The sequence below is a fragment of the Leiobunum rupestre genome, chromosome 4 (assembly GCF_980474605.1).
Source record: "Leiobunum rupestre chromosome 4, qqLeiRupe1.1.hap1, whole genome shotgun sequence".
Lineage (NCBI taxonomy): Eukaryota > Metazoa > Arthropoda > Arachnida > Opiliones > Sclerosomatidae > Leiobunum > Leiobunum rupestre.
In genome coordinates, this window is record NC_143387.1 from 28,565,533 (window position 1) to 28,687,428 (window position 121,896).

The window sequence follows — 121,896 nt, forward strand, 5'->3', positions numbered from 1 at the left end:
CACTCGCCTTGGTCACAAGTTGGTCTCCTTAGAAATCATACCAAGGGAGATCAATTTTTATTTAAATCTTCAACTTTCATTAAAATTGTACAACAATGTATTACCCTTGAAAATTTTTGCATGAATCACCTTATTGTGCTAGCTTTATAAAATTGAAATGAGGCCATCCAGTGTTTCAATGACGAAGGGTTAATCACTGCCTAAAATTCTGTACACCAATTACAGGAATATGAAACTGATTACAGCCTTTGGTAATTCTAAATCTGTATTCAATGATGTAATCACTTTAATACAGTCAAAACAACAGGCTCGTACACTGATTACGGGGAGTGATCAGCCCCTCGTTCCATGATCCCAAGAAATGAAAATAGTAGCCCGCTTACTTTGCCTATACCTGGCCCGAAAACGCTGACACCGCCAATGCTAAGTAATGACTTTTATAGGGTTTCCTTAAGGAGCTTAGTGTTTACCACAAATTCCCAGTGGTGTAGTCAGGATTTTGGATCTAGGGAGGCACACAATTGACTAGAAATATTTGGTACACAAAACTGTACATTTTTTGGGGATCATTAATCTGTTACATTCTCGGCAGATGTCGCTTTTAGATTTAGGTTCGGAAGGTGAATAAATGCTTTCAAGGACCAAGAATCTAAGGGGACTCACTGTTCAGGCTTTAAAAAGCACTGGAAATACTAAAATCACGGTTATTTTAGTTAAATGTGGACAAACTTGACGTTGTTTCGTAGAGAAGCTGGAGCGTTCACGTTTAATTTTTACAAAATGGCGCCGTTGATGTCGGTTAAATGATGAGGCTTAGTAAGTTTTAGACCTTTTATTTTGAAAATTGGTTCTTTAAAAGTTTAAGAAATGGTAATTAACAATTGTGTTATGTAAAAATAACCAGTAAGCCACGTATGGCTGAGGTTTTTTAATTGAATTCACTGGAATCCATTTGATTTCTAAACTTAAAAGAATTAATTAACTAATCCTAACCGAGCTTTCACGGAAGGATGCTCGCCTAAGCCTCTCGTAGTGATAGTTGAACAGAATTCTTGAGGCGCTTCGAAGCGGCTGGCGTACCTCAGTAAGCCTTCCCATTTAGGCCACGCCTACCGTGTCAAAATATCGGGTACAGTGAGTCCCCTTAGATTCTGGATCCATGATGTTTTTTAAGGTTGAAAACACGTTATCCGCTTGATAAAGAATTTATCCGTCTTCCGAAATTTGTTTCATCACCTGCCCATATTTATTAAGCTGTTTTACAAAATTTTTATTATTTTTTAAATATAATGTGGTCAGTTCCTTAATATTATATTTTTGTCATTTGATTGCGGTTTCCAATGTATATAATTTTAGTAAAAAAATTGACCACGTGGTCGCTGTTTTTGAACATTTCATTGTCTGGCGCCACTGTACAAGGTAATTTAAAAAATTGAAGGGGTCTTCCATAAAGGTTCCTTGCAGGTTATATTCCCTTTAATACGTAGTGCACCTGCGCGTTTTTCTCCAAACAATATGATTAAGTTTTGGTTTTGGATTGGAGTGTCACTTTGATGTCTCTTCACGAGTTCCTAACCAATATACGGACAGACGGTACATTCATTATTTTAAATGTATATTTTATTGTTATTTTACTATTAATTACTATAGTTAGGCTAGTAGCCTAGTATACTAGTCTTTTATATCCCACTAGTCACGATAAGGTTACTAAAGTTGTGGGAAATGTGGTTCATTTAAATTAAAGGAATATTTTTCAGCATTGAAATTTAGTCTCTACTAATTTTAAATTTAATCTCCTAATTTCTTGAATAAAACCAGCTCCTAATTAAGTTCTCGATAACACGACTCGTTAAAAATAATACTCCAGGTTTTTTTCTGAATTACTTGACTCGACTTCAATATTACTCGACTCGAATACTCAATGAAAAACAATTCGTATTGAATTGAACGTTCAAATCTTTTACGTGATTCAAGTTGTAGAATTCATAGTACATTTTTCAGTTTTAGCATTAATTTCGATTAATTATTATCATTATCATTATTACATAGTTCACATCGACAATGGCATTGTAACCCGGCCACCTGTTTAAAGGCATTATAAGTCGCTAGATGACTTGAGCCTAAGGTGGTGCCTTGGGTATTAGCCTAGCTGATTATAATTTATTATTTATAGAAGGATATTGTAGTTTATACAAAAATTCTGCTTGGTTTTAATCTCCGCTAAATAAACATTCAAGTTCAAATATTTTCGATTTTGTTGATCACGTGATAGAGTAAGTTTTAAATTTATAAGTACCGGGTTAAACGTAAAAACAACTAAATTGAACTTGTTATGGGGGGTAGAGGCCGTAACCGATCGAGGGTCCTCTCTTTTTTCCTCACTCGAAAAAGGGTTAATCTGTCAAGAGGTTTTTCCCTAAATAAATTTATCCGCTTTTTAAGCGCCAATTTAAATCTACGTTTTAGTTAACTTGACGAACTTGGTATTGCCATGAACGAGATATTAAGGTACGTATTGGCTGACTAAGGTGGAAATTTTGTTGCGAAGCGTGAAAACGTCATGTTAGGCCTATAAAGATAAATTTGGGAAACCACTTATTTTTAATCTCTGGAAAGGAATTTCGGGAATTTGGGGTAAGTTCCAGTGATAATATTGAAGATTTCATTCAATTCCTGAGTACAGAATTTAATTAAATTATAATATGAATTCCACAAGGTGTAAGAGTTACGCAACGAACAAAGTCATATTAACACGTGGAAATATAGTTGATATTTCTTAAATTCTTGGTTCAATGAGTAGTATTTCAAATGGTAAAAGCAAGGTTTCTAGGTCAAAAGGAAACGGCTAGCCTTGGTCAAATGAGTTTAATATTGTCAATATTTAAAAACAATTTCATATGGTTACTAGGAAAAAAGGCTTAAATGGGTGCAGCCGACTCTGTTTATGAATTAGCATTTTACTAACTATAGTCAAGGGGGGCGGAGCGAGCAATAAACAGGGCTAGGCCGCTGCCTACTTGAGCTACGGACGGGGCCCCAAAAATTCTAATAAGGGGCCTCCAAATTGAAAATTAAGGGCCCGTGATCTAAACAAACTTCGAAAATATCAGGTTTCAAACCACCTGTTTAGATAAAAGTGTATTCTGCAAAGGTCTCGGCATCACTTTAGATTACTTGATTAATTTTATAACTATAGATTCCGATTTATGCTAAAAATTTGTCTTTGTAATTGCAACGATAAAACTATAACACAGACGAACTATTGTGCACGAAGGCACGATTGCGTTTCACTGTCTTGTAAACAGGCGCCTACCTGAAAAAATGTCGCTACTACACCTACGATTTTTGAAATTGACGATGTTTAGCTTGTTGAATTATTAAGAAACCATTCCTTTATTTAAATACCACAATGAAGGAAAAGTGTAATCAGAAGTATTTGAATATATCACTCACGATTGAAGTATCCATCTAAGCAACAAAAGAGAAACCCACGCATTTTTGAAGCAGGCTCAAACATACACCCAAACTACATAATTTCCCGATGTAAAAGATGAAGTATCTATTCCGAAACGTACATTATTTTGAAAAAATTGTTTTGACAACTTGAAAATTGCGAATTTACAAGTTTCAAAAGATTTGGGTACATTTGTTCGAATTTCATTCGTCCGAACGGTGGTACAAATGTCTGAATGATCATTTGTCCTAATGCCGGAAGACAGGATCGTATGTCCGAAAACGTATTTCATTTGCCCGAAAAATTTATCACAACTTTTGTTGGTGATTTATTCGTTCAATTTATGTTAACTTTACTGGTGAATTTCATTTGTTCGAATAATCGTTTGTCCGTTTTTTCGAACATTAGGAATTGTTTTTTTTTTAAATATTGTTAATATAAGAAAATAGTAACATTAACGTGAAGCGAACCTAACCTAACCTTACCTAAAATATCCACAACATTCAACGCAATTCCCACAAAAAACCGCAATAAGAAATACTAATTTAGCGACAGAATTCGGACAAGTGATGCTACCGATTCGAACGAATGAAACAAACAAGATGTCCAATTCGAACAATTGAAACAAACAAGATGTCCAATTCGAACAATTGAATTGTTATTTTGGCGGTTCGGACGAATGAACTTCGAACATTTGTTCCACCGTTCGGACGATTGAAATTCGAACAAATGTACCTACCCCTTTCAAATACAGTTGAAGAACATTAATACCTTTCTCTAATATATACTCAAACACTACAAAGGTTGAACCTCAAAATGACGTTCCTATCGCGTTCGATGGCCGATAAGAATATCGCTTAATAGAGTACTCCAGCGCCATTTCTTTATTATTCCGAAATCTTTAAAATATCAACCTTTATCAAATTTGACCTCATTTCAAATTATTTGGAAAATTTCCAAGTATTTATTCCATATTTAACTTGAAAGTGGGTAGCGAAATTTAAAAAAAAAAAGTGATGTGAGTGCTTTGCTTACAACTGCTGGCATAGACTACAAACATCAGAGCCGATGAAACCGAAGTAGGCACCCACTTCAATCTTATTTCCCCCCCCCCGCCTCATTTGGCCTCACCGGCGATTGAAATTGACAAATCCAAGGACTAAATAAATATAAAGTTCAATTTGTTAAAATAATTTGTTTAGATCGTAATATTTATTGTGTATTTACCGTTTGAAAGAACAAGCAATATTCTTTAATTGCGTTACATAAATTCATGATGTAACTTGAAAGCCTCCGCTCAGGGTCCGCTGTAGCCCCTTGGCCGTGTTCCCGCTGACACAACTGCTTTTACCAGAAATGTTACATTGTTCGCCGAGTGATTTATAGATGGCGCCAAGAATGCTATTTTGCTATTTTTCTTCTACGTTTCGAGCTCATTGGAAAGAGCTAACTGTTCTAGTATCTGTGTGACATCGACCATTATCTGCCTTAAATTTACACGGTTATATTTTGTTGCCAATTTACATTTTTCTCATAAAGACGGTAGTAAAGGCGGTAAAGAAATATTTTTTAAATAAATTTCAAATTCAACATTAAAAGATATGGTTCTTAAAAACGTTATCTTCGAGTTAATATTTTTATATTTTCCGTTTGGCAAATTCGCGTTCAACCTGGAGCCTGCATTTCTACGGGGTATATTTAAACGTATCTGATAAAAAAAAAATTAGTTCTTACTTTGAATTATAACGTAATTTTTATGAAAATATTTGCGTTAGTGTTTCTTAGATGGCAGCAGCGCATGGCGAGTTGACAGATTAACCCGGGAAAATTCAAAAAACTATAATGGTTGTGCAGCTTTGAGTTATTTAAAAAGCTACGTGATAACATATTGTGGCGTGACAGTTTACGTATCAGCTTCTTTTAATTTTCCAGGTTATAGCCCTTACGAAAATGGAGGATCAGAATTTGATCCAAATTTGATTTAATTTAGTGGATCCAAATGTGATCAAAAATTGGACAGATCAAACGGGGATCCAATTACAGTTGGATCCAATTTTGTTTTTACTTTAAGACCTCTCGATAAAATTTAGGATCCAATTCATATCAAATTGGGATCCAAATTGGATCAAGTAAGGATAGATTTTATGAAATTTGAATGCCAATTGGATTGAATTTCGTAAATTGGGATCCAATATATATCACAATTTGATCCAATTTCCTAAGTTGGGATCCAATATATTTTACAATTTGATCCAATTTCCTAAGTTGGGATCCAATATATATCAAAATTTTATACATATTGGGATCCAATGAGATTGGATCAAATTGGGATCCCATGAGATTGGATCAAATTGGGATCCCATGAGATTGGATCAAATTGGGATCCCATGAGATTGGATCAAATTGGGATCCCATGAGATTGGATCAAATTGGGATCCCATGAGATTGGATCAAATTGGGATCCCATGAGATTGGATCAAATTGGGATCCCATGAGATTGGATCAAATTGGGATCCCATGAGATTGGATCAAATTGGGATCCCATGAGATTGGATCAAATTGGGATCCCATGAGATTGGATCAAATTGGGATCCCATGAGATTGGATCAAATTGGGATCCCATGAGATTGGATCAAATTGGGATCCCATGAGATTGGATCAAATTGGGATCCCATGAGATTGGATCAAATTGGGATCCCATGAGATTGGATCAAATTGGGATCCCATGAGATTGGATCAAATTGGGATCCCATGAGATTGGATCAAATTGGGATCCCATGAGATTGGATCAAATTGGGATCCAATAAGATTTTTAACCCGACTGGATCTAATGATATTTGGATCCGGTCTTGATCCAATTAGATTTGGATCAGCTCTTAATTCAATGAGAATTGGATCCAGTTGGGATCCAATGAGATTTGGGTCCAGTTAGCATTCAAAGAGATTTGGATCCAGGGCCGTAGCTAGAGAAAATGGCGCCAGGGGCGAGCTGCAATTTTGGCGCCCCCTAATATAATAATATGGACCAATTTTTGCGCCCCTATACCCTATCACGCGCACGGTGCCTGTTTGAATCCGGTTGGGATCCGAAGAGATTACAAGTACGGAATCTGGGCGGTAAGCAATACTTTGAAGAAGAGGTAATTTTGGTGGTATGGATGATATTTAAATAACCTTGACAGCAGATACTACACTTTTCACTTAGCCGTGAGAGTAAGTCACAGTGAAACAGATTTGACAATTAGCCATAGCCAAATGAATGAGAACAAAGTCAAATTTGACGGATAAATTCTTTACATACATAACAAATCATGCCAAGAAACGATAAGGTACTATAACGAAAAGCTAATTTTTAGACCAAAAACCTAGGAAACCTACAATATCTGCCGAAAGTCGTCTACTTTGGCCTAATATAAAGAAACTAATCAAAAAACGGCCATTGCATCACGTGCTCCAAGTGCTCAAAACGCGGTAAACGAAAATAATTGAGGTAAATATAACATAAAAATTAAGAACTTTAAACAACGAGTTATATCCCCACCCAAATCCCTTGTTTTTACTCCTGGTTCCGCTTAGATGGTAGATTAAATAAAACAAAGAAATGTAATTGGCCAGAACCGAGTGACGTCACTGCAACTTTGAAAGGCAAACTATTAGAGAATCGACTAGAGTGTAGAAGGCAGGGAACAGACTTAAAATAAGACGACGCGTAAGCCAAAACCACCCAAACGAGGCTAACTTTTATAGCAATTTGTACTAACCTTGGGTGTTACTGACTAATCCGCCAGTTTCAAATCGGCGCGTGGTCCATTGCAAAAATCGTTCTAGTTAAATTCTAATTTCTATGCTGTAGAGTTTTATCAAAATGTTGCCAGTTGTTCGATAAATTTAGCCATTGAAATAAAAATATATTTATTGAGATCGATATTGTTCTGGCGGTCTCGCCAGACATAAAAAGTAGTCATCTAATCTCCTATCACCTTCTATAATTATGTTTATACCATTGAGTTAGCAATATATACTCTAGATTCTTGAACACTCAATTGATATCCGCTATGGTGTCTCGCTTGGGACCACTTTCTAGAAACACTTACGGCGGCTGTCATTTATCATTATACGGTGCCGTCATCTATTTTAGAAATAATATATTTTAGCCACCGTCTTAAGTTATTCTCAGTGTTTCTAACCGCTGGCGGTAGATGACGACACCGTACGATTCCAAGAAAGTATCCCGGCGAAATATCAATTGGATCCAAATATGATACAATTTCATTTGATCAAATTAATTTGGATGAAACTTGGATCCAATTCTTAGTTAAAAAAAATTTTCGATCCAAATTTGATACAATTTTATTTGATCAAATTAATTTGGATCCAAATTTTGATTCAATGCTATTGGATCCAACCAATTTGATCAAACTTGGATCCAGTTCTTAGTTAAAAGATTTTTTTCGATCCAAATTTGAAAAAGATTATTTGATCAAGAAATAGTAAAAGAAAGGTAGCGAGATGTAGGATTCCCAGGTCTTTTCAAGGAATAAATTCTCCGAGTGACCCAGTTCGGAATTGTAAGCACTATTGAGGATTCGGTTAATTTTTTTCAACTGCAAGAACCTCATTTATTTTTCTAATGCCTTTAACCTTCTAAACATCTTGATTTAGGATCGAATCTGATGCGGAAAAAATAGAAATTTAAATATATAAATTGAAAAGTATATATAAGACCTGTGGTTTCTTTCCGCTTACTCCGGTAAGCGGGATTTCGGAGTAGGGTAAGAAGAGTAAAGCTATGACGTAATTGTACTTTGATTCTGTGATGGCGAATAGTTTGAGTCGGAGTAAAATCGTTTTTCCAAATGGCTGCCTGTGGCCTTTTTAGCAGATAAATTCTGGCTAGCAGACGACAAAATCCGATATACTCTCTTTACACCTCCTTTTCAGAAGGAGTAAAAAGAGTAGCCCTAATACTCCGGAACAAGCGAAAATAGTATGGGATAGAGTAATTATCATCCCCGGAACAGGCGAATAAATCGATTTAGGGTAAAAAGAGTACACTTTTAGTCCGAGAACAGGCGAAAAGAAACCACCTATTGTAGTAGAACCGGGGTGCCCAAGTTACCAATTTTAAAGATCGCTAATTTGAAGGTCGTTTCACCATTGTAGTTACTTTTTATTATAAGATTTTAGTAAATTTTCGAAATAAAGGTTTTGAAAGTCGAGATTAACATTTCCAAGGTCGTGATGGATATTTTCTAAAGATCGCCCCATTTGAGCTGTTAGAGTCTTTAAACGACCTCCCCCCCTTTTATTACCTAACATCAAGGGTAAACATTTTCGGCCTCACGAATCCAAATTAATCGATTTGGGTTCGATTGCGGGTTTGATATTCGCTTATTGCCCCTAAAATCAATGGTTAAAATAATTGCCTAAAAGAAAATTAATCGGAGGGCAAGGCAGACGTATCAAATGAGCATCACCAATAATTTGGTTGAATTGTCCTCCCGTTGGGTTTAGAGACATGGTCGCTAAGCGGCGTTAGTTAATGGGCGCGACCGCGATGAATCCCGGGCTGCGCGTAACGAAGAACCTTTTCGCGGCTCTAATATCGCGGAAGACGCGCCACGTGCTCCAGTACGCATGCTTGGAGCTATAAATACCAACGTCACGTCGTCAAGGCAACCGGGGCAACGCCGCGAAGCCTTTCGGCCGAGGTTGGCGCGATATTCCCTCTCCGCTATCCTCGCCTCCGCCCGCCGAGCGTCACGAGCCAGAGAAGCCTGCCTTTCGTGATCCATGCCAGACCAGTCGGCGACGCGATCCGATCAGACTGTACCTGGGAAAATTCGTTATAGTCGCCTTCGCAACGTGCTTTCACTGGCTTCATTCAATTCGTCTACATTCTAACCATGAAACAACAGTTGAGCGCGGGACCTACACTTCGAGCGCCTCATGTCCAAGACGTTCGTCCAAAGGCTCACCTTCCTTTGCGGAAATCTATGGAAGGGGTCGGACAGTTCTGAGGTAACGCATCTTTTAAATATACCGCTTCATTTATATTTATATAATATTTGAAATTAATTTCCGTTGATTGAGATCGGAACCTGTTGATTTAATTAAGAGCTGATTTTAAGTGACTCGCGGAGTTACGCGCGCGCGACTGAAAGCGTGGTGTTTTAAAGAGTCAATTGGGGTGGGGTTTCAGTTGTTACAATTTTGGGGAGGACGAGTCCACATATTATTTTTTTGCGATTCATTTCCCAGTTCTGTAAACCGTTATTGCATGTTCAGAAATATTATAATAAATAATTATTATTAATTCTTCTTATAAGATAGCGTAATATACAAATTTAATAAAATGAAATGAAGTAACATGTTGAGACCTTCCAGGATATACACAGCAAATGTGCAATATTTAGAAATTCGTATACGCTACAAACGTGCAATATGCTACAAACTGCCAATATTTAAACATATCATAATATACAAATGTCATATAATATAACATAACATAACATAGTTACATATCATAATATCGTAATATTAATAAATAATAATAATCAACTAGGCTAATACCCAAGGCACCACCTTAGGCCTAAGTCATCAAACGACTTTTGAAAGCCTTTAATTCAGGTGGCCGGGTTACAATGCGTAGGAGGGTGGTGACAAGCCCCGCGAGCCAACAGCTCCCTACACTAACTATCGTAATATAATATAATATAATATAATATAATATAGAGTAGTAATATCGGCTACGGTATTATGCCGTAGACCCTAATACAGTCGAAGGCGGGGAGCCGATATTACTCTATTATATAACATAGCAAAATAATATATTAATATAATATAACATAGTAACATAATAAAGTAATATCATATAATATAACATAACATAGGAACATAATAACGTAATATAATATAATATAACATAACATAACATAACATAACATAACATATAATAAATATATAGGATTACATAATATATAATAAATATATAGGATTACATAATATATAATATAATATGTATTAAATAATATTTATTACGGGTTTTATCGCCATTTGAAAATACTAGAAAATGAAACAGGAGTCTATAGTCTCTTAAAACTTCCACGCAGCAGTTTGTGAAGTTTGACCGCTGGCCATCCGTAATTCACTAGCCCCGAGAAGAATTTAAACAATACAATGGTAGCCACTGTAAACAGAACCGCTCTATATTGGTACACAACGTGTAGACGTATAGCGTGCAGAGTGCAACACTTACATTCGAAATTGGAAAGTTTATTTTGTTTGGCAAGCTGTTTTACGAGTACTCGATTCGATCGAAAATATATCCCAGCGTATAAAACTTGGGATGAGAGATTCGCTTAGCAAAATTTCGATATCGACTAGATTAGTGATATATTTTTGCGTCAAGGTGTGTAAATTAGACTGGCGATATTGGTGGGAATATTACGTAAAAGAGTTCAAAGCAGATACGACAAATGAGCGGTGTTTATCTCGGGCATCGACACTTGTTCATAGTTATCTCATTTCCTTTGAGACATCTCAATTAGATAATATTTCGTAGTATCAGTGTTACGGTTTAAGCGATATTCGCCTACCGAGGGTATTTAAATATATTGAAAGGCACTTTTACTTTTAGGATTTCAGTCTGATCGTTGGACTCATTCTACCGTTGCAAACTTTGCAGATTTAAATAAGATTAATAACATGTCGTATTTTTTAAATTGAAAAATAATGAATTCGTGCTAAACTACTACATTAATTAATTTTATTTAAAATCTTAAAAAAAGTAATAAAATCGTTTAAACTACGTTTTTTTATTGTAAATTTATGGCAAAACTTTACGGACAAAGGCCCAAAAGATCCCCATTTTAAGATTTTACTTAAACAATTATCCATGTGGCTAGTTCGATATTTTTAAATACATCGTTTTAAACCATGGACTGATGTAATAAATCATTTAGATTTAGATATTGAAACAGTGTATACAGTGATTTATGATTTTATGATGTAATTTATATGGGCTTGCAAGCTTTAATAAATTAATGTGGTAAAACTGGTGTCAACATAACGGTAAAGACCTTTTCACACGAGCCAACTTTTCAAATCAAAATGCTGAGTCAGCAAAAATGGATCACTGATCCATTTTTTTCTCGTGTTCTTTTTTGGTGGATCAACTCATCGAACTTTTATTCACACGAACCAACTAGTTGACTCAACTCAAGTTGGCACAAAAAGTTGGCTCGTGTGAAAAGGTCTTAAGTTAAATGATTACTTCTGTTAGAAATTTAGAAAATTCATAATTTTACATTTGTTTATATTATAATGTAGGAAATTTGTATTACTTTATATGAATTAATTATTAAATTGATTGCTTGATTATTAAATAACGTCCTCAACTAATCAAGAAAGTGATTTCTCTCTCGAGAAATAAAAGCAATTTATATCATAAATTTAATCCGGCACCAAAAAAGTTTTTTTTTAAATTGAAAGCACTTAAAATGTCATCATTTTTAAAGGAATGAAAGCGCTTGGCAAATTAAAACATCACTCACGCATTGTAAAAGTCTTCTCGAGGAATCAGATATTTGGGGGAAATGTTTTGACAAGTTGACACACTGTTTCTTCTATGCTCTAATTGGGTAATTACTCGAGGGGCTGATCACTCCCCGTAATCAGTGTACAAGCCTGTAGCTTTGACTGCACTAAAATGATTACGTAAGTGAGTACAGATTTATCACTACCAAAGGTTGTACTCATTTTTGTACTCCCGTAATCGGTGTACAGATTTTCAGAGAGTGGTTAGCCCCTCGTAATTACTAGTCTAGAGGGGATCTTTCTTGAAGACTTTCCACACGTTTTAATTCCGTCAAATTATTTTTGAACGGGTCGTGATTTAATAAGGATCGCTTTTGAAAGGACTAATTCAAGCGTGAGCTCTGGACGCATGGACAGTTTTTGAAAAAGGTTTTTATTCTAATCTTTACGATGTTTGACCGTAACCTTAAAAAGAGAATCTTTTTCATCATAAAACGAATGTTATAAATATTTTTTGAGGTAAATATGTCGTTATTATTTCTTTCTGTCAAAGAACGCGAATATTTTACTCTCGGAAAATGGGCTCGTAGCTTCTACCCTTTCAAGCTTCAATGATCAAATTTAAGCGCGTAGGTAGAGAGGTTTTCACGGTGAATTTCTCGCGGTTCACTTAAAAGTAAAATTTGTTGAAATATTTTATCATTAGGTAATATTTTCGGACCAAACTTTTACATTTGACATACTTACGGGGAGTTTCAGTTCGGTAAACGAACAAACCTTTACGTAACTACGATAACTGGGATAATCACGTATTTTAAAGATGGATACGTTTCAAAGGTGTTTATAATTTAACCAGAAATATTAATAATTTTTTTATAGCGGTATTTATCTGACCTTGATCTTATAATGCCTGCTAAATTAATGTAAAATATACATTAATTTTAATAAATGTAGATAATTAATGAACGCTTTATAAAATATCCGCATCGTCCAAAATTGAGTAGATAAATTTAAATTTATAATAAAGATTTGACCTACTAAAACGAAATACCCGGCAATTTAAATGTACATTTCGTTCCGTTCTAATTTAATTTATCTATTAAATTAATAATTTTATCTATTGTAAACTCGAAGTAACACGTTGGTTTTCCCCTAAATTCTTAATAATACCCTTAGAAATAACTTTAACTATTAAATATTCAAGAGGAAAAAGATAGAAAAAAAGAATGTAAAAGTCAGCCTAAACGAATTGCTTCATTCCGAACTAGATGAGGTAGGAGTTGTTTGTCCTCTTTGACCTTCCATAAGTACCATCGCTACTCGACGAGGGCCCAAAATAACCCCCCGGCGAAGCCCCAAGACGGCTCGAGCTTCTTCGCGGGGGTAATAACGGCGAATTGACCCCTGCATTTTTTATGAGTTCCCGGCAATAACTCGATTGCGGAAGCGATGCCTCTTCGTTCGAGTATCAGCCTCTCCAACCCTATACACGCTTGGCTTGTTATAATAGATTTCGTAGCTACCCATAGGGTCGCTGACCCGAAACTAAATATGGCCAACTTGGGTTACTGCCTCGAACCGCCAATTTTGGGTGATTAAGGTTCTTTTCCGTGGTTTTGCAATGTTAATTGCCATTGACGTGTTCCATCGGGTATTTAAGGAACTACAGTTCGAAGTTATGTAGGGTTGCGAGAGGAGTCGTTCCCAGCTTGTAGCGCAGGGCGAAAAATATGAAAAACTCCATCCATAGAGTTTGCAAGTTCTCTCCCCACTGGTATTTTTCCCCGAGTTCTTGGTTCCCCTTCTCCTAAAAACTTTTAGAGGTTATCGGTAATAGAAAAAGTAGCATAAGACCCAAAAGTGTGTCAGCTGTACCTTCGCGCCTATTAAAATTTCTAGTGAGACCTAGTCAGACTATAGACTACATAACCTACTAGTTGGAAAAATACTAGCAACATTATAGTCTGGCGTGATTTTCTCTCTTCGACTTACTCGCCCGTAGACATACGTTCTAAAACGCCTCACTCGGCGGCGCTGGAGTACCTCGATTTTGATGACGTATTTTCCGACCCCCCTTCGTTTCCCTTTTTTACTTTGCGACAAACTCTCATTAACTACTATACCGTTCTGACACACTTTTGGGTCTTATGCTACTTTTGGTAATAGGGAGCTGTGAACTCACGTGGCACGAAGGGCTTGTCACCACCCTCCTTCGCAATTTAATCCGCTACTTGAACTAAATATGCATTAAAAAGATTACTCGGGTCTAAGATGGTGCCTAAGGATATTAGCCTAGCTGATTATTTTTATGATTATTATTATTTAATAATAAAAATGTACGTCAAATGTAGTTTATACATTTAGTTTATAAACCACGTTTTTGCTCTCAAAATATTAAACTTAGCCATAAAAATCCATCAACTCCAGAGGTGAAGCAAAACCTTTTGTAATAATTTGATTCCATTTTAAATTACCTCTATACAGAATGCCTGTAAAACTCGGAGAAGCTATTCCCGTAAACAATATAGCCGTTGAAAATGTTACGCTTTCAAATATTTACGAGCCATTATGCATATTTTAGTACCCAATTTTGATTACAGAGGTTAAGCCAGCGACCGTAAACGTGTAGGGGAAACTGGTAGCTGAGTGTAGGAGTGACTTTTTGTGTACAGCCTGCGACTTTTACAAGTTCCCGCTACTCGTTTTCTGTCGCTGTCTTAACCCGTCTAATGCTTTTATACGAATGTAGGAATTACGCGTCTAAATAATTTGAGGTTTTCCTTCGTAAAGGTATATTTCCATAAAAGATGATTGGGAATTCAAAATATTCAATGGCGTTTGACGTAGTTAGAAATATTTCTCTGGATAAGTGGAATCAGAAGAAAATAGGGGAAGTACGTATCTGTAGCTTTGAGCCATAGAAGTCGTCGTGTGACCCACGAAAATGCCTTTTTACGCATAATAAACCAAACTGAAAAAGTAGTTCCACTTTTGTTTTGATTCAACTCGGCTATAAACGACGAAAGCAAATACGCCTTAGCTCAATTAGCAGAGAATGAGAAGGACATTATGTTACAATTGTTCTATTTAAGAAAAATTGATTTTTTAAACGATGTATTCATCCGCGATTTCCCGCCAAACCGTTTTGGCGCAAAAATTCGTGAAAAGTGACGCCTTTCCAAAGCTGACTAGAAGCGTACTTCCCCCTATTTTCTTCTGGTGGAATTTCGCTTGGTTAAGAAAGCGTTGCGCCGTTGCTTTGACTAGAACGTTTACGTAAGTAGCTCCCAAGTGGCGGCGGGAGGGCTCGTGTTTACTCAATCCCCCCAATGTTCATTTACACCCCCCACCCTTCATCAACGGCACTATACACTCTTTTTAGAAACGTTACTGGTCGCCGCCATTATCGTACAGACAACCAACGAGCAAGCCCTCTACCGCAGAAATTTCATCCCCCCAAAACCGGTTTTTTCATCACCCCCCCCCCTAGACTGTAAGGTAATGGCGGTCGATTGGGAAGGCGCGTTTTAGAGTTTATTGTTTACTATCTATCTAGCGCAGATGGATGGTAAAAATAGACATTTGCAGCGCCAATACGGTTTCTCTCGTGTTCCATACAGTATCCTTATTGTAAATTACTAAATCGTACGGTTTCGAAAAGTCTTACATCTCAATATAATGGATTTTTTCCTTCAAATTAATCCTTAATGCATTTTTGATCGACCTGTTGCTGCTGACACTTTGTTATAATTTCGAAACAAGTGCTGCTTTGGTTTGAATAAGGCGTAATTTTAAAGCCGTTTCAGAGCGTGAAAATTGGTTATTAATAGCTTAATATTATTGTTATTATTTATTGCGAAATAATTTAAAAATATTATATCAAGTAATTCATCACGGCCTTATAACAGTCGCGGATTTTTGGTGTTATTCAGAAACCAGCCCTGAATTTAAAGTTAAATAGTTTTCTAACTGAAATTTCTGGGTAATAATAATAATAATATAGCCGTATTTCTGATGGCTACCTATTTGATGAGAAGCAAAATGTATTCATATTTTTAAAGTGTTGTTAATTTTCCGGAAAAATAAAATGCGGAAAATTTTCCAGTAAAGTTTCCGGAAAATTTTCCGCAAATCGGAAAAATAAAAATTTGAAACATAAATTACCTTTTAAGGGTAGAGGTCGGGGATGGTTAACTTTTATTCAATAGATAAAGCTCTCAAAATTATTCGTAAAACGTTTTGATCAAGTAATTTATATTTCTGAATTATCCGATTAATTTTTTTATAAATTTGTAAAATTAAACGGAAAAACGAGGTTTTTTTCGATAAAAAGCTAAAATTTTCCGAATAAGACATGTTTTTTTAATTATTTTCCGAAATATTAACCGGAAAATTTCTTTGTTTAAATTTTTTTCCCGAAAAAAATCAATTTAATCATGGATAATGATTAACCGTCCCCGACCTCTATTTAAGGGTTTTTAATGTTTTTAACTTTTTATCGATATAAAATGTCTAATATCAGTAAACATACTACAAAACATTAATAGCGTTACATTGTTAATCAGTTTAAACTAGTCTAGAGGTTTAGATTTACTTTCAGATTCGAAAAAATGAGGCGAAAATACCGCTTTATTTCAATTTGCAAGCAATTTATTAGACTAATCATGGAATGAAAACGTTTTTTTATTTTTTTCGGAAAAATACGGAAAATTTTCCGGAAAAAAGAACTCGGTCATTTTCCGGAAAATTTTCCGACTTACAACACTATATTTTTATTTTAAATACTTATCTTACACAATTTTAAAATTTATACAGATGTTAAGTTTGTTATATTATTTTTGTAACAATATAAAAAAATAATATAACAAACTTAACCTCTGTATAAATTTTAAAAGTGTCACCAACATGTTTTTATACAGAATAAACAAAGTTTGAATTGAATTGAATCTTATGACACAAATATTAAAATTTTATTTTAAATGTAGGTAAACGTTTTTAAGTCTTTTTCATTTTTTCTAATTTAATGTCCCTTTAATTTCGTGTGCCCTTAGAGTGCTTTAGATTCTAAAACTATTTGCCCAAACATGATCTAATCTAAAACACCTTTGTTTCAGTTTTACTAACACAACCTTATTACCGTAAACTAATATAAATAATAAACGGGTGAAGCCCACGTTTAGGAAACGTATAGGAGCGTAGTCGTAGCTTTTTGTGTACAGACTGTTTATCCTAGAAGTTTCCCGTTATTGCAAACTTAACCTGTCTATCGAGATCGACGCGGGAAGCCATCTTTAACAAGCGATTGAGTCACGTCGAATAGAAATATATCACCTGCTCGATACAAGCTCTACATCGCTTAAATCTTCATATATACAGATACCAGCTGATATAGCTACTAGCTAGTCATCCACGGACAATTAATCCTGCATCCAGGTACGGCTTTTACTCTGCGAAAGCCAGCCTAAGCATGCGCCAGGGCCAACTAGCCCACCGGTAATACCCAGGTACCCTAATGGACCATTTTCAGCAGATAGCGCCCACAGGGAACACGTCACTCTGTATACGACTATAATTCGTAGACCGGCTGACAGTCGCGACGCCGCGTTCCAAATAAACGCTATACACTTTTTTATTTATAAGCTTTCTACAAGTATCATCTGACGCAGCACCTATACCCGACTCAATTTCACGTGACATCTGTTTGCCACGCGATTTCAATTATGCTAATGTCCACACGCTGATACGTACAATTTATGCTATTGTAATCTATTGATAAGTGTCTGCGCGTAGGTGTAACTCTGAGAAAACGTCGGCTTCTTTTTTCTTGAAGGAAAAAGGATCTTTGTTTTTGCCTTTAGTTAAAAGTCGCGTATTTTTCCGTTTGAACGCGTGACCTCAAGTCGTTGCCTCTTTCTGTCTTTCCATCAACAAATATTGAATTATTTTCGTAGTGTAGAAAAGGTGGAATTCTTAGGTTTTATTACGATGACGGATCGCGTGTTAGCTATACGAGGGCGCAGGATTTAGAGGTCAAGGTCAAGGTCTTAATCGAACCCGCTCGTGAGATCTCTCTCACTTTTAATGTCATTTGATATCCTCTCCTATTTATCTCCCTTTGTACCTTTTCTGCAGCGAAATAGAATTCCTAATAGGCTTTAAGTTTCGTCATACGGGGAATATCATATGTCATCGACTAATTTAATCTACGTTTTTATCCGTAAAACGAAATTTCGAGATCTTTTATATTTCAACTATCTTTGTAGAGGTCGGGGATGGTTAACTTTTATTCAATTGATAAAGCTCTCAAAATTATTCGTAAAACGTTTTGATCAAGTAATTTATATTTCTGTATTATCCGATTAATTTTTTGATAAATTTGTAAAATTAATCGGAAAAAACGACGTTTTTTTCGATATTAAGCTCAAATTTTACGAATAATACATGTTCTTTAATCATTTTCCGAAATATTAACCGGTAAATTTCTTTGTTTACATTTTTTTCCCGAAAAAAAATCAATTTAAACATGGATAATGATTAACCGTCCCCGACCTCGATATCTTTGTCATCCGTTTATATTTTGAATCTTTCAATACATAAATAATTCCTATTTTTAAGTTTCATTTAAACTATAGTTGGTCGCCGACCTCAGGAATACATTCTTTGAATATTTAATTTGCGGTGATTTCATTTTGGGGTGTTCGCAATATAGTTTATAACACACCTTCGTATAGGAGATAGTTAATATTGTGTATTTCCAATTCTGGGCAAAGACATGTGCACTCAAGCCTTGGGGTTCGGGGTTTAAAGCCCCTAAATTTTAAGAGAAAGTCAAATACATCCAAGCGGTTTTTTTTGTACATTTTTATCTGCAGTTTGGTGATAATTTATATTAAATTACGATAGATTTTGGTAAATACAAAGTGTAATTTGACGCAAAAGCCATATTTATTTCAAATCGAAGACGTCACGTGTAGAAGATGATCAAATGACTGGACATTTTCAAGTGTGGGGTGCTTTACTTTAAGCCATTTTTACCTCTCTGAGGGTACTTTGTACCCTGGAGGGGTTATACAATCACCGTGTCTGTGGGTGGGTGTGTGTGTCCTGCGAACGCGTACGCATTTTCGGGGCAAAGTGTAATCACTGCGTACGCTTTGTGTTGAAATCACCGCGTTCACAGTTGCTAGGGCTCTTTGCGTTCGCAGTTGCTAGGAATTAGGGAGCGAAGTCTAACGGATGGCAAAACCACCGTTTGACGGTGAGCGTTAACGGATATAATGCGGTTGGGTTTGGTTTTGATGGTTTTACGCTCACCGTCGCGACAGTGTGGATGCAGTTTGCTTGGATATTACGTTATTTTAATGTTTATGTGTAGGGTGTGAATGTTTAGTTTGTGTTATGACGGTTGTGGGTGTTGAGTGTGTTATGTTAGTATTGGTTATGTTAGTGTTGGTTGTGTTAGTGTTGGTTGTGTTAGTGTTGGTTGTGTTAGTGTTGGTTGTGTTAGTGTTGGTTGTGTTAGTGTTGGTTGTGTTAGTGTTGGTTGTGTTAGTGTTGGTTGTGTTATGTTTGTGTTGGTTGTGTTGGTTGTGTGTACGTGCATTTTCTCTCCAACTTTTTCTTGTTGACTTTTGGGACGGACCGAATGCTGAGTGTTTAACAACCTCTCAACTTCCAATGGCAGGGTTTCCACCAATTGTTCACGGTATTCGTCTTAGTGTCTATTAGGGTCTGCTGGAAAGATTTACTCTAACACCTCAGCCACCGACGCTTGTTAAGCTTCGGTGTTTTTCAAAAACAGCTAAGCGATAGTCCTTTACGCTGTTATAAAGTTATTGACGTCAATTTTACCTCTCGAGATATATCTTTAAGGATCATCTCGAGAAATTAATCCCACTAGGGACAATTCTTCCGAGGAGAGGTATATTTTGGCAAGCTTGCCAACTTGTTATATTTAACTCTTCAATTTGAAGAACGTTTTGCGATGGGAAATCCGCACCTACGAGTTACCACGCCACTGTTCCATTTTCCATAGAGTTGTATTAATAATCAGCGCAATATCAACTTATATTTCAAAGGCCGCTGTGCAATAACACATAACGTGCGGAATACTTGAAAGGCCATCATCGCTGTCATATTACGAACCAGTTGCTTATCCCAAAACCAAACCAATACACTCTTTTGGATGGAATTTTGCTGGGCACGTTCTTGGTTAGTTTTTCCCCTTTAACCCCCGCGTCTAGACTCCCCGGGGGCAAATAAGAGGGCTAGTAACGAACGGCGTGAAAAAGAGTCTATAACCCCTTTAATGCAAACATTCCGCCCACTTTTTGTCGCGTACGATCGTCATTGTTTATTAATAGCGCACTCGTAAAATGATTACAAGACGTTTCGAAAGACAACCGTTATTGCGCCTTCGAAATTTACATAAAACGAATACAAATTTCGTCATGTATATTGTATAAGGGTGATAAAAGCCACGAGCCCGTGAGTCGCCTTTCTCGGAAATTACGAAGTAAACAAAGTTTATTTTTCTAGACAAGAGCGAAATAATAATTCCCTCCAACCGCACTCTCTTATAAATAGAGAGATTCAGCTAAACCTCGTAAACGTTTTAACAGGAACGTTGGGAATGAACTGCGTTGTATTTTTCCAGACAACTACAGAATAATGTCGTTATAAGCCGTAAATAGAGTAGTTCAGTAAAACCTCGTAAATTGTCTAACGGGAACTTCAAGAACGCACTGGCAAAGCGTGGCTCATAACGTAAGCCGCTAAATGGGCCGATACTAATTTTGGCATGCAAACTCTTTTTGCAAACTTTACGCAAGTTTTGATATTTTCAGAAATAGCCAATAGTTTACAAATCAAATACTAATTTGCGCAAGATTTTTGATAATTTCAATTCTATTTACCTCAGATATCATAGTTTGCAAAAATATACTATTTTGCGCAAGGTTTTTGCCAATAATAGGGAAAAGTTTGCAAAAACTTGCGCAAAATAATATATTTTAACAAACTATGATATCTGAGGTATATTGAAAATACAAATAATAGGGAAAAGTTTGCAAAAACCTTGCGCAAAATTAGTATTTGATTTGCAAACTATTGGCTAGTTCTGAAAATCTTGCGCAAATTAGTATTTGATTTGCAAACTATTGGCTATTTCTGAAAATTTTGCGCAAATTAGTATTTGATTTGCAAAATATTGGCTATTTCTGAAAATCTTGCGCAAATTAGTATTTGATTTGCAAACTATTGGCTATTTCTGAAAATCTTGCGCAAATTAGTATTTGATTTGAAAACTATGGGCTATTTCTGAAAATCTTGCGCAAATTAGTATTTGATTTGCAAACTATGGGCAATTTCTCAAAATATCAAAACTTGCATTATATTTTGTTAGACATGTACGGAATAATAGCGTTTTTAGCCTTAAATACAGAGGTTAAGCGAAGCACGTGTACGGAAGCTTCGTAATGGTTGGCACCATAACGGGCCGGTGGACGTAACAGTTCGTAACGTCGGGCACTTTCTAGTGTCGATCAAGCCACTTCGAGAAGTCCTATAAACTACGCGGAGCTCAAAATGGATGGAAAATGGGCAACCGCGTTCAACTCGTTAAACTTCGCTCAAGCTGAAAGCGCGGATTGGCGCGGGGGAACTGTTACCAAGGGCCATTCCCAAATACTAAGAAGAAAGAGAGGAGAATGCTTCACCTAATGGGAAGCGGAAACATTCTCCGGATCGATGCTTTCGCCCAGAAACAGACTCGCCCGCAACATCTTCTCGACGGCTCCCAAATGATCCCGCGCACTACGTATCCCGCCGACGCCACACCAAGATCAGACGTCCCTTTGCCGTCTACCAAAAGCGGAACAAGCTCATTTGGCCCCTTTTAAAACTAGACCATCCCCCCCCCCACTCGCTTCAACCCCCTCTTTAATACGGGTTGTCCGAATGAAAGGACCAACTCCCGCGTTTCGCTAAAAGTCTCTTTTATTGCCATATATCTACGTCTTGGCTATTATCAAATTCGCATTGCGCGTTATGAGACTCTACAGCCTTTCAAAAGAGAGGTTAAGCACTCGAGAAGTATAGGAATACAGTCACACGACCGACTAAATTGGTTCAATACTCAGTTTGAAACTAACTATGGAAAAACGGTTTCGATGCTAGTTTATTCGAAGAAGTTCACACTGGCTCGAGGGGCAGGTCACTTCCTTGATTAACGACGCACCCCTCGAAAGCTTAAATCCGATTTAATCGTGATTATTTGGATTAAATTCAATTTAATCACGATTATGTTGATTAAATCATGATTAGAATGTTTAAATCTCATTTAATCACGATTAAATGATTAAAATGATAAAATCCTGATTGAAAGGATTAAATCGTGATTAAAATGATTAAATCGTGATTAGAAATTAGAACGAGAATCAAACACAATTGCGATAGAACCATCAATATTAATAATTAATATTAAATGATCGTACTTTAGTTTTGATTTTAATTTTAAAATCTTGATTCGACCGATTATATTGATTAAATCGTGATTAAAATGATTAAATCGTGATTAAAATGATTAAATCATGATTATAATGTTTAAATCTCATTTAATCACGATTAAATGATTAAAATGATAAAATCCTGATTGAAAGGATTAAATCGTGATTAGTATGATTAAATCGCGATTAGAAATTAGAACGAGAATCAAACACAATTGCGATAGAACCATCAATATTAATAATTAATATTAAATGATCGTACTTTAGTTTTGATTTTAATTTTAAAATCTTGATTCGACCGATTATATTGATTAAATCGTGATTAAAATGATTAAATCGTGATTAAAATGATTAAATCGTGATTAAAATGATTAAATCGTGATTAAAATGATTAAATCGTGATTAAAATGATTAAATCGTGATTAAAATGATTAAATCGTGATTAAAATGATTAAATCGTGATTAAAATGATTAAATCGTGATTAAAATGATTAAATCGTGATTAAAATGATTAAATCGTGATTAAAATGATTAAATCGTGATTAAAATGATTAAATCGTGATTAAATCGTGATTAAAATGATTAAATCGTGATTAAAATGATTAAATCGTGATTAAAATGATTAAATCGTGATTAAAATGATTAAATCGTGATTAAAATGATTAAATCGTGATTAAAATGATTAAATCGTGATTAAAATGATTAAATCGTGATTAAAATGATTAAATCGTGATTAAAATGATTAAATCGTGATTAAAATGATTAAATCGTGATTAAAATGATTAAATCGTGATTAAAATGATTAAATCGTGATTAAAATGATTAAATCGTGATTAAAATGATTAAATCGTGATTAAAATGATTAAATCGTGATTAAAAAGATTAAATCTTATTAAAATGTGTGAATCTGATTAAATCCTGATTTTAAAAGATTAGATTATGATTATTATGATTAAATCTCGTTTAAATCGTGATTAAATTGATTAAATCATGATTAGATTTTTTAATCTTGATTACCCTGATTTAATCACGATTACCCTGATTTAATCATTTTACTATTATTAAGACTCACCCAAAATGGGAGTGACCTGTTCTCCCACTGGCTTTACGTAGCAGCTATAAAATCTTTATTGCGTGCTTTTACTTTATAATAACGCAGGATACATGACGACGAAGTATTTAAGTATAGACTGCAGTTCAATGGGCTTTTACCATGGTTGTAGCAGCGTCTAATTACTTCATCGCAAAAATATAACCACAAAATGCTTTATTAAGTGTTTAACTAGTTAGTTAGTGGGTTTTAGTGGTTGTGTGACCGTGGCTTAGGAGTGCGCGACGTTTTCCAGACGTTTTGTCGCGACGCTGTCGAAAGGTTACAAAGGCGGACGAGACTTTGCTAAAGCTCTTTGTCTCCGGTGGACGGAAACGAGAAATTAATAGCGCTATTCGACCGTTCGTCTTGGTTACAAAGCGAGCGGCATTTTGGAATCGCGCGTCAAACTGTCACCGTAATTAGTTGTATACAGAGTGCTTTCGTCTGATACGATTTTGAAAACTTGTCACGTCACAGCCATAGTGTTAATAGTGGCCGCCATGACAGTTACCCTTTTTGATCAATAGGCAAATTACATTGATGACGTCTTGAGTTTCGAATTGAAAGCACTCTAAATTGGGAATCAGGGCGGCTTTACATGATTTTGGGACAGGTTTCGGGAAGATTCTTATTTTCACGATCCGTCCGCTTGTCGTTTTTGTTTTGCTCTTGCTCGATTCTTTCTGTTATCGCTTTGCGTTAAGTTATTCGTCTCCGGATCGAGCGATTGAGTCAGTATAAGTTCCAGATTCTTTAGCAAAGTTCCGCATTTTTTGGCACAACGCTTACGTCTTTTTCGTTGAGGGGCCTTGGGATTTTAGTGATGCATTATTCAGCTTACGCGCGATCCTTTCCGTAATGGACGATGACGGAAATCATATACATCTCATTTCGAATTCTGATGGTTTTATGGAAGAATCCCTACAAAATACAAAAGCGAAGAGACACCGCTCGAAAACAAAAGACATTTTTGTTTTTGCAAGCGTCTCTCCTCGTAGACAAACGAAACTATGACTAAACCAACCAGCCTTTTCCTTGTATACGCGTGTTCAATTTTTTTGGTGTTTAGTGAATTGTTATGTTACATTTATTTTTTTGAGATTTCGGTTAATCTTAATTTTATTTTTTCGCAATATTTCCAACGTTTTAATATATTTTATAAAAGGCATCTAAAAGTCTTTTGACAATTTAGAAGATACCGGAAGTCAGACCACCTTAATTATTGCGACACTGCCTAAATATTAAGAGTTTAATAATTATCATTTTCCGATTAAAAAACGATTATTGATCCCCTTTTTGATATGAAACGTGAATAGAAATATTAAACTATTTTTAAATGATTCTGGAGTTTTTGATTTTGATAATGTTATATCTGAGTGTTTTTAATTTAAAAATGTTTTGCGCGTAACTTCCATTGGCGTTTCCAGGAGGGGGGCATGTGCCCCTTGTGAAACGTATGGCTGTATGTTCAATTTTAATTTAAAATATGGATATTACACCCATAATGTCCATTTTATAGTTCATGTTTCATTGTTCAAATTATAGTGACCGTTGAAACAGTAGTGGTCTAGGTTATCCCAAGCCGTTCACATTTCAGCAATATTTTCGTGGAAAAAAATAAAAAAAACCGCAAAATATGTAGCAATTGGGGGTTATTTCTATTTCAGGAACACGTTTTTCGAATGAAGCCGTGAACTTGGGAAAAATATTTAAAATACGAACGGGGCATTGTCCCGACTACCATCATAAATTCGAAATACGTAAAATAAAATTCGCGAATCTGGCGAGTTTTGTCACGAGATAGATTACAGCCAACGGGCTTCGGGACCCCGTTTGCTCTTGGATTTCCCCCTCGTGATAAATGCCCGCGAGGAATAGGGGACAAGCGCCGAAGTCGGGTCGCCTTTTTAAATAAATCGCCTTTTCGTGTCTGTCTTTCTGGAAACGAGAATGTACGCTAAGTCCGAATGGCGTTGGACTGACAGCCGACTGTCCTTTTCTTTATTTTCGAGTCCATTACGCGTCGTTGTGGCGCGTATTTAGAGCGTGATCTATCGCCGCCATTGTCGTCACTGCACCAAGAGCGAAAGGATCGGGTGAGTGAGGGGCGTGCCGAATCCCTTTCATTATCACGCGAAGGGCAGGGGGATCGGATCTTGTCAGATCGCCATCTATCGTCTACTTTGGGGACGTCAAACGCGGCCTAAAACGAGACGGGCAAAACACGCGACGAAATTGTAATAATCCCAACCGAAATTCCGTCTTCATCCATCTTGGGGGGAAACGATCATTAATCTCGGGAATACGCGTAGTAGCAAATAATAATTATGTAATCAGTGAAAGTGACGTAATACTCAGACAACAATGTTCATCGTATGTTCGGAATTTTGGCATTTGTGGCTTCGGAACAGATTTGATGATGTGGTGAATTCCAATTACAGTTTTCCTAAAATCTTACTGAAATTTTATTTGCATCCAATGTTTCACTTATCTTAAAAAAATTAGAATTCCAATTACAGTTTTCCTAAAATCTTACTGAAATTTTATTTGCATCCAATGTTTCACTTATCTTAAAAAAATTAGAATTCCAAATACGGTTTTCCTAAAATCTTACTGAAATTTTATTTGCATCCAATGTTTCACTTATCTTAAAAAAATTTGAATTCCAAATACGGTTTTCCTAAAATCTTACTGAAATTTTATTTGCATCCAATGTTTCACTTATCTTAAAAAATTAGAATTCCAAATACGGTTTTCCTAAAATCTCACTGAAATTTTATTTGCATCCAATGTTTCACTTATCTTAAAAAAATTAGAATTCCAAATACGGTTTTCCTAAAATCTCACTGAAATTTTATTTGCATCCAATGTTTCACTTATCTTAAAAAAATTAGAATTCCAAATACGGTTTTCCTAAAATCTCACTGAAATTTTATTTGCATCCAATGTTTCACTTATCTTAAAAAAATTAGAATTCCAAATACGGTTTTCCTAAAATTTCACTGAAATTTTATTTGCATCCAATGTTTCACTTGTCTTAAAAAAATTAGAATTCCAAATACGGTTTTCCTAAAATCTCACTGAAATTTTATTTGCATCCAATGTTTCACTTATCTTAAAAAAATTAGAATTCCAAATACGGTTTTCCTAAAATCTCACTGAAATTTTATTTGCATCCAATGTTTCACTTATCTTAAAAAAAATAGAATTCCAAATACGGTTTTCCTAAAATCTCACTGAAATTTTATTTGCATCCAATGTTTCACTTGTCTTAAAAAAATTAGAATTCCAAATACGGTTTTCGTAAAATCTTACTGAAATTTTATTTGCATCCAGCGTTTCACTTATCTTAAAAAAATTAGAATTCCAAATACGGTTTTCCTAAAATCTCACTGAAATTTTATTTGCATCCAATGTTTCACTTGTCTTAAAAAAATTAGAATTCCAAATACGGTTTTCCTAAAATCTCACTGAAATTTTATTTGCATCCAATGTTTCACTTATCTTAAAAAAAATTAGAATTCCAAATACGGTTTTCCTAAAATCTCACTGAAATTTTATTTGCATCCAATGTTTCACTTATCTTAAAAAAATTAGAATTCCAAATACGGTTTTCCTAAAATCTCACTGAAATTTTATTTGCATCCAATGTTTCACTTATCTTAAAAAAATTAGAATTCCAAATACGGTTTTCCTAAAATCTCACTGAAATTTTATTTGCATCCAATGTTTCACTTGTCTTAAAAAAATTAGAATTCCAAATACGGTTTTCGTAAAATCTTACTGAAATTTTATTTGCATCCAATGTTTCACTTATCTTAAAAAAATTAGAATTCCAAATACGGTTTTCCTAAAATCTCACTGAAATTTTATTTGCATCCAATGTTTCACTTGTCTTAAAAAAATTAGAATTCTAAATACGGTTTTCCTAAAATCTCACTGAAATTTTATTTGCATCCAATGTTTCACTTATCTTAAAAAAATTAGAATTCCAAATACGGTTTTCCTAAAATCTCACTGAAATTTTATTTGCATCCAATGTTTCACTTATCTTAAAAAAATTAGAATTCCAAATACGGTTTTCCTAAAATCTCACTGAAATTTTATTTGCATCCAATGTTTCACTTATCTTAAAAAAATTAGAATTTAAAATACGGTTTTCCTAAAATCTCACTGAAATTTTATTTGCATCCAATGTTTCACTTATCTTAAAAAAATTAGAATTCCAAATACGGTTTTCCTAAAATCTCACTGAAATTTTATTTGCATCCAATGTTTCACTTATCTTAAAAAAATTAGAATTCCAAATACGGTTTTCCTAAAATCTCACTGAAATTTTATTTGCATCCAATGTTTCACTTATCTAAAAAAAAATAGAATTCCAAATACGGTTTTCCTAAAATCTCACTGAAATTTTATTTGCATCCAATGTTTCACTTGTCTTAAAAAAATTAGAATTCCAAATACGGTTTTCGTAAAATCTTACTGAAATTTTATTTGCATCCAGCGTTTCACTTATCTTAAAAAAATTAGAATTCCAAATACGGTTTTCCTAAAATCTCACTGAAATTTTATTTGCATCCAATGTTTCACTTATCTTAAAAAAATTAGAATTCCAAATACGGTTTTCCTAAAATCTCACTGAAATTTTATTTGCATCCAATGTTTCACTTGTCTTAAAAAAATTAGAATTCTAAATACGGTTTTCCTAAAATCTCACTGAAATTTTATTTGCATCCAATGTTTCACTTATCTTAAAAAAATTAGAATTCCAAATACGGTTTTCCTAAAATCTCACTGAAATTTTATTTGCATCCAATGTTTCACTTATCTAAAAAAAAATAGAATTCCAAATACGGTTTTCCTAAAATCTCACTGAAATTTTATTTGCATCCAATGTTTCACTTGTCTTAAAAAAATTAGAATTCCAAATACGGTTTTCGTAAAATCTTACTGAAATTTTATTTGCATCCAGCGTTTCACTTATCTTAAAAAAATTAGAATTCCAAATACGGTTTTCCTAAAATCTCACTGAAATTTTATTTGCATCCAATGTTTCACTTGTCTTAAAAAAATTAGAATTCCAAATACGGTTTTCCTAAAATCTCACTGAAATTTTATTTGCATCCAATGTTTCACTTATCTTAAAAAAATTAGAATTCCAAATACGGTTTTCCTAAAATCTCACTGAAATTTTATTTGCATCCAATGTTTCACTTGTCTTAAAAAAATTAGAATTCCAAATACGGTTTTCGTAAAATCTTACTGAAATTTTATTTGCATCCAGCGTTTCACTTATCTTAAAAAAATTAGAATTCCAAATACGGTTTTCCTAAAATCTTACTGAAATTTTATTTGCATCCAATGTTTCACTTATCTTAAAAAAATTAGAATTCCAAATACGGTTTTCCTAAAATCTCACTGAAATTTTATTTGCATCCAATGTTTCACTTGTCTTAAAAAAATTAGAATTCTAAATACGGTTTTCCTAAAATCTCACTGAAATTTTATTTGCATCCAATGTTTCACTTATCTTAAAAAAATTAGAATTCCAAATACGGTTTTCCTAAAATCTCACTGAAATTTTATTTGCATCCAATGTTTCACTTATCTTAAAAAAATTAGAATTCCAAATACGGTTTTCCTAAAATCTCACTGAAATTTTATTTGCATCCAATGTTTCACTTATCTTAAAAAAATTAGAATTTAAAATACGGTTTTCCTAAAATCTCACTGAAATTTTATTTGCATCCAATGTTTCACTTATCTTAAAAAAATTAGAATTCCAAATACGGTTTTCCTAAAATCTCACTGAAATTTTATTTGCATCCAATGTTTCACTTATCTTAAAAAAATTAGAATTCCAAATACGGTTTTCCTAAAATCTCACTGAAATTTTATTTGCATCCAATGTTTCACTTATCTAAAAAAAAATAGAATTCCAAATACGGTTTTCCTAAAATCTCACTGAAATTTTATTTGCATCCAATGTTTCACTTGTCTTAAAAAAATTAGAATTCCAAATACGGTTTTCGTAAAATCTTACTGAAATTTTATTTGCATCCAGCGTTTCACTTATCTTAAAAAAATTAGAATTCCAAATACGGTTTTCCTAAAATCTCACTGAAATTTTATTTGCATCCAATGTTTCACTTATCTTAAAAAAATTAGAATTCCAAATACGGTTTTCCTAAAATCTCACTGAAATTTTATTTGCATCCAATGTTTCACTTATCTAAAAAAAAATAGAATTCCAAATACGGTTTTCCTAAAATCTCACTGAAATTTTATTTGCATCCAATGTTTCACTTGTCTTAAAAAAATTAGAATTCCAAATACGGTTTTCGTAAAATCTTACTGAAATTTTATTTGCATCCAGCGTTTCACTTATCTTAAAAAAATTAGAATTCCAAATACGGTTTTCCTAAAATCTCACTGAAATTTTATTTGCATCCAATGTTTCACTTGTCTTAAAAAAATTAGAATTCCAAATACGGTTTTCCTAAAATCTCACTGAAATTTTATTTGCATCCAATGTTTCACTTATCTTAAAAAAATTAGAATTCCAAATACGGTTTTCCTAAAATCTCACTGAAATTTTATTTGCATCCAATGTTTCACTTGTCTTAAAAAAATTAGAATTCCAAATACGGTTTTCGTAAAATCTTACTGAAATTTTATTTGCATCCAGCGTTTCACTTATCTTAAAAAAATTAGAATTCCAAATACGGTTTTCCTAAAATCTTACTGAAATTTTACTTACATCCAACGTTTCACTTATCTTAACATGGCACTCTTCTTAAGTTTTACAACAATGACTAAGAATTAGCTGACCAAGAAATGCTGACCTTGAAAAAGGAGATCTTCCACGTGGTCTGCTAACAATATTTTCAGTAGTTAGTTTATAGCTATTCACTTCCGGTTTTTCGCGCACTCACAGACATAACAGGTAATGATCAACGAACCCATTTTTGGTCGCATTTTGAACTATTCAATTAGTTAGTAGTTAGAAACTTATAATAATAGTTATTATAAGCTTTTTCTTGTACTGAGATAAATGAATAGAACGTTGTGGTATCCCCTCAGGTGATCTGATGATGGATAACCCATTTCGTGAATATCTGCTTGCCAGTTATACAAATTATAAATAAAGTGGGTATTTGAATAAACTTCGTATCTTCATTTTCCTCAAAATGTCTTCCGTGTTAAAGTCTATAGCCGAAAATAGCTGACGAGATACTTTTATTTCGATCGAAACACGCGATGCAAATGGGCCATTATTATTATTTTATATCAAAGTATTAATCTGATAGTATTGGGCTGGCGGTTTGGATTGTGTTTTTCGCATTCACCCTTTTTTTAGCGTTTGTAATTACAGTGTAAGGCGACATCACTGCTATAGCCAATAAAAAATTATGAAAGTTGAAGCTCACCTTTCATTATGAGCATCTTTGCTCTTATTTCATAAATTTGGATTTGTTGAACTACTTTACTTATTCGCCTTGTTAAATGTTTGTATTCCTTAAAGTATAGGAATACTATACATAAGATAAATATTACAGCTTTTGCCATTCTTAATTTATTTTTGTTTATGCTTACGGAGAATTACTACGTCACGATAATTTTAGGTGGCGCGTTTTAGGGAACCAATGAAATACCGGGTCGATTTGATTGACATTTAAAGGAGGGGTTTACTGGGAGAAACACTAAAATTTACATTAAGTATAAGTATTCTCCGAGTTATTCTCTTTAATACATAGTATTTAACATTTTAAAATTGAACTCTTGAACTTGATATTCCCTATTATATATAAAAAATGGTTTTTTGACCAGGTATTTGGGTTTTCAAAGTATAACGTGGCTTGCCCAACTTATTTAAGAAGAGTTTCAATCCAATTTCCATTCTTCTATCCCATTCCCAGCGATGAAAACGCTCTGATATTCTCATATACGAATTATACCTTCGTATAACGTAAAAAAAAAAGAGTTCAATTCTAAAACCCTCTTTGGAAAACTGGAAATAAGTGTTCCTGACTCCAGCCCGATTCCACTTATTTCGCTTTTCTTTTGAGAGCCAGAATTAAGTGACGGATCAAAATGCTTTCCCAGAATGAACCTTCTATTTCTATTTTTATCTAGTTGGGCCAACAAAACCAATAACTAGCCAGACTGGTCATAGACTTTAGACGGCGAGGTTGTAGACCTCTTCGGGTTTAGTACGGCGCCGTAATCTAGATCATTGACCAATGGCCATTACGTGAGGCTACTAACAAAGGACACTAGCCGACCGAGCTTCGGAACACCTCCGACCCAAAATAATTTTTAATTTTTGTAAGAGAATCGGTGTTATATGTCAATGGATCTAGACACTTCCAACACATACTCCTTTAATTATCAGAGAGCTCACGAACAAATTAAGTCACGTAATGGAGGTTTGGTTTACCCTAATGGTAAGTAATGATAGTTTGCGGGGATTATTTTCTTTCCGTGTTTAGAATGTATAGTACGAAGGTTCTAAATGACCTCGCGCTGACCCCTCGAAGACGCGGGTACAAAGGATTTGAGAAAGTTGTGTATTAGCATCAATTTAGTCAGCTTTCCTGGAACCGTACCGAAATAAAAGCCTACATCTTCTAGTGAGATGTCATTAGGAGCTTGAAGAAAGGATTTCAGTGGTTGGGCTTACCTATATAGGGCGTATTGGCAAGAAAAAATATTACAACCGAAAAGGTTTAGTTAGTACTAATTTAATAAATCGGTACATAATCTTACGTTGTATTTCCTGGCTTATAAAGGAAGTTCGCCTCCGAAAACTCGGGCAGTTTTCGAATAAATCTCTTTTCGGTTCAAGAGTTTTTATTCTCGTTTTATTTACTTAAAAAGTTGAACCAAATGATACATTTACCCATCGTCGTTTGAAACTCAAAATAAAGCAGAGTGACCTATATTTCCACTTTCTGCTTATATTTTTACTTTTCCTAAAATTCATAATATTTCCATTTTGATCTATATATTATACAAAAAGTACCAAATTTTGGTTGAGGATTACGAAAACCAATTCAAAACCTGGCACTGATTTATGGAAATAGTCCAACATCTCGGAGATACGTATGGAATTAGGCCAGTATCTTAAGGTCATGCGCAAAAATAGTTTAAAATCTCAGAGTAATGTATGGAAATAAATCCAAATCTATACGAGATAATTATACAGAGAGTAAATATACAAATATTTCGAGTCGAAGGAAACTCACCCTCTACTTTTACAAGCATCATACTCGCGCTTTGCTCTGCTGCGGCTGAATGTTTTTTTCGCCAAAGTAACAACTGAGCGCTAGAAACAGAGAAAACGAAAAATACGCTCCAAGAAAGCGTAGACGTGGATAAGTTATCATTATTCGCCTTTAAGCGTTCTTTTTTTATGGCACCGCTAGATGGCGATCGTGACTCTTAAGTCACGAACCTTATTTTGGCAACTTATCTAGGAAGCTGAAACGTAAGATAGTGAGGTTTTCTTAGACATTTTGTTTGGCTTCCACGTTATTTTGGTGGTTATAAACAAAACGTTTCGCCAGGAAGGTCTGCCTCAAACTTTGAAATAAAAGAACTTTCGTAATTGACTTTCGATCGGATTTTTAAGGTAACAAAGAATTCCAAGTGTAGGATTATAATTTTATCTACTACAGCGAAATGAATGCCCAAACTAATAATATACGAGTAAACTTGGTAACCCTACATCTATAAAAATTCATTTGAACTTTCTACAAATGTAGTAGTCTCATTACAATAAAATAAAGTACTTTTACGAACTACGTATGATGTAGAGTGCCTTATAATAATTCTTACAAAAAACCACTGCCTCGTGACGTTGAGAAAAATATTTTATATTTATTGATTTTTTTAATTTAATTTTTAAAGTAACACCTAGAGCATAGCGCCGATTTGATTTGGGTCGGCGGCGGCATTTCACGAAAATCACCCGGCGGCGTTAGTTATTTTCAGCAACGGTGGCGTGAAGGCGTAAAAGTTTCTTCCCCCTTTTGAAAATTTGAGAAAAAAAAATCATGTTACGTAGAAAATTTCAAAAACCATTCGGTGGGATGAAAATTTAAGTAAATGTCTCGGCCGCGGCGGGTCGGCACCATAGAAAATATCGGCGGCGCTAGGCTCTAGCAACGCGTACCTCTATTGGTACTACTAGCTTTGGACTTAACGTTATCAAAGAAATCTACAGGCTAAGTGGTCTAACTTGTAAGTGAACCAATAACATATCTACAGGCTAAGTGGTCTAACTTGTAAGTGAACCAATAACATATCTACAGGCTAAGTGGTCTAAGTGAACCAATAACATATCTACAGGCTAGGTGCTCTAAGTGAACCAATAACATATCTACAGGCTAGGTGCTCTAAGTGAACCAATAACGTATCTACAGGCTAGGTGCTCTAAGTGAACCAATAACGTAACTACAGGCTAGGTGCTCTAAGTAAACCAATAACATAACTACAGGCTAGGTGCTCTAAGTGAACCAATAACGTAACTACAGGCTAGGTGCTCTAAGTGAACCAATAACGTAACTACAGGCTAGGTGCTCTAAGTGAACCAATAACGTAACTACAGGCTAGGTGCTCTAAGTAAACCAATAACGTAACTACAGGCTAGGTGCTCTAAGTGAACCAATAACGTAACTACAGGCTAGGTGCTCTAAGTGAACCAATAACGTAACTACAGGCTAGGTGCTCTAAGTAAACCAATAACATAACTACAGGCTAGGTGCTCTAAGTAAACCAATAACGTAACTACAGGCTAGGTGCTCTAAGTGAACCAATAACGTAACTACAGGCTAGGTGCTCTAAGTAAACCAATAACGTAACTACAGGCTAGGTGCTCTAAGTGAACCAATAACGTAACTACAGGCTAGGTGCTCTAAGTGAACCAATAACGTAACTACAGGCTAGGTGCTCTAAGTAAACCAATAACATAACTACAGGCTAGGTGCTCTAAGTAAACCAATAACATAACTACAGGCTAGGTGCTCTAAGTGACCAATAACGTAACTACAGGCTAGGTGCTCTAAGTGAACCAATAACGTAACTACAGGCTAGGTGCTCTAAGTAAACCAATAACATAACTACAGGCTAGGTGCTCTAAGTGAACCAATAACGTAACTACAGGCTAGGTGCTCTAAGTGAACCAATAACGTAACTACAGGCTAGGTGCTCTAAGTGAACCAATAACGTAACTACAGGCTAGGTGCTCTAAGTGAACCAATAACGTATCTACAGGCTAGGTGCTCTAAGTGAACCAATAACATAACTACAGGCTAGGTGCTCTAAGTGAACTTTTTTGTAACTCGTTTAGACTAAAGTATATAAAAACTTCGCTTTGAGACGCGCCGTGCTTAGGCAACAAAATAAACTTGTAATTTTCTAAAAACGCATCCACTTCGCTGATCAAACTACGTAATAGTAGGGAAATTAAATTATCCTCGTATATACAGCGGAGGGGTAGGAACTGCATTGGTGTACCCTCTCGAAAGAAATCCGTCTTATCTTATAGGCAACGTGTAATGGCGTACAGTCCGCCGCGACTGACGCCGAAAATCAATACGGGACTAAAACTTTTGACAGAAGTTAAGCTATCCGCCGCCCCGAGGCGCCACTTTCGCGAGTTCCCCCGTATTGACAGAATACTTCCTGGCCAAGCGGAGGAGGGCAATTTCTTAAACGAAGCCGCCACTCCTATCCGACCCCCTCGAACTTTTCCCCCAACCCTTAAAGACGCCTTTGAATATACGTTGATCGAAATAAAAACGGCACGGTTCGGTGAACACGAGATTGGCCAAAGTCAATTCCGCTAAAAATTTTCCCATAGTTTACGCGTCTGCCAATATTTTCCCGCCAATTGTTGATAAGAAGTTAATATTTTTTATGAGACTATTTATTGGTAATCAATACTCTTGTACTGGTTTTAGGAATTAGATATTGAACGCGTACGAGTCAATGTTCGATTTAGCGAAGCTGTAGACTAAAATATTTGTTTTGGGGAGAGCTTGAATTTGAGGGAATTCCACTTTCAGAGGCGTGATTATTTTCTCACACTGAAGGGAGTATTCTCGTAACGTCATCATCACTATAGTGGAAGGCTAGTGTCATCCCCTTTTTCCCCTATCACGTTCCAACTTTGAACCGTGGTCAACATTTTGTCTACATTTCTGGTGAAAACCACCTATGGCTTAGCGTGTTAGACATTTATATTACGGGTGGAATATTTTCATTCGTATTTATCACGCGAAGAAATTATTTCAGCCCTTGGCTTTCCCTCAATTTGTTTTCTATCCTGAACAATCCATTTTGCGTGAGGATTTTAAACTTGAACTCGCGGCGGCTGGCGGTAAAAGTATTTTAATTATTTTACGCTAACACCCGCAGATGATTGAAGGTTATTAAAAATGGCAAATATACCGCCCTGAATTGCGCGCCTTTATTTTGAAAAGATTCTTTGTGTACGCTACATATTTAAAACCCTAAATTACTATAAATTTTTAACGTAAAAATTTAGAAAGTTTTTGCGAAATCATCAACCTCAATAATTTAAACATTTTTGGTGGAAGTTAATTATTAACAAAACCATTTCTTACGCTATTTTAAGCTATGTTTTATGTACATTCAGTATTTTTTTTAAAAAAACAATATTTTTTGCAATTTTTAGATAAATTAATTGGTCTTTACTGGTGTTACCATAGTTCTTCTCCCATAACAATTGCGTATCAATTTATAAGTACATAACCTCATCATCAGCCATTAGGTTAAGTAAACACTTCCCTAAACTGTTGGCTCGCGTGGCATGCAGGGCTTGCCACCACCCTACTACGCATTGTAACTCGGCCACCTGAATTAAAGGCTTCAAAAGTCGCTTGATCCCTTAGGCCTAAGGTTGTGCCTTGGGTATTGGCCTAGCTGATTTATACGGAAAATAGCTCCTAATATTGCCCAGCTACATGTATACGCAACCTATTTCAAATAGGTGTTTCCATTAAAAAAAAACAATAAAAAGTATAAATGTTTTTATCGGCGTCACGATGTTATTTTTTTTAGCATTTTATTGGCAAGCGCACTTCAAATTCCTAAATCTTTATCGACTGCAGCGTGTGCTCTCTATCTTAAATAACTATAGCTAGTAATACACTGTAATAGAGGAAATTTACTCGCGTCACAATGAACGCAATTTCAATTTTACGGCAATTAACATATTCATTTAAGAGGTGATTTTGTAATTTTATTTGGAGATGATTAATTGATTTCCCGGCTGTTGTTAGAATCGTGATTGTCGTGTTTCGAAATGCTCGTTGAGTAGTTCACGGCGCTCCATTCGAAAGTCTTTTAAATAATAAAATAACGCTGACTTTAGTTTGCAAACATTTTAATTTAATAGTGGCACGAAAATTCGTGCTACTTTCGGAACGTGATGGGCTAGAAACGCATTTGCAGATTTCGCGCCATAAATAAATAGTTAATTCAACGGCCAGCCAGAGAGCGATAGCCAATATTTCACAAACGTTTAAAATTAAGACAAACCACTACAATAACTTGATGAGAGTGTTGTTCAAGTATATTTAATTTCTTGTTCATACCTAAAAATGGCTTATCTTAATTATAAAAAATATCCAACCGCCAGATTATTGCTGAAGGTAGTATACTCGGCAGCTCCGAACATATTTTACAAATCCTTGAATAATGGAAGTTACTTATAAGACTTTAGAAAAATAAGAGGGTGACACGAGGGGCAGATTAACGACGTACCCCTCGAAAGATTAAATCCGATTTAATCGTGATTATTTTGATTAAATTCAATTTAATCATGGTTATGTTGATTGAATCACGTTTAATCATGATTACAATGTTTAAATCACAAAGCTGTGATGTTTTCGGATGTTTTAAATAAAATGTGATAAGTTATTTTTCCAATCATTTCAATCAAATACAATTGCAATAGAACTATCAATATTAATAATTAATATTAAATTACCATACTTTAATTTTTGTTTTACTCGATTCTACGGATCCTATTGATTAAATCGTTATTAAAATGATTAAATCGCGATTAAAATGATTAAATCGTGATTAAATCTGATGAATATGATTAAATCTGATTAAAATGATAACATCCTGATTAGAATGATTATATCTCGATTAGATTTTTAAATCTTGATTACCCTGATTTAAACATTTTACTTTGATTAAGACGCACCCAAAATGGAAGTGACCTGCCCCTCGGGGTGATATCAAGAAGACTTCTAAAGATGCATTATCCTAACGTTTCTTCTTTATAAGTCTATTAAATTTCGTCAAAAGCGATGTTACACTCGTAACTCCGAAACCCCCATCTCCAACTACGAACTCCGCCGGGTAACCCCAAACGGATAAGAAAGAGTATGCCACTCAAATGTTAGTTGGGGTCTAAAGCCCCATTTTCATGCTCGCTGGTAGCGGATAAAAATCGTCAAAATTCGCTTCCGCCACACGCAAGCGTGAAAATAAAGCTAAAATATCTGTTTGAAACAGATCGACGCGGAAAGTGAAAAAGTGTATAGCTGAAGCGGGTTTTGACGATTTTACCCGCTACCAGCGAGCATGAAAATGAGTCTTTAAGCTATTTAATTTTTCAGATTATATTCCACAACTTTGTGATATTAATTTCTAAATTCTTCGATATCTAAGCTATCAAATGAAGTCTTTCTTCATGAATTTGATTAACCAAATAATAAAAAATGATTTTTTAAAAACGAAGTGTGTATATTTGTTTTATTATACGTTGGTTGGAAATCTCTTTTTCAAAATTAAACCTAATCTATCCTAATTGTCAGTAATATTCACGATTTTTCTAAAACGAAATTTATCTATATGTATAACCAAACTGCAAATTCTTGCCAAGGATACCGAGAATTTATTTCATCTCATAAAGGGCTTTCAGTTTAATATTTTCATTTTCACTTAAATGAAAATTTGTCACGAATGTTCCATTAGTTTTTTTTTTCTTATTTTTTTTACATCTTGGTACGAAATTCTTTGAAAATATCTGTGTCTGGCGTTGAGTGAACGCAACCCACGCCCACACGAAATGGTGTTCGCGACCTCCAAATAGTGTGAAAATTTTGCTTTTTATAACACTTATGTTTATCGAAAGCGCTTGTTAAATATACACTATTTATTAAGTTGGTTCTGGGTTTTTTCCTTCAAGGACTCGAAATCGTTACCTCTCTCATGATAAGTGAAATGTAATGTGGATTCAAATTATGATCAGAGACTAGACCAGACCCTAATTCTTCCGTTATATTACGCTTATCGACGGTTTTACTTGGTCATTTAATGTCCTATTTCTTAAAAATATTTGAAGAACAAATGGGGTTCTTTATAACCGTGATTTACCAAAGCATTACGCAGCTACGCGAGTTTTTATTTATCAGAGCGCTTCTAATATTAATAGGCTCTATCTCTTCTTTAGTCCCATTCAACCGAAATCCCATTCGACCGAAGGCGGTTTTTGAGGTGTCCCATTCGACCGAATTCCGCCGAAACGTGCGGTTTTTATGTGTCCCATTCGACCGAACGCTGCTATATAAATTGGCTTTTGCTATGTTTTCAATTTAGTTACTGAAGTTGTTTGCAATGGAGCGGATAGCTAATAAAGGAGGGTATTTATACATCAATAATAATTATTTATTCCGTCTTAATAAAAAGAAAGATACAAATTGCTATTTTTCTTGCCGAAACGCGATGTGTAAAGTAAAAATAGTAACCAACTCTAACCTAACCTAACCTAACCTAACCTAACCTAACCTAACTTAAACATGGATCTTCGATAGTACATACCTTATAAATAAAATACCAAATCACCCCGCCAATTGGGTTACATTTTAAAATTCTTTCGGTCGAATGGGATTCGGTCGAATGGGATTTCGGTCGAATGGGAATAGGCTCTATCTCGAGCTATAACAACAATAACCGTAAAGATGAAGGTCATTTGGCAAAGATCCACTTCAAACTCAGGTATCCTTCGAGCGAGCGCGAGAACTTGCCACTTACGCAAATGACCCCGCACCAATATGACAGACAGCAGCGAAATTAATCCAAGGCATCTACCGAGTTAAGGGGGAAGTCAGCAATAACTCTAGAAATAAGACGTTCTTACGACTCTCGTTAATTCTACAATAATTAAGATATTAAACCTCAGTTTTTGAATAATTTTGTTAGAAACCTTAATTAGTCAATGATTGAAGATTTATATTCGAATTTCTCTTCACTATTTAATTTTTAAATATTTGAAAACTATTGGACTGATTTTAAAAATTAAAACCGCTCTCCATAAGTTTGACATAAATCTAGTTTACGATTGAAAATGGCACCGTTAGCCCAAGGAATTAATTTTATATTCAAATAAACCGTATTTTTGAGTAGTTACCGTAACTAACGCGCGAAGTCGCTTGGGTCTTGGTGAGCAACTTTCTTCAAAAATAGCAAAATTCAAATGTAACGCTAAAGAATCGTTTTATTCGGCGAGCTAATATTTCAGCGCGAGTACGTTTTTTAAGTGCGCGCGCTCTGCTCTCAACTTTAGCAGTACTATGAGTTTAAAAGCCTAGGTTTTCTTCTGCCTGTCCCCCTTTAAATTAGGCCAACATGTTCAGCGGTTGGCCTACCACCAGGGTATTTGTGCTCCACTAAGAAAAAAAACCTAGGCCTTTAACTACATCACGTAAAATTGAAATAAAAATATTTTTCTGACAACCCGTGTTATTTGGTTTCCCTCTCCGTAAAAAATTGCTGAGGTTAACGTTAATAGTAAGTGTAGAGAACTGTTGGTTCGCGTGGCATGAAGGGCTTTACAACCCTCCTACGCGTTGTAACCTGGCCACCTCAATTACAGGCAATAAACGTCGCTAGCTGATTATTATTTTTCAGTTGACAAATTATTTATAAAATAAATATTTCGCCACTTGCCGACATAAACTTAATTAACAAATTTAACTCGGATATAGATTGTCTATTTTAGTATTTACAGGTTAAAATAAATATCTTAATATACAGTGTTGTTTAAAATACTTTATTCTTGGTATTCAAAGAAAAATGTTAAATACAGTTATAATTTTAGGAGTCTAACCCGAAGTGGAATAAAGAAACTGATATTTACTGGAAACACCATTTTAATACATCATATAGATATCTAAAAAATTTTACCTGCGCTCAACCGATACTCACAATTGTCAGTGAGATCGTACTCATAAACTTACTTTTTTAAAACAAAAAATCATAAAACCTTAAATTTAAGCATCATAAATAGCCTTTGAATAATTTAAATAATAATTATATATTATGTATTATATATTATATATTAATAATAATAATAATAATATTTATTCGCCCTAAAATCCCTTTTACAACAGGGAGGAACCATAATTGATTCGCGAATACAATTCACACAATGTATAAATACAATTTACATTAAGCATTCAAAAATATGATTTTATTTTATATTCTATATATTATGTTACAAAATAATGGATTTTCCCAAGTATCAGTTGAATTTGTAGCCAATATCTTTAGCGTTAATGTATTTTTAATTAAGGAAATACTTAAACAGTATAAAAATAACTTTTTAAAATATTTCAAAAAAACTCTCAAGAAAAAGTATTTAAAGTACAATGAAAAGTGTCATAAAATATTTAAAATATTACCCAAAACTGTAATTTTTTTGCCTTATTGGCAAGCACAGCTTGGCCAAATATCTAAGACGTTCGCCGTTGGTCGCTAAACAAGGTAGTACGATAGCTAAAACAACGCAAACGCCGCCTAAAGCGGAAATGAACGAAACAGCTGTTTTCTCGATACAGTACTGAAACACGAAGGCCCAGATGATCTCCGACGTCAACGCGATCGAGGCCTTATTCGCCTCAACCCGAGACAAAGCGAAGGTCATGCACAGCTCGGAAAGAGTGCCGAGAAGAGATACCGACACGACCATGACGCCATCTACCCCGCACGACGCGGAGCGGAAAGTCCTCGTCGCGGCTACGATGACCGCTGACAGAAGGGTCCCGATAGCTGACCAATAAAAGGTGACGATAGTCGTCGGAACGGCCTCCAGCTTCCTGAGTAACACAAAAGCCCCGGCTTGGGCAATGGCCCCGACGAATGATCCCGCCAATCCCAGAATAGTGTTTTGGTCCATCAGCTCAGATCCAAATGTCCACGGCTGGCTTACCAGGATCAGTCCCAACAATGACATAATCACGGCCATGCATTCCGACATCCCAAACGCCTCGTTTAGAAATATCTTCCCGAAGACAGCAGTGTAGAGAGGGCAGCTATTCCAAAATAAGATCTAGAGATTCTTAAGAAATTTATATAGGGTAGTACCATAATCCACTGTAAGTGTCACATTTGTACTGGGTGTAATATTTTTAAATACAACCTATTTTTAATAGTAAGTAAATGCATTTGCAAATACGATATCCGTTTTGGCTCAACCACGTTCAAATTCACTTGATAAACAAATTTCAATCATCTATTCTCAGTTGCGGGTTAAGAAAGGCAAAATATCTCGAACAATTTGGCGGAAAGATACTAGCACGAATTTCTGGTAAATCGGCGGCGGGAATTTCAAATTTGGCCCGTTTGTGGCGAGCGTTATAAATATTTCGAAAATACCGTCTATTGCGTTATATTTCCAAATGATAATTAATTAATTAACATAGCTAAGATTTAAAAAACAGTTGTTATAATTTATTTTTAGTACTACAAGTGAGGCATACGTAAAAAAATTTCGTTTGGCGAGTCCAGGGTAAGTAACGAACAGGTATTGCCGAGATTACAACTTTGACGTACGTAATCGTGTGATTTGAAGCATAACACTAAAAATACGCTATAATGGAGCTTACAATTAACAATCAACAATAAATATTTATTGTTCTCTGATATCTAGGAGCAACAACCACAATTAAGGAGAACGCAGCTAGCCTTTAAACACGCTAACGCAGTGTTGTGTACAAATTTCATTGGACGAACCATTGAGTTTAGGAATAAATAGAGTTACAACTAAATCTGGCTGGCGCGGGACCAATTTCTTTCAATAAGGAAATTTTATCAACTTTATCGTTCTACCGTGGCGGCATCTGTCTCTGGCGGTGGCCACTATATGGCAATTGAATTTTTGAGCGAATATGACGCGAAATTGAAATGTATGATTTCTCGTAACAAACAAACCTTTGAAAATGTTTAAAAATAATATAATTCTGTCAACACGATCCTTTTTAACACAAGTTACGGTGAGTTAGCTAATAATTATTTATTTTTAGCCATATAACTTTACAAAATATAGATGGCGCTACCGCCTCATTATAAAGATGAATTTCGTACAGTCTTCTCAGAATAGGTCCCGCGTAACCATGTCAACCGAAATCGTAATTGTAATTCTAGCAGTATTATTCCCAATTCAATGAGACGAACCATTACGGTGAACGTTTTACGGGAGGGGGGGGGAGACAATTTCGGAATTTTCCCCTTCCGACGGCAGAAAGGGTCTAACCAATGTGGGTCTCCTTGTGTGGGGTGCTGTGTTTGTTGCTCCTAGCTGATATTAACGCAATAAACATTTCTAAAATGGATAATATAACACGCGCAGGAACCTTTTAAATTTTCAACAAAAAATAGACGAAATTCGAAATTCCCGCCGACGATTTACCGGAAATTCGTTCTAGTATCTTCCCGCCAAATGTATTAGATATATTGCCTTTCTTAACCTGCAACTGAGTATAGTTTTATTCAGATTCGTAAAATATAACCTCTTTGATCTAATAATTTACTGCTTTATTTTTCATTGATATTTATCTAAGCGTTAACATTTTAGATAAACCTTTGTAAACAAACTAGAGGAGGAGATTCCCCTAAAAACAGAGTGGCGCTATTTCTATATTTTTGTCGGTACTGTTAAAATCTATGGTAATCAGTAATGTTCCGTGATGTCATACTTATGGTTGATTATGTTGCGTATTGCAAAATGCACATACCTGTAGTATATCGCTGAAGCAATTCCCATTGGCAAATACACGAAACCGAAATAGTAGCCAGTCACGGCGATGTTTCCAGCAATGGCTCTTAAAACCAGCCATTTAATAGTATTCCGATCCGGGAATATTTTATGCATGGACAATATAACGCTGGGAAGAACTACGATTGTTGTGCCCAAACTTCGAGCGCAGAAAATTTCGATAGGCCCCATGGCTGCTAATTTATTCACCTAGAAATATTTAATATGAAAAAAATATCGCTTTTAAAAAACGCGGGCACAATCCGGTTCCCGTAGCGCCATCTAACTCAATTAATTTTAAACTTTTATAACAAATACGAAAACGCGAGGTTTTTAATTTGAATAATTATTTTTCCCGTTAAATAAGGTAATAATTTTAAATTTATTTACTAAAAAAATTTTGAAATTATTTTAAAATACAATATGTATTACTATGATGAACTCTAGATGACGCTGTTGATTCGTATTTTACGAGCTCTAAATATGTGCAATTACAGCGCGGGAATTTTCAAACAAATGTTTGACTGATGAAAGGCTCATATATGGTAACCGAAAAACTGTCCGACTGCCGCTTCCAAGCGGCAGCCTTAACAGGTAGTGGCCATCTTAATAAGGTAAAAATTGGCCATTTTCCGTCTTTCTCGAACTAGTATGCAAAATTTATTTAATAATAGCTTCTGACTTGTACATTTCGAATATATTTTTCTATTGGTTAAAAGTATAGCGATTTCAAAGTTATATTAAGCAGTAAAGGTTAATATAGCGTATTTTAATTACAGTTCTTCTTAAGTTATTAAATATAATTGATGTGTATGTTGGAATTAAATGGTATGGTTAATATTCCCATTCTGGGTATTGGTATGTCTTGTTGATGCTGAAGTAAACGCATAATTCCAATTGGGGATTTGTGTGAAAAATAAACTAACAAAGGAAGGTCTTGGACTGTAAGTCGGGAATCCGAGGAAACGTTATGGCAACCTCTAGACCATGCCCCAGGAAGGTATCAGCCGGGCGGATTTTTTAGCAGAGTCAAAAGGTCAAGTTGTATGATCTTTCGAAATTTTTACCTTGGTCGAGCCGGAAATACAGTCCAAGACCTTCCCTTGTAAGTCTTATTAATGATTCATCAATCGATTGCAAATTACATGGCCTCAATACCCTGCCTCCAATACCCATTAATTTAATAATTATTATAATTTATTAAGTATTAGCACAGATAGCGGCATGATTAAATAACTCACTGTGTTAAATCAGCTAATTTCAAGAGTTCTAATAACCTCAGTTAAAAACTTAGAATGTCTAAAGTCTCGCATAGCAAGCGAGCGCAGTAATATTATAAGTGTATGATACCTCTAACGTCGTAAGTAGTAAAATGACTATGCTGCCTATTGCAGATATGTTTGTCCAAATACACTTATACTCTCTCCGCATCGTGTGTTAACGTAGCCTTCACACAACCTACCAACTAAATTTACCCCCTCACCCAATTTATTTAAATCTCGACTGCAACAGCGCTGGGTACGATTCTTTTTTCAAATCTTTCATTTTCCCGGGAATCGGAGTTACAAGTTTTCACATCGCATTTTCTAGACATGCTGTCAGACATTTATATAACGGTGCTCCAAGCGAATCAAATAGCCTAATACACGGGTGGTCTCATCAGAATGCCCTACGCCAGCGTCCGCAAGCGTATGCTCTAGCAACAGCCAGCCGACACCCTACCTACGTCAGAAAAGGCTCCAAAAGAGCAACGACGGGCACACTGCCACCCAGTGTAACCCGGCACAGCTGGCACCGGAGATCCCGGTAGGACCGAGAAGGCTGGGAAACAGGGTCACAGCGCGTCATACGGAGACCCACCACCCTACAGCTGGCTACCAGACCCTCCGAGGAGCCTGGACCTTCTCCGTTAGCCTGAGTCGAAACCCAGTTTCCAGCCCCTACGTGAGATAGGACCATTTGAAAACGACTTACATCTCCGAGTGCACCACCGCCCGTATGGGTTACAAGAGCCGAACCCCGACTACGCGGTAAAGCCACCAGTTATTGCACACCGTGAGCCGTTAAGGGCCACATTTTCTAGACACGCACTAAAGATTTATATACCGCCGTACCGTAAATAAATACTAGGGATGCACCGATATGGGTACAGCCAATATATCGTGGTCGATAATATCGGCCGATATTAACATCATAACAGTATAGTGTATATTATAAAATCACTGTAAAAGACGGTTCAGTACACTGTCATACCATTTTATTCTAATTTTTCAATAAAAAAAGTTTGCAAGGGCATATCCGAATATGATACTTTTCATTTTACATGATACATATTTTCTATCCCAAATCGAATATCGTTGTTTTTTAGTTTTACACGAGCCGTATAAGCTCTTAGTAAGACTCCTGGTCTCGCTCCGTTGTCCGGCGTCCGCCGCCGCCGCCGCCGCCGCCGCCGCCGTAGGCATGACACGGCACGGTAGAGAGAAAGAGAGGACGCGGGAATCGTCACTACGTCTAGACTGGCGCTGGGGTAGAGCTGTACCGCGAAATGGCTGGGGAGAGGACGCGGGGCTCGTGTAAGACTATTATTTGGGTCACGTGACCCACTTGTTATTTGTTTACACTCGTAACCCCCTGTCTTAAAAAAGGTACGATTTAGCTTCTGAAGTCTGGCGTCCATGGCGCGGCCAATCAAATAGAATATTATCATTAGTTAGATAATCGAGAATTTTCCTATTATTAAAAGCCGATAATGGTCGATACCCCCGTACCGTAGTTTAATACATACCGGCAGAGATTCTACCTTAAAAGGGCTTATTTGACTACTTAGAGTCATTATTAACTTATGGTAATATCAAAAGTAAATATGGGGTGAAAGACCACCCTTGAATTGGAGAAGGAGATCAATGTAAAGGCGGTATTTGGACTATAATGGGCTATCGCGTTATTTCCTAATAATAATAATAATCAGCTAAGTTAATACCCAAGGAACCATCTAAATACAGATATTCGTCTGAACAACAGTTGCTTGTACTGCCAACGCAGCTGGTACTGCCGACAATGTAGTGCTTTAGACACGCTGTTCCAACCATGCGAGGAAGCGCGTGGAAATATTTTCTTTATTATATCTAATCAACCACCAAATAATGGCACATTCTTTATTTCACGGAAATTAAATATAAATTATTTTAATCCAAATAAATTTTAGTATTTTTATCTAATATATTTTTTAAATTTCGAAAAATATATTTGGCTTATCCAAATATACCAGTAACTAGTTAATTATTATAAATTAAGATTATTTATAAAGAAACTTTTGTCATAAAAAATTTAGATTATTTAAAAGAAACGTTTGTCATAATAAATTAAGATTATTTAAAATAAACTTTTGTCATAACAAATTAAGATTATTTAAAAGAAACTTTGGTCATAATAAATTAAGATTATTTAAAATACTTTTGTCATAATAAATTAAGATTATTTAAAATACTTTTGTCATAATAAATTAAGATTATTTAAAATACTTTGGTCATAATAAATTAAGATTATTATAAAAAAATCTCAGATGACTAGAACAACGCAATTAGATTAAAAAATGAATAGCAGCGTCCACTTGAGGAACTCTTTTGTCAGTGTGCGACGGGCTTTAGGCTGAAGTCAGCTAGCGACTTTTAGCGACTTTAATAAGGGTGGCCGGGCTACAACGCGTAGGAGGGTGGTGGAAAGACATTCATGCCACGCGTAAAAAAACTTTAAAACTACGCGCACGAGCCAATAATTTTGTTCAAACTTGTTGCTGAAAAAATATTTCAACCAAAGAAATGTTCCGTTTTCGTTCAAAAGCTATTTTCTATTACAAAATGTATCAATTTACACTTATAAAGATATTTAATACTTATGTTTTCATTTTATTTTGCATAATCAAAAGAATGTGTCGAACGTGTTTATTCATTCCCTCGAAGAAGTTCTGTTTGCAACTCGTGTTGGCCTACAATGTTTTACCAAAAATGTTGGTTCTATTAAATAGGCTTTTCGTTCAATCCAAATGCTTGTTTTTTACTTCGTCGCGTTTAAATTGATATAATAATTACAAAATTTGGCGACTTTTTATGATTTATTTGGGTTTCCGAGCTCATTTAAAAACATGTCAACCACATTGAAAGCTAGCATATATCACCCTCAAAACCACTTGGAAAAGTCTGTCTGGGAAGTTATTAATAATTAGCCAGTTGCGTAACCATATGCCTAAGTTATCTAACGATTTGTAAAGTCATTGCTACCGGTGAACGCGTTATAACACGTAGAAGGCTGCCACGTGAACCAACTGTATTCTACATTTATTACTACGAAGAATGTATTTATTTCAACTTAGTGAGAATGACTATTGCTCACAATTTCACGTTGCTCGTACTCCGCCTCGTGCTCCTTCCCCGCTTAAATAATCAAATCGACCGGCCATCTCATTGGTTCCCTAAATCTGATGTCTTCCGACGAAAAGCACGTGGGTGACTAGTGCACGAGGAAAATTCAACCCTGATGGCCGCTAATCGTCAAGAACCATTCTTCCTATTTATAAATAAATATATTCTTGATTTTCGAGTTCTTACCAAAAAGGAAAACACATTTAAAAGGTGTTTTCTTCTCGCTTGTTCCTCGATTTCGGAGTAGGGTAAGAAGAGTAACGCTATGACGTCATTTTACTCCGATTATGCGGTGGCGAATAGTTTGAGTCGGAGTAAAAACGTTTTTCCAAATGGCTGCCTGTGGCCTTTTTAGCAGATAAATACTGGCTAGCAGACGACAAAATTCGTTTTACTCCTTTACACCTCCTTTTCAGAAGGAGTAAAAAGAGTAGCCCTAATACTCCGGAACATGTGAATAGTTTATGGGGCAGAGTAATTCTCATCCCCGGAACAGGCAAATAAAACGTTTTAGGGTAAAAAGAGTAGCCCTAATACTCCGGAGCATGTGAATAGTTTATGGGGCAGACTAATTCTCATCCCCGGAACAGGCAAATAAAACGTTTTAGGGTAAAAAGAGTAGCCCTAATACTCCGGAACATGTGAATAGTTTATGGGGCAGAGTAATTCTCATCCCCGGAACAGGCAAATAAAACGTTTTAGGGTAAAAAGAGTAGCCCTAATACTCCGGAGCATGTGAATAGTTTATGGGGCAGACTAATTCTCATCCCCGGAACAGGCAAATAAAACGTTTTAGGGTAAAAAGAGTTAGCCCTAATACTCCGGAACATGTGAATAGTTTATGGGGCAGAGTAATTATCATCCCCGGAACAGGCGAATAAAACGTTTTAGGGTAAAAAGAGTACACTTTTAGTTCGAGAACAGGCGAAAGGAAACCCCCTAAAGAGAGAATGAGCTTCCATATTTATGGTGGATCAACGAATTTCGCGTTCTTGCCACTAGGTCTAAGAGAAGCTAAGGATATTGGCGCTAGTTTATATTAACAAGTCTGCCCAGCCGGAATATTAGTTTCACATCGACCCAAAGTATCAAAGGTTAAATAGTTAAGCAACCTTCGATGTCTTACGACGTGCAAAAATAATCCAATATAATTAATTTACAACGTCGAAAAATAATCCTATTCTAGCATATCGAAAGAAATTGTCTAATTCAAACTTCCCGCCACCCGAAAATTATAATCCTATTCTAGCATATCGAAAGAAATTGTCTAATTTAAACTTCCCGCCACCCGCCAATTATAATCCTATTCTAGCATATCGAAAGAAATTGTCTAATTTAAACTTCCCGCCACCCGCCAATTATAATCCTATTCTAGCATATCGAAAGAAATTGTCTAATTCAAACTTCCCGCCAAACTAATCCTATTACATTTTTAATTCTTTTTTTTTATTATTTTTATTAATTTCAAACTTCCCACCAAAGCTCGGCGGTAGCTCCATCTACCATGTCGTCGCTTTCCACGACGCCGACGCCGACACCAAACAAACAAACAACACTTAACGACATTCCGTCCATAGCAATAGTGTCACTTCGATGTGAAACTAAAAACGCGTATGATCAGACGACTATTCGATTTAGTTTCGTTGTTTAGATTATAACAGGCAATGTCTTGAAATATCCCGATGGAAAATTTGTACAGGTGAGTTAGCCTTAACAGGCACCGTAAGGTATGGTAACTTAACCGAGATATTAATGCGAGGGTCAAGGGGTATCCAAAAGCAACATAAAAAATATCACGCAAAATTCAATCTTTCTAGGGGGGAGGGGTGTAGCAAATTATAAAAAAAAAACAAACCTAACAATTTTTCGACTAAATCAATACTTCTACTCGAAATATTATTTGATGTGAAACTAAAAATGCCTGTTTAGGCAATTGCGAGGGGCTGATCACTACGCGGAATCGGTGTACAGACTTCCCGAAAAGAGTACGTAATCTCGGCGTACTCTGCGTAGTCCGCGTAATCCTGGCGTCATTTTGTCGTAATCCGCATAATCTCAGCGTTATCTTTGCGTTATCCGCGTAGAATTAGCGTACACTTCGACTTATCTTTGCATAATCCGAGTAAACTTCGAGTAATATTTGCACAATCCGCGTAATCCTCGTAATCTTCGCGTACTCCGCGTAGTCTTAGCGTACCCCACGTAATCGTTGCATAATCCGCGTAAGCCTCGTAATATTCGCGTACTCTGCGTAATGTTCGCTTACCCTGCGTAATATCCGCGTAGTCTTAGTGATCTCCACGTAATCTTTGCGTAATCCACGTAATCTTTGCGTAATCCGCGTAATCTTTGCGTAATCCGCGTAATCTTTGCGTACTCCACGTAATCCGCGTAATCTTTGCATAATCCGCGTAATCTTTGCATAATCCGCGTAATCTTTGCATAATCCGCGTAATCTTTGCATAATCCGCGTAAGCCGCGTAATATTCGCGTACTCCGCGTAATATTCGCGTACTCCGCGTAATATTCGCGTACTCCGCGTAATATTCGCGTACTCCGCGTAATATTCGCGTACTCCGCGTAATATTCGCGTACTCCGCGTAATATTCGCGTACTCCGCGTAATATTCGCGTACTCCGCGTAATATTCGCGTACTCCGCGTAATATTCGCGTACTCCGCGTAATATTCGCGTACTCCGCGTAATATTCGCGTACTCCGCGTAATATTCGCGTACTCCGCGTAATATTCGCGTACTCCGCGTAATATTCGCGTACTCCGCGTAATATTCGCGTACTCCGCGTAATATTCGCGTACTCCGCGTAATATTCGCGTACTCCGCGTAATATTCGCGTACTCCGCGTAATATTCGCGTACTCCGCGTAATATTCGCGTACTCCGCGTAATATTCGCGTACTCCGCGTAATATTCGCGTACTCCGCGTAATATTCGCGTACTCCGCGTAATATTCGCGTACTCCGCGTAATATTCGCGTACTCCGCGTAATATTCGCGTACTCCGCGTAATATTCGCGTACTCCGCGTAATATTCGCGTACTCCGCGTAATATTCGCGTACTCCGCGTAATATTCGCGTACTCCGCGTAATATTCGCGTACTCCGCGTAATATTCGCGTACTCCGCGTAATATTCGCGTACTCCGCGTAATATTCGCGTACTCCGCGTAATATTCGCGTACTCCGCGTAATATTCGCGTACTCCGCGTAATATTCGCGTACTCCGCGTAATATTCGCGTACTCCGCGTAATATTCGCGTACTCCGCGTAATATTTGCGTACTCCGCGTAATATTTGCGTACTCCGCGTAATATTTGCGTACTCCGCGTAATATTTGCGTACTCCGCGTAATATTTGCGTACTCCGCTTAATCTTTGGGAAATTGTTCTTTTCAGTGTAAGTTCAAAGTTTCCATTTTTTCATAAGCTAGTTAACTCAAATATTTCTAGCATTTAATTATAAAAACGTTCTACGTATGAATATAAGATTGTTTTTAAAAATTACCAAAATAAATTTAGTTCTAACTTTTTGCATCAACAAAATATACCATTTTTGAGAATAATTTTCACCACCATTTCCCGCTGAATTCGAAATGTAAAACATTAAATGACAACGGTCAACGAATAAGATGTAAGTCGCTTACCAATAACCCTTTAAAGCTCCCGATTAAAGCTGACAGTAACGCCATTGATAGTCCAGCTGCCTTCGAGGAAAACCACTTTCGGCGACAATCAGTTCCGGGATCGTTCGTACTTCCGTACCATTTGAAAGAAGCTCCCTTTACCATTTCGACTTTGAATCTGTTCTCAAAAAGTAATCATTTGATTGTAGTACCACGCGCTTTCATATTTCAAATTACACGCGTTTAAATGAGTCTAAATATAACATGATTTTTAACACGTTTTAAGCCCCATTTTCATGCTCACTGGTAGCGGGTAAAAATCGACAAAATCCGCTTCAGCTATACACTTTTTCACTTTCAGCGTCGATCTGTTTCAAACAGATATTTTAGCTTTATTTTCACGCTTGCGAGTGGCGCAAGCGAATTTTGACGATTTTTATCCGCTACCAGCGAGCATGAAAATGGGGCTTAACAAAGAGGTTTTAATTTTGAAATGTTACCTAAAAGAGATGCTCAACAAGTTGATCGGAAACTATGGGCTGTAGAAAAAAAGGCACACGTTCGGGCAATCGCGCCTCGCTATATGTTTAGTTTAAAATAAACAAAAGCAAACGCGTTAACGAACCACATGAAAACGTCATAGCAGCGTAAAAATAATTAATTACAATACCATAAATAAATGTATATCTGACAAAACCGAAGGTTTCCAGCTGAATCTAGTGAATTGCCAAGTTTCAATTTATCCAAAACGCGTAAAGAGAATGTCGTAACCGACCAAAGTTTTCGAGATTTCGTTTTTACACTATGAAATTAGTTTGGTCGGATAAATGTGGTTAGCCAATTTGAGCGACAAACGTTTAATTTTGGGTACGTACTACGTAGCTGCCTTAAAAATAACTTAACAATAACCAAAGAAATAATCAATTAGTGTACACTATATCGTGACCCGCGCGGTTCTTACATTAACTTACCAGTAATCGTAGAAAATTAATACACCCGATCTTGTTAACAGCAGCGACACCTATGCCAACTTCTTCGAAACACGTGTCAAAACTGGAACGGTGCTAGCTTCGTAACTGAAAGCAAGCCTTGTCACTAATTAAATTACGTCATCAGGTTTTGCAATATTTTAAATGATTTAGCATCCAAACTCCCGGAACGTCATTAATATTGTGTAGCGACAATTTTTAGCAATTCATAACTCCAATTTAGTACGGAAATTTCGTGATATTTACTGTTAAAGCTCGCGTTTAAGGAGATTTTGCAGAACGTAATTCTGAACTTAAACACACGTACGCACGCGTTCATAATGTAAATTAAATATACCAGAGATACAAAGAATTGAAGTTGAAAATCGCTTTTAATCGGTAAGCTTTAATTTTACAGTAGATGTTTTTGGAGTTCATTGAGTTAAGGCTAGTTCCCACTTGGCGAATTTTCGAGACGAATAAAATTTTCGCGCAATTAAAAAAGACGCGTTTTTTTCGGTCGCTGGGGAAGCGGTTCTCACTTTAGCGCGAAATTTTAAAAACGCTGAAAACAACTCGTGCGGGTATTTAGTAGTGTTTTAGGCCTAACATAAAACATCAGTTCAAAATGAACTAAATGGATGTTCCTGTTGATAATTTCAATAAATAAACGATTCTATTCGTGAGATAATTACCTTTACTTCAGTATCTTGGTCAAGTTGGCTGAGCCGCTTTTCTAAAGACCTAGGCTTAATAAGTGACGGACGGGAGCGGAATAGATCGAGGGAACGCGTTTTCTGATTGGCTGAAGCTTTTTATTGAACATTCGCTAGATACCGCGGAGACGCGACTTTAGCGGCGAATTTGAAAAAAATCGCGAATTTTATTCGCGAGCGTCAATTTTCAGCGCGAAAATTGGTTTTTTCGCTAAGTGGGAACTAGGCTTAATTTTACGAACAACCAAATCAGATTTGGTTTTTTCACTTGGTTAGAGAAACATGACGCCCTAGCCTTTGTTGAGGTGCTGGTAATTTAACGCACATTGACCTCACACTTTTCTTAGGGTAAAGGTAACGTGAACATTACGAAAACGTTTCTGTTCAGATACTTTGAACAAGTTACCTTTTCACTCGCTCACGGTAGTGTTACTCGTTACACGTGAGCTACGAAAACGTTTCTGCGATAATTTCGAAATACTTTCCAGCTCTTATTTTAAATGAAATATTTTGAGAATTAGTACTGATTTTCGGCACTCCCTATTTCGGTTTACAAGTTACGTAACTTAATTGCGTAACTTAAAATCTTCACTAGATTACGTAAAAAAACTTAAGTACTAGTTACTTTCACGTATTTTCAAGTATTTTAATTAGTTAAAAAAATTCACCTTTAAGATTTTTATGGGAAGGCTTAAAGATAAATTTCATAAAGATGGTGTGACGGTGGAATGGATGACTGTTGCGACGACTGCATTACGTGATTTCCCCTATGGCGCTCTACCCGATAAACATAAGCAACGATATGAACTAAAGACTTCATTGTTGTTACGCATATTGAGCAAGAAATCAGACCAGGTGCTGAAATCTCTGTAAAAATAAAGAAAACACAGTTTAGGAAATTATTCCTTCTTTATTGCTAACTAGTAACTAGTTAAATCGTAGCTGACATCCCGCGAAAAGTGTCACTACGGAGTTCTGGGTAAAGTTGCCGTAAGATGGCGATTGGCAAGATGTTTCTTCGGCTGTCTCGAATTGTTCTTTTTATCAAGTAACGTGGCTGTATTGTTTAAATGGAGCTTTTACGTCACAGTCCCTTACTTTTGCAAGTCTACGAGCGCGCGCTTCTATGGTTTTTCTAGCGCGCGTGCAAATCACTCGTGCGAACAATACACTAATAAAGCTGAGTCTTGTGACCTAAGAGCAACATTTTAACAAGTTGGGCAAGATCACTTTTTAATTTATAAAATCAACTCGAAATTTTGAAAACAGGAATTATAGATAATTGCGATTTAAGGAATTATGTGAAATATCAACAGAATTGGCTGTTTGAAAAATATGGGTGAAAATAAAGTAGCTCTTCTTTGTTCTTTGTTCAAGTGTTTGCTTGATTTTGGATTGAAGTGGTTTAAAGGTTTCTTTTTTAGACATCGGGGATTTAAAACATGTCGGCGTGATCTACTAAAAAGGCGTGTGAACTCACGCCATCACAAAAACCCTATTTCATAGCTGGGTTTTCTAAAGGGCATTAGATGGGCACCATGAAGCTTGCGCGGGAATCGCATGTGTGGCCTCTTTCCTTTTCAACTAACTGCCTAACGCGAGATCGAATATTTCAGCCGCAACGTAAGTTTGTTAACTTCGTTTTGTGTTTAGTTGGTGCCGAAAAAAAGTTGAGTATTGATTTACCGATGTAAATAATCAATGTTCAAATTATCAAGACAATTCATATTATTAATTATTGTTAGCGGTACAGTTCTTAAGTAAACTCACCAAATATGATTGTAACACTTGAATTAGTAGTGGTTTGGGGACATTAGAAAAAATGCAAAGTTTAATTATACTACTTATTATTATTATTTTTGAGTTGTGAATGAAACCTTCAATTATTTCTAAATAAAGCTTTAAATTATATCGCGAGCGTTGGGATGATATAATCAGCGAAAAAAAGCAAAGCAGCATCTGGTTTGGTATTCCAGTAGATTTAACGGATTGGGAGACAAATACGTGTAGCACGTGAGTCTCAATCGTTTCAGTTAGGAAAGTTTCGTTTTATTTAAAAAAAAAAAATTTTTGTGCAAGCTCAAATGGAAAAACAAATCTCGGTATTAATGTAGTATACAGAATACACGTTTTAAAAGATTTAAATCACCGAAAGTCCATAATATTTAATTTTATATATTTTTGCAAATACCATACAATATCAGGATTAAGAGTTCTCATAAAAATTTAATACATTTTCGACATCATTTGTTTTAATTTAACTCGGTCACGGTGATTGGCTTCACAAGTCACTAGTTGACTTAGGTCGGTGTGGTTCCTTGGGTGTTAGCTTAGAAGAAAGTAATAATCGCTTTTCGATAATTTAAACGAAATTTTAATTGATTTTTTAGTGCGTACAGACGTAAAATAAAGCATTCAGATCGTAACGTAATGCATATAGATCGTAATGTAATGAATATAGATCGATACATAATATTTATAGATTGTTTAATTATGCATATAGATCGTTAAATTATGCATATAGATCGTTAAATAATGCATAAAGATGGTTAAAAATAGCATCTAGATCGTAACGTAATGCTTATAGATCCTAACGTAATGTATATAGATCGATACATAATGCACAACGATCGTTAAATAAAGCATAAAGATCGTTAAAAAACAAAGATCTTTAAATAAAGCATAAAGATCTTTAAATAAAGCATAAAGATCTTTAAATAAAGCATAAAGATCTTTAAATAATGCATAAAGATCTTTACATAATGCATAAAGATCTTTAAATAATGCATAAAGATCTTTAAATAATGCATAAAGATCTTTAAATAATGCATAAAGATCTTTAAATAATGCATAAAGATATTTAAATAATGCATAAGGATCTTTAAATAATGCATAAGGATCTTTAAATAATGCATAAGGATCTTTAAATAATGCATAAGGATCTTTAAATAATGCATAAAGATCTTTAAATAAAGCATAAAGATCTTTAAATAAAGCATAAAGATCTTTAAATAATGCATAAAGATCTTTAAATAATGCATAAAGATCTTTAAATAATGCATAAAGATATTTAAATAATGCATAAAGATATTTAAATAATGCATAAAAATCTTTAAATAATGCATAAGGATCTTTAAATAATGCATAAGGATCTTTAAATAATGCATAAGGATCTTTAAATAATGCATAAGGATCTTTAAATAATGCATAAGGATCTTTAAATAATGCATAAGGATCTTTAAATAATGCATAAGGATCTTTAAATAATGCATAAGGATCTTTAAATAATGCATAAGGATCTTTAAATAATGCATAAGGATCTTTAAATAATGCATAAACATCGTAACGTAATGCTTAAAGATCGTAACGTAATGCATATGGATCGTAACGTAAAGAATATAGAGCGTAACGTAATGTATATAGATCGATACATAATGTATATAGATCGATACATAATGTATATAGATCGATACATAAAGATTGTAACGTTATATATATAGATCGATACATAAAGATTGTAACGTTATATATATAGATCGATACATAATGCATACAGATCGTTAACTAATGCATAAAGTGTGTTAAATTATGCATATAGATCTTAAATAATGCATATAGATCTTAAACAGTGCATATAGATCGTTAAATAATGCATCTAGATCGTTCAATAATGCGTATAGATCGTTCAATAATGCATATAGATCGTAACGTAATGCATATAGATAATAAAGTAATTTATATATATAGTGGGGTATAGCAGAGTGGTTCGCCTCGCAGCAAGAGGAGCCGGGTTCGATCCCAGCTTGTGGCACTGGGTGAAAACTCGGAACAACTCCTTCCGCGTTGAGTTTGCAAGTTCTCTCCCCACTGGTTTAAGGGGTTTTCCCTCGAGTTCTTCGGTTCCCCCTTTCCTTAAAAACTTGTTGGGGTTAACGGTAATAGTTAGTGTAGGGAGCTGTTGGCTCGATCGCGTGGCATGCACCACCCTCCTACGCATTGTAACCCGGCCACCTGAATTAAAGGTTTCAAAAGTCGCTTGACGACTTAGCCCTAAGGTGGTGCCTAGCTGATTATTATATATATAGATCGTAATGTAATGCATATAGATCGTAATGTAATGCATATAGATAATAAAGTAATGTATATAGATCGTAAAATAATTCAATGATATTTATTACATAGCGGTGTTTAATATTTAACTTCACAACTTAAATGAAGGGACGCATGTTCAGCAAACGCGTCAAAATGATAAATTTCGAAATTATTAATATTCTGACGACTAACGCTAATTAAAGCTTACCAAATCAGTCTCCAAATAGAACTATATATGACATTTGAGGCTTTGTGAATTCATCAGTTGTTAAAGCACGTTCAAGATATCCTAAAAGACGTGGTTCTCCGGAATGAGACCCGAGAGGGGAAGTGTCCACCGATGGCGGCTCGTAAATAAATTGTTTCGAAGTTACCTAATTTGCCATATTACCCAACTTGCCAATTAGTAAAGAAAACCCACGTAAAGTTCATATTCTGCCGTTATTTACTCGTATAAAGATGTCATTAACAGCTTCTAAACAGGTGGTTCACAATATGAACATGTTTTTTCCATTAGATTGACGAGCGAAAAATACCATTTTTAAAACAACTCTCCTTTGGGGATAGCGTAGAGAGGAGTAATTTTTTTTATAAATATAATATTTCTCGTGATTTTTTTTAATGTATAATACTACACGTATGTTAAAAAAATATAACGAGTATTTTATTTTAATTTTAAAGATAGATAAATATAAATATGATTTTTATTAGTCTAATTCAGGAATTCATACCTCTACTTGGAATGCTTATCGCGGGAGATTTTCGTTTCGATGTGGCTGACGGTTTTTTTGACGTCCACTATGTTAACTTAAAAAAAACAACAACGTGAGAGGGGAGAGCGCCAGAGGGGATTTTTTCTCTCGTAGGTGGGGCCAAAGCCATCCGAGTGATCTTACCATACGCGATACAGCAGGATTAGCATTCCAAGTAGAGGTATGGATTCCTGTCTAATTATATATAAATGCAATAACTCACTGAACTTTGATTAATATAATAAAATACAAACATTTCAAATATTAGTATGAAATCGTTAAAGTACGAAAAGACGAATGTTGTTGACCTTTTGCGTTACTAAATTGATGATTAGTTAGAATATACATCGAGCGAAAAACTTAAATTTAGGGTACAATTTTCTTTGTCTGCTCAGTTTCCAGACGTCCTCGCTCTTCAGTTTCCGGACGAAGACTTCGATCCGGCCTGTTCCGTGTCCCCAGCGTCACCGAATCCAAAAACGTCAGCTGACTCGCCTACGTTTACTTCAGGTACTTGTCGTTTTAATTCACGTTGAATGATGAAGCGAAAAACCCTATCTTCCCCATTCAAACCCCTTTATCACCCCCCTTCCCACGTCGAGCTGATATATTGATTGCTATGTGTCGTCTTTCAGTCGGACCTCCTAAGACTAGGCAAGGAGCGATGTCGTTGGTCAATGGGAATCCATCGGCCACTAGCAACGGGAGCGCTCTCTCGAAAGGCAGCGCGGCGCCGATCCCCATTGATGGCGCTGCGAGTAATCGCGACTTGGACAACGGCCTCACAGCCTCGCCAGTTGTCAGGCAGATCAACGCTCAGTTCCTCAAGTGCGGCATTTGCCTCGACAGGTACACGACTCCAAAGGTAAGATATTCTTCTTGGCGTTATTTCGTTCGCTATATTTAAAAAAAATATTGACTCTAAGGTGCTGAAAGAATTAGGTAGACGCGTTCAACTATTTAAGCCAAGTTCACACTTATATACCCCTAAAATCGCTTGAATTTAGGTAACTAAAGCCGTGTTCACACTAGACACTTTGGAACCGTTTTGAAACGGTTTCGACAGATAAAATTGAACATTTTCGGTGTCAACTGTATTAATAGCCATACGATAAATACATTCGACATCAAAATTTTACAATTCGTTCTTTTGAAACCGTTTTAAAACGGTTCCAAAGTGGCTAGTGTGAACGCGGCTTATATTTAAAAAGCAGCGTGAGAAATCGCTTCGTGTTGGTTCGCGAAGCAACTCGTCCAAGTCGGTTCGCTAAGAATCGCTTTCGAAACGACGAGGCGGGGAAGTGAAATTGCTCGTATTTTCCAAAATAAAGGGAATAAAATTCTAAATAATGTCATGTATAGTTAGTTAGTCTTAACTTGTACCTTTGCCTTGAAGTCCTATCGGCCGAAGTACCGCGTATCGGTTTAACTTAATAAATAAATAAATATATTTTAGTTTCCCCAAACGTTGTTGGTCTTTTTTACCTCTTCAACCGTGTTCATTGTTACATTTAGACCAACGGTGGTTCTCGTTTTCATGTAAAGTAAATATGATTAACTAATTGTTTTGGAATTCATTTTAGTCTTTTCAAAATTCTGATCAGAATTTGAAATAACGTTAAGCCTTGGCTATAAGCGAACCGGGGTTAAGCGATTTCGCACGTGTGAACTAAGAAATATCGTCTGCGGTCAAACCGACCTAAACTGGGTTTTAAGCTTTAGTGTGACCTTGGCTTTAGTATATTTATATTTGGTATCATCAATCAGAAGTACACGGAACGGACATGTCATCGGGAAATCTAAAAGATTAAAAATATACAGTTATAACAGGAGTTTATCGAGATAGTAGTATTCAAGTGCAGTTTGGTAATGAACGAACCCATGCGGAGGTGCTACACATGCAAATTCTGTTGTAATTCTTGTTGAAGTAAAATTTAATTAAAATTCCACCCTTTACCATGTGGTGCTACATATCGTGATAAATGTCAGCCAATTAAAATGAAGATAAATGTAAAATATAAACGAGACAGAGCGTCTACGAACAATACTACGAATACACTTTACCCACAAACCAACGGGACAGAAACGAAACAAGTCTGTCGCTAGCACAAGTGGGATTCCCTTTTGATTCGCCGCCATCACTCATTTCAGTGGCGTAGCTGATGGTCCGCAGGGGTGGGGCCCCCACTCACTATAATAAAATTGAAAATGAGGGCCCCCATTGAGATTTGGCGGGGAGGGGGGGGGCTCTGGGTTCTCAGCTACGCCACTGGCTCATTTAAATATATTTTATTTTTAACGATGGCGTCTCGCTAAGGCCGACGTGTATCCGATAGAAGCTGTTCAAAGTCGAATACTTCTATCGTTTTGAACTCCTTCAATATTTCTAACAGCTGACGTTTTCCAATTTGAGATATTCAATATTTCAATTTTCGAAGGATATTTGACTCTGTATGTGTTTTTTTATCATGACTATTTATCAGGAAAAAGTATCCATCTACGACTACTAAGACACGTGAGAAAATAGTGTGGGGATAATATTTTCACCCGAATGTATTCATTTATACTTGCATTGTTACGGATAATGATTATATTGAAATGATTTTTACGGTTACTCAATAGTTTTTATCGTGGGGAGAAAAATGTTACCACAATGGCGGCCATGGCCAAAGCTACGGAGTGCCAAGTCTCTATACCCCTCATGCTCGTAGACGAGGATTTCCGCGGGCCGTCTCAACATTTCCATTCTCCCTTAGTTTAAACATAAGTTTATAATATATTAGCTCCCTATAAGTTAGAATCGTGCCTAGGCTGTGCGTTAACAGCAATTTCTCCCAAGACGTCCAAGTCGCGGTGTGTCGCCATCTGTTGGTAAAAAATCGAAATATTAGGTTGCCTGTGAAATCCGATTTCGTTTCAACGACGGAATCGAAGCTCGTTAAGCCTAAAGCCTGGTTCACACGGGCAGTGTTTTCCTGGTTTTCTATATTTTCTAGTTTTACCACCTTTTCCCGTGGTTCTGGCGCGCAGGAACACGACTGTACACACGGACAAAATTTGCCGGATTTTATCACAGCGAGCGCTGCCGGGGAACGAGGAAACGGATAACCTTTTTGTTGAGGGGCGTTGGGCTCGACCAGTCAGCGAGCGTTATGCCGTCACGTGGTAGACGTAAAAATTCTTAAGCCTACTTTTAAAGACTTTCAAAATCGCTCCTTACATCACGTGACAGCGAAACGCTCGCTGATTAGTCGAACTCAAAGAGCTTCAAAAACAGGGAAAATAAAGTAGAGATATTTAAAAAAAATTATCCGTTTTCTCGTTTACCGGCAGCGCTGACGGCGGATAAATCCGTTAAATTTTGTCCGTGTGTACAGTCGTTTTCCGTGCGCCAGAACAACGGGAAAAGGTGGTAAAACGAGAAAATAGAGAAAATCAGGAAACACGGCCCATGTGAACCAGCCTTTACGCGAGTTGTCGCGAAGAGATAAGCTTTAAACTACGAATATTCCACGACAATAACTGTTCATATTGATATGAATAAAATATTCTTACAAAATGTTGATTCATTATGGTTTCGTTTAAATTTACCCCTAATCAAGGATTTCGCTAGCTAACAAACCCATCGCCGACCGTGTAAAATTGCCCGATTTCAAAATTACATTTTTGCGCGTGACGGTACCTTACATTGTGAGGTATAGCAGCTTTATTTACATTCTTTTATGCCCTAACAAGGTGGCTACTTTCACGCGCAAAATTAATTTCAAGATCGCCCAATTTAAACTACCGACGCACGCCTCTGTTCTTCTCGTATCCATGGAGATAGCCGTTTCCGCCATCGACGGAGGTTGAAGAAGCTAAAAAGATAGGGCCAAAAGTCGCCGCAGGGAGTCGCATATACCGGTTCTGATTTGTATGGGAGAAATCGCTTTTAACGTTGGATCTATGGTGGATTCTAACTTATGGATAGTATAAACTTATGGTATAAATAAATACATTATTGATTTTCGACAGTGCTGTGACGTATGATTTCTGAACTTGGCGATAGGTACAAGCACGTTTCATTTTCGCAGCCTAAACGAATACTTCTCCCGTAAGAGTATATTATTTACTTAGGGCCATACGTATTTATTTATTCATCTACATACATTGATACATAGGTTTCTATTTTTATCGAGTACTTAACAAATAATTCGATAAAATCGGTGTTATTTGCTCGAAAACTGAAATCGTTTGATTTATAAAATACTTCTATAATGCGAAAAAGTGGCGAGCGCGAAACGTCAAAGTCGCATTACGGGAGTATTGGTATTTTCCCCGCTTAGCTGTGTAAAACGTAATTTATCCATTAATAAGGCCGTATAACTCTCAGATAGACGGTCCGTTTTAGATAAGAAAAAGCCATTTCGGATCTAATATCTCGCTCGGATTAAATTTCCCAGCGAGAGTAAATTAACTCGAAGCCCGAAGACTTTTTTTATTATTTATTATTTTATGAAAAAAAAGTGCAGCGATCATCTTAAATTTGCCATTGTCCCGCTCATCCCTCTCGCGCTTTTAACTCGTGACATCGTCGTAATACGAGAGACGGAGAGAGATCCATCGCCATTGAGTGGGTGTTGACGAGACTTATTGAACGCGCTGTTTATTATCCGCGCTGATCGCGGATGCCGCTGGGAAAGCTCAATGAGCGCCTATCTGTCGTGTGGTTCTATATTGTGAGAGCGAAATACACGTGGCTTCGTAGGCGTTTCTCGTTCGGCCCGAAGCCTTTTGAAAGGTCATTCCAATTGACAAATCCAATTAACCGTAAGTCTACTTTATTAATTCTGCCCACACCGTCAAAGTTTCGTATTTTAAGAGTTTGCTCAACTATTACATTCTGCGATAGATAATTTAACAATCATCACGTGATGTGTAAAAGTTGAACAAATATTTTCCCAGCTTGGTTTGTCCTCAAACGTTTGATTGCTTTGAATTTTAGATTCGGCTTCTACGGAGGCGTGTTTGGAAAGCTGTACGAGTTCTTTTTAAGCCATTACTGATTGGCTTTTAATTAATGTCCTCTTAGAAATTGTAATGACAATAATTTAAAATAAGGAACTAACTAAAAAAATTGAAATTTCTTCGCGGTTTTTCGTTTAGATAACGATGTGGTTTTTAATTAGCAAAATGTACTCGTAGTTCTTTGTAAAGAATTATGTTGACGTTGTTACGAAATTGTTAAACTAATCTCGCGTCAAGTTAGAAAAAATGTTTTTTATATTACTAATAATATCTTGTATGAAAAATCTTAAAGCAAGAACACTAATTATAAATTGCTTAATAATTAATTTTGGTTTGAGTCTATTTGATCGATTCCCAAATGATCGAACGGATCCCATTTGATCGAACGAAATTTGATTGAAAGCTGCTGTAGGGTAAAACTACTAGTTTTTGGGAGTAAATCGAAAAGGTAACGGTGCATACGCGTACATCAACCTAACCTAACCTAACCTAACCTGACCCTATTTATATATATCAAAAACAACGGGCCGTTATCGTCGATGTCATAAAAAATTCCATCATATAGTGTATAAAGTAAAAATCTCTTCATCTTTGTGGCTTAATACAGTTAAAGCAATGAATTATTCCATCATTATTCCTTCTGCACTTCATATTGACATTCGGTAAAATAAAAACATACCAACTGGTACTATAAATACTTTTGAATTCGATCAAATAGTATTCGATCATTTGAAGGTTCGATCTTATGAAACAAATGACAAATGGGATTCGATCAAATGGAATTTCGATCAATTGCAATGTATAATGATCGAATGTCGATCAAATGGACCAACACCTTAATTTTACACGTTTATAAGCGACCATTTTAAGTACTTTTCAATTGTTTTAATGAAAACTATCTTAAATTCTTTTAATAATCTTTGAAATCCATCTTACAAATCTTACAAGAACATTGACTTAATTCGTTTTTACTTCCGGTTTAAAATATCGTCAAGTTCTCGAGATAGGGAGAATTCTTCTCAACTTGACGTACCCTAAAGAACGCTTTAAATGTCAACGTATTCACTATATTCGTTAATAAATTGCTCTCCATCATTGTTTATACGCGTTATCCGAGAATTGGCTCCAAGGTTCAGCCACTATATTCGTAGGTATAAGCCTTTAACACGTTCTGATTAAAGCTCAGACGTATTTACGCGGGGATTGTGTTCGCCATAAATTACCCGTAACATCCTCGACAGGGTCGCTTTGCTCGAACAGTACAAAGTCAGCCTGTCACGCCGAGCAGTCTAACAATTTACATTTTTTTAAATGCGCGGTAGAAGTACGACGCGGCTCGCTCCCCTATAGAATAAACGAATATACATCTTCCCGACGTAATTGACGGATAGCGTGAGCAACGAGTACGCTGGCTTAAAACATTCGCGATATAAACACAGAAACTGAGTTGAGAACGATTGAAGATCATTAAGGCTGTCTGTCAAAACGACTAAACGTCTGTTATTGTTTCTCGACTCGGTCTCGATAGTAGAACCTCCTCCTAACCTTGTTTCGCTTCTTCGTTAGTTGTCAAAATCAAAGCTACTGCTACATGGTTGATTTATAACGACGGCTTTAATAAACTTTCAATGTTTTTGAAATGGGGAAAATCGAAATTGGGATTTATATCTCGTTCAGAAAATCATATCGTTCCGCTTAATCGCGGCCATTTTCGCCAAATCGACGGATCGTGGGAGAAAAACATGACGCCGCTGACTGAGGGGAAAAAAACCAAGTTTAGATCCCGAACTCGGTCAAGTTCGCATTCGCTTGAATGTCGAAATTGGTTTTTCCGCTCAGGTCGTTGATTCTCGTACAGCTTCGGAGTGGATTTTAATCCAATTATACAGGCTGTAGAAACGTTTATTTTCCTTGTTTTATTCGAGATTTATTAACTCGTACGGATATTACAATTATATTGAAATGAAGGGCAATTTAAACGAACATGGCGTTTCTTTATTCTACAAGTCTACATCATTTGATCTTGTGTGGTTGTTATTATTTGTTAGTATTTAAAAATCTAAAGTTAGTAATAGTAAATTTTGTAGATGTGAAGAATATTTCCAATAATTACCAATTTCAAAATGATTATTTGTTTTTACATAACTTTGGAATGATAAAAAATTTAGTGAAATTATAAAATTCGAGCTTGGTCACGATAAGATAAGTATTTCACGATAATTGGACAAGTAGTAGTTGAGACGTAGAGTACACGACACTATAGTGGAAATCGAAATTGTTAGTGGATCCCAAGAAAGGAGATTCCAAATTAGCACAACCGAAGCTACAATAAAGGGTGCTACGACATTGAAAGGTACCAAATATATATTTCGAAATTTTGCTATGGTATCCAATATACTTACGTCGTTAGTGATGTGAATTTACCAGTAAAAATAAAAACGGTAAATTTGCCGGTAAAATTACTGGTAAAATTACCGGTAAATTTACCATTAACTTTTTATTTAATCAAAAAAATGGTTTGATGTAACAATAATTCTTAAAATAATATTTTGATTTTACCATAGCCTTAGGTTACATTAAACTTAGTGTGTTTTTGCTTTATGAAAGTAATTGGTAAATTTAGCGGTAAAACCACTCGGTAAATTTACCGCAATTTTACCATTACCGGTAAATTTACCGGCTCACATCTCTCAATATACTTGGTTTATATTAATTTTCGTTTCTCGCTTGATAATTTTGGTCCACATTCGTATCGCCACAGGGGCCCCAACGCGGTGATCCCAGTTGGGGCCCTAACCGAGGTCAACATTCTATTGTAAATTAGGTCCATTGTGACGTCACGCTTCCGCGAGCGCGGCAGCGTGACGCTTTTCCGGCCGCCATGTTTACAAGCCCCGCGTCCCGATTGAATAGATGTATTGTTAAGCGAGTCGGCTTTTATTCGCTCCGTTATAAAGAATATACAGGATCGAGTGAGCCAGAGAGCCAGAGATAGATGGGAGGGGATGAAACTTCTTCCGCGCCAGGTTTTTAACGCAACTTTGGAATCCTCTATTCCGATCGGGAGGGTTTCATTTCGAACACGGACCTGCTACGGACAGCTAAACGTGGTCGCATCGACATCACGAAACTCAGTTCGCCGGAGAGACACGTGGGTCGCCACTACACCGACGACGAAAATCATGCTCAGGTAGCTATTATCTTTTACCTTGAAAATCAACGCGTTTTATTTAGAAAGATAAAAGTTCTGGTGGGATTAAGACAACCGTAAAGATTAATTAAATGAATTGTTTTTGAGTTCGTATTGAAAATAATTTTTATCTTTGGTTGTTTTGATAAACGTACCCAGTTTGATATCTAAATTGAATTGAAATTAAATAACCGCGTTACGCGTGTTTCAAACTATACCGTAAAAGTTTGATTCGTGGTAATTTTGGGAACGCTTCTGTTGACTTTCATATAGGTAATTAAAAGACTTGTTTCATTATAACATTTTCACGTTTGATTTGATTTTAGAGCTGTAAATCTTCAGTTCTTATTAACCATAATTAAAATTACACTTATCCTTCGAGTTAGTACCAAGACAGGTTAAGCTAGGGCCCGTAAACGTGAACGAGGGAGCTTGTAGGATGCGCAGACTGTACGCAACAAAGCTACGTCTATACACTCCCACAAGTTCGCTCTACACGTTTTCGGGCGCTGGCTTAACCTGTCTATTTGCGAAAGTGCACGTGTAAAAAAATAGAAGGGATTAAATGAAGATATACGGAGCAGCTATCGCCATCTATATGAATAATTTTGAACCATAATGCTAAAATAACGTTGATCATAATTGAGAAAAAGGACTTAATAAGCCGGCGCTTAGAAACGCGTAGGGGGACATTATCAAGAGTAGACGTACCTTTATTGCGCGCTAACTGTTTACATTTCGCGTTTCTCCTACGCGTTTTTTACTACAGGATTAACCTGTCTAATAAGTAAAAATAAAACTTGAAATCGAAAGAAAATATGAACAAATTATATCGATTTGTTGACCCTTTTAAATTAAATTGGAATATTTTGGGCCCTTAGTTTAGATTATAATAATTTGAATGGTTTTGAATTGACGCTAGTTGAGGGCTCAAAACTAAGCTTAATTAATTAGGTAAATGTCAAATATATCGTTATTAATTCGTATTATCTTGCTTAAGTCTAATAGTCCCAAGCGACTTGTGCTAATACGTTATTTTTTTGAGCGTTCCACATTACATAGTATGGTAGTTACGGATACCGGTATTGATAAGTAGATTTACCATAGAAACACGACATAAGTGTAACTGATTCGATGATTATTTTCAAATATTTTTACATCCGCTATTTTTTTATCCATACAGACGATAACAATATTTTTCGTTTTGTTTCGTTTATCGAAAAACGTATCTTTCTTTTCTAAAAATACCACAATGTATTCCAAAATATAAAGCGCTAGTATGTAATGACCCATTTTAAAGATGTTTAAAGATATGCATTTGGAAATTAGACGCTGTATCTACAAATTTGGATAAATTACTTAGTGCTTAATAATAATAATAATCATAATAATATTATATTTATTTCTTTTAGGTTCTAATAATTAAACATAGTTATTATAAACTAAAATTAATGAATAAATAGTATAATTATAATAATAATTAGTTTACATAAAAAATTTACGAAATCAAGTAGTTCTCAATGTAAGCGAAACCTTGTAAGTAAGTGCCAATAAATAAGGTACAGATATTTTAATTAAATAAAGTTATTTTTAAACTTTGTTAATTAGTTTAGTTCACGGTTCACATTTGATATTCTAAAATATAAATTTTTATTAAACCTTTAATTTTAAAACGTTATGGTATGCTTGTAATAGCATTCCATTTGAATTAATGTTAAATTTATAAAACAGAAACCCGGAATGCTATTAAGACTTTGTCTGAGTCTGTTATGTTTTTTTTCTGCCTGTGGCTCTATTGTTGAATCGTATCAGAGGCCCTATTAGGGTTACACGGGCGCCAAACATTGACCTTACTATTAGCGGCTTTAATAAACAGAATGGTGCGTGACAAAGGTGTCAATGATCGGCTGAGAATGCTCGAGTCAGATATTTGCTCGGATAAAGGCGCTCTTTTAATTACCGAGTCGCTAGTCCATTGAATTCGCGTTTAAACAAATCGTTATAATCTTCGTAAATCAAAGACGAGATGAGAGAGATGCGAATTCTTCTCATCGACTGGAGAAGGGTTTTCCTTTGTTTTTGTTCCAATTCACGGTCCAATGGAGATCCTTTCTATTCGCGTAATAAAGAGAATCAGGGGGTGGCGAAAGGGGCCAGCCAAAATTGGCAGTCACCAGATATACAAATTCTTTTCCACGATGACGGCGAACAATGAAAATTCATTTCTCATCTTTGTCTAATTCCTTCCAAAGCCAATTACTTTTACGAAAGAAAATACAATGCCTCTTTAATGCTATATTACGACGATAGCGTTCGAAATATCCCGACAAGTCAGGTTGACATAAATCTCCAGATTTATGACCAAATTGACGCGCCCTAGTTACTACTATTATTAGTAAATCGGTAAATACTGAGTCTTGCGGTCTGCACAGTTAGAAAAAAGGGTTTGATCATAAACCCCCAAGGTTCTTAAAAAAATTCCACAAATTCAAACCCTCCAAAACCCTTTAACGGAAATTTTCAAACCCACAAGGCTTAAAAATGAGCACTTTTATGATTATAAATTGAACCATTAGAAACCCTTTAAAAACTTCCTAGGGTTTGCAATAAAACCCCGTAAATACAGACAATCGACACAACACGGTTTTTATTTAAACTCTTTCCAAACGCTTCAGACACTTCCTAAGGTTTGTATTTATAGATTAAATTAAAATTAATTAATTTAATTTACGACTTTATAACAAATTTTGGCGATTGCAACGGGTGCGTTTCGAACCCAAGCCCTCTAACACGACAGGCGGGCGTTTTACCACAGAACCACCGAAAGATGTATGATTGTAACGATGTTTAGAGAAACCATTTTGGGGAAAAACCGTCTTCCTTTACGTTTTATGAAATTATTATACGGCTTGATATCAAATTTTGGCGTAGATGGCGTGAGATAGTTTAAAACGTGCAGGGTTTGAAAAGGGTTTTAAAAAGTGATAAATTATTATTTTTTTCTATAGGTTCTTAAATGGGAATCCTAAGGGTTTTCCATTGACCTATAGGGGTTTCCTTTAAACATTTAAACCCTTTTCAAACCATGCAAGTTGCCAAAACAAAACCTTAAGGGTTTATAATTTTTTCCTAAACCTTTTTTAAACCCAAAGCAAACCCTAATAAAACCCATGGAAACCCTTTTTTCTAACTGTGTGGCATATTGCGAACTAAAAGAAACTTTATTTTCAGTCATTAAACGGTATTTATTTACTCTTCGAATTGTTACGACTGTTATTATCTCGCCTCCAAACTGGAATGATTCTTCCGGTTATTCATTATCATTTATTTCTTTAATAAAAATGCGAACCCGAGAAGCGTTAGTTTCGCCGCGATTATTTGGTCATTTATTTAGAATGGTGCTATATATAGAATTTAAGCGTCTCAGCTTCGAAGGAACAAAAAAAACGCGTGACCTAACTTCACGTTTATAGTTCTAAGGGCTATTTTTTATTACCTACCCTTCAAAAGCCTACCTCTGCGTATGGTAATGATCTTTCGAGATTACACGATTTTCATTTAAGAAATGAAAACAGCCGCTTGGGAGCGCGCACGATTGTATTCCCTAAACGCGATATTATCCAAAATTGTTCATTTGCGGAAATTTCATAAGATTCTAGGCGAAACGAAATATGAAAGAAATGCTTATATTCATTCTATTGAAATATCAGCGTGGCGTTTCCAGCTGGTATAGGCGGACGAGAAATTAGTTTTCTTTATTCCCATTACGATCTAGAAGAAGTTGAGAGGTCGTTAAATTGAATTCCAGCTGATACGGGTATTTCGCAATGATCTCTCTTAGAATCCCGCATGGATTTCCATCTCATATTAACGTTTAATATTTCTTGTGGTTATAACAAGAGAGTTAAGCTAAAATAACTTTGAAATCGAAATTTTGGGCAAAATATAATTTAATAAAAAAAGTAGCGAAAATCTAGGGGATTAGTTAAAACAGTGGTTTTCAAATCTGTGTACCATGGAACCCTCGGTTTCCGCGAGATGGCTCCAATAGTTCCGCGGAAACATAAAAAAAAATAAAAAGTTTAAAGACCCAAATACTTGTGATGTTTTGATTAATACATTGATAATTCTGCAGTTTTGTTTATAAATAATTATAAATATTATTATTTGTAGATCACTCTGACGGCTTTGGCCCCACCTACGAGAAAAAAAAATCCCCTCTTACGTAGTTGTTTGTTAAGTTAACATAGTGACGTATATAAAACCGTCAGCCACATCGAGACGAAAATCTGCCGCGATAAAAATTCCATGTAGAGGTATGGATTAATGTTATAAATAATAATTTATTTCATTATAATTAAAAAATCATATATTTGAAATCTGGGGCGTTTTGGCTTTCAAAAATTGGTTTTCCAAACTCTGGGGGGTTTGCCCTCCGAGCCCCGGGATTTTAATTCATTCCTAAAATCCGCGGATTTTGATTCTGATAGCGAAGGTTTCTGCGGAAAATAAAGGTTGAAAACCACCCGAGTTAAAATCTGAATTTATTCATATATATATACATAGGTGTATATTAATAAATTCATGATCAAAATCACGATCTAAACAGTTGGTGTAAAAATATTTGTTTACCTACCAAAAGAACAAGTTATTAGTCTGAAATAAAACCAACCAGGTGTAGTAGTTGTCTCTTTAGCGTACTAAGCAGTAGCTTCAAAAACTTACGATTTACCCTTCCCCTAAAGGTTAATCTTTCTCAGGAGTCCATACCTCTACTTGGAATGCTTATCGTGGCAGATTGTTTTTTTGACATCCCTATGTTAACTTAACGAACAACAACGTGAGAGGGGAGGATTTATTTATCTCTTAGGCGGGGCCAAAGCCGTCGGAGTGATCTTACCATACGCGATACGGCAGGATAAGCATTCCAAGTAGAAGTATGGATTCTTGTCTCTCTTTAATACGTAGTTAAAAAAGACCTATTTAGAGCGAAAATGTACGACCTATTATTACAAAAAAGTTGCGACTTGATTTTAGAAAATATTATAGCTAGCCGCCCATTTAGAAAATTACATATAGAACAATCATTTCAATTTGAAAGTTAGAGCCCGATGCAATTCTGGAAAGAACGAACATGCTCTTAAGTCAATTAACTTTATATTATTTAATTTAATGTTTATGTTTGAAGGCCGGATGCGAGACGCCTCATATTTAATGTATTAATCGTATTAAGTAGTATAAGTAAATAGCGTTCTATTGGGCGTGGTCTAATAAGCAATCTTGGGATACCGTCCGCCTTGTCAAAACATTATAAAGTTATGGTTAGAGAAGTTAAACAAAGGAGGCTAGCAAGCTGCTTTTTCGACTTAATTAATGAGTTAAATTGAGACGTTATTAGCTGATTAACGTCTTCCAAGTATGATTAAAATTTTTATTTGAAACTAAAAGTACCAGAACATCACATTAATATAAAATAGCTAAAAGAAAATTTCTATAAAACCTTATATTAATATCTAGAAATTGTTCAGTTTTTTATATAGTCCTTTATAAATATTTCTAGAAAATGTCTAGGTATTTTCAATGCTAATGGAAAAAATATCTCGAATTGGGAATTTTTTTATCGGATTTCGAATACATTTTCCATGGAATTTTTGTGTATTTTTGTAATTGAATTCGTAGCTTGCTCGTGGGTGTTGCTTGGGTTCGTTGCCACAGTAACGCGTCTCGGTCGGCCATGACATTAAGACGCCCATGGCGGTCAATTGATTATTTCTCAGAATCGTGTGACGTTTTGCCTCGTGATCTGTGACGTCAAATAAATGTCATGGCGGACATTTCAAGGCCTGGCTTAGCTACGACGCTACGAGCAAGCACCCAATATTTAGTCACATGACTAAAATTGTCTTCGACTCTTTTTAAAAAAGAAATGGTCCCCAAAGGTTAAGGTCATCAAAATATTCATTTTGTCAACTGGCTTTTATTTTGGCAACTGAGCAAAATTATTATTATAGAGACGCTGAGCTTCTGAGAAAAAAAACTGCTGAACTACAAATATAAGATGAAATTCAGTGTAAAAATTGTGTATCTATGACTATCAGGGGCGAATCAGCTAGTAGGATTAATTTCGTAGAATTGCGGGGGATGCGTGGATCTGGCTTATCCATTAGAGTGTAGACTTTGGTTTTCTCCGCGAGCGCGCTTTTGCATGGCTGGCCAAGCGAATCCCAACTCGTACACTGTTCCTCTATTATGTTGCCGTTCTTATTTCTCCGTCTAGCTTCATATTCCCGCCTAGTTTCATTATTTATCGTTCTTTTCTAACATTTTTTGGCCTTTTGGGTTCGAAAAATTGCGCCATTTCTTTCATTCACGGTGAAAACTTTAACTATTCACGCCCTATATACATGAGTAATTTCGTACAACGCATTATTACGTTATATAAATGGGAAGTTTCCTGGCTATATTTATGGGAGGTTACGAACGCCGCGTAGTGAATACTTACTAATATCGGCGCTTTTTCAAGCCATTTCTTAAGCCTAATACCGCTAATACTAGAAGTTGTTAGGCTTAGCAAATCACGCAAATGGTTTGAAAAAGCCTGATATTGTCGACTTTTTCCTAGACGTATTTAGAGATCTTAATCTCTCTAATTTGTTTGTAAAGCGAGTTGAATTTTGTTATTTATATAATTACGTGTAAAATTACGCAATTAAATTAACGTGTTTGAAGAAACTCGATTTCAAATGATATACGTTAATTATTAGTAGTAAAGCTCTGTTTGCGCGAGATAACAAATTAGTCCAATGTTTGTGGTAACAAAGTTTTGGGAAAAAAAGTTAAATAACGGTTTTCGTGTACACCATCTGAGAAAGCATTCCAAGGATTTTTGAAACCTAATGGCCCATTTTTGTAAGAAAAACGATTGTCTACTACACAGTGGTGTCGCCAGGGGTAGGCTACAAAGGCTATAGCCTATTTTTCATTTCACTCTGGGCCCAAAAAAGGGACTTGAAGGGGCCCCGAATAAAATAATTTACAAATTAACTTTGGATTCAACGTAAAATGGGTTGAAAATATTAAGAAAAAGTACTAGCATACACCATAAGAAAATTTAAAAGTTTCTTATGCCTACACCTAAAATGATCCTGTGGCCGCCACTGCTACTCTTATGTGTAAAGAAAGACATTATAAAGGCATGTGATATTTAATTTCGTTCCGTATCCAAAACACGTCTTTTTACAAGTTGCCCAATAAAAATCGTTAATGAGCCAAATAAGTTGTGTAAATTTTATCTCCGGCTGGCCGATAAAGTCGAATTGGTAGGATTAAACGGAATGCGGTTTACACACTTCGCGAATAGAAACAAATTTACGAAAATAGTGATCACGAAAATTTAAAATTATTTCCAAATTATTATAGGTAAACATATGATTAAATGATATTTATAAACTCTGGCTACTACGTAGGAAACGGTTAAAGGTATTAAAACATATTTTTTCCTTTTCTCTGGCGTAACTTCGCGTAAGAAGCGGTTGTCACTACCGTATTTAATATACTAAATAGGAGACTTGTCAGCCGAATGAAAGAAACTAAATAAAGGTCCATAACCCAGTAAATATTTTCCAATCACGGTGGTGTTTCTCAATGGAAGTATCGGGGTCAGCGATAAAAGCCAATAGAAAGACAACGGGAGAAGAAAGCGGGAGGGTTGCGAATACCAAATTCCGATACAGCCACTCGGACTAACACTTTTCACGTCAACATCAAAACGAAAAATAGTCTCGTTTTCGTTCTTTGTTTTTAAGGCTCGTCAAGCTGAGCATGTCGTCCCGCGTCATTATCTTCCGAAAAGCTAGAAAGGGGTTCTCGATAACTATCGGACCGTAAATATTCCAGTACTCTCTCATTTTCTCTCCCCCCCCCCCTCTCTCTCTCTTTCGCTGGCTTGGCGGAAAGTTCCACTCCATTTTATTCCCAGTTTTGTCTTTGCAGCGCATTTGGTTTCGCTCTCGTATTTTTAGCGGCGGGGCGTCTTCGCAGCGGGCGCGTATTTAGCGAGAGTATTTTATTGCAGAAACAAACATGAAAATTTACGCGCATTGCGTCCCGGAGATATGCGAAAATTACGGAAAATGTCAGGTTTCCCAGGTATCTTTATAGCCTCGTAGCCTCGTGCTAATATATTTTTACTGCCTCGCGGTATTTAACGAGAATCTCCGCTTTGGTTTATTTCAGGTGCTCCCTTGTCTACATACGTTTTGCGAACCTTGTCTGGTTCAGTACACGCCACCCGAAAGTCTGACTCTGACCTGTCCGGTGTGTCGGCAGCAATCGATTCTGCCGGAACAAGGCGTATCTGGATTACAGAACAATTTCTTCATCTCTAGTCTGATGGACGTGTTGGATCACCCGTCTGTCTGTCACGGCTGCGATTGCAAAGCAACCGGCGTCTCCAAATGCACGGAATGCGACCAATTTCTGTGCGAGGTAAATTATTCGAGCTCTTTACGCGGAAAAGGTTCCGTACGCTAACTACGATTTTCGCAGGTTTGCGCGGGAATCCATTTGACATCGACACCGACCTGCGACCATCGTATTTTGTCACTGAGCGAACTGGCGTTGATGGAAGACCAAGAACGATGCCGCGACCAGCCGTCGTTAATGTGCCCCAAGCACAACAGTCAGACTCTACGGTTTTATTGCAGTGACTGCGAGACTGCCGTATGCGTCACGTGCACCGATATCGAACACGGAGGGCACATGACCATGAGACTGAGAGAAGCCATTGAAGATCAGAAAGCGACGCTGAGGAAACTCTTGGACAAGGCGTTCGTACAGGTTGGTAAAAACCACATGCCTATAAAATAATTTTGGAAATGCTAAAAGGATCGCTTACTTCCGGTAGGTTCCAGAGATAAAAGACGCCATCGAAACCGTTAGTGGGACGTCGAATATTCTAAATCAACAATATTTGGAAACTTCGCGTCAAATTCAACAGTGTTTCAATTCGATGGCCGAAACGTTAGAAAAACGAAAAATGGAGTTGCTCGGTGAACTAGAAGACGTCCACCGATCGAAACAAAGGATTCTGGATAAGCAGAAAGACGTTCTGGAACTGTGCCTTTCTAATCTCGCGACCAGTTGCGATTTTACGGACAACGCGCTAAATCACGGAACGGACACGGAGGTGCTTCTAGTGAACAAGCAAGTGGCCGAAAAACTGACTGAATTTGCCGTCATGCGAGTCCAAAAGGATCCCGAAGAAAACGCTTACCTCGTGTTTCAAGGCGAGGAAGGGGCGTCGTCCCTGCGGAAGAGTATCCTCAATTTTGGTAGCATTAGAACGACCAGCGCCATCTCTTACGAGACGACAGTGTCCGGGGAGGGGCTGAAACACACCGTAGTCGGGAAACCTACTCTAGTGAACATAACCACCAAAGACCGAAGAAGGGAGATTGTCAAAGACACCTGCGACGGTGGTATACTACAAGTACGTAAGCACTGTCCTTTTAATATTTACCGAAGCACTGAAATTAAGCGTTTCTCGCAGGCTTCTCTCGTATCCAGCGATCCATTACTCACGAGTATCGTTCCTGATATCGCGGATCTCAAAAACGGTAGTTACGACCTATCGTACACAGTTCCTCAAGAAGGCATATACGAGCTATGCATCACGCTCCTCGGACGTCACATCCGAGGTAGTCCTTTCCAAGTGCGAGCGTACGGCGAGGAAGAGAGCTCTTCCAGTGATAGACCCACAAGTTCCAAAATACCGAGAACCACGGGTGTTAGGCAACGTGCCACTAAACGACCTCCGAGCTACAGGTCGAGCGGATCTCACAGACGCAGTAACCCCATCGAGGATGATTTGGTCATGAGGGTCGGTTTAAAAGGCAGAGCTAAGGGGGAATTCTCCAATCCTCAAGGCGTTTGCTGTTCGCCCATGGCGAACGGCAGGATTATCGTCGCCGATAGTAACAATCAATGCGTTCAGGTACCGAAATCGATATTAACGTTTAATATATAAGACGTATTCTAAGCCAATGGTCATTCGTTAGGTGTTTACCAGTATGGGAGAGTGCAAACTGAGGTTTGGTGTACGAGGTCGAAGCGCTGGTCAAATGCAAAGGCCGACAGGAGTCGCCGTCATGCCCAACGGGAACTACGTCGTAGCCGACTACGAAAATAAGTGGGTCAGTATTTTCGAACCGAATGGAAAATTCGTCAACAGGCTCGGAACGGGCAAGCTCTTGGGACCGAAAGGAGTGGCCGTTGATAAGAATGGTCACATTGTAGTCGTCGACAATAAAGGAAGTTGCGTTCTCATATTCCAGGTACTTAGCGGGCTTTTTCCTAAATTTATCGGCTTTTACGAGCGAAGGTAATTGAACAATTTTCTCGTTCAGGAAAATGGAAAACTGTTATACCGATTCGGATCGCGTGGGAACAGCTTCGAGAAATTCGCCGGTCCTCATTACGCGGCGGTCAACAGCAAGAACCAAATCATCGTGACTGATTTCCACAATCATTGCATCAAACTGTTCGACTGCGAAGGGAACTACCTGACGTCGTTCGGCTCGAACGGCGAAGGCAATGGCCAATTCAACGCGCCGACAGGAATCGCCGTAGACTCGCAGGACAATATTATCGTCGCCGACTGGGGAAACAGTCGAATTCAGGTGATGAATTAGGTCTTAATTAGCGTTAGCTTCTTTAGTTATGGCTCCGCTTTCCATTCGCCCGTTTTAAGATTTATTTTAAATTAATCGTCTTTTCGTTTCAACGTAGGTCTTCGACTCGAACGGTTCATTCTTGTCATTCGTCAACACAAACGGCGATCCGTTGTACGGTCCTCAAGGGTTGGCACTTTCTTCGGACGGTTACGTCGTGGTGGCCGACTCTGGAAACCACTGTTTCAAGGTCTACAAGTACTTGCAATGACCTTCGAACTTTATAAAATATGCGCCGTGAGGTTTAGGACGTACGAACAATTAACTCGCGTTGTTTGGTTCATGTTTTTGTATAATTTATCTTCTTATTGTAAAGAAAAGTTATATTTTTCAAGCGATTGTACATGAAGCTTCTCTATATACAACCCTTATTAAATAAGAAATCCATTTAGTTTAACTTAATTATAGTTATATCTTCGGTATTTTTGTAAACAGAAATCGTAAATAGTTTTTATTTTAGTTGAATAGATTTAAATATAATTCGTTACCGCGATTATACGTAACTCTTTCAAGACAAATTTTGAAATCGAAGGTGCCAATAGTCGGAATTAACGCGGATGAGGGAGACATCGTAGCTTCCAAATGTATTTGTAAACTATAAGCTTGGTAGTATTTGTAAACTAAGCTTGATAGCCCTTATGTGTAGATTACGTACGTAAAGCACTATGACCCAATATACTAATTATGCAAAAGTCTTACAATTGATGTCAATTGGACTCTTTTTCCACTTTTAATCATAAGATCAAATATGCAAACGATTTGCTCCAGAAGCAACAAACATTTCAAATGTTAAGGAGGATTTCAAATTTAATATTTGTTTTTTTCCCCCTGGTTTTTATCCCGTATCTTGCGTCTCTAAACTACAGAATTTGGGTGAAAATTTTCTTCCCAAAATGAAACATTTTGCTTTGTGTCTACATAAGGTTCTGGTCTGCACTCGCTTGTCGGGGGAGCGGACTAGAACGAGAATTAAGGAAACGCAAACAGTCTTGGAAATAAGTGAAAAAACCGGTGATCATTAGACTCTTACTGAAAAATTATAAACTGTTCATCTTCCGTTTTTTGTAATAATGTGGATAGTAGAAATTACTTTTGTTATTAGTTTCGGAAGTCAGTCAACCGTCGTAAATCACTTTTAAAGATCTCTCAGTAGATAAATCATGTCGTTAGCTACGGCTACTTTTAATTGAAAAATAAATTGGCCCACGTGACCAGTGGACCTCCAGATTTCATTAAATCAACTTGACCGCTTTTTTCCAAGAGTGCTCGCAAAATATCGTAGTTTTTGACGATTGATATTTCCACTTTACAAACCTTTTAGAATTGAGCTCTAATATTAAAAAGAATGTTTTCTTCGTCACAAAAATATATTACTACCGGTTATAATTACAACATAATAATAAATAATATCTTAAAATCTTACGCTTGAATGTTTACTGAAATCCTTCGATCTACTATAACTGAAACTTTAAGATCGGTGTAAAATCATATCGGTACCTAAATCACCATTGATATGAGGATTGTTTGATCCTTATATGATGATGTGTCGGAAATCGGGTTCTAAATCTTCAATTCCTATAGTAAAGCCTATGATGACGATATAATTACGTCACCGATGACGTTATACCTAGCAAACTTACCGGTTGTGGAGCGCGGATACAAAAAGGAATTCTTCCGAGAATGTGCGTTCCAAACATTACCGAGGTTAAGCGTAACTCTGTAAAAGTTTAGCTTGAAACTTCTATGCGTTTTGAAGAAACCTCCGCGCGGTAGAATGTAAGGCTAGCTAGACGTCGCGTTCATTTCATCGGCTGCTTAACCTCTTGTATTTAATTTACCTTCGTTATCATTTACTTCGTGACATTTTCTCTTCTGGGCGATGGTGTTATAATTCCATTATCCATCCGGGTCTCCGCGCGACTTTGGAGTGGCAAACTTCTCGATGTAATTATTGCAACTCCCTCTGACTAATCTTATCTAAGAACGGAGGAAATCGGCCTAAGCCCTCATTATACCTCAACGAATAATACATAACCAACTTTCGTTAGGTCTAGTAGAAACTCCCTTAAAAAAACCGATAAATATGCGTTATTCTAGGTGACCAACTAATCCAAGTCTTAATAATGAGTTTTAACGGAGTGACAACCACTGCCGGCCTACTTGCAATTGTAAGAAATTTCCCGATATTTAATTTAATCTCAAAATTAAAACATAGCGTGTTTCTATAGGTACAAAGCGTGTTGCTATTAGCCTGGAATGTCTTTTTCTTATTCGTTCAATTCCAACCCTCGGTCTTCGGAGATTCACACAATCGATGGCTGCTTTGTTTCGAAGAAGTCATCGAGGGATTCGAATATGGTAATGCTTATTTTTATCTTTGTTACGTTAAAAGGAACGTATCACTCGTAATGAGTAGCACCAGAAGTAAATAATATATATATTACGAAGAAGGATACATCTGTTTAAGCAACTATATTCGTTTGAAACGTGATCTTTCGCAATATTTGTCGTAAGAAAAGATAATGACTTTCTAAAACAATGGCTTCGAGAAAATATGCGTTACAAATCGGACATATCCGTACTTAGTGTATATTTTACATATCTGAGATTTTCCGAGAAATTCACTCCCATGGAAAAGTGCTTCAAGCCGGCGAAGATGACATTTTTAAGCTGAATGGATACTTTTCTATATTATAAACTTCTGGTAGCTTACACCTTCGATTTTTTACATTGCCTTTGGTTACGTCTGTCAATTCTAAACGCTATTCGAATCATGCAGGAGTTAATGGTATCGTGATCGTCAGCACCATCTTGAACTTCATCTGGCTGGTTATTTCCATCGCCGCGCTTCTGTCCAACGACTTATCGGTTGGTTATTTCTACCATCCTTGAATTTTTAATTCTAATTCCAAAATTAAATAACGTAGCAACGAAACGCATCCGGTTTACGAATATGGATTTCTACAACCGTTTGCATCGTGTTTTCGGATATAGCACTCACGCTCTTTTTCACATTATCAACTACGGTAAGTATCGCCTAAAGAATTACGGAACGAACTTGAAACCAGTAAAAATCTACAGATGGTGTTTCGGGACTTGTTTCGAGACGAGAAGGAATTCGTGGCGGCACGCAACTCGTCGATCTTTCTGGAGGTTGAGGACGGGAAGATCGAATATATAGATAGTATCTCAAATAATGACATTTACAAGGGCTACGTTTGGTTTCTGGTGGGTGTCAGCAGGGTTTTCTTAATCACGGTTTTCATTAACGTGAGTAGGTTTTGTCAATTTCCGAAGTATGTGGAATTAATGAGTGGCGTTTGCGCTTAGGTAGTTCTAGTCTACTTCGTAAGTAAAAGAATCAGAGAAATTCGTCTTGGAAAATCGCGGAGGAAGGAAAAAAAGGTTTGTTTCGTACAATAGAGTTGGATTTATAAATTGATAACGCGCCTTTCAGGATGATGGAAGTGGCAATTTTTTCGTCTCCGGAAGCCAACCGAACATGTATTCGGAACCCGCGACTCCCATGAATGAGTACGACGAACCATCTTTCGCCACTGCCAAAAACAACGCGAAGGAAACCCCGATCATGAGAATCGTTCCGATATTACCGATTGAGGAACGTCGCAATGGTGCCGAAAGACGAATTTCAGCCAGGAATTACGACTTGAAACCGGATGTTTTACCCAACAGTAGAGAGATGTCGAGCTACGGAATTCCACCGAGCGCTCCAGTAATACGGAGTAGATTACTAACGCCTCGTGCTCAAACATTCTACAATGAAAGCCCTAACATTCCCGATCCGGATTACGACGACTTACCACTAAAAGTAGTCAATGGCGGAATGAAATCAGGTCGGAAATATATTCTTGAAAGCTACCCTTACGAAAATTTATCGATTCAACGTCCAAATTTGGATTCAACTGGAATTAAGGCAGTTTGAATCCCAAATTATCCAATTCTTTTTAGATCAAAACGTAACAAAATTGAATGACAAACACTGTAATTGGATTAAATATAACACATTTCGGATTTTAATTTCCGATCAAAGTCGAATTTGGATATGAACAATTTTGAATATTATTTATGAATCAAAATTCATTCATCATTTTCGTAAGGGTAGCTACAACACCACGAACGAATTTTACCTTTAGATGGCACTATCCTCAATGTGTTTGAAATAGTTTTGGTGAATATAAACTCAAAGGCTAATTAGAACAAACGCCAGAGCTAAAGGATTTGCGCAATATTTAAGAGGAAGTGTTTCTACACGGTTAACTTTACTTTTGGTGACATTGAGGAACGCCAATTCTTATTTTCTCAGAATGTAATTCTGCATCAATAAATAACGCCGCTATTTATTAAATATTTTTAGAACAAATGGGAATTGACAACCCAGCAATGAACCCTCAATACGATTATCCTTACGCTATGCCTGTGCAGGAGTCAAATAGAGGATCGTTTCCTCCAGTTATGAATTCACCTAATAGAAATAGTTATAATAATCCAGGATATCAAGGTAAATTCATTGCATTTCTTTTACAATACTTTGGTAAATAACAAATGATTGACAATTTACAGGTGGTTTGAGAAGATACTGATTTCTAAAACATCAGTTTGCGATACCTTTTATCGCAACATTCTTTTAATTTAAGTGTGCATAGCTATAATACTGTTGATTAGATACGTCAAAACAATATTTCTTTATAATTTTCTTACATCCAGCGAGAAGCAACAATCCAACTATATACATATCTCGGCGCATAATGTGTTTTGTCATTTTAAATAATTGTAAGTCGTGTATCGAACCCATGGATTAAATAACGCTAAAGGATGTTGTCTTGAGGGGAAATAAAAGAGCCCTGTTCGTACTCCGCTTAGTGGCGACCTGTCGTAAGCTGGACACATGGGACAAACGAGTATTGAATGGTTCTACGAAATGATCTCCGGTGCCCAAAAAAATTGGGCATTAGAATGAAAAAAAAAACAGCTATCTAAAGTCAGCTTAGCTTCGAGATGGTAGATATCCTTTGAAGTTAATTAATCCAGAGCTCAACATATTGCTCAAACTGTCAAGTGGTGGAGAGCGTGTTACTATTAAAGATTAATATTATTAAATAGTTTCGTTTACATTGATTAATTGAGTTAGGCACACATTGGAAGAGTCGAAAAAAGTGTTCTTAACCATGGACATTGAAATATCAACCCTGAAACGGAGGGGGAGGGGCTTGTGTTTTCTCTTCTCTGTAAATCTATAGAACACACTGTCGCGCGACTGCCACTAACTGTAATATGTTTCGTAACAACCCACAAGCCCTGTTTATTCAACTGTTTGGTGAAACCAGCATACGTTGCATATAATTAAGAATTAAATGGAAAAAATTGAAAAATGCCTTAGTTGTTGTTAATTTCTATTGTTGCGAAATAGACAGGTGAATCTATTTGACGATTATTTTGCTGACGTTGATTGGGTTTGAGAAATAGGCTTCATTGACGGTAAAAATGTATTTGCCTCTCTTTATCGAAGTAAACATCGTCGAGGGGTGACGGAACCACAGCGTGATCTCTGCAAGATGCTACCCGAATGTTTTAAAAAACTAAGCTTCGCTGCCATTTCCTTTAAGACGTGGACGTACGTCAGCGGGGTACTAGGAATTGTAAGTTTCGTCTAGGTTTGTCCCATTTTTCATAAAAGCTATAAATGTTAGTGATAATTTTTTAATCAAGATTAAAATTAAAATTTGAAATCTACAGTGGCGGATTAATTTCTTTCGATTCACTAGGCGCCATTTTCTTGTACGGCCATTTATGTAAACGTCAAAGCCCTAGGTGCGCTCCAATTGGGTAATCTGCCACTGTAAAGTTCTATTCTAACCACTCGAACAATTTTCGAAATATTATTTCAATTAAGAATTTTATTGAAAAACTTTTTTAAACCCAATTAGTTCGCCTTGAATTAATGAAATGTTTGTGAAAAATGTTTAGTTTTAGCTTTCGAAAAATAATAATCCTTTTCTTGGCAGATCCAAGGCATAATAGTGCTGGGCATGAGCTGGTATTTCAGCAAGTTCTATTTGAATGATAATATCCCGCAGTTGTTAGATTACCCGTTATGGGCTTTGATTACTCGAGGAACAACAATTGATTTCGATGACAGTAAGGGTTCAAATATCGATATAAAGAATTAGTCATTGTTGTAATTACTTCGCTCTACTTATTCTAGCGATGAAGGGATTAGTCGTTACCACCGCCCTCTTCAGCAGCATATGGCTAGCATCTTCCTTCGGACTCGTAGCTAGCAATTACGTTCGTAATTATAATAATATGGAATTATATAATGTAATTAATTCGAAATAAATTTTAAATAGTATCAGTACGTTGTTGGAATCTCACAGTGGATTGTGATAACTCTGATTATGACCCTGTTCGACATCATTTTCTTTATTTACTTCATTGCGCAGACATCGGTACATTGGAAATTATTCGCCCTTGAGAAAAGTGGGACCACATTTGTCACCTACAAATTGATTCACTTTGGAACGGAATCAAATGATTTGAATGGGCCAGAATTGGCGATAAAAAAACTATAGCCCCTTCCCTCATGGGCGAATTTCTCTCATTTAAAAATCTTGACCATTGATGAATAATATTTCAGGATATGTTGGCCACATTGTTTTCTTTTCAAATCGGGGAAAGCAAACTGGATGACGTGACGAGGGAGGAATTGATGGGGGGCTACCTTATGTTGCTTTTCACTTTGGGCAAAGGAGGACTTGTGCTCTGGATTGTCAACGTATTAAACGAATTTAACGTTTCCGACTTAAATTGTCTTATTAACGTCACCGAAATATTTATCTGGGAAATTTCAGGTATTACTAGCGTACCTTGGCTACAGACGGGCCACTCAGCTCTTGAGCGCACCCAAAACGGTATGATAGACGTTTAATAATGATAAAATACGCGAAAAAGTAGATTAGTCCATAATTAAAAGGGATAATATAGCTAAATCCTAAACAAATTTGAAGAAGTTAAAAAACATACTACTAACTCGTACCCAATAGGTCTTCGAGCAAAGACCTATTGGGTACGAGTTAGTAGTATGTTTTTTAACTTCTTCAAATTTGTTTAGGATTTAGCTATATTATCCCTTTTAATTATGGACTAATCTACTTTTTCGCGTATTTGATCATCCTTCTCACAGTCCATAGGTGGTTTCTTCTAACTTAATGATAGACGTTTAACCTAATATGAATTAACCACTAACGTAACGTAACCTGACTAAATTTCCATCATGGTATTTGTAAAATGGAAATTGCCTTTACTTAGGAAGAATCATCGTACATTACGCTGGGGCCCAAACTAAAGCAGCCGGTTAATAAATCAACAAAATCTCCATATCAGAGCAACATGAACCTTGAAAATGGGATCACCATGTCCAACGCTTCGGTCAACGGAGGATACCATTCGGATGTAGTCTACTAACAGTCCTTATACGCAGCATTTGAAATTGTTTTTAAAAAACAATGAATTATAGCGCCGATCATGAAAAAATTTTGCCTAATTGCCTTTAGACAAAAAGATATGTATCGGCGCTTTCGTGTATATTATTGTATTATTTTTGACATTTTTAATTGGAATTATTTACTCTTAAATAAATTTTATATCGAAATAGCTTGGTCTTATTTAATATTTCATTTCAACTTTTTGAACTACCAAAGTTTTAAGCGCCTAAAAAATATCACGCCGCGAGGTAGCGGGAACGCAGCTTTACAAATTTTACCAGAAGGGCGCGCGGCGTACGTCAACATGTTACTTATATTCGCCTGAAGCCACAGGAAATGACGAAAAATAATACCCGCGTTGGCAAAGCTAGCGAGTACCGAGGGAGATTGCTCTCAACGTTTGGCAACGATTCAACGAAATCGTTTCCGTACGGGTTTTAATTGATTTATAGGTAATACGAATAAGGTAAGGCTGGTCATTTATATGAAACTAACGTTTAGGACTTGAAAACTATTAGGTTTTTGGCTCATTTTTATACACCGTAGGGGAATATGTTTATAACGTTGTCTCGATCTACGCCCGAGGTTCGTAAAATCTTCTTTCTCGTATATTCAACTTAGCGCCGCCGAGCGGAGAGAATTCGCGCCAAATTGACAGCGTGCGAAAAGTGAGAGGTTTCTGCTTGCGTTCGCCCCGAACAGCGATTGAGAAAAGGGAGAACGTCTAGTCGTATCTTTATCGTGAGGATGTTTTGCCTAACATTTTTTTCTAAGTGTTAGAAGTAGAGCGACCAAAGTACCAAATGATTTGAGATGCCATCTTTGAAATCGCAGGTGGTCCGAACCTTTTGACTAAAGAGTAAAGATGGGTTGTTGCGGGAAAAGGACTTTACAAAGTTCGGCAATGATTGCTGGAATTCTGGGAATTGTAAGTTCCACTCTTACCAGGATAAAACTCATTTTTTATTCTTTTAAACTTGGAATCTTTACGCAGGTACAAAGCGTCGTATATATTGGTTTCCAATTAGCAGTCCTTTTTTATCACGTTGCATCTGGTTTGAACGGCTACTACAGCCCAAATGAGTTCGAAATCTACGCAGTCTTTAGCGTTCGAAGACTCGACACTGGTAAATACTCGAACCAAGTACAATTATGCCAATACGTTTTTAGAATTGCCGATAACGCGTATCCTAGTCTCGAAAACACTATTGTATAATCATTTATTGCGCTGATAAATTTTTTTTCAGTAATGTTTTAAAAGTATAATTCTTACTTAATTTCTCAATTAACTATTTATTTGATCGGGGTTTTCAAATGATAGTTATAATTTATTTTCAGCGTTTATATTTATTCTACCTTAATTTTTAAATCGTGGCTGACTACTCTATAGTCTCCTTGTCTCATGTTTTCAAAAAATACTATTTAGTAGTATTTACCTAATTAAAGTATGACGGATTTCCTAATTTCCGAGTGAGTAGTCCCTCGTCAAACGTTTGTACGCGTGATTACTGACTTGTGAAAAATATTCCATTGATTTCTCATAATTTGTTGGTGATTTCTACGGATTTCTCAAAATTATTCGGTGATTTATCGTGTCTACCTACGTTTTGTATACCTGATTTCTTGAAAACTAAACGACTACACGCTATTTAATTTGACATTACTGACACTACGTTTAACGGAAGCTTGGGCTAACTGGCGCTAGTTACGTTTAAAACAAGTCATAGCTCGTGTTGGCTCGATTTCGAATATATTTCCCGAAATGCATCTTATAAATCCTTTTGACTTTTTTCCGCAGCCATCTACGGCATGATCTCTATGACTATAATTCTGAATTTGACGTGGTTCGCGTCGTCAATTGCGTTGTTGCTGTCCAATTCCAAATCAGTAACTGTCCGAAAAAGAGCTCTTCAAAGTCTGTTTAATATTAACCCATAACAAGTGTCCATCTTAGAATGCCAAAGGTGTCTTACAATGGGTGATAATCACAGCCGCGATGACTGCCTGCGAAATGTACTTTACGATCAATTTCCTGGCCATTGCCGCGGTAAGTAGATAAGGTACTTGTTTTAATCAGCAACGCGGTTTATTTTTATTATTTCCGCTTTCAGGAAAATATCGATAACAAGTATTACGGTGTGACCTGGTTCCTTTTCGATCTCTTCACGCTGAGTCGAGGACTAGGATTTGTATTTGGATGGATGGTCAACGTGAGTTTAAATTCCTTCAATTATTGAAAAAACGGGACTTAATTCCACGTACCCTTTGCAGATTCCGTTCACTGTTTTGGTTCACAGACGATACAATGAAATTCAAGTACGAAATTCAGTAAGGTTCTGCGACAATAAGTAACAAAACCATTTCTAAAGAATACCATTTTTCTTCGCAGACAATACAAGTACATGCGCGCATAAACCAGATTTAAAGATTTAAACCGTAAAAATATGCATCATGGTTGTTACCTAACCATGTATTTTCAATGGCAAATTTAACGTTTATGGCGTTCTGTTGTTACATTGTTTTTTTACAGTAGATTTCCGATCATGGAAAATATTTTTATACTGTCGCGGTAAAGAGATTGAGCCCGTACAATTTTATTCGAAGATTTAGGTGACGAAATAATAATTAAATCATTCGCGAAGTGAAATTTAAATTATGGACGCATTTAACCTACGTCTCTATTTTTAAATATTTTGAATTGAAAGGTCATAAATAAATTATTTATTTTTGATTTATTCAACATTATTATTCTATAAACCTATACGTAAAAGCAGAAGTTTATTATATAATCCTGCCGGAAGTGAGGAGTATCTAACGAGACGTTTTCCTGTAACCTTCTTTTAACCGACGGAACGGAACTTGCGGACGCCCACATTTAAACAGACTGAAAAGCGGTCAAAACATAGTGCGTCGACCACTTGTGATTTGCCGTTTTCTAAATGCGTTATCGAATAGTTCTAAAAAAAAACCGGGTTAGCAAATAGTAGATAAGCAGACAACTAAATGGTCTAGAATTGTACGTTTTCACTTTTCAGGGTCAACTTAAACTATTGGTACACCTTCTCTTTGGGCCCCTCAACATACCCTCTAGGCGTACATATTGATTGATCAATAATAATATTAATAATTATAGTAATAATAATAATAATAATTATAATAATAATAATAATCAGCTAGACTAATACCCAATGCACCACCTTATATCCAAGTCATCGATCGACTTTTTAAAGCCTTTAAATAGGTGGTCGGGTTACAATGCGTAGGAGGGTGGTGGCAAGCCCTTCATGAAACGCCAGCCAACAGCCCCCAACACTCTCATACGCTTTAGTGCCATGAATTCTTTTGTCATTGCCGTAGAAAGGATGCTGCACAATTTTAACATAGGTAGTTGGATCAATTGAAGATAATCTACGCTCTAAAGTTAAGTTCTTTAAATCAATCTTGATATTTTTTCGTGCTTTACGCAAACAAAATAAACGTATTCGCTGAATACTTCATATTCAATAGTACGTGTATAAGCCGATATTACTAATTTAGTTTTGCTCAAACAAGGTTATAGATTATTGCAGTATTTCCACAATAAAAACCAAAGTAATAAGACTGCTATCAAACACAATATTTTACCGCACGTATGTAGTTGACTAAGTTAAAGGTTTTTCAATCTTATCTGGCTCTGCTCTTAACTTATCGAACCGTAGTTGGGGAGAGATTGCTTTTTAAGTACCTGCCCAAAGGTCAATAGTTTCGTATTCATTTTAATATCGAAATCCGTCTATTGTTAATTGCCGGCAGCAACTCCACAATCTTCGCGATGTACCAGAAAAACAATCCTCACATTTGAAACAAAGGCGTTGCGTAAAATAGACGAAAAAATGGCCGCTACTGGCCACACAAATTTGGGCCATCACTCGGTTTTGGCCGGGATGTTAGGCATGGTAAGTAAATTCAATTGACAGCACTACTCGAAGTTAATTAATTACCGCGGTAGCTTCAAGGGCTGCTCTACGCCATTATGAACATCCTCCCTGTTATCTATTATTTCAATGAAGTAAGTGATGAGGACAAAGTGGGGAATTGGTTTAAGGTGACTTTCATTGAAGAGTTTCAACAAGGTAGGTAGCTTTTGATATCACATTAACGGCGCCAGGTAGTTTTGGGAAGCCCCGTCAATTTTGCTCCATTCTTTCCCTTACAATTATTTTATTTAAACGTATTAAAAGGTGTCTCTATTTATATTTTTAACTTTTAGGCCCTTTTCGAGGGATTTCGAATCATCTATATAGCTGTAACAACCTACCCTATCTACTCTATGACGCCGCTAACTATAGTTTTAATAATAATTATAATAATAATCAGCTAGGTTAATACCCAAGGCACACCTTAGTCCTAAGTCATCAAGCGACTTTTAAGCCCTTCATTCCCCGCAAACCAACAGATCCCTACACTTACTATTACCGTTAACCTCAAAAAGTTTTAACACGAATCTATTCATTTTTAACCTGATAGATCAATACCCTTTCTACTATCTTCGGCTAGGAAAGGCAGTGCTTTTCTGAGTTTCACATAGTCTCCTAAGCAGATCAGAAAACTGACGTTTGTCATTGACTCGATCCACAAAACGTTTGCGCATTTTAACCGGCAAAGAAATTTTTAAAACAGCACCTGTACTACTAAAAAATTCGTCGATAATCGTAAATAATCGTATTTGCCGTTTATATTTTTACCTATTTTTGTTCAATTGAAAATAAGCTTATTGAAATTTTGCGAAATAATTTTTGCATTAACCCTTGGCGATAGTTCCGTTTTAACACCTTCGTAGGCCTTGGGCACTAAGACCTTTATGGACCCTATTTATTTTAGAAATTTTTTAATTGTCTTTTTTTATTCTCATAAACTTCCATGGGCTCCATTGATATTTCGTTGGTGCCTTCAAATATTCGTATAAAACTGCCCTGCTTGGCGATAAAAATATCCCGGTCTCAAAACGTAGCCCAACAAATCAACTTTTGAATGGCGGTACATGTCATAACAAGGAAGCTCCTCCCATTCCCGCGACTAAGGGCAGACTACCTAGTGCAGTTATATATCTATATATCATAAGTAACATAATAGCAATAAGTATAACGCCCCCTATTACTTAAATGCTAATTTTCTTAGCGAACTTTTTTTAGACACTGACATATAGCTCCTAATTGAACATGCACCCGAACTGAGTACCATATAGTAATAAGTCTAAAAATCAGTTATGATATTTTTTCTAATTGAAATACTTAATGTTATTACGATATTTACGAATACATTCACGATGTCAACTCACAGCGAAATCCACGCTGCTCATTTTAATTGCAGGATTAAAAGGACTACTCGTTACTATGGTAGTGCTAAACATCATTTGGGTGGCTTCGTCACTGGAGCTCGTAATCTACAGTTATAGTAAAGTAAAGATACACGACGGTTCTTTGAAATTACTTTGAAAGTTTATTCTTACACATTCTATTGAAGTTGCCATGCCTAGTGCGTCAATGGGTGATAGTGACAGTTATAACGATTGTTTCTAGTCTAATTGGATCATCTTACTTTCTATTTAAAGCGGTTGTAAGTGAATGATTTCCGTGTTTATATTGCCGGGTATTGAATTTTGTAATTCTTTCTAAGCCCCATTTTGACGCTGAAGGGACGCCGGGAAATTTGACTTTATATTACGAGGCTGAAAATGAACTTGAAACGGGACAGTTTATTTATTTGTACGTTGGCTTGTCAAATGGAACCATTCTTTTCTGGATCTTAAACGTAAGTGCCACAAGAAGTAACGTATCATCTTTTACGAGATAAATATTCCTTCCTGAAATATGCATCTTCATAAATTGAAAGCGCACACGTGATGTCATTGATTTTCTAGCCAATCATAAAGCTTAATTCGTATCAAAAAGAGCGGGGACTTGAGAAGTTAGCTATTTACAAACGCGAAGTTTTAGCGGTTATTTCTCTCGTAAAAGCCACAATGGACAGATTAAGTGAGTGCTAGACAATGTGCAGGAAAGACGTGAAGGCCTGTGGATACAATAAAGCTCCTTCTATTATCCTTCAAGTTTTCTTCACGTTTTCTAGAGAAGGCTTAACCCAACCATTATTTATCTACTTTATTTTACCAAATTTATATAATTATTTATATAATTACTAAAAAAATATAGATCATATTTTGCATATACGTGCATAAGAGGGCCAAAGAACTAGAGGAGCAAGTGAAAATAGTTGGTTTGTTTTTGTATTGTTTTAGTGGACAAGCGCTCGTACTAACGAATGAAACTTGGTTGTTCTCAGAAACCGGGATTCGCGGCTGACGCCATTGGAAGCAATCGGAACCAGCCGTCGCGATCCCGCAGCGCGTCTCCGCAGTCGTACCAAGAAAGGGGACCCTCCAACAGTCGTTTTTACGATCCGGAAAGACCGGCCAGTCTCAACCAAGGATACGGAGATTCCGAACGCTATTTAAACAATAGTAATGGCGCCAACCAAAATGCCTTTTTAAATAGAGACAATCGCTTATCCACAAACAACGGAGGCAGCCCGAGACTGGGAGTTCCCATGGCCCATTTAGGCGTCAGCCCTTTCAAAGAAGGCAGCGTGCCATCCAGTCCGACGTATCCCGAAAATGACGACGAAGGTTACGACGAAAGATTCGGTTCCCCTCCGTCAAATCTGGATGACTCCGAAAGTGGCGGAGGTGACCCTAACTTCGTCATGAAGAGGAAAAGCTTGTACAACTACGACAATAATCCAGCAGGTTAATAATATACATTCTTTGATAATAACAAATTCTTACATTTTCGGGTACCTTCAGAGATTCAGAACCGTATGTCGAAATTCGAAATGAATGACTCCACGAGACCAAACCCAATGTCAGCCAAACTCAAACCACCGATCTATCAAGCCACCGCTTTCGAACCTCATGTAATTCCATTATTTATATAGTTAAGAATGTATTTATTTAAAATTAGGGACTATGACTTTGTTGAGACGAGAGGGGAGTGAACTAGAGAACGCGCAGCCATGCCGTCAGAGTTGACGGGTGCTGATCCCCTTTTTTGTCAGCCCCCACTCTCCTACCCTGTGGGAGTTGGCATCAAGCTCCCGGGGTAAAAAGGTTATTCATAAAGCCTCCTCTCTCTGCCTCCATGGTTTTAGAGAGCCAAAGCCTAAGGTGGTGCCTTGGGTATTAGCCTAGCTGATTATTTTTATTATTATTTATTATTTCTTATTATACTGGGATGGTTTGATTTTTATTAAGGGTGAATGGTCTTACTTTTAGAGCGTGACTGCAATGAAAAACATCGTCCCATAGTCATTCCCCCGAATTAGAAATAAATACATTCTTTTTACAATAGTACAACTAGAAGCAGGGTTGTAGAGAGATGGTTCGATCATTTTGATTTTTAATTTGGCGAAATATGTTTTTACCACGGATGGCGCTAGTGACGCTAAGTAGCCCCTACAGATATTTTGTGGGCTTAACCTCATTACACTGGAGTACCTACGGAAAGGGAACACTATCAAGTTTTCGTGTCGATCGATCTCGGCTCTTTTTTATCTCTAAATTAGTTAATTGTCGCTTTGTTATAAATTTATTAACAATTTAATTTTTGAAAATTGCGAACAATCTAAGCAAACCTAAGCTAATTAAGAGCCAAAGGGCAAAACTACGGTCAGTGTTATTATTTGATTAGTTCAAATAAATATCTGAGAAACTGAAATTTAATGTTCGCTAATTATAAATATTAAAAAATAAATTTCCTTAAAATTGACACGTGTAAAAACGAAACAGAAATTAAAGCAATCCCAGATAGCTTGTAAAATTTCAATTTCCCGCTATATCCTATAAATTAGACTGCACCTCAGTACTTCTATGCATTGGGGGAACGCCCATTAGTATCTGAAGGAGCTACACAGTGTCGGGCGCGCCATCTATTTGCCACTTTTTCTTTAGCCAAACTCTCCTATGGTAGAATTGCTAAGTGATCGAACCATCTCTCTACAACCCTGCTAGAAGTATAGTTCAAACCTGCTCGCCAAGGGGTCAACATTTTGCTCAAATCATGGCGCCTTTTAATAGACCCGTACACCTCCAAATAACTTCCTGGTACCACTACCAAGAACTAAACGTTCTTACCTTTGTTTCCTTTACTTTCAAGTAACAATTATTTTTAGTTCCGCGGTGGACATCGTTCTGAAAAAACAACAACTGTAGTACTAATCTAAACAGATGGCGCCACCACCTGATGATAAATATTGCCGTCACTTAGGAAGTTGTCCCCTATACGTCACTAGTTCTACTATTTACAACTCAATGATATAGCCAGGAGTAAATAAGGGCAGTGCGATCAATCGAACAATGCGTCCAACCTCTAATTGGTTAGATTTGACCACTTTTTTTCACGTCATTTTAAACGTGTTTTCATAGATTTATTGCTTGATTGATTCACATTAAGGAAGAGGTCTTAATCGAGCATCGAATCCAAAGCAATATACCGAAAAGACTAACAAACAAATTTTGCCGCGTTAAGATAATCTTAACGTCCCCAATTGGTTAAAGGAAAAATTGAATAATTACGAAATATATGTATATTTTTATATAAATGCCCAATTGTTTGAAATTATTAAGTATATCAACCGCGTAGTGACGAAAATAATTAATGAAAAAATTTTATTTTTGGAATACCGTATGATTTATTTAAAAGTCCAGCATCTTGGAGAAAATGTAAAACAGTATAGTAATTTTATACCATTTTACTATAATTTTTTCTCAAAAAATATCAACGTTAGGTATATTTGCAGATTACTACCTTTAATCATAAAATATTATTTGGATTTTCCTTTTAAATTCACTGTAACGCGTCAAGAAACCTTTTACGTGTTGTCACTTAATTTAGTATTCACTAAATGACAGCCTCATATTGGAATTATTTAATTTAAACATATGTTTCATTCTCTAATTACACAGATGTTACAGATTGCCATGGTTTTAAAATTTCGGTTTAAAGATTATTTCCATTTCTCAATTTATAACACAATGCCCAAGTAAGCTAAAGTTAATTTCAAAGTATATTTACATGGGCAATTTTTAATCTTTTTCTTTGAACTAACAACACGTCATCAAATTTTAAATATTTTACCTTATCTATATTACACCGTAGTTTAATTCTGAACGCCTATTAACAGACCGTCATGGAGATTGGAAAATACTGTTTTACGTTTATTCCGGTTTAACATTTTTACTTTTATTACCTATACCCAAGCTGAAATCCTTGAGAAATTAAAACTGTCAAATGCTAAAATTAAACTTCAGAATCCGCCGATTGCGAAACGTTTAAGATGTCAAGTAGTGGAATCTAGCTAATCAGATGTTAGACGCATTGCTTAATTGATCCGCACGTGGAGATAGGCATCGGTTGCATTTTTGCAATTAAATTTCCTCCTTTTCTCCCGGATACGTACTTCTCATTCCTAGAGTTTTTACGCGGACGAATACACGAAATGAAGCTCCGTAAATTGACCCTAACTCTAGCCGGCGTTTCGGAGGCCCCTATTTTATGGTTCAAAGAAATGCTTAATGTAGAATCCTGTGTGGAAATTTCACAAATGCAAATGTTTTACTAGGCCCAGACGTAAATATTTAACGGATAAAATTCAAATTGAATTAGTTTTAATGGTTTGTAAGTACTTAGAATCGGTGTCCTCACACCGCTGCCGCGTCGAGAGTCTTCTAGTTCTACGGACGTTTTAACGGGCAATAATCAGGAAGATAACGTAATTAAGAACTACTTCTAGCTAACCGAATATTTTTCGGATTTCTCATTAATTGACGTATTGAGATCGTTAAAAAGAGGTCGTTTAGAATCGAATCTGACCATGTAAGCCAAGGCCAATGTCAGAGCCGATTCTCGGTTGCAATTTCCGCTATAAGCGAGTCAAGTTCTGGCTAAACCCTTTTATTTACGTCAGTGACCCACAGGTGGCGTATTCCGCCCACCGAGCGCCTAGAGCTCTATTTCAATGTAGCCTATGTTTGTCTAAATTACAATATTATCGAGTTTTGCCCCTGTCCCGTGTAAAGCTGACCACATACCGCTTTGCACCACCCAAAGCTACAAATGGCTACTCTCCTATTTACTCCTCATTTAACATAATGTTTAAAAGGTCAGCAACTTAAAATTTCAGGGCAGAAACAAGAATAGCCATGCACCATTAGCTAGGACATCAGGAATAGGCAGGCCGAGCGGCTACTACAATTCTGGTTACGTATCAACTGACGATGATGTTAGGGGATCTCAGAGAAGAATGGAGATCAGAGGACCCCTGACATCTACTCATATGGAAGACAGGGGACCTTCGAGACCGGCAAATGACGAGTACAGGGGACCTTCGAGACCAGCCAGTGACGAGTACAGGGGACCTTTAAGACCGGCCAGTGATGAGTACAGGGGACCTTTAAGACCAGCCAGTGACGAGTACAGGGGACCTTTAAGACCGGCCAATGACGAGTACAGGGGACCTTCGAGACCGGCCAATGACGAGTACAGGGGACCTTCGAGACCGGCCAATGACGAGTACAGGGATTCTCAGAGACAGGCTCATGACGAGATCAGAGGACCCCTTAGACCGGCTCATGACCTGATCAGGGGACCTTTACGACCGCTTAACGACGATATCAGGTCATCACAAAGGAAAGCTGATGAAGAAATCAGGGACTTTCATCAAAGACGCATGAGTAGCACGCCGGAGAGACGAGCTCACGACAAAGAGCGGTATGATAATTTTCAACGGTTACCTCAAACACCAGAAAGGCCTTACGAGCCCAGAGATCCGAGACCTGGACCCGCTTCGAGATATCCCGAGAGCCAGGGCGGACGTGGTCAAGTTGATGACGGCTATCCGTCTCAACGCGACTACGAAGCTAGAGGCTACGAAAATAACAGAAATAATAACAACGACTATCGTAAGTAGTAGTTTATTTGATCAACTTTAAAATCAATTCATCGAATGCCGTTAGATTAAAAGCCTAATGTTATTTCAGGAAACATGGGAGTATCTACACCCAGACGATACTAAATGACGAATTTCGTAGTACGAAAAATACTCAATTGAGGCATTAAGGCCAAACGTCGTTCATTTGGAGTTAACGCCATCGATTAAAGACTCCACGAAATGAATTAAAATATTTTAATATCTATTTATGCTTGATGTACATTGAAATAAGAAAGCCGCTATAATTAAAATTATATTTACGAAATCATTGGGACCGTTCTTCTTTTAGTAGGGCAAAAATAATTACCGATGATAGCGCCGCAATGACCCATCTTTTTTAACTAGCAGCCCTGACATCATTCATCGCTTCTCGCTCAACCTCAAAAGGACGACTTTTTATTAATAAGAAAACTGACTCGTTAAATTAACAAACAATTGTCTCGTTGTGGTTTTTTCTCGAATTGACGTAGATTTGTTATCCATCTCGTGACCGAAGAATTCCATAATGACGACAAAAATAAATGATTTCAATTGTTGAAAAACCACTCGAGTTTACAAAAATAACCCGTTTATCATAAACACAACGATTTACTCTGACGTACATTAGAAAATTGGCCAACTTTGTTATTTTCTCAATTTAACGGTTTTTATGGTTTATTGATAATCTTCTATTAATATCAACTGAAACTTACTATTGTTCTTCCGCGTACACGCGCGATTGATACCGTAGCCATGGCCGTTATTGCCAAAGAGTTATCTCTTCGGCAATAACTAGTAGACAAAAGCGGGGCTGTTTGTAAAGATTTCAGAGTCTTGGTGGCATCGAGCTGCCAAATTTTCGAGATAAGATAATCTGCAGTCTTTAAGAGGCGAAGAAAACAGTGAATTGAAAGAGAAACGCATCAGATTGAATAGAAGCCCGTCGCGGAGAGCAATTCAGTGTCGTAATGGCCAGCGTAATATTTAAAGCCAATTATTAAGTTGATATATCCTGTTACTCTCGCGTCGGCCGGCCTTGGTTAGATCGGCGTTTAGCCTACTTTACCAAACTATAACTGTCTGAACGGACCCAGAACAAAAGCACTGTTGAAGGAATCAAGTCATTGTGATGGTGAAAATTAATTCTCGTTCGCAGCTCTGGCCTTTGATCTCAAACATCGCGTTTACCGCCAGAGGAAAATGAGCAACCATCTCGTCAACCTGCACCGCCAACCAAGTGTCGTTAAGTTCCAAAGAAGGACTCGAAAAACCCGCGCCGCTTTTCAAAGGCTAATATTAAGGAACTTTTGCGATATCATCGAGTTGTTTATTGAACTTAATATCGCGTAGAGGAAAAAAAAGTACACTCTAAATATGTCTAAAATTCAAAATCTCGATGTCAATGGTAAGTGTTATTATTTATTATTCTAAAGAAGTTCAAATGTCACATACACCCAAAATAATACGCGTAAGAAACATATGTTATTGAGGCGGTGCTAGTCTTAAGCAAATCACGGATAGGCAATTTGAGGCGTCGGTGATTATCTCGCGCCTCACTGTTCGCTTTGTTCTATTGTTCTTAAGATTCGTCTTTGCGTATCAGTCAGCTCATAATAAGAATAGCCTCTTAACAAATGTAGCGGTTGTTAAGTGAAACAAAAAACGCGTTAGGAACCCAAAAGCCTTCGACACTCGAGAAACAAATATCACGACGATTATGTAGCTCGCTATCTAGAAATTGCCGGCTCTTCTTAATCAAATAAGAATACGAGTGCCTTTTAAAATGATTTCATGATCGCGTTGATTTGTAGAATAGCTGTATATTGAATTTTTATCTAACATTCGAAAGAATCTTTGACACTATATATATTTTTTTAAACTTCTTATCCGAACTTGAAATGTTTGAAATCCGTTGCTATGTTTCCGGTAGTTTCTATTTGGATTATATTACGCGAAACAAACTCGGTTATATTACCCGTTACTATTGCTAATTGTTCGCGTAATTTTACGATATTTTACCCCAGACTATGAATATGATTAGTTTACAATGGTATTTTTTAATATTTAGGCTTAGATTCTCTATTCGGTGTTATAGTCGCGAGCCAGATTTCCCGCACGGTGCTGATGAGTCCCTAATAGGACGAAACCGGTCTACCGTTGGAATTCCTGGCTATTTTATTTTATTTTATTTTATTTGGTTTTTCACTCGAAGATCTATTAGGTCCGAGATTCGCGTCTTTTGGTTTGCTCGAAGACCTATTGATACGAGCTATGTATAAGTTTTTAAATTTCTTCAAATTTGTTTAGGGTTTAGCTTTTTTATCCTGGTCTATTCTACTTATTGGCGTTTTTATCTCTCTTTACAATGCAGTGCATAGGTGGTTCCTCTTAACCTAATATTTCTTACAATGGTAATGGCAGTTTACTTTAAGATAATAGATTAATGAATCCGTTCCACAGACCGTTTTCAAATAACACGCGTACTTGACACGTTTCTATAGGTGACCTGAAAACAGATTATGAACTGGGCAAATCACCACTTTTTGAACATTCTTTGACTAATGGAAAGTCAAATGGAGAAATCAAAGAAATTAAAGAACGGAACCTCAAGAATGGGAAGATTGGAGCAAATTCGACAGACGAGGTTACGTCGCCGGAACAAATTGAACTTTTGCTGAATGCCAAAGATGGAAAAGTGCAAACAGCAGATAACGATATCGAGAAGCTTTCGCTCGAAGATCCGAAACCCGCGTGGAAAGCGTGGCTTCTCCTGGGAGTATTAGCCACTACGGATTTCGTGACCTTCGCTTCCATTACCATACTCTCCCCATTTTTTCCTGCTGAGGTAAATAAAAAAAACCAATACACCAATTCGTTATAAAAAGATATTCGCCTAGCCGTCCAAATCTTATTTAAATTTCACTCATTTCGGGTAGGGGACACTTTTCTTGGGTTAGTTTTGGTCATATACCCCAGAGCAAAGCACTAAAGAAATATCGCGTACAAATATAAAAAAAAACCACTAAAGATCAATCAATTCGAAAATCAGTTTTATCATTGAATGTCTAAAGTTGAATGCATAGAGTAACCCACTCACATAGAGTGGAAGCCTATCAGCGAAACTTGTTAACACCTTTCGTATACGCAACGTCTGGTTTTCGAGGCGTGAAATTAACAGGTTGGACTAAAGTTAATGTATAATGTCTGGATAAAAAACTAAGTTTATATTCTAAAAACAACACCATCGCTCTTTGGACTATATTTATTCACGCCTCGAAAACAAGCTGGCCCGTTAGGATTAATGTTTCACGCTCTATGTGAGTGGTTTACTCTATGGTTGAATGCCACCTGGAAAAACAGGCGATGCTTAAACTACGTTGAATTTAAGACGTAATTAAGTTATTAGAGAATTTAAAATTTAAACGAGTACGAGCGTAACTCGCAAATTGACGAATACTTTGCGCAAAAATTATAGTTTTTAACTTTAAACTGGTCGTGTTTTTACGTAGGCAGAAAGAAAAAACGCCACACCAACAGAATACGGAACCATTATAGGCATTTTCGAATTAATCGCCCTCATTGTCTCTAACGTTTGCATAAAAATGGTAAGTGGAAATTAATGTCAGAGATGTATCTCTCGCATCGAGTCTAATCTCGAACACTTATAAACAAAATTCAATTCCAATTAGCTTACATAAATTGATTTTTCCCTCATGTTTTTATCTAAAGGTTTCCGTCGTATCACCAAAGTTCCTGATAGTAGCTGGAATAGCGGTTCTTGGCGTGAGCACCGTACTCTTCGGGTAACGAGTTACAATCAATATATCTATTATTTGTTTATTCTAACTCTATCAAGCGTTAATTAATTGGTTATTTGGCAAGTTTCATCAACGAAATGCCGGGTGGAGTGCTTTACGTCGCCGTAGCGCTGTTGCTCCGCAGTATGCAAGGGGCGGGGGCTGGAGTGATTGACGTATGCAGCTACATGGTTGCCACCCGGGAGATACCGCACAGAGTATCCACGGCCATAGTAAGTCTAAAGCCGGAGTTTCACTGTACACGCTAAATTTGCAAAAAAAGTTGATCGAAACCATTTTCCACTCGATGATTGCCACCGTCATATTTTCCGTCGAGTGTATATTATACACGACGGAATTAAATATTTAATCACGACGGGGAAGCAATCATTTTAAATGAAATTGAAGAAATATAACCCGTTACATTTACGGAATCGTAAATATTTCGGTGACCTTTTAATTCGCCGAAAACAACCTCATTTTTCGTTCCCAATGATATTAAAGTTTATTTATTGATTAAGTTCTCGTCTCGCGATAAATTTCAGTCTTTTTCTGTGTCATAACGAAATTGGAAACCGATTATTTTTCCCCCATCCGCGCTTTTAATCCTACTGGGTCTATAAAATCAGTCGCCGGCCGACGTTGCAGTTTTCACACCCTCAGCGGAGTTCATTGTCTCTTTTTGTAAACTTCTCTTCGGTTCAAACTACACGCCCAGATACCAGAGATCCGGAAATTGAGGTTTCGCTCGAGAACTTTCTTCCGCCCAAGAATTTCGCGAGATGTCGCCAGAAATGGTTAATGGTGACGATTCCCGTTTCGAAATTACAGTCACATTAGAGTTTGGTACAAGTTTGAGTTTCACGGCTCTTAGAAAAGAAGAATTTTTTGACTTTGCGCCCATCCGGTGCTCGAACGAATTCGTAGGATAGTAAAGATGGCGAACAATTTGAACAATATCTTAGCAAATTATATCTCAAAAGTATTGCTTTCACTTTTTACCCTTAAAATAGCTAACACGAACATTTTATTTTGCAAAACAATTCAGCCAAGGCTGATCTTTCATTTTCATGAAAAGTTTGTTAGAATTATTTCAACGAAAAGTGATTTTTTTGCAACTCTAAAACACTTTTTTGAGTCTGTGAAATTATCGTTCTGAAGGGCGACAGTGAAACGAGATTCTCTTTTACAACGAGTACAGCTTAGCGTTATGTTTTCTCTTTAAAACCACAGTTGCCATATTTTTGGATTAGACTTTCGAGCATAAGTTTTGGGCAACATAAATTCAAAGTGTAGGATCAGTGGGGTGAATTGTGGAGTCAATAGTTCCCCTAAATGAAATGAGAATGAGTTATATCCGTTGTTAGAGCACCTGTCGCGTCTTCAGGTAAAAACCTCGTCTATTTGACTGCTAGAGATTTGTTACGAATCCTTCCTCGAGGTCGTTGGTCTCACCCTGATCGAGGGTGAGATGAAAGTATTTTAAGGTTTCCATCTTTAAAAGAACGCGAGAAAAAAATTGCTCCGATGGTACCGAGCGCGTTCCAACACCCAAAACGTCCGTCAAAATAGGTAGATCGGTTTTAATGGACAAGTTCCGAACAGGTGGAGAAAATCCAATGTAACAGGAAATGTATGTAGGGGCGATTTTCCCAAAGCACACTTTATTGAAGATAAATAGATTATCTCCTTCCCATTTTCTACAGATCTCTTTACTTCATCAAAATAATTTACTTTTGCAGCGTGAAATAAATGATAAATATTTCGATTTATGTTTATTTTTAATTATGATTAATTTACTAAATTAAATAGATTTACTAATTTATAATAATGATAAAGAGCGGAGAGCAGCTTAGGCAGGTTTGACAAAAGTACAGCGGTTGAAAAATATATTTTTAAGTAACCTATTCCTAATTAGTATTAAAGGCACTTATACATACGAACTAAGTAAGAAAAAAATCAACTTTTTTGCATAATCATTTTTTTATTTGATTAAAAACTACTAGTTTCGCAACTCGTTCGGGAGCATCATCAGGGCTGATGATGCTCCCGAACCCAGCCCTATTCCTGCAAAAACTATTGTAATAGGTTTTCGCACAATTTGGGAAAATGTTTTAATTTTCTAAAAAAATAACAGATTCTGGAAAAGGGAAACATTTATTTTACCGCCGAAAAAATCTTAATCACGTCAAAAATACCCGATAAAGACACAATCCATGGATGTCAAAGCAAGTCTTTAGACTCTTTAGAGACCGGTGGCGAGTTTTTGAATTGTTACAAGACATTGCGGTTATTTGATATTAAAGGACTTAATGTACAAATCTGCCGAGGTGATATTTACAAAAACATAACATCTATTAATCTAGAAGAAGTTGATCAATTGATTCTAAATATTATAAAATGGTTTTTAAAGCATCTACAAATATAGTGTGCCAAAAGCCGCAGAATGGTATTCCATGCCCATTCTTCCAAGTATAGCGTAGCTTTGACAATATTTAATTTTAAGCTCATTTCGACGCGCTCACAAATCTTACTCGATAAATTTCTGTTTATTGAATCAAAGCATGGACAGTGACGGATCACTCCGAATATTATTTTTTCAATTTCTACCTACCGGAACATTAATATATATTAAGCTTCACGTTGAAACTGCTGAAAATATAGAACGTTATTTTTTGACAGGGTGTTTTAGAGATGGCCGTTGGACTTGGTTTAACAGCTGGTCCCGCAGTTGGTGGAGTTCTTTACGAAGTATGTTGCATCTTTTATTTTCTACGAAACGAGTATCCTCTTCATTCGTAAAAAAAAATTTAATCAATTCGTAATTACACTCTATCAGAAATGCGGTTACGGATTCCCCTTTTTTGCACTGGGCATTTTGACTTTGATGCTTTCGCCTATCAACTTCTTAGTTTTCCCCAAAGACAGTAAGAATATTAGAAATGGTCTAGAGCGATAAAAATAATGAAAATATCCATGGTTTTGTTTGACTTAAAAAGAGGGGAAAGCGGATAGCAGGTTGAAGAATGTATTCAGATTCCTGAAAGACTGGGAAGTGGTTGTTTGCATCATCAGTATCACTTCGGGAGGTTCCATTCTCGGATTTCTGACGGGGGTGCTTGAGCCTCATCTTCGCCAATTTAAACTAACTCCCACTGATGTGGGACTCGTAACCATCACTACAGGAGCTATTTTTGCCCTCACTACTCCGATATGGGGACATTTTTGTGACAAAAAAGTAAAGATATAACACACTATACGTTAAGAAATTTTATACTATACTAAAATCTTTCATTGACAGATCAACTCGTACTACTTGATGTTCGCTGGATGCGTTATATGTTCCGCCGGATATTTCATATTAGGTCCATTTCCGGGACTTCCTTTCGAAGCGTGAGTATAGAGATTCGTCTCTAACGCTATTTTATTTACTAATCAGTTTGTTCCATTTGCTATCGTAGTCAACTCTGGATTGTTATTGTATCTCAAATATTATGCGGTCTCGGCGCTGCTGCCCAAAGTGTGTGCCCATATGTCCTCATGCTTCGAAGTGCCAAGTAAGACCACGTTCGCTATTATCGTCGTAACAAAATGGCCGCCACTGATAGAGTAAATTTATAATTATGTTTCGCAAAAGTGTGTTGAAAACTGTTGAGAACCATTTCTAGAATGACCACACAATTTTTGTAGACTTTTGTCTAAGTTATTAATCCTAATCAGTGGCGGACTGGCCAGAGAGTGAACCTGCCCGATGGCAGGTGGGCCGTTCATGAAGTGGGCCCCATTAAACATGATAGCGTTATAAATGTTAAGGCTGGGGCCCTTTGTCTCCTGGCAGTCAATAATATTAGACCCAGTCCGCCACTGATCCTAATTCTAATGCTCTTTGCCTCTACATTGTAGTGAGCGCAAGCAGGCAGCCTTCACGTGATAATTTGTTTTCATGTTGCTAGTTACGTCAATTCCACGTCATTGCACATAGAACTATAACTCACTGTTTCGCTTAGGCAACATAGTTATAGGTGAATGCTCTTAGTAAGGAAAGCGGTTTTGTTATGACATATGCTATGGTGGCGTCATGAAAGGGGATGGACAAACATTTTCCAACGTTGACAATTCGATTTTCCCTTGAAAATACTTTACGAAAACATTTTCTCAAACTTTTGAAAAACATTTTATTTCGCTATGACCCTGATGTCACGAAAAAGTATTATATAGCATAGTGAACGTGAACCTGATATATATTTATAATTTTAGTCGAAATGGATTACCGGAAGACGTAACAACGTCAGCCTTGGTATCGGCAATTCATATCACGTCCAGTAACTTAGGGTAAGTAATTGAAAAAGAATTTGTACGATTAAGCCTAAATACGAGCATTTAATCTAAAAACATAACGTATAAATCTTTCAGATGTTTTATCGGACCTTTCATTGGCGGACTTTTCCTAGAATATTTAGGATTTCGGGCGGGCTCAGCCATCATGGTTGTCTTTCAAATCCTTCTGGTAATCAATCTCTTAATGCAAAACAGAATTTGTGACTCGTCCCGTGCAATTAAAATATTTTTTTTTCAGTTATTTGGGATGATATTGACATGGAGGAGGTACAGGTGATAGTTTAAAAAAAAAACAGTTAAAAATCCGGAGTTTTTGTAATTTCGGTATCAGTACTGAACGACATTTGTAGGTAGTCAACGAGTCCGTATCATAAATATGTTTTTAACTTATATTTAATTTGACGAAAAGACAATTTAATATACATGACGATATTTTGCCATGAAAATTTTATTAGGATTATGAATATTCATAAATATAACAGTAATAGTTGTAAACATTAATATTTAAAAATTTCTGTTTCAACAAAAAGACGCGAACCGCTAATGGTGTTTTATTCAACTAAAAAACCGTTCGATTAAGGCATATCCAACAACAATGTTACTCTCAAAATGTTTTATGACACGTTTAAAAAAAATCGAAAACGGGAGAGAAGATCGAACTTAAGCGAGACATTTTACCAATCATAATCCATATCTGTGATTGGTATATTTCGACATATTGTATTTACATTATTAGAATTATTCTGCACGAAAACAAAACAAATTCAATTTTTATAAGGCTTACTACTATGTGCAGCCGTAAAAATATTGTTAAACTTTGTATATAGCCAAAACTATCATTCTATCAATCAATAAGTTATTTATGTTCTTCCAATGGTAAAACACTAGATTGTAGAGAAACTGCATGTATATCACTATTTTTTCCACGTCCAGTTTCATGAGCCGTTTCGTTTCAAGACATACCAAGATCCAAATTCCAATATCGCCTGCGTTATGGATAAATATATCAATAAAAATTGAAATGATGCGTTTTTAAAAGTCAAATCATACTTGGACAATCTCAAATAGAAACATAACAAAGGTACTCATTCGGAATTCCATCAGGTCAATGAGTAGCCCTCCGATAATGGGCCCTAAAGAATTTCTGCGTACAAAAATAAATACGTGGAAGTTAGCTCGCGAGACCAAGAATTCATATTGGCTTCTAGGAGCAACACACGCAAGGAGAACTCAGCCCGTCAAAAGTCGTGGATTTTCTTGCGTACATTTATCGTTGGTTAAGACGCTTTAGCGCCTGCTGCCTTCGGAAGGGGAAAATTCGGAAATTGTCTCCCCCCCCCACGCCCGTAAACGCTCAGCGTAAAGGTTCGTTCAATGAAATTTGTACACAACCCTGCGTTAGCGTGTTTAAAGGCTAGCTGCGTTCTCCTGGTGTTTGTTGCTCCTAGGTGGCCTTCAGGAGCAGTGGCATAGCCAGAAATTCATCAAGGGGGGTCGAAGTATGTGAATATTAAGAGGAGGGTCGAGAAGGGGGTGGAAATTTAGTACAGTCTAAGGGGAGGTCTGGACCGGAAACCCCCCCCCCCTTGTCTACGCCACTGTTCAGGAGCTATTTCCCGCTGTTTCGTTTTAATCTTTAATAGAAAGTTATTTGGGAATTTTTTTTATTTTGGTTCAGCTTTCGCTTCCCTTTTAAATTTTGATACGTGATGTTTGTCTGGGAAAAGGGAAATATTTGGTTGTGTTAAAATATTTTCAGGATATGTTATATACTCACCCAGCTGTACTACACGTTATGTGAATCGCCGAAACCAGAGCCGACGTCGTGACGTCAGTCGGCATTCCTAATCTCCTAAATATTTAAAATATCAATTCAATCTGGATATATGTATAAAGGGATTGTAAATTGATTCAAGCGCACCTGGAGAGGTGACGTGAAAGTTAAAAATTGAAAAACCAAATGTTAATTATATATTTAGAGTTATATTAGAAGAAACCACCTATGGACTGTGCGAAGGATGATAAAATACGTGAGTAGATTAGTCCATAATTAAAAGGGATAATATAGCTAAATCCTCAAACAAATTTAAAGAAATTAAAAAACTTACTAATAACTCGTACCGTTAGGTCTTCGAGCAAACCAAAAGACGCGAATCTCGGATCAAATATATCTTAAAAACTAAATAAAATAGCCAGAAATTCCAACGGTAGACCGGTTTCGTTCTATTTGGAACTCATAGTCATCAGTACCGTGCGGGAAATCTGGTTGGCGACTATTATATCTAAAAGAGAAACTAAGCCTAAACATTAAAAATTTCAAAACGCGTTGCATAGCAACGGAAAGCCAAACCGTTGGAATGTCTGGCTATTTTATTTAGTTTTATGTAGTTTATTACTCGAAGATTTATTTGATCCGAGATTCGCGTCTTTTGGTTTGCTCAAAGACCTATTGGTACGAGTTATTAGTAAGTTTTTTAATTTCTTCAAATTTGTTTGAGGATTTAGCTATATTATCCCTTTTAATTATGGACTAATCTACTTTTTCGCGTATTTTATCATCATTTAGAGTTATAGCTAACCACCAAGTATAATATTTTAATGGGGACTTTAAGTGAACGTGAGGATTTTTCCGGAACTTAAGAGCGCTTCGACAGCACTGTCTCCGAAGAGCCGCGAAAACCTAGAGGGTGCTTAATCTCTCTCTATTAATTCGGGTACAGCGGGCCATTAATGAATAATGTGGGAGACCCGCTTCTTAATTAGCAGGAATCTAATTAGGGTGTTGTAGTCGTATGGAGCTCTTACCTGGCACTCTTGAGCATTAGTCCGAAGGGACAGATACTTTGCGCGGCCGCTCCGAGGCCGCAAAAGAGTAACGAAACCAACATCATCCACAGTTTCCTGAAAAACGCAACAAAAGACTTCAATTAGTTTGGATAAACTTCCAAGAAAGTTTGAATCATAATAGTCTTACATTTCAATGTTTAGCCACGGAAATGGTCCCAGAATGAAAAATCCCACCATAGCTAAAAGGCAGCCGATAATCATTAAAATGTACGCGTTAATCTGAATAATAACAATATTGGGTAAATTAGTTTTCAAGACTAGTTAGTTATTGGACGTACATTTTTATCCGATAAATATCCCCAAATGGGTGTTGTAACAGCAAATACCGCTCCGGTAGTCACGCTGACCAGTCCAATACGCGTAGCGCTTAAATTAAACTGAAATAAACCAAATTTAACAAAGAAAACGTGAGAAGTTTAAAGTCGCGAAACATTCCAGTCATTTTACAGCTGGTTTCAAGTTTAAATTAATTTAAATAACTTTTCAATTACATTTTAGTACTTTGAACAATCAAATAACCACTTTTATAAGCCAAGGATTTCATCCACTAAAGCCACGGTCACACTTCGTTTGAAACCAGTTTTCTCCCAATCTTACTCCACCAATCTTACTCTTAATTATTTTTAAACCGCGGATCACACGACAACCAAATAGTAAACTCTGACTGCGTTACTTCAATACTGTAGTATCATCCAATCACTTTTTTCTTCATCTAGTGTCCTGGTTTATCGCTAAATCTAGGAAACGTGTGCTGTATCCATCGTAACGTCTTGCAGTATCTTCTAGCAGAAATCAGCGCGTACGAATCGTTTAAGAACTAGTTAGTTAATGAGGTTTTCGCTTTCGTGTGATCGTGGCTTTAAGCCTCTAACTAACGTTGTAAGTGCAGTGGGCTTTCGGCATACAGTAAAATTGAGAATAATTTATTTATACTTCAATTCTCTGTACCATAATAAGCTCAGTCCTAACTAACTTAAATTGTTAAGTTTCTCGTGACGTTGTATTTCAGTGTGAGTATAGTTCTAGGTCATCTCACAATGGTATTTTGACTTATAGCATTTTGAAAATATTAGTTTTTTTGTAGTGTTCCTCGTAGTCGATTATCTTACATTTACCACTTAATTAGATTAATTAGAGTTTGACCACCAGATTTCATTAGGCTGGTTGCCATTAACATTTGGTGAAGATAACCTGAAAACCTGCCTCTCTAGGTCACTTACTTGTCTTAGATGAGGTTCCAGAATTCCCGTCAGAAACCCCAAGGTTGCACCCCCCGACGTAATACTGATGATGCATATGATCACCTCGAAGTCCAACAGAAAACCCATTATACCAATTTCACTGTTGTCCGCTTGGTTCTCTGAAAGGAATACGAGATATTTTGTCATGCCGGTGTAATATAAGTTATGATAACAATGCAATGTTTTACTCACCAACTTTAGGAAATACGATGCAATTTGAAGGTATCATCAACGTAATTAATCCTCCTAATACCAAAAATGGTAGCATGAAACCACCTGCCTGTTTATAGAAATATTTGTTCATGAACTACGTCACTGGGTGTGTGTATTGTAAAGTTCTTACATCGTAGAGAACCCCTCCAACGGCCGGTCCCACTGTAATGCCCAAACCAACGGCCATTTCTAAAATCCCCTGCGTGGTGGAAATTAAACTCTCAATGATTACCGTCGAAATTCAAAAGTGAATGTGCGCTTAGTGGTGCCGACAGGGATAGGCCGAGTAGTATATTTAAAAAGTCCCTCAAATTAAACAAACAATTTTAAATGTATTGCAATGAATATCATTTAGTTTTCGTTTTCAATATAAAAGAGCGCGATATTTTTATTTAAAAAAAATCCCTTTTAAAAATTTTAATTGGGAATCCTAGTTTTTGAGATTTTAGTCAGGATCAGGGATGGGAACTGAAAAAATCCTGAAAAAACCGGTTGGATCGTGGTCAGTTTAATAAAAGCGATAGAAAATAGCAGATTTTTGTTTTCTTCCAAAAAGAGATTATTTGAACTTCATAAAAGAATAATTATCCCCATCGGTGCAGGTTGAAGAATTTCTTTTTTTTTCTTTTTTTTTTCAAAACTCATTTTTAATTTCTACGGAAAGGTCTCCTAAGTGTCCAGACTACTAGTAGAAAAGCGCCTGGCGGCGCCACTGTGCGCGCTCACTTACGATAGCCGTAGAGACTTTTCCACTGACTAATAGACTTATAACCATATAACTGCAAACGTCAATTATACCCGAACCAAAGCCCTGCAAGATTCTTAGAAGAATAGAAACGGAAATGAATGTTGCTCCGGAAGGAAGCATCATTACGAGACTGAAATTTAAAAAGATTTCAATTACCAATTTTCCAAACATACTCTGGATTATTTTACACTACAATACGGTTCTGTAGTCAAAATACTTATTAATAAAAGTGACATAGAGAACAGAAGTCAGGGCTAGAGCCTATCGCCGCCGAGTCATTTACTTTTCGGCCCGTCACCGACGCCGCCGCCGTTAAATTTGTTTCCGCCGCCAAATTGTTTTTGAGTTTTCCTACGTAACTTTATTTTTTTTCTTTCAAAAACATTTTGTATTTTCTTTTTAGTTTTCAAAAGGGGGGGAATTTTTTCCCCTTCACGCCGCCGTCACCGAAAAAAATCAACGTCGCCGAGGGTTTTTGTTATTCACCAAACACCGCCGCCGACCGAAATTAAATCGGCCCTATGCTATAGTCAGGGTTATATTAGCTTGAATTCTCATTCAATACAATTTTTGTAGGAAGATTTTCAACATTCCAATTGGTGTATTTTGGTGTATTGGAGATTTAGTTTATTGAAAGATATATCTAGATTGTATTTATGTTCAAAATAATCTGCCCAGGGACAATATTTATTATACTAATGTAATTTTAGAGAAATTGCTAGTAAAAACAATATAGATTTTAAAATACTTATTCTATAGATACAGCCTATTCTACGAGGTCAGTTAGATTTGGTTTATTTTGGTTAAGTTAGTTTTGTTTACGGTCAACATAAATTTTCTCTGATTTTGTTAGGTTATGTTAGCTTGCATAAATAATAGGGTTATTATTTATCCAAGATGTTAGGTTTGGCAACAATTTGTTACGATAGTTTTGGTTAAGTGAGGTAATAGATTCCGAAGAAGTGGCAGTCCACAAATTCTCTAAAATGGTATTTGCCTTAGCTTGGCTAGGTTATGTTGAGTAATTACGTTTTAATATGGTAACGGTTGGTTATTCATGTTCGGATACGAACACATCCGATCATTTACACAATCTTTATGACCATTAATTTTACAGTTTAATATATTTTATAATACAGTATATTGACTATTTATCCTTAATTATTGTAAGTTATATGTGACAATCGATCATCTGAACCGTTCAAAATTCTATCCCAAAGTGGTTCGAAATATATTATATTAGAATTACTAGATGCAACAGCGTATTTAGGTCACTGAGATGGTAGACGTCGACGTGTTTACAGAAGCGAGCGAAATTATTGAGTATCTTAACACCTAATTAATGAATTTATAAGAAAATATCGTTAAATTTAGCTTTAATTAACGTTTGAGAGACGAGCTTAGGTGTTGGAAGTTATACTCGTGTATGTTCTCAGTATCCTAAATAAGGTCGGGCTAGATGTTAGTTTATTCGGATTCACGGGTGTTTCTGAATTTAAATTTAGATCTGAAGTTTATATACTTTGGATATTATTCGCGTCATCCGATTGTATGGAAATAGTTCATGCATATTCACGTGTACTATATCGTAAATGGCTTCAAAACCTTCTACAGGTTAAAAACTTTCTACGTTCACAATTGAATGTAGAAAAGAACAGCGCGCTGATAAAACTTCGTGAATACACCGCAATTCACAGGATTTTAAATACGCGGAAACGTAAATCGCTCACCTGAAGAGTAAAGTTCCCAACGCCAAAAGTACGACACCAGCTACTGTTAGATACTTGGGTGACACGTGCAGAACCTTCGAACAAACAGACATATCATATTGAACCTTGGATTTAATAGGGTGAAATAATACGTGAATGTAAACTGAGTGAAAACTTACCGCTTTGATACAGAACGGTGAAATAACTAGAGCGGCTAATTCGAAAATACCTATAATGACACCAAACGCCGCTCCAGTAGCGTTCTTTTTCTCGGCCTATACGTACAAAATAATATTATTCGCATCTTCAAACTCAATCACCACAATTCCTTTGAAATCCATGATCCGCGAGGGTTTCAGAAAGTGAATACATTTCGCTTGTTCTGGCATTTCGGATTATGGTAAAAAGAGTAACCCTATGACGTCATATTACTCCGATGTTGCCCAGTAAAAATGTTTTAGCTAATGGCTGCCTGCATAAATTCTGGATAAGTAGGCGATTTTATCAGCTTGCTCTCTTTACACCTCATTTTCAGCCGTACCTTGACGGAGAGTAATTTTCCACACCAGAACAAGCGAATACTTTAAATTAGCGCAAATGGTATACATTTTTTGTTCCAGAACAAGCTTAACAATGGTTTTCGATAAAATTTAGTAGCTTTCCAAGAACTGACTACGCAGTAGTAAGGTTAAGCAAAGGCATTTTAACGATAGCTATGAAATCACCAATGAGCTGTTAACAAATTACGTCACGCAAAGAAATCGAATTTTTTCAACACCACAATCTTCCTCAAAACTAAGAAACTGGAAAAACCCAATCCTCCTAAATTAAGTAACAAATACCCAACCCGCTTCATTGTTAGAGCACTGTAAACCTCAAAATTATTAAATTTCATTTAAAACTACGCTTATTTCTATACTGTTTTACCCTTAGACCATAATTGCTACTCTAAGTTAAAACAATTGATAATGTAGGTTGTATTAGAAAACTAAGATTTGTATCGTGAGTCCACCCCCACATCTACCATTTAGTCACACTTATATTCAAACTCCCTTTCCGCGTTATATAATTTGTGGACGACCTCTTACAAGTTAGATGGATGTTGGCATCAGCGGTTTGTGGTCAGAAAATTTACATACCGGTGCTTCAAGCAGAGCATAAAGCTCATATAGCCTACTTCACCGGTGGTCTCATCAGAATCCTACTCCAGCGTCCACAACCCGGACACGCGAAAAAACAGCCATGGGCAGTAGCACTATACTTCTGAGGTTCTCCCCCTCAACGCTAGCAATGGAGCGACCAGCTTCCACTTCGCGCACAGCGGTGGGATAGAGAGTGGATGCTCTAGCATCTCTAACAAACACCCTACGTACGGAGGTAGAAAGCCTAGCCCTTCAGAAAAGGTTCCTAAAGGGGAACGACGAGCACACTGCAACCCGGGTAACCCGGCACCGCTGGCACCAGATATCCCGCTGTGATTCCAAATAGCCGGGAAACAGGGTCACAGCGCCTCACACGGAGATCCGCTGCCCCACAGCAGGCTACCAGCTCCTTCGAGGTGGCACGGATGCCGGAACCTTCTCCGTTAGTCTGAGGCGGAATAGAACCATTTGATCACGGCTAACATCTCCCAGTGCGCCACCGCCTTTATAATGAGAGCCGGACATCGACTCCCCGGTAAAGCCACCAGTTATTGCACACTCTAACCCGTTAAGGGCCGGTATCGGAGGTTTGGGCCAAGCCCCGATAAATAATTCCCCTGTTAATGGAAATGACTAAACATGTTCGGAGAGAGAAGGATTCAAAACGTGGGCTGCGCGTGCTCTGATAATTTGTAACGGCTTCTCTGCCTCTCATCGGAAATGAGCTTAGGCCTCTGCAGTTTCCAAACGGAAAAAATTCAACACTTTTCCAGCTACATGCGTAGACGCTACGCCAATGGTGGGAAGTGACTAATAAATAAACACTGATGAAGACCTATAAATGATGGTTTTTCACTGCGATATATTATCAATTCGTTCTTTAGTTAACTAAGTCTAAAAAACTGTTAAAATATAGCTTTACAGCTTTTACTACAAACATTTTGGTTAAAAATTATAATTATTTGAACTGTAAAAAAAAGAAATTCTTATGTAATCGAACAAATAGTACAGTTTTCTACTCGTCAATCTGGCAGTGAAACATATTTCGCAAATTATTTTTCAAAGCCGTTCTACGTATGATTCATCCCATAAAATAGTTTATCGGGAATCGCGTGTTTAGTGTAGACGTTCCTCTTTTCGACGCGTAAAGTACTTAACGCATTCGTTCTTTCGACATCTGGGAGGCTATTCTGTAAATAAAATGACAAAAAAGTCATGATTCGTCCAAATGACAATGCGCGTGTGGAGAAGAGGCTGCTATCGAAATATCAAACCATCGATAGTATTGGTCATATTCAAAATCGTGGCGGTCTGTAAATTATTTTAATTAAATGCTTCGACATGCGGTCTATGGTGCCAATTTAAGTCTTGGGCACCAAAAATAAACAGTTATTTCTCGTCCACTTAAGCATTTAAATCATAATTTGACTCAAATACCGGATATAGCGTAACATATTGATACTACTTAAAATTGAACTTATATAATCGATAGTTTGATTTTTCGATATCCGCCCCTTCTCCAAGTTCTCCACACGAGCATGCCATTTTTGACGAATCATGATTTTTTGGGTAATTTTGTTACAGAATAGCCTTTCAAGTTTATTTTCATCGAGTAGAAATATTACGTAATTTTTTGCCCTTTTGCGTTCAATATGAATTTATTGTAACTTAATAATGAGTGTTAAACCGATACAAATCTGGATTGTCTGCAGAGTAAAAATATGAAAGACAGAAGTTTTATTAAAGAAAAGACGCTGTATTTGTCTAGCTGATGTTATAAACTAAATAAAGTTCAGGTTTTAATTTTTACCAGCTTTTTCGGTAATGTTTTAATTTTCTATTAAACTAAGAAATTATCCTAATAATAAAATGGTGGAATTTTTTTATCTCTTTTCTATTTTCATGATTTTTTTATAGCTTTATTTTGTTTTTGTTATATAGTGAGAGCGCATGGTTACAAAAAACACCCGAATTGTTCGGAATTGGTATACAGCTCTGAAAATTGGTATACACGCGCCTTGAACTATACTCTCGACTACCTAATTTTTATTTTTCAAAAACACATACTGGACAAACTTTTATAAGCAAAAAACCCGCGTGTTGCCGAGGACGCGCGTATCTTCGTTTAATTGTGTTTTTAAAATGTAAAATTCTACGATGCACCAAATCTCCACAACTTTAGAAATAAAAAATGGTAAATCGCGTGGTAAAGGTGGTAAAGTTATGAATTTTTTTATGGTGATACGTGTCACAATGCTACTTAAAACTTGATATCAAACCAGATCGAGATCTTTTTTTTACATGAAGTTTTTTACCATTTTTCTTTTTTCTCCATAGGGAAAAATGGTAAATCGCGTGTAGGTCGGGTGGTAAAGGTGGTAAAGTTATGGATTTTTTATGGTGATACGTGTCACGGTACTACTTAAAACCTGATATGGAACCACATCGAGATACTTTTCCATTGACGTTTTTTCTTAAATTTCTAGTTTTTTTCTACCTAATAAATAACAAAAACTTCAAATACAACTGAAATGTTCTACGTTTATTACATACTTCATGCAATGTGATTTGTTTTTAAATAAAAAAATTGTAATTATTATAAATAGATAATTAAAGAACATAAATATGGAAATATTGAAATATTTATTTTTCATTAATTAAGGAAAACCGCATTACTTGGACACATTGTACGGGTAAAACATAATGATAATTTTTCTTAATTATCACAATTTTGTTCACACTTGCACATAATGGTACATTTAAGGTTAGCCTTCGCGCTTTTGCAGGTTGGGCAGTTAAATGTTTTGCAGTTGCATTTAACTAGATATGATAAATTCGATGCTTCAGGCATAGTTGACCAAATTGCCTGCCATTTGTTTTCAGGGCTTAAAGACCAACCCCATTCTTTGGGATCAGCTAAGTCCGGTCTTGGAACAAAGTACTGCCCCCATGTAACGTCACCCTGAAGTAGTGTCCTCTTTGTGTGTTGCTCTAAAGCGTTTTGGGTTGGTGGAATATTTGCCATTGTTCTCTGTTTGTGGGCAAAAAGATGTTGGCGAGACTTGTATCCGGCTCCCACATTTAACCACTTTGTCTCAGAAGGGCACTGCAATATTTATTTCGTCTCTTTCTGCCAAAGTATACATAGTCACCAATCTATATTTTTAGTTTGATAACTCATTGCAGAGCGTACGTAATTATAAAACAGAAGTCGACAGTTTAAAAGCATCCAAAAAATACGAGTAGGTCTAACTGCAATTTTTGTCTAAATCGATCTCGCAACAGCCGTTTGAAAACCGCGGAATTAGGCTTAGTTGTGGTTGCCATGGAAATTCGATATAAAAAGATTAAATCTGAAGAAAGCAGGAAAATTTAAAATAAAATAAAAATAAATATCTCGATGTGGTTCCATATCAGGTTTTAAGTAGTACTGTGACACGTATCACCATAACAAATTTAATAACTTTTCCACCTTTACCACCCGAGCTATACACGCGATTTACCATTTTTCCCTATGGAGAAAAAAGAAAAATGGTAAAAAACGTCAAGTAAAAAAATATCTCGATGTGGTTCCATATCAGGTTTTAAGTAGTATTCTGACACGTACCACCATAAAAAAAATTCTTAACTTTACCACCTTTACCACCCGAGCTACACGCGATTTACCATTTTTTATTCCTAAAGTTCCGGCGAGGCGGTGCAACTTAGAGGAGGTCGTTTCAAAACACGCGTAAACGAAGATGCGCGCGTCCTCGGCAACAAGCGGGTTTTTTTGCTTATAAAATTTTATCTAGTAAGTTTTTTTTTAAATAAAAATGAGGTAGTCGAGAGTATAGTTCAATGCGTGTGTATATCAATTCCGAACTATTTATCACCACGCGCTCTCACTAATAGACTTAACCAACCCATATAAGAAAACAAAAAGAGAATAGGTCTTACCAAAGACGGGAAGAAGGGTGCCAAGACGTTAATGGCTGAGAAAGTGAAGAACTCGGTAATAGCCAGAGTGGCCACCAACAGAATGATCCGGCAGGTGACGGGTTCGGCCTCCTTTTCGGGTGGGGCGCCATTTTCAATCGGGCCCTTCTGGCTCTCGAGCGACCACAAATGATTCTGCTTGGCCCTCTTGAAGCTACTGGACGCTCCTAAGCCACCAAAAGCGGTTAATCGTACGATACTGTAGCGCGTTTTCGGTTTCCTTTCCATCGGATATTCTGCACGAAACGGCGAAACGGGCAAACGGATTGGAATCGGTTTTAAAAGCTCGACGCTTCGAAGTATATTCGCGCTTGTTGTTAATCGTCGGGCTGCTCCCGCGCGCGACAGTTAAATGATAATAAAAAGAGCGCGCGTAGGCTTACTCTACAATGCATTCCACTTGTTGATGTTTGGTACGGTAATCGGGTCAATGCGGCTAAAAGTCTGCGCTTTCAAAGGACGACTGACTTACGTTACCCTTAACCCAATCTCCGGTAACTATAATCACGTAACCCAAATTCGTCTGGGGCCTTGAAATAGTGTATGAAAAATAAACGCTCGCACTCGCGTACTATGGATACGGAACGCGTCAATATATAGCGTGACATCAGCCTAGGGTCAAGTTCGTATCGTGAATTCAGGGACATATACTCGCGACTCAGTTTTAATAGGTTTTTATCAACTATTTGCTTTCTTCCGCTTTCGGAAGATTCTCTCCAATAATCTCTTTGAGGGGAAACTCGTCATTCCCGAATAACTTCGTTAGAAAATGACTACCAGGCTAATTCGATGGGGATAAATACTTCAGGTCAGTTTGTTTTATAATGATGCATCATTATTTTGCAGAAGATAGCTATGGTTTTTTGTTCCCCAGATCTTTATATATATATATATATATATATATATATATATATATATATATATATATATATATATATATATATATATATATATATATATATACAGGGTGTCCACTAAAAATTGATACACTGCTAATAATGCTAAATCTGATTTTGCTAGGAATTTAATATATTGAGATGAGAGCACGTTGAATTTAGAGACTCGGTTTCAATTAGAAAAATGTGTGCCGTCACATTTTGGGTCTAAATGGATTAATACCGATGTGAATTCACTAATACGAAGTCGAAAAAATTAACATAAAATCACCAAGGTCATTAAGAAAAATTTCTAAAACCAGGTATGCAAAACAATTCAGTTTGGGTAATGATCATTTAAATTTAAAGACCACTCTATATAACAATACCCATTGGGGCCCTCAGGGCCCCGTAACTTTGAGCCCTTGATTTCTCAGTGATCACTGAGGCGACAAATATGAATTATACGTCCATTAATGGGGTATGAAAAACTCTCAGAGGCGTGATACCCGTTTGGGCCCTTGGAGGCCCGTAACTTTGAGGCCTTGATTTCTCAGCGAGCACTGAGGTGACAAATATGAATTATACGTCCATTAATGGGGTATGAAAAACTCTCAGAGGCGTGATACCCGTTTGGGACCTTGGAGACCCGTAACTTTGAGCGCTTGATTTCTCAGCGATCACTGAGGTGACAAATATTAATTATACGTCCATTAATGGGGTATGAAAAACTCTCAGAGGCGTGATACCCGTTTGGGACCTTGGAGACCCGTAACTTTGAGCGCTTGATTTCTCAGCGATCACTGAGGTGACAAATATTAATTATACGTCCATTAATGGGGTATGGAAAACTCTCAGAGGCGTGATACCCGTTTGGGCCCTTGGAGGCCCGTAACTTTGAGTCCTTGATTTCTCAGCGAGCACTGAGGTGACAAATATGAATTATACGTCCATTAATGGGGTATGAAAAACTCTCAGAGGCGTGATACCCGTTTGGGACCTTGGAGACCCGTAACTTTGAGCGCTTGATTTCTCAGCGATCACTGAGGTGACAAATATTAATTATACGTCCATTAATGGGGTATGGAAAACTCTCAGAGGCGTGATACCCGTTTGGGCCCTTGGAGGCCCGTAACTTTGGGTCCTTGATTTCTCAGTGACCGCTAAGACCACATATGTAAACAATACGTCGATTAATGAGGTATTAAATTTCCTCTTGATGACGATGCTCATTGGGGCTCTTGTGGACCCATAAATTTGGAACTAATATTACGGCTGCGCCAACTTGTTACTTTTAAAAGCGTCAAAATCTCTGTGCGATATTTCTGTGGCAGTCAAAATTCAAGGACTCAGTAGCGGATAAAGGTGACAAGAGATAATTTTATTACCCGTTTTGCTTTCCAGCGATAAATACGATCCAAGATGCAGTGGCGGACTGGGTCTAATATTTTGGGCTGCCAGAAGACAAAGGGCCCCAGCTTTAACAACTATAACTCTATCATGTTTGAGGGGCCCACTTCATGAACGGTCTGTGGGGCCCACCTGCCATCGGGCAGGTTCTCTCTATGGCCAGTCCGCCACTGCCCAGATGCGTTCAAGACTTAAATTTTAAAATAATTACCGTCATTATCGAATCGAATGTTTGTAATTCTAGTCCTCAATATACTATTTATAGGGCCCTTAAATATTTGGCAAAAATGGGCTCAATAAATCGTGAAAATGAGAATTGGGATAATAGAAAGTATCATACTTATGCCTCTATTTAGAATTTAAATCTAAATTGGCTCTTGTGTGAAAGGAATATTCTAATCCCATGGTTATACAAAATTAGAGTTGTAAAAAAAAATTCCGAAAAAAAAAAGGGTTTTCATTCCATGATTAGCCTAATATTGTTCGCAAATTGAAATTTCCCGGCATTTTCAGGTCATTTTTTCGATTCCAAATGTAAAACTAAACCTCTAGACTAGTCTAGAATTAAAACCCTTAAAAATTAATATATGTTTCAATTTTTTTTCCTATTTGCGGAAAACCTTTCGCAATTAATTCCGGAAAATGAGCGATTCTATAAAAAATGCCACACGTTCTTACGAATTTTACATTTTTGCAGTTTCTGGCGGAATTAGTTCGGCGGTTCTATGACAAAACCTAGTAAACGCCATTTTCTATATTCGAGATACTGTAGCCATATATTTTTTATTTTCATTTACCTTTTTTGGTAGCGTAAATGATGCTTACTGTTAAAATTTCATCGACCATTTTTGGGATACTAAAATTTCTTTAGTAGGTCTACTAACTCGATTTTTTTTAATGTCATTTGGAAGGTTTTGCCTTAAGACACTTGGGTGGTATTGACGACCAATTAAAGGTTATTTCTAAAATATAACCGGCGCTATTATTCTTACTATTCGTAATTAAAGTCTACGAATAAATGTTTCGCTACCGATAGTTGGTTTGAAAAATAACACTTTCTTATTGAGACCTTCACCGCTTAACAGGCGTAACGTCTTCTAATTGGCATTCTATTTCGAGTATTTTCTCAAAATAATAGAAACAAATTAAGTTTATTTTGCCCAGAAAAGGAACGTACCGTGGATTAAGACTTTCCTCGACGATGTTCCAACACTCTTTCGACGATTTGGAGAGCGAAACGGTATAGGTGTATACTGTAATCAAGCTGTTCAGGTTTTCGTCATACCATTTTTATACCGAATCCAGCAAATAAAAATAGCGTTATAATTTGACGTATGATGTACCCGATACCGTATTCTACGTTAAAAGCTGGAAAAACGAAACAGCGATGAGGATAGAAGCAAAAACAAATACTAGGCCTAATCGGAATTTTTGCATCGACGCTCGCCGTCGCGATGATTTTGTCCTTTTAAAAACCAGCCTTAACTGTTTAATTGTTAGGTAAAGTGATACGTCAATTAATAGGTCATTAGATGCTCAGAAGGTGGTCATTAGCCTATTTTGGTAATTTGGAAGATTAAATTCCTTGAAATCGATTAAATTCAGTTAGCTTTGATTGAAAATTATACTTTTGATTAGGCCTTGGACTCTTCTAATAATAATATTAATAATAATAATAATCAGCTAGGCTAATACCCAAGGCACCAACTTAGGCCCTATGCAGTCATCTAGCGACTTTTAATGCCTGTAATTCAGGTGGCCGGGTTACAGGAGGGTGGTGGCAAGCCCTTCGTGCCACGCCAGCCAACCGCTCCAAACACTCACTATTACCGTTAACCCATAGTTGCCTAAAAAATAATTTAGTATAAGGTTTTTAGCCCTACAATCAGCTTACCGACTATTGTGATAGGGATATAAAGTAAAATAATACATTAATTTAGAGGACATCGAGCTATCGCTGTCGCCGTATTAATTTAAGCACTTGTTGGTGACCTCGATTTTCCCAATTACTGACTTTTTCTATATTCTTATTCAAATGTTCGTAACATATTGTTTATAGACTATGATGTTTTTAAAGAAGTAACTACTTTAATGAATAACGTGCTGTAAATTAAGTCAGATTTTTTCAAAAGGTTTTTCTACCCAAACTTGAAATTTGCGATTAAAATTATAAGATCTTTTAACGATCTATAAGAATATGCCATTATTATAAGAACAGGAATTAAAACAAAAAACATTAATTCTTATTCTAAATTGGATATTTCCAACCAATATGGTTGTTTACAACGTTCACCGATATACGAACAGCTGCCTTCAATTTTGTTTCAATGTTATTGAGTTAAAATAAATAATTCGTCTGGTGGAATTAAAATGATTCTTTATTAAATACTTATAAGAAAAATAACGTATGCCTATACTATGATTACGCAAAGAAGCGCTTATAGGAGATTACCACTAAAAATTAAGGTGTATTTTTCGCTAGTGTTTTTAGATTTATATGGAATATTAACGGGAATAGTTAACCCAAGTGCGAAACTAGCAAAGTTATTTTTCAACTTAAAATACTAGTGGCGAAATAGGTTCTTTGAAGGCCTTAAGTGAAATTTTGTTATAAGGCTCTATATGTTAAGGTTTTTATTGAGTAATCCACCACTGCTTTTAAGAGCTATTGTAAAAGACATTTGAAACAATGGGAAAGCTGAAATGTGAGTATACCCACTTTTCGTGAAAATTCAATTTCCTTTTAAAGTGAGATTCAAATGTATCTACAACGATTAACATCTCATACACATCTTTTTGTTGCAACGGTTACGCTCGATCGTTATAAATTGAAACTGCAGCGAACAAGAGACCAGAGCTCGGAATGAGATTCAGCAGGTGCGCGCTGTACGTGTACGTGTACGAGTATTGTTAGTCTCTTGTTGTAAATAAGATGGTGGAAAGAACAACTTACAAGGATGAAGTCCCTTTTCACGCTGGCTAGTAGCGGGGAAAATACCTAGGAAGCGCGAAAATTGAGGTGTCTCCATGAAGTTTCGAAGTGTTGATATAAAAAAAGGGCTCAGTTCAATGTTTTACTCGAATTTTTGCTAGGCGCTTCCATGTTTTTAGTTTAGCCTCTTTTAACACTCATTTTCCACTTCCAACAGGAGACAACGGAGCTAAAGTACACTTTCTTAGGGTCGACAATAATATGTAACATAATGGAGATTGAACTCCTTGAGCCGTTACGTTTTTGATCGTACTAGTGACGTAATAGCGACTATTGGTTAATTACTTAATCGGCGTCATTTCCTTCGAATCGACACTAACTTCTAAAACGGGCCAACACTTCCGTTTCGACGCTACGTGGTCTTATAAACTTCAAGGTGACGTCTTTCGAAGGGAGAATCCGATGGCGAGGAAACCTTCGCCTTGAAAGTGTTTAAGCAATTCAAATTACCTGAAATAGTGGCATTACCTTGCGGAATCCGTTCGTACGTTATGTCTCTACAAAAGATTGTCATCAAAGCGACCGCAAATATATAACACGTTCCCTCTCGATTGTCGCGCGCGTTTATTGCTGTACGCAACAGCGTCTTTGATATATCAGCGAAAGACTCTCCGATTCCGCCGCTAAATCCGACCTCGACGATTATTAAACGGCTGTCGACAAACTGACGTCGCTCCGCAACGTTCGAGTTTCGCCTACATCTGCCTGCTAGGTTGTTTTTGTAAAAGGAATACTGATGATAAATTATAAATAAAATCTTTCAGTACAAATACCGTTGATCGTTCACTATAATCGCTATAACGTTCGCTCGTGTACCTCCTACTCTACTCCAAAATGTAACTTTTTGCTTTTTCTATTATTACGAATTTGGATTTCAATATATATCACTTTTGTCTTATATTAAATCCGTTAAGCGCGTTCT

The 121,896-nt window shown here is 36.6% G+C and overlaps 8 protein-coding genes across 16 annotated transcripts; 6 read left to right on the forward strand and 2 right to left on the reverse strand.

Annotated features, from left to right (window-relative positions):
- Positions 1 to 9,182: 9,182 nt before the first annotated feature.
- LOC149947388 (tripartite motif-containing protein 2-like) lies at positions 9,183 to 78,603 on the forward strand. 2 transcript variants are annotated; one of them, XM_090172215.1, is made up of 10 exons: positions 9,183 to 9,475; positions 58,650 to 58,764; positions 58,890 to 59,119; positions 74,687 to 74,938; positions 74,999 to 75,289; positions 75,357 to 75,941; positions 76,002 to 76,445; positions 76,510 to 76,785; positions 76,858 to 77,130; positions 77,240 to 78,603. In XM_090172215.1, the coding sequence occupies exons 1-10, from the start codon at positions 9,404 to 9,406 to the stop codon at positions 77,390 to 77,392; spliced, it is 2,691 nt and encodes an 896-aa protein (XP_090028341.1). In that variant the 5' UTR covers positions 9,183 to 9,403; the 3' UTR covers positions 77,393 to 78,603. The 2 variants fall into 2 exon arrangements, with proteins under 2 accessions (XP_090028341.1, XP_090028342.1); XM_090172216.1 differs by lacking the exons at positions 9,183 to 9,475; positions 58,650 to 58,764; positions 58,890 to 59,119 and adding an exon at positions 73,977 to 74,599.
- On the reverse strand, positions 41,112 to 57,768 carry LOC149947389 (solute carrier family 35 member G1-like). Of its 2 annotated transcripts, none has more exons than XM_090172445.1 (4): positions 57,711 to 57,768; positions 51,748 to 51,904; positions 43,651 to 43,880; positions 41,112 to 41,949 (listed from the first exon to the last, which is right to left on the reverse strand). In XM_090172445.1, the coding sequence occupies exons 2-4, from the start codon at positions 51,889 to 51,891 to the stop codon at positions 41,316 to 41,318; spliced, it is 1,008 nt and encodes a 335-aa protein (XP_090028571.1). In that variant the 5' UTR covers positions 51,892 to 51,904; positions 57,711 to 57,768; the 3' UTR covers positions 41,112 to 41,315. The 2 variants fall into 2 exon arrangements, with proteins under 2 accessions (XP_090028571.1, XP_090028572.1); XM_090172446.1 differs by having other exon boundaries at positions 57,743 to 57,761.
- Positions 78,604 to 79,185: 582 nt separating the features above from the next.
- On the forward strand, positions 79,186 to 82,299 carry LOC149947390 (uncharacterized). The gene is made up of 9 exons (XM_090171534.1): positions 79,186 to 79,349; positions 79,410 to 79,539; positions 79,961 to 80,049; positions 80,109 to 80,207; positions 80,263 to 80,451; positions 80,512 to 80,586; positions 80,639 to 81,035; positions 81,557 to 81,700; positions 81,763 to 82,299. The coding sequence occupies exons 1-9, from the start codon at positions 79,305 to 79,307 to the stop codon at positions 81,780 to 81,782; spliced, it is 1,188 nt and encodes a 395-aa protein (XP_090027660.1). The 5' UTR covers positions 79,186 to 79,304; the 3' UTR covers positions 81,783 to 82,299.
- A 101-nt stretch (positions 82,300 to 82,400) lies between these two features.
- On the forward strand, positions 82,401 to 84,714 carry LOC149947391 (uncharacterized). The gene is made up of 7 exons (XM_090171535.1): positions 82,401 to 82,838; positions 83,205 to 83,337; positions 83,405 to 83,487; positions 83,550 to 83,648; positions 83,837 to 83,974; positions 84,051 to 84,110; positions 84,508 to 84,714. Exons 1-7 carry the CDS (start codon positions 82,755 to 82,757, stop codon positions 84,661 to 84,663), a joined length of 753 nt encoding a protein of 250 aa, XP_090027661.1. The 5' UTR covers positions 82,401 to 82,754; the 3' UTR covers positions 84,664 to 84,714.
- A 328-nt stretch (positions 84,715 to 85,042) lies between these two features.
- LOC149947392 (uncharacterized) lies at positions 85,043 to 87,386 on the forward strand. 5 transcript variants are annotated; one of them, XM_090172126.1, is made up of 9 exons: positions 85,043 to 85,149; positions 85,230 to 85,424; positions 85,518 to 85,611; positions 85,678 to 85,810; positions 86,482 to 86,576; positions 86,638 to 86,730; positions 86,795 to 86,893; positions 86,955 to 87,011; positions 87,073 to 87,386. In XM_090172126.1, the coding sequence occupies exons 3-9, from the start codon at positions 85,549 to 85,551 to the stop codon at positions 87,106 to 87,108; spliced, it is 576 nt and encodes a 191-aa protein (XP_090028252.1). In that variant the 5' UTR covers positions 85,043 to 85,149; positions 85,230 to 85,424; positions 85,518 to 85,548; the 3' UTR covers positions 87,109 to 87,386. The 5 variants fall into 5 exon arrangements, with proteins under 5 accessions (XP_090028252.1, XP_090028256.1, XP_090028255.1 ...); XM_090172130.1 differs by having other exon boundaries at positions 86,955 to 86,999; XM_090172129.1 differs by having other exon boundaries at positions 86,482 to 86,570.
- Positions 87,387 to 88,454: 1,068 nt separating this feature from the next.
- LOC149947393 (uncharacterized) lies at positions 88,455 to 95,970 on the forward strand. 2 transcript variants are annotated; one of them, XM_090172086.1, is made up of 10 exons: positions 88,455 to 88,618; positions 88,672 to 88,795; positions 90,033 to 90,121; positions 90,186 to 90,278; positions 90,339 to 90,473; positions 90,875 to 90,934; positions 91,005 to 91,467; positions 91,525 to 91,634; positions 94,899 to 95,676; positions 95,755 to 95,970. In XM_090172086.1, exons 1-10 carry the CDS (start codon positions 88,556 to 88,558, stop codon positions 95,787 to 95,789), a joined length of 1,950 nt encoding a protein of 649 aa, XP_090028212.1. In that variant the 5' UTR covers positions 88,455 to 88,555; the 3' UTR covers positions 95,790 to 95,970. The 2 variants fall into 2 exon arrangements, with proteins under 2 accessions (XP_090028212.1, XP_090028213.1); XM_090172087.1 differs by having other exon boundaries at positions 88,529 to 88,618; positions 88,679 to 88,795.
- Positions 95,971 to 96,612: 642 nt separating this feature from the next.
- Positions 96,613 to 104,211, forward strand: LOC149947394 (MFS-type transporter SLC18B1-like). Its single transcript, XM_090172439.1, has 13 exons — positions 96,613 to 97,089; positions 98,186 to 98,529; positions 99,194 to 99,289; positions 99,414 to 99,487; positions 99,567 to 99,714; positions 102,164 to 102,232; positions 102,321 to 102,408; positions 102,481 to 102,719; positions 102,783 to 102,874; positions 102,943 to 103,038; positions 103,739 to 103,813; positions 103,895 to 103,988; positions 104,058 to 104,211. Exons 1-13 carry the CDS (start codon positions 97,059 to 97,061, stop codon positions 104,094 to 104,096), a joined length of 1,485 nt encoding a protein of 494 aa, XP_090028565.1. The 5' UTR covers positions 96,613 to 97,058; the 3' UTR covers positions 104,097 to 104,211.
- A 34-nt stretch (positions 104,212 to 104,245) lies between these two features.
- LOC149947395 (MFS-type transporter SLC18B1-like) lies at positions 104,246 to 121,587 on the reverse strand. 2 transcript variants are annotated; one of them, XM_090172441.1, is made up of 14 exons: positions 121,443 to 121,587; positions 115,659 to 115,864; positions 110,757 to 110,852; positions 110,599 to 110,672; positions 108,851 to 108,998; positions 108,251 to 108,319; positions 108,100 to 108,187; positions 107,887 to 108,026; positions 106,945 to 107,043; positions 106,794 to 106,885; positions 106,625 to 106,720; positions 105,597 to 105,671; positions 104,870 to 104,963; positions 104,246 to 104,805 (listed from the first exon to the last, which is right to left on the reverse strand). In XM_090172441.1, the coding sequence occupies exons 1-14, from the start codon at positions 121,486 to 121,488 to the stop codon at positions 104,755 to 104,757; spliced, it is 1,374 nt and encodes a 457-aa protein (XP_090028567.1). In that variant the 5' UTR covers positions 121,489 to 121,587; the 3' UTR covers positions 104,246 to 104,754. The 2 variants fall into 2 exon arrangements, with proteins under 2 accessions (XP_090028567.1, XP_090028566.1); XM_090172440.1 differs by having other exon boundaries at positions 121,425 to 121,587.
- Positions 121,588 to 121,896: the final 309 nt, after the last annotated feature.

What these genes read in the sequence shown, in the direction of transcription:
- LOC149947392 (XM_090172126.1), top strand. Translation starts at nt 85,549, where the DNA reads ATGGGTTGTTGCGGGAAAAGGACTTTACAAAGTTCGGCAATGATTGCT. An exon ending in TTGCTGGAATTCTGGGAATT is followed by an intron (nt 85,612 to 85,677) that starts GTAAGTTCCACT and finishes ATCTTTACGCAG; the next exon opens with GTACAAAGCGTCGTATATAT. An exon ending in AAATTCAAGTACGAAATTCA is followed by an intron (nt 87,012 to 87,072) that starts GTAAGGTTCTGC and finishes TTTTCTTCGCAG; the next exon opens with ACAATACAAGTACATGCGCG.
- LOC149947388 (XM_090172215.1), top strand. Translation starts at nt 9,404, where the DNA reads ATGTCCAAGACGTTCGTCCAAAGGCTCACCTTCCTTTGCGGAAATCTA. An exon ending in AGGGGTCGGACAGTTCTGAG is followed by an intron (nt 9,476 to 58,649) that starts GTAACGCATCTT and finishes TTGTCTGCTCAG; the next exon opens with TTTCCAGACGTCCTCGCTCT. An exon ending in GTAACAATCAATGCGTTCAG is followed by an intron (nt 76,446 to 76,509) that starts GTACCGAAATCG and finishes GTCATTCGTTAG; the next exon opens with GTGTTTACCAGTATGGGAGA.
- LOC149947389 (XM_090172445.1), bottom strand. Translation starts at nt 51,891, where the DNA reads ATGGTAAAGGGAGCTTCTTTCAAATGGTACGGAAGTACGAACGATCCC. An exon ending in GGAGCTTTAAAGGGTTATTG is followed by an intron (nt 43,881 to 51,747) that starts GTAAGCGACTTA and finishes AAATATTTCTAG; the next exon opens with GTGAATAAATTAGCAGCCAT. An exon ending in GCTTCAGCGATATACTACAG is followed by an intron (nt 41,950 to 43,650) that starts GTATGTGCATTT and finishes ATTTTGGAATAG; the next exon opens with CTGCCCTCTCTACACTGCTG.
- LOC149947391 (XM_090171535.1), top strand. Translation starts at nt 82,755, where the DNA reads ATGCTACCCGAATGTTTTAAAAAACTAAGCTTCGCTGCCATTTCCTTT. An exon ending in ACTTCATTGCGCAGACATCG is followed by an intron (nt 83,649 to 83,836) that starts GTACATTGGAAA and finishes ATAATATTTCAG; the next exon opens with GATATGTTGGCCACATTGTT. An exon ending in TTGTGCTCTGGATTGTCAAC is followed by an intron (nt 83,975 to 84,050) that starts GTATTAAACGAA and finishes GGGAAATTTCAG; the next exon opens with GTATTACTAGCGTACCTTGG.
- LOC149947393 (XM_090172086.1), top strand. Translation starts at nt 88,556, where the DNA reads ATGGCCGCTACTGGCCACACAAATTTGGGCCATCACTCGGTTTTGGCC. An exon ending in TGGCCGGGATGTTAGGCATG is followed by an intron (nt 88,619 to 88,671) that starts GTAAGTAAATTC and finishes TTACCGCGGTAG; the next exon opens with CTTCAAGGGCTGCTCTACGC. An exon ending in CATTGAAGAGTTTCAACAAG is followed by an intron (nt 88,796 to 90,032) that starts GTAGGTAGCTTT and finishes TTTTAATTGCAG; the next exon opens with GATTAAAAGGACTACTCGTT.
- LOC149947394 (XM_090172439.1), top strand. Translation starts at nt 97,059, where the DNA reads ATGTCTAAAATTCAAAATCTCGATGTCAATG. An exon ending in CCCCATTTTTTCCTGCTGAG is followed by an intron (nt 98,530 to 99,193) that starts GTAAATAAAAAA and finishes GTTTTTACGTAG; the next exon opens with GCAGAAAGAAAAAACGCCAC. An exon ending in CTTAGTTTTCCCCAAAGACA is followed by an intron (nt 102,409 to 102,480) that starts GTAAGAATATTA and finishes TGACTTAAAAAG; the next exon opens with AGGGGAAAGCGGATAGCAGG.
- LOC149947390 (XM_090171534.1), top strand. Translation starts at nt 79,305, where the DNA reads ATGAGTTTTAACGGAGTGACAACCACTGCCGGCCTACTTGCAATT. An exon ending in CATCGAGGGATTCGAATATG is followed by an intron (nt 79,540 to 79,960) that starts GTAATGCTTATT and finishes CGAATCATGCAG; the next exon opens with GAGTTAATGGTATCGTGATC. An exon ending in TTCTGTCCAACGACTTATCG is followed by an intron (nt 80,050 to 80,108) that starts GTTGGTTATTTC and finishes TAAATAACGTAG; the next exon opens with CAACGAAACGCATCCGGTTT.
- LOC149947395 (XM_090172440.1), bottom strand. Translation starts at nt 121,488, where the DNA reads ATGACAATCTTTTGTAGAGACATAACGTACGAACGGATTCCGCAAGGT. An exon ending in CACCCTTCTTCCCGTCTTTG is followed by an intron (nt 110,853 to 115,658) that starts GTAAGACCTATT and finishes TTGTACGTATAG; the next exon opens with GCCGAGAAAAAGAACGCTAC. An exon ending in CACCGTTCTGTATCAAAGCG is followed by an intron (nt 110,673 to 110,756) that starts GTAAGTTTTCAC and finishes GTTTGTTCGAAG; the next exon opens with GTTCTGCACGTGTCACCCAA.